Genomic DNA, 144,179 nt, shown 5'->3' with positions numbered 1-144,179 from the left:
TGGTAGTAAAAATTGAGAGGGGGTGTAGATTGCAGCGGTGGTCTAGCTTTATTAACAGCAGAATAATAAAGAATAAAAATCCTTGACAATGCAACTACGGCCCTTAAACTGGCAGCATCAATTGCTAGTATAATGGCTTAGTTATAATGAGTTGGAGTGTGCAATGCAGGTAGAGGTGCTGCAAATGTCTTTGCACTAGTGTGACTAGACAAAAGTCCAATAGCCACGTTTAGGATGCCACTAGGTACACTGAGTGTTTGCTAGTATTATGGCTTAGTTATAATGAGTTGGAGTGTGCAATGCAGGTAGAGGTGCTGCAAATGTCTTTGCACTAGTGTGACTAGACAAAAGTCCAATAGCCACGTTTAGGATGCCACTAGGTACACTGAGTGTTTGCTAGTATAATGGCTTAGTTATAATGAGTTGGAGTGTGCAATGCAGGCAGAGGTGCTGCAAATGTCTTTGCACTAGTGTGACTAGACAAAAGTCCAATAGCCACGTTTAGGATGCCACTAGGTACACTGAGTGTTTGCTAGTATAATGGCTTAGTTATAATGAGTTGGAGTGTGCAATGCAGGCAGAGGTGCTGCAAATGTCTTTGCACTAGTGTGACTAGACAAAAGTCCAATAGCCACGTTTAGGATGCCACTAGGTACACTGAGTGTTTGCTAGTATAATGGCTTAGTTATAATGAGTTGGAGTGTGCAATGCAGGCAGAGGTGCTGCAAATATCTTTGCACTAGTGTGACTAGACAAAAGTCCAATAGCCACGTTTAGGATGCCACTAGGTACACTGAGTGTTTGCTAGTATAATGGCTTAGTTATAATGAGTTGGAGTGTGCAATGCAGGTAGAGGTGCTGCAAATGTCTTTGCACTAGTGTGACTAGACAAAAGTCCAATAGCCATGTTTAGGATGCCACTAGGTACACTGAGTGTTTGCTAGTATAATGGCTTAGTTATAATGAGTTGGAGTGTGCAATGCAGGTAGAGGTGCTGCAAATGTCTTTGCACTAGTGTGACTAGACAAAAGTCCAATAGCCACGTTTAGGATGCCACTAGGTACACTGAGTGTTTGCTAGTATAATGGCTTAGTTATAATGAGTTGGAGTGTGCAATGCAGGTAGAGGTGCTGCAAATGTCTTTGCACTAGTGTGACTAGACAAAAGTCCAATAGCCACGTTTAGGATGCCACTAGGTACACTGAGTGTTTGCTAGTATAATGGCTTAGTTATAATGAGTTGGAGTGTGCAATGCAGGCAGAGGTGCTGCAAATGTCTTTGCACTAGTGTGACTAGACAAAAGTCCAATAGTCACGTTTAGGATGCCACTAGGTACACTGAGTGTTCGCTAGTATAATGGCTTAGTTATAATGAGTTGGAGTGTGCAATGCAGGTAGAGGTGCTGCAAATGTCTTTGCACTAGTGGGACTAGACAAAAGTCCAATAGCCACGTTTAGGATGCCACTAGGTACACTGAGTGTTTGCTAGTATAATGGCTTAGTTATAATGAGTTGGAGTGTGCAATGCAGGTAGAGGTGCTGCAAATGTCTTTGCACTAGTGTGACTAGATAAAAGTCCAATAGCCACGTTTAGGATGCCACTAGGTACACTGAGTGTTTGCTAGTATAATGGCTTAGTTATAATGAGTTGGAGTGTGCAATGCAGGCAGAGGTGCTGCAAATGTCTTTGCACTAGTGTGACTAGACAAAAGTCCAATAGCCACGTTTAGGATGCCACTAGGTACACTGAGTGTTTGCTAGTATAATGGCTTAGTTATAATGAGTTGGAGTGTGAAATGCAGGTAGAGGTGCTGCAAATGTCTTTGCACTAGTGTGACTGGACAAAAGTCCAATAGCCACGTTTAGGATGCCACTAGGTACACTGAGTATTTGCTAGTATAATGGCTTAGTTATAATGAGTTGGAGTGTGCAATGCAGGTAGAGGTGCTGCAAATGTCTTTGCACTAGTGTGACAAGACAAAAGTCCAATAGCCACGTTTAGGATGCCACTAGGTACACTGAGTGTTTGCTAGTATAATGGCTTAGTTATAATGAGTTGGAGTGTGCAATGCAGGTAGAGGTGCTGGAAATGTCTTTGCACTAGTGGGACTAGACAAAAGTCCAATAGCCACGTTTAGGATGCCACTAGGTACACTGAGTGTTTGCTAGTATAATGGCTTAGTTATAATGAGTTGGAGTGTGCAATGCAGGTAGAGGTGCTGCAAATGTCTTTGCACTAGTGTGACTAGACAAAAGTCCAATAGCCACGTTTAGGATGCCACAAGGTACACTGAGTGTTTGCTAGTATAATGGCTTAGTTATAATGAGTTGGAGTGTGCAATGCAGGTAGAGGTGCTGCAAATGTCTTTGCACTAGTGTGACTAGACAAAAGTCCAATAGCCACGTTTAGGATGCCACTAGGTACACTGAGTGTTTGCTAGTATAATGGCTTAGTTATAATGAGTTGGAGTGTGCAATGCAGGTAGAGGTGCTGCAAATGTCTTTGCACTAGTGTGACTAGACAAAAGTCCAATAGCCACGTTTAGGATGCCACTAGGTACACTGAGTGTTTGCTAGTATAATGGCTTAGTTATAATGAGTTGGAGTGTGCAATTGAGGCAGAGGTGCTGCAAATGTCTTTGCACTAGTGTGACTAGACAAAAGTCCAATAGCCACGTTTAGGATGCCACTAGGTACACTGAGTGTTTGCTAGTATAATGGCTTAGTTATAATGAGTTGGAGTGTGCAATGCAGGTAGAGGTGCTGCAAATGTCTTTGCACTAGTGGGACTAGACAAAAGTCCAATAGCCACGTTTAGGATGCCACTAGGTACACTGAGTGTTTGCTAGTATAATGGCTTAGTTATAATGAGTTGGAGTGTGCAATGCAGGTAGAGGTGCTGCAAATCTCTTTGCACTAGTGTGACTAGACAAAAGTCCAATAGCCACGTTTAGGATGCCACTAGGTACACTGAGTGTTTGCTAGTATAATGGCTTAGTTATAATGAGTTGGAGTGTGTAATGCAGGCAGAGGTGCTGCAAATATCTTTGCACTAGTGTGACTAGACAAAAGTCCAATAGCCACGTTTAGGATGCCACTAGGTACACTGAGTGTTTGCTAGTATAATGGCTTAGTTATAATGAGTTGGAGTGTGCAATGCAGGTAGAGGTGCTGCAAATGTCTTTGCACTAGTGTGACTAGACAAAAGTCCAATAGCCACGTTTAGGATGCCACTAGGTACACTGAGTGTTTGCTAGTATAATGGCTTAGTTATAATGAGTTGGAGTGTGCAATGCAGGTAGAGGTGCTGCAAATGTCTTTGCACTAGTGTGACTAGACAAAAGTCCAATAGCCACGTTTAGGATGCCACTAGGTACACTGAGTGTTTGCTAGTATAATGGCTTAGTTATAATGAGTTGGAGTGTGCAATGCAGGTAGAGGTGCTGCAAATGTCTTTGCACTAGTGTGACTAGACAAAAGTCCAATAGCCACGTTTAGGATGCCACTAGGTACACTGAGTGTTTGCTAGTATAATGGCTTAGTTATAATGAGTTGGAGTGTGCAATGCAGGTAGAGGTGCTGCAAATGTCTTTGCACTAGTGTGACTAGACAAAAGTCCAATAGCCACGTTTAGGATGCCACTAGGTACACTGAGTTTTGCTAGTATAATGGCTTAGTTATAATGAGTTGGAGTGTGCAATGCAGGTAGAGGTGCTGCAAATGTCTTTGCACTAGTGTGACTAGACAAAAGTCCAATAGCCACGTTTAGGATGCCACTAGGTACACTGAGTGTTTGCTAGTATAATGGCTTAGTTATAATGAGTTGGAGTGTGCAATGCAGGCAGAGGTGCTGCAAATGTCTTTGCACTAGTGTGACTAGACAAAAGTCCAATAGCCACGTTTAGGATGCCACTAGGTACACTGAGTGTTTTGCTAGTATAATGGCTTAGTTATAATGAGTTGGAGTGTGCAATGCAGGTAGAGGTGCTGCAAATGTCTTTGCACTAGTGTGACTAGACAAAAGTCCAATAGCCACGTTTAGGATGCCACTAGGTACACTGAGTGTTTGCTAGTATAATGGCTTAGTTATAATGAGTTGGAGTGTGCAATGCAGGCAGAGGTGCTGCAAATGTCTTTGCACTAGTGTGACTAGACAAAAGTCCAATAGCCACGTTTAGGATGCCACTAGGTACACTGAGTGTTTGCTAGTATAATGGCTTAGTTATAATGAGTTGGAGTGTGCAATGCAGGTAGAGGTGCTGCAAATGTCTTTGCACTAGTGTGACTAGACAAAAGTCCAATAGCCACGTTTAGGATGCCACTAGGTACACTGAGTGTTTGCTAGTATAATGGCTTAGTTATAATGAGTTGGAGTGTGCAATGCAGGCAGAGGTGCTGCAAATGTCTTTGCACTAGTGTGACTAGACAAAAGTCCAATAGCCACGTTTAGGATGCCACTAGGTACACTGAGTGTTTGCTAGTATAATGGCTTAGTTATAATGAGTTGGAGTGTGCAATGCAGGCAGAGGTGCTGCAAATGTCTTTGCACTAGTGTGACTAGACAAAAGTCCAATAGCCACGTTTAGGATGCCACTAGGTACACTGAGTGTTTGCTAGTATAATGGCTTAGTTATAATGAGTTGGAGTGTGCAATGCAGGCAGAGGTGCTGCAAATGTCTTTGCACTAGTGTGACTAGACAAAAGTCCAATAGCCACGTTTAGGATGCCACTAGGTACACTGAGTGTTTGCTAGTATAATGGCTTAGTTATAATGAGTTGGAGTGTGCAATGCAGGCAGACGTGCTGCAAATGTCTTTGCACTAGTGTGACTAGACAAAAGTCCAATAGCCACGTTTAGGATGCCACTAGGTACACTGAGTGTTTGCTAGTATATTGGCTTAGTTATAATGAGTTGGAGTGTGCAATGCAGGTAGAGGTGCTGCAAATGTCTTTGCACTAGTGTGACTAGACAAAAGTCCAATAGCCATGTTTAGGATGCCACTAGGTACACTGAGTGTTTGCTAGTATAATGGCTTAGTTATAATGAGTTGGAGTGTGCAATGCAGGCAGAGGTGCTGCAAATATCTTTGCAATAGTGTGACTAGACAAAAGTCCAATAGCCACGTTTAGGATGCCACTAGGTACACTGAGTGTTTGCTAGTATAATGGCTTAGTTATAATGAGTTGGATTGTGCAATGCAGGTAGAGGTGCTGCAAATGTCTTTGCACTAGTGTGACTAAACAAAAGTCCAATAGCCACGTTTAGGATGCCACTAGGTACACTGAGTGTTTGCTAGTATAATGGCTTAGTTATAATGAGTTGGAGTGTGCAATGCAGGCAGAGGTGCTGCAAATGTCTTTGCGCTAGTGTTACTAGACAAAAGTCCAATAGCCACGTTTAGGATGCCACTAGGTACACTGAGTGTTTGCTAGTATAATGGCTTAGTTATAATGAGTTGGAGTGTGCAGAGGACAGGAGGGTACAGTGCCAGGATTGTGGGGCTCTGGGTAGAGGAATGGAAGCCTGCCTTTCTATTCCCTCCTAATGGGGAAATTCAGCGACGAAATCCCTGACCTTTGCTACACAGACGCTGTCTCTGTTTTCAGGACCTGTCACCTATGGCTCTGACCCTGCCGGTACGAGCCCTTAAAAGGACTGATAGAAAGTGCTATCCCTATGCTGTCCAGCGCTGTGTATGGAGCGCATACAGCTGTATCAGCGATAGGACTCAGGACGGAGCTGCGCCAGTGATGTCTGACACCAAGGACGCAGAAGGCAGATAATGGCGTCCTGGAGGAAAATGTCCGGTTTTATAATGCAGGGACATGTGACATGGACATCCTATCACACATGCCGTTGCTTCTCTGGCTAAAAGTCCACTTAGCTGTGTGTGTGTCTGGGATTGGCTGACATAATGGCCCTCCCTACTACACGCGCGCACTTAGGGAAGGAAGACAAGGGAAAAAAAAAAATGGCGATCGCCATTATACAAACAGGAGTGATCTGAAGTGTTCACGCACACTATACACTGAAATGTCATAATAGTGTGAGTCACAGAGTGACTTACACTATTACAGCGGAAAGCCAGCTAGGAATTAGCTGTTTTTTTGCTGCTAGAACCGTTCTCGAACGTTTCTAGAACTATCGAGCTTTTGCAAAAAGCTCGAGTTCTAGTTCGATCTAGAACAGGCCCCAAAATCACTCGAGCCTAGAACTGGAGAACCTCGAACCGCGCTCAACTCTACCACAGAGGTACAGAGAAGAATGTTAAAAATATATGCATAATGCCAGTAGTTTTACGATGCCATACAACTGTTAAGCTGGGTTCACACATAGCAACAGCGACAACGACGTCGCTGTTACGTCACCATTTTCTGTGACACAACAGCGACCTTGTAAGTCGCTGTTATGATCGCTGCTTAGCTGTCAAACTCAGCAGAAGCAGCAGCGATCATAACGAGATGGGTCGCTGTGCTACATGTGCAAAGAGCAGGGAGCCGCGCACACTGTTTAGCGCTGGCTCTCTACACTCCTAGCTACAGTACACATCGGGTTAATTACCCGATGTGTACTTCAGCTACATGTGCAGAGAGCAGGGAGCCGTGCACACTGCTTAGCGCTGGCTCCCTGAACTCCTAGCTACAGTACACATCGGGTTAATTAACCGATGTGTACTTCAGCTACATGTGCAGAGAGCAGGGAGCCGTGCACACTGCTTAGCGCTGGCTCCCTGCACTCCTAGCTACAGTACACATTGGGTTAATTAACCGATGTGTACTGCAGCTACATGTGCAGAGAGCAGGGAGCCGGCACCGGCAGCGAGGGCGGACGCTGGTAACGAAGGTAAATATCGAGTAACCAGGGAAAGGTCTTCCCTTGGTTACCCGATGTTTACCCTGGTTACAGCTTACCGCAGCTGCCAGACACCGGCTCCTGCTCCCTGCTCGCTTCATTTCGTCGCTCTCTCACTGTCACACACAGCAATGTGTGCGTCACAGCGGGAGAGCGACGACCAAAAAATGAAGCTGGACATTCAGCAACGACCAGCGACCTCACAGCAGGGGCCAGGTCGTTGCTGGATGTCACACACAGTGACAGCGACGGGACGTCGCTGCAACGTCACAGAAAATGGTGACGTAGCAGCGTCGTCGTTGTCATCGTCGCTGTGTGTGACACCACGCTTAGGTATCGGTGTTTTCGGTTGTTATTTTCCACAGTTTGTTATTTTTCATGTAGAAAATGTTAGCAGATAAATGTTTAACTAACCAATTGCAAATGAACGAAGAAGTTACCTGATTAATAACCAGATTCTTTTACAGTGTGTACACCCGGTACATGGACTCTGTTGATTTTTTATAGTTAGTAAAAATGGACCACAGTCACAGGACTGGCGTGACCAACACAAACTCATGTTTTGTATATAGTTGCACCTCCTGTGCCAACCAGAGTCGCCTAATACCACACCCGGGACCTTAACCTGGTCACGGACCAGCGGATAGGTTTGCAGCGGTCAGGTTTGTTTGGGTGGCAGGTTATTGGGATCCGGGACATTGGGACTGGACTGTCGCAGGAAGAGGCTGCAACGGAGCAGGTTAAGTCTCCGTTACCATTAAAACCAGTAGCGTCCCATTGTTGGGAGATGAACTCTTTCCATTTAGTAACGTTTAAGAAAAGTGCCTCCCCTGCGTGGGATGAAAATACAAATAAAAATGTTAACCTTGTTTTCTATCTTTCTACAGTTTAAAAAAAAAAAATAAACCTCTGGTGTCCTGTAGCTCGGGGACGAGCTACGTTTAACCTGTGACCTTTTTAAAGGGGTTCTGATCGGGTGGGAGAGGGCGTGCACCCCATCCCCCAGCCTCCTAAATGCTACATTCGCAATTGATTGAAGCATTTAGGAGGTTAAACAGCCAGCCGGTGCAGAAACTGTCATTGGCCGTGACAGCCAGAGCTTGGCTATAACTTACACCGAGCTCCCAGCAATCATTATGCGGGCACAGCTCCTGTGCCTGTGTGATTGCCATGACTCAAGTTTACGTCATTGGTCAAAAATCCCTATCCGATCATCATGTAAACTTACATCAAAAGTTGTAAAGGGGTTGAGCAGTGCCTGGAAGATTTGTGACACCCTGGCCTATCAGGTCGTCACAGGGTATTGTGCAATCTGCCCTTCTGCACAGTATCCGCATCCTCCTTGGTTACGGGTCCCTGGCCTTTGGTGTTGTTAAGAATAAGCCAATCAAAAATCCTAGGAAAACTCTGCACCACACCCACCAGACACACCAATGGGTAGCCTGAAGGGAATAGGGCCGCCCACTTGGGGGGTTGGTTTGGGAGGGTCAGGAGTGTCAGAAGCAGTCAGTTGAGTGGTGACTCTCGTGAGGAGAGGTCACAAGATGGTTGGAGGAGGTTAGGAGCTGGGCTCCTTGAGAATACTAGGTGGCAGACGTTGGTCTGGGCCTGGTAGGAGCTGGAACCCTGGTCGCAGGGGATCGTGACAAGGGGCACGGAACTGCCGAGGAGGGCACTGGCGACCTTGTGCCATCTCCAGGTAGGGCCCAGGGCATGATGGGGTACGTGGACCCTAGGCGGGGATGAGGCTTCATGCCTCCTGGTAATTCACCCGAGGAGGATTCATTCTCCACCCGCTCCAAAATCGGGGTACTAGCGCAACAAGGGGGATAGGACTTTACCAATACACAGTCCAGAAAATCCCAATCGTGAACCCTGAGAGCAATATGGGTGAGCGGGACCCGACTACTTCTACACTACAGGGGCCAATCAGTATAAAGGTGCCAAGGAAAAGGTCACAGGCTAACAAGCACCAACGGGCACGGGATCCAGGCGTGCTCTTTCCCCTCTGTAGCAGTGCTCAGAACTTTGGTTTACAAGTTGTCGGTGTCAGCGTTATCGGACTGAGTGAGTACGCAGTGTCCTGTAACTCCCCAACGGTATCCCTTCACCACCATCACCGAGCTTCGGGGCATTGCCCCTACCCACCGAGGGGTTAAACACCTGGCTGCCATCTGTAAAAACATTAAAATTAATACATCTAGTTATCAAACATTTTATAGTAGGACATGTATGTTCACAGTTCTGTTTATGTTGGAGGGCATAGTTTATTGATTAAGTTCTTATAAGGAATAAATATTAAAATATCCATATTGAATAAACATAAGTGCTGACATGGAAGTGACTCGCCCACCCCAGGGCTATGGGACACCCGGTGCCGGGCCGGACTTGTCCGGGGGTAGTCAGTGGTGGCGGGGCCCGACTCCGTGGCCCTGGTGGGTGTCAGTTAAAATGGCTGATAACTTGGGGGTGATTAAAGTTTGTGTTCGTGACGCCACCTGTGGTATGCGGCTATTAAGCCGCCGCTGCTGTGTAAGGCCTCTGGGGTGATGATATGGCAGCAATGGTGGTACTGCTCCCCACAGGTGGAGCCGTGCCCCGGGGACACTGTTGGTGCTTATTAGTGTCTATGCAGAGAAATAAATGAGGCAACACCAGGGGTGCAGTTTCAAGGTCTTTACTCACAGTTCTTGTCAAGGCCTGCAGGAGCCTTTGGACTGCTGGGACCACCGTCAGGGACCTCCGCCGATCCCGGGTAGATCTGGGGGTTGATGTCAGTGCACCCCTCTAATTGTGTCCTTTCTCAGCTGACTTCACTGGCCACCAGCTCTGAAGCTATCTGTGGCCCTGGAATCCCTTCGTTCCCTGCTTGGTGTCACCTGGACCCTCCGAGTCCCAGGGTCTTCACCAGGAAGCGTCACTTTCTTCTTTCTTTAGCTCCTGCCTGACTAGAGCTCTTCTTCTACTCTCTGTTTCTCTCCTTCTCTGTTGCTTTCTTTCTCTGTTGCGGACACTCTGAACTCACAGAGCTCCTTTCTCTTTCACAGCTACATGCTGGCTCCTCACTCTCTCACTCTCTGAGGTAAACTGAAACTCTGACCTTCCTCTCTGCTCTACACTCGGCTGGCTCTTCCCACCCCCCGGTTGCTAAGCTACCACCCTATGGGAGCAGGGATGGGTCTTACATCTCCTCCCAGCATGCAGCATGGGAGGGTTTCTGCCACTGTCCCTGGTCCCAGTGTGTGCCTAGCAATGGGTGTAGTGCAGTTTTACCTGTGAACTGGCATGTACCCCTTTTCTTACCCAGAATGGGACATCACACCTCTGACTGGGGTGCAATGTCTCTGTGGAGACGGAAGCCTCAGGGGTGCCACAGAAGGATATATATATATATATCTAGAAGCTTCTAGAGATTACACCATGTGACATGCGTCCAACAGTAATTTCCCTATATGGTTTGAACAGTTGTCATATAACACACGATGGAGGGGGCTATGGCTGCTCCTGCACGTTGTCAGAATGCTTACAGGCTGCAAGATGAACACATGCTGAGAGGCTACGGTATATCACCCCTGCCTTGCCATTCAGAATCCAAGGAGAGATGGATGAAGATTTTCTATTGATCAGTATGGACTAAATGAACTCTTTTACGTAAGCTAATGAAGTATATTATTTTTCCTTTCTGTAACTGAACCCTGGCAACCATTTTTAAATAGATAAAATACATTTATTTTTTACATTTTTGAAGTTCTTTCTTTCATGCGCTTTTACGTATTTGAAGAAAAATATATTTAAGAGTATATTTTTAACACCATCCCATCGCCACCGGGTGCTCCCAGCGGCAGCGGTGGTACTCCGCCTTACCACACACCGTGAGTGGCGTCAAGAACTTTACACATACCACACTCCCCTGTAAATACCCCCTTTTTGTTTTGAGTGGCCGCACGAACCCCGGGTCCGGAGACCCCTCGAGCCACTGCGGATCCGGAGCCGAGCAGCAGTTCCGGCTGCTGACACGGGGGCGGTACAGATTCAAAATACATTTTTTGTATTTTGGATTGCTGGGTGTTGGGTGAAGATGACTAATCCTAATGCCATGTACTCAAATTCACCCATTTTTTCCTGTCAAGTATTAATTAGAGCTAAGCCAGATTCTATCTCGTGCCATTCACCATATATGTGATCTGCGGGCAAAAAGAAGGGTGAGGGTTCATCAATGAATCCTTGTTGTGTTTCAAAGGCTTATATATTTTTTGATCAAAAACTGTTAACTAAGTACTTTATTGTGTTCATTAATTGCAGTGTGTTAGTATATATGTTTATGAATCTTCATCTCACACAAGCAGATTTTGAAATACTTGTCAATTATCAACAGTCACAAGCAAACAGATATCAAATACGGTATATCATAAATCTGAGAATACTTCCCATTATATTTGCAAAGACAAAAACATTTCAATTTCCATAAACTTTGTATACTTCCCTTTTCCCATCAACTCACGGGGAACATCCTCACATAGTCCAATTAACACATTCCTTTCCAACAGACTAATCACTAGTCACGTTCCAGCACTGTTCTACATGTATATTAATGCATTAACATTTGGCTGGAGTACAAATGATCATCCACTCTCTGTATCATACAAGGAGAGGAACAGTTATGATAAGAAATAAAGGTATTTCTTTGCTGTCCTTTGTGCTTTAGCATTGTCCTTGTGAATTAGTGACACTACTTTCCTTTCTTCTCTATGGACGCAGTCGATTCTTCCACAGCATACCTTTCTTCTCTGTCATACGAACTCTCATCATCCAGTAGGATCTAAACATTCAGTCAACTCATACACATTTGTTCATCTCACATGTCACATGATTTTTTGTTTTTCTTTTATTCATATCACTTGTCTTTCTTCTCCATGCTTCAACTACTGACTCAGGCTTTTTTCATATCTCCTTAGGTCTTGGGAGCCTAAGCAGACATCTTTGCCTTCTTGAAGAGGTTGTCCCATGAAGTACATTTTAATACATAGACCTTAGAATAAAAAGAATAAAAAATATTTACACATTTGGATGTGTTATATGAAATGTTCCTGTGCTGAGATAATCTTATACTGTATATGTGTCTCTGCTATGTACTGTGTAATGGCCGTGTCTGACCGTACAGGGACATGGTCTGATCATACCACATCTCCTGTGATGAGATAATCTTATATATGTGTCCCTGTTATGTACTGTGTAATGGCCATGTCTGACTGTACAGAAATATGATCTGATCATATCACAGCTCCTGTGCTGAGATAATCTTATAAATGTGCCCCTGCTATGTACTGTGTAATGGCCATGTCTGACCATACAGGGACATGGTCTAATCATACCACAGCTCCTGTGCTGAGATAATCTTATATATGTGCCCCTGCTATGTACTGTGTAATGGCCATGTCTGACTGTACAGGGACATGGTTTGATCATATCATAGCTCCTGTGCTGAGATAATCTTATATATGTGTCCCTGCTATGTACTGTGTAATGGCTGTGTCTTACTGTACAGGAATATGGTCTGATCATACCACATCTCCTCTGCTGAGATAATGAGCCTGCTGTGCTGTGTTATGGCTGTGTTATGGCTGTGACCATGTAGGAACATTATTTTTCACAAACCAGATCTCTTCGCCAGGGGAGAAAATACAAGAGTATGCAGACAAAATAGCATGGGATCACAGCTGATTTTTTTTTCTGTGAGGTAAAACATTTTTATCTGTAACATAAAACATTGTATTTATATGGACAGGGAAATATTATACCTCACGGAAAGTAGTAGCTACGAGCCCATGCTGTCCTGTCTGTATACTTTTTTGTTTCTGCTCATGGCCTGAAGCTGTGTCGTGTGCCAACTAACTCCCTGCATGGACTGACAAAGCCATTACACATATAGCAAGGACATATTTATAAGATTATGACAGCGCAGGAACATTTTTTTTAACACAAAATTGGGGAATACATTATTTTTTCAAGATCTATTAATCTTTGTTCATGGGACAAACCTTTAAGAACTTTTTGTATATTTTTTTTAAGGCAGTATTCTTCCACTGCAATGACTGTCATCGCTACCATACCAGTATGTATGTACATTTATGTCTTGCTAAATTCTACTAAAAAGGGGGCTGAAAGCCCGTACTTACGAAGCGCTCACTGATATCCTAATCAGGCACGAATACTAATATTCTTTATAGCAAGATACTATTTATTTTAATAGCACATGAATATAATCAATGGTACATAGGCATTTAGAACTATAATCTTATACAATAACAGAAATATGCATCAACATTACCGTTTGTTGTAGCAATCCTTTCACATCGGAGGGAACTCGAGTTAATGATAAGGAATCAACATGGCATCTTGCATCACAGGAACAGTGCGTACGTACACTTCAATGTCCTGGAAGGTTTCCCTAACATTAAGCGAGTCCGGTGTATTTTTTATAGGAAACCTTTGTAGGTTGTGTTTAAATGGTCACCAGCATGTGACAACTGAGTCATGTTCATGTAACTTGACCACAAACTGCTGTGGGCACCAGCAGCTTCCTGCACATTTCCTGCACATTTAGCCAGTTGTCAACTGGCCGACCACAGTTTGACCATAGTGTTAGTGAAATATTGCAATGAGCCGTAAATTTCATATGCAAGCTTCCTTAAACCTGTCTTTAAGCCAACCACAAGTTTCCGGTAAGTGGAACTGTAAATGTGACTTCCTCTTTATCTTGAAACTGCTTCAAAAATCTGTTTGACATGTATTCTTTCGTCATCATATTGGCCATCCAAAAGACATCTCTTTGATACTGAATTATTGATAGGTCAAATAATATCTGGGATCACTCCTATCTTTTATGATTCCTATCTAATCACACATTCTTTCAGTCATATCACATTGGTATCACAATCGGTCCTTGATCCCAGGGATTATTTTCCATCATCAGTATTCCACTAGAAGAAGATCACTCGGAATATACCATACCATGACCAAGAAATATCGTTTGCCACAAATTTTGTTTTCTTGGTTTGTTTGGATAAACGTTGAATCACAAATATAATCACTTTCACTACTATGTATATTAAAACTAAAAGCAATATTATCTGAAAAGCTCCCTTGCATATCATGTGTTTTGGCATTTGCTCGATATTCAAAGGAATCATTACACATTACATTTCCCGATATGTTACTACAAGTTTCACTAGACCCATTTATGAACATATTGGCATAAGGCCATAACATATCATGAATTGTCCTTTCCACTAAGCTGGGTTTAAAAGCATCTACAGTATTTATAACTGTCCCAAAACTTATTTTTATATTCTCTATAGGGATGAATTCCAGGTTAGTCAGTCCAGTCTTATTTCTTAGTACCCAAATTCCTCCCTTAAAAGCCAGATATTGCAAATTGGTGACTGTTGCATTCAAATTGCCTTGCCACCATGGAAGATTGATCCATCCCACTATGGAAATGGGTACTGTAGTATTCTATAGACGAACACTTCGAGTGTCTTTATCAGCAAGATGATCAGAACAACTTTTCTACTTTAAGATTTCCTCCATCGATACCGGGACATCCAGATAAGGGATACTGGTGGCTGTAAGCGAAGAATGTGTACAGATCCAGCAATCTGTGTGTTGAAAATGTGATGGTGCATCAGAAATTCATTCGCCACAGGTTCCTCCTGATGTAGACTTGTCCATCCAACGACCAGAGAGGCAAACATCAAACACAGGAATTTCTCCATCTCATCACTATCGAGCTCTTCCCAGTAACCGATACCATGGATTCCGCTTATTTACCACACCTTCTGCAAATAAAGATACACTATTATTCTCGTAAATAACATTTTTCTTGTGGGACATATTCCCACTTCCCCACTCCTGGTCTCATCAGGAAAGTACGATCTTTTCCGACCGCTATTACCGCTGTCTCTGAGGGCGGTCCTTGGAGGTTTTGAATCAATATTTTTGCTCCTACATTTGTAATATTACAGGATGCAAAACCTTTAGTACCCCATATTGTTAATTCTGCCGGGGCAGTTCCTTCTCTTATTTCAGACAAGTTTATTAGAATTATCAACATCTGAGCCACCTTCTGGTGTTTCACCAAGATCAAAGGTTCATTTCCCAAATTTAACATCAGTACCTTGATTTCTCCCTGATAATCTGCATCTATTACCCCTCCCACCACTATGGCTCCTTTTAACGCTAAACTAGAACGAGTGGCTATTTGACCATAATGATCCTTTGGCATCTGGCAACCCAATCCTGTTGAAATTGGTTTTACCTTACCTGGGGGTACCACGACAGTTTCCAATGTACTGAGGTCTAAACCTGCTGAATAAGGTGTCACTCTTTCTGGGAGTTTTGCCTCTTCTTCCACTTTCCAATAAATGATTGTACTCACTACGTGTGCCTCATGAATAGTAAGATTTGGTGTCAACATCCTCATGAGAGGAGTCATAGAATCTGTGATAGGTCTATTGCAGGGGTGGGGAACCTTTTTAATGCCGAGGGCCATTTGGAATTTTCTACCAACCTTCGGGGGCCGCACAAAACTATCAACTTAAAATTACCCTGCTATACTTAGTCAAACAATTAACTCATCGTGGCGGCTGAAGCTTCTTGTTTTTGGTGCGGCTATATTATTCAATATTGATCTTATTGCTTCTCACAACTGTTTTTCCACGTTTGTGTCAGCTGGGACTGCTGTAAATACATCACAGGAGATGCTGAGGGCATATACATCACAGGAGATGCTGAGGGCATATACATCACAGGAGATGCTGAGGGCATATACATCACAGGAGATGCTGAGGGCATATACATCACAGGAGATGCTGAGGGCATATACATCACAGGAGATGCTGAGGGCATATACATCACTGGGGAGGGCTGGAAGGAATATACATTGCTGGGAGAACTAGACATCACTGGGGAGGGCTGGGAGGACTAGACATCACTGGGGAGGGCTGGGAGGACTAGACATCACTGGGGAGGGCTGGGAGGACTAGACATCACTGGGGAGGGCTGGGAGGACTAGACATCACTGGGGAGGGCTGGGAGGACTAGACATCACTGGGGAGGGCTGGGAGGACTAGACATCACTGGGGAAGGCTGGGAGGACTAGACATCACTGGGGAGGGCTGGGAGGACTAGACATCACTGGGGAGGGCTGGGAGGACTAGACATCACTGGGGAGGGCTGGGAGGACTGGACATCACTGGGGAGGGCTGGGAGGACTAGACATCACTGGGGAGGGCTGGGAGGACTAGACATCCCTGGGGAGGGCTGGGAGGACTAGACATCACTGGGGAGGGCTGGGAGGACTAGACATCACTGGGGAGGGCTGGGAGGACTAGACATCACTGGGGAGGGCTGGGAGGACTAGACATCACTGGGGAGGGCTGGGAGGACTAGACATCACTGGGGAGGGCTGGGAGGACTAGACATCACTGGGGAGGGCTGGGAGGACTAGACATCACTGGGGAGGGCTGGGAGGACTAGACATCACTGGGGAGGGCTGGGAGGACTAGACATCACTGGGGAGGGCTGGGAGGACTAGACATCACTGGGGAGGGCTGGGAGGACTAGACATCACTGGGGAGGGGTGGGAGGACTAGACATCACTGGGGAGGGGTGGGAGGACTAGACATCACTGGGGAGGGCTGGGAGGACTAGACATCACTGGGGAGGGCTGGGAGGACTAGACATCACTGGGGAGGGCTGGGAGGACTAGACATCACTGGGGAGGGCTGGGAGGACTAGACATCACTGGGGAGGGCTGGGAGGACTAGACATCACTGGGGAGGGCTGGGAGGACTAGACATCACTGGGGAGGGTTGGGAGGACTAGACATCACTGGGGAGGGCTGGGAGGACTAGACATCACTGGGGAGGGCTGGGAGGACTAGACATCACTGGGGAGGGCTGGGAGGACTAGACATCACTGGGGAGGGCTGGGAGGACTAGACATCACTGGGGAGGGCTGGGAGGACTAGACATCACTGGGGAGGGCTGGGAGGACTAGACATCACTGGGGAGGGCTGGGAGGACTAGACATCACTGGGCAGGGCTGGGAGGACTAGACATCACTGGGGAGGGCTGGGAGGACTAGACATCACTGGGGAGGGCTGGGAGGACTAGACATCACTGGGGAGGGCTGGGAGGACTAGACATCACTAGGGAGGATTATATATCACTTGGGAGGGCTGGGAGAAATTTAAGGACATTGCTAGGGGTTCTGACATACCAGGGGGGCACAGGCAGCAGTGTGAAGGCCGCAGGGGCATAGGCAGCAGTGTGGAGGCCACAGGGGCACAGGCTGCCGTGGGGAGGCCACAGGGGCACAGGCTGCCGTGGGGAGGCCACAGGGGCACAGGCTGCCGTGGGGAGGCCACAGGCTGCCGTGGGGAGGCCATAGGGGCACAGGCTGCCGTGGGGAGGCCACAGGGGCACAGGCTGCCGTGGGGGAGAGTGAGGAGCACAGGCTGCCATGGGGGAGAGTGAGGAGCACAGGCTGCCGTGGGGGAGAGTGAGGAGCACAGGCTGCCGTGGGGGAGAGTGAGGAGCACAGGCTGCCGTGGGGGAGAGTGAGGAGCACAGGCTGCCGTGGGGGAGAGTGAGGAGCACAGGCTGCCGTGGGGGAGAGTGAGGAGCACAGGCTGCCGTGGGGGAGAGTGAGGAGCACAGGCTGCCGTGGGGGAGAGTGAGGAGCACAGGCTGCCGTGGGGGAGAGTGAGGAGCACAGGCTGCCGTGGGGGAGAGTGAGGAGCACAGGCTGCCGTGGGAATGCACGAGGAGGACGGGACACTGCACAGAGCACAGGCTGCAGTGGGGATGTGCAGGGGCACACACAGGCATGGGAGCACAAACACACCTGTCGGACGCTGAGGTAGTAGCTTCTCTTCTGTGGAAAAAGAGCGAGTTGAGCGCTAACTCCACCCACAAAGTACGTCCTCACGCTAGCATGAGGACGTAAGCCATACAGGGTTTAAAGGGCCAGCAGCAAGCAAGACGCTGCTGCCTCCCGAGCTCTGTGGACTGTGCAATGTGCCCGGGGGCCGCAGTAAAGGTCATGGCGGGCCGCATATGGCCCGCGGGCCGGAGGTTCCCCACCCCTGGTCTATTGTTTATTATCTGTAGGGCTTCACTGAGATTGTCTCTCCATTGTCCATACTGTTTGTCTGATTGATTTACTTTTTTCAAGGTGGATTTCAACAACCCATTCATTCTTTCCACCAGACCAGCAGCCTGGGGATAGTATGGCATATGATACACCCATTGAATGTTATGCTCTTGGGCATAATCTTTTATCTTCTGGCCAGTAAAATGAGAACCATTATCTGATTGTACCTGCAATGGAACTCCATAGTATTGAGTGATGATTTCTAAAGTTCTCTCAGTACTCCACTGGGTTGCTGCCTTACAGGGAAAACCCACCATCAAACCTGAGTATGTGTCTACTGCAGTGCAGACGTATTTACACCCTCTACTCTCTGGCAATGGACCAATGAAATCCATCTGCCAAATTTGTGCAGGTAATTGTCCTCGACCTATGTGTCCCATTACTGTATGTGGAACCTCCCTCTTTTGTGAATGTTGGCACACTGGACAGTGTAGAATGGTTTCTTTAATGATATCAAGAGTAAGAGGCACACCCCTTTCCTGAGCCCACCTGTAAGTGGCTTTTTCTCCCAAATGTCCACTTTTCTGGTGTGCCCAAACAGCTGTACCTTGCAACCATGCCTCTTTTTCCTTGTCACCTGTTGGACTGACTTGTCTGATGGCTGCTGCTTTATCTGCTTCTGAATTAAACAAACGTTCAAGTGAGTTAGTAGGGACATGAGCATCGACATGAAATACAGTGGTCTTGGTAAATTGAATAATCTCTTTAATCTCTTGCCACACTTCCTTGCCCCAAATCTCTTTTCCATGAATTAACCAATTGTGTTTTTTCCATCCCATCATCCATGTGGCTAATCCATTTGCTACTGACCAGGAATCAGTAAAAAGATGACACTCTTTTCCTTGTTCAAAAGATAATGCTAAGAATATGGCATAGAGTTCTGCATATTGGCTGCTTTTGCCTTCCCCTTCTACTGATAGAAATTTTTCCAATCTGGGATTATATGCAACACTTTTCCACAACCTTTTCCCACTCACATAACGAGCCGATCCGTCTGTGAACCATGCATGTGTTTGTTGTTGTTCGGTTAAATCTTCGTATGCTTTCCCCCACTTCACCGGGGATTCTTCTAGCATGGCAGCTTTGCTGGGAAAAGATGTTTCCTCAGCTACCTCTGCCACTTTCTCATGTAGAGTGGCGATCCCGCCTTCTCCCTTCTTGGCCCTTTCCGAAATGTACCATTTCCATTTAATGATACTTTGCTCCTGGGCATGCCCCACCCTATTAGTTTTAGGATTGGACAACACCCACTGCATTATGGGTATTGCTGGTCTCAGCAATACCTCATGTTCAATGGTTAATTGTTCGGTCTCTACCAGAGCCCAATAACAAGCTAACAATTGCTGTTCAAAAGGAGTGTATTTTTCTCCTGCATCTGGTAATTTTCTATTCCAAAATCCAAGAGGAACTCTTTTTCCCCCTTGTTTTTGCCAAAGTGACCAATTGGCATACATATGTTGAACTGACACATGCAGCTCCACGGGTCCTGACAACATTGGCCATAGATCCACGGCTTGTTGTATCGCTTCCTTGACCATCTCAAACGCATTTTGCTGTTCCTCTCCCCAGTGGAACTCATATTTTTTCCTCGTTACTTTGTACAAAGGAGCCAACATTTGTCCCAAATGAGGGATATGTTGTCTCCAAAAACCAAACAATCCAATATAAGACTGAGTCTCTTGTTTGGATTTAGGGACCGGGAAATTAATAATTTTCTGTCTGGCATTGGGCAAGATCTCTCTGTGCCCCTTGTTCCACTGAATCCCTAGAAATTTTACCACCTGAGACGGTCCTTGAACCTTGGCATCATTGATTTCCCATCCTTTACTTCTCATATGAGCAATCAGTTTTGTCAATTGATCTTTCACACTTTGCTCATCTTGTCCTTGTATCATTATATCATCGATATAATGTGAGATATGCATTTCTGATGGTAGATCAAATCCATCCAAATGCTCTGCCACCGTCCGGTGACAGATTGTGGGGCTATGTAGCCATCCTTGGGGTAACCTGGTGAAGGTATATTGTCTTCCTAACCAAGTGAATGCAAATTGATCTTGAGCCTTCTCTTCTATAGGTATAGTAAAGAAAGCATTTGCCAAATCAATTACTGCATACCAAGTTCCAGAGTGAGTCTGAATATTTTCCACAATCGTTATTGTATCCGGAACTGCAGCTGTCAAGGGAGGAGTATTCTTGTTTAACTCCCTATAATCAACTGTCATGCGCCAGGAGCCATCACTCTTTTTAACTGGCCAGAGAGGATTATTCCATGCGGTAGTAGTAGGGCGCATTACCCCAGTTTCTACCAATTCTTTAATGGTTTCTCCTATCTCTCTGTGACCTCCTGGTATTCGATATTGTTTCATAGCTACCATTTTTGTAGCTGGAGGCACATGTACAGGGGGCATTTTGACTTTGCCCACCACCACTGGTCGCATTTCCTTATGACAAGACTTAATCCCAAAGGAGAATTTTCCTTCTGTTAGATTAAGAGTCATCCCTTTTAGGACATCAATTCCCAAAATATATTCTGGTATAGGAACTACCAGCACCGTATACTTCTTGATAGGTAAATTACCTATCTTCAAAGCTACCTGTGTCTGAACCCCGGTGATCACTTGACCACCTAGTCCAGCAATTTTTACTCTAGGTCCTTTTATTTTTTCTGGGTTTCCATGAATTAAAGTAGCCTCCGCCCCCGTGTCAATCAAAGCTGGGACTCTTTGAACATTTCCCCCTTTCCAATGTATGCTAAGATTGACGTAGGGACGTTCGTCCCTTTTTATCAATAGGGGGGCTTGGCTGGCTACCTATAGTAAATCACTTCCTTCTGAACTTTCATTTACACAGACTTCAGTCTGTGCATTAGCCCTTCCTTCAGTAACCTTTGTGGCCACGGCTGCAGCCAGTTCTTCCCATGGATAAACTGACTGAAAATCTTCCCAAGACACTTTCTTTGGGGTTTTTTCCCCTTTTCCCTCTAATTTCTTTACCTTGGGGGTTTTTGAACCCCCTTCCATATTTGTAGTGGTCACTTTCTTTGCAGATAGAACTTTCTGTTTGTACAACTTCCATAATTCTCCTGTCTCCTTTCCATCAATCCTTTCATTATTGATCCCGGCTTTAAGCAAAGCCTGGAACATGTCTTTGCGAGACACCCGTGGGGCCTCCCCTACTGATTTCTTTTTCCAATCAGGATTGTTTGGCTTACTGTTACCAACATGGCCTCCAGGGGACGGTTTATCCCACTGTCCCATATCCTGTAACTCCCTCATCCTCCCTAGAACTACACCGATTGATTCTCCAGTCAGCGCTACAGTTAAGGTTAAAATAACTGTTTTGTATGCTGGAGGAGCATGTTTAACCAGCCTATTTCTTATGCTGGCTGTTAATGGGTACTGGAGATAATCATCATCCATTCCCAAAAGAGGAAGAGCATTCCTCATTGCTTCTTCCTTCAGCCTTTCCATACCATCTTTTAAGGTATACCAAGGTTTATCATTGATAGGAAAGTCTGCTTCTGATGGGTATTTGTCCAGAAAAGCATGGGCTAAGATCATGATTAAGTTTTGAGTACCATGCTCATTATGATCAACAAAATAATTTTTTATTGATCTCTGAATTACTGGGTCCCGAGACATGGTGACAAATTTTGCCACGTCTCCGGCGTCAAAGTGCACTCCACCTCCTCCGAGATCGTGCACCCTGACCAACCAGGGAATTTCTCCTTCTCCTGGTTTTTGTCTAAACTGTGTTAAAATGCTATCAACTTCTCCCTGAGAGTAATCTTCAATGGTTACTCGATTTTTTACATGAGGGATCGTTCTCTCATTTGTGATGGCATTACCATCTTCGTCATATTGCAGATTTCCCTGACCATCCCGGACATGTTCCCGGATGATCTCATTCTCTGTCCTCTCTAAGCGCCTCCTCACGGGATTAGCCTGAATCTTCCCTTTATGGTAATCCTTCTCATCAGATGATGAAGATAAATCCCACACATCCCCATCCCAAGTATCGGGATCCCAGTTTACAGAAGCTGAGGCGATACTTTTATGTACTTTGGTTTTATTTACTTTTCCTCTTCTTTTCTTGTACTTATTTTGAGCAATTTTTACGGCAGCTTTTTCTGCCACATTCTGATAATGTTCCAATTTATCCTTCAACAGTCTGGTATTACATTCCAGAACTGTTTTCTGGCCACCTAATTCTATCATCTTTTGTTCCATTTGGGAACATTTCTTCTGCATCTTTAGATTACGCTCATGCATCTCGCGATATGCACTTGCCAAAATCCAGATGCGCCGTCCTAAAGACACTACATCACCTGCTTTCACAGGGACACTACTGAGTACATTACCAACATCAGTAATCTCACTACCCTTGAGCTTATTCTGCCATTGTTCTGCCAATCCACAATTGACCAATTCATGTGCTATAAGATTGTAGGGAGCCTCAGTCCAGCCGGGGATCTCCACAACAACCTCCTTAACATTATCCTTACGTTTTCTGAACATTTTGACACTATGCAAAAAGATTGAAAAATATCTGGAAATTTGCCAAATATATGTTTTTAACTTCTAAATTACAAAAATTCGTTAATTACTTCTTATAGAAGTAATCCTGCCGACTACGCCAATTTATGTCTTGCTAAATTCTACTAAAAAGGGGGCTGAAAGCCCGTACTTACGAAGCGCTCACTGATATCCTAATCAGGCACGAATACTAATATTCTTTATAGCAAGATACTATTTATTTTAATAGCACATGAATATAATCAATGGTACATAGGCATTTAGAACTATAATCTTATACAATAACAGAAATATGCATCAACATTACCGTTTGTTGTAGCAATCCTTTCACATCGGAGGGAACTCGAGTTAATGATAAGGAATCAACATGGCATCTTACATCACAGGAACAGTGCGTACGTACACTTCAATGTCCTGGAAGGTTTCCCTAACATTAAGCGAGTCCGGTGTATTTTTTATAGGAAAACTTTGTAGGTTGTGTTTAAATGGTCACCAGCATGTGACAGCTGAGTCATGTTCATGTAACTTGACCACAAACTGCTGTGGGCACCAGCAGCTTCCTGCACATTTCCTGCACATTTAGCCAGTTGTCAACTGGCCGACCACAGTTTGACCATAGTGTTAGTGAAATATTGCAATGAGCCGTAAATTTCATATGCAAGCTTCCTTAAACCTGTCTTTAAGCCAACCACAAGTTTCCGGTAAGTGGAACTGTAAATGTGACTTCCTCTTTATCTTGAAACTGCTTCAAAAACCTGTTTGACATGTATTCTTTGGTCATCATATTGTCCATCCAAAGGATATCTCTTTGATACTGAATTATTGATAGGTCAAATAATATCTGGGATCACTCCTATCTTTTATGATTCCTATCTAATCACACATTTTTTCAGTCATATCACATTGGTATCACACCTTGCTGTGTAGGGTCTCCAAGGGCTCTATCTTTGGGATTAATTTTAGGAGTCATTAAATGATCCTAACAAATAAGGAATAACGTTTGGAACACCATTCTAAGTCTGAACTGGGTGCAAAAACCTAAAAAAACATCACTATAGGGAGATAAGTTATGCACACCAGTGACTATGTAAGGGGAATACATGTAATAGCAGAAACTGCTGTGTGAATACTGACTTGAAAAATCCAACAGCTATATGTAAGAGTGAAAATGTGAAAAATGGAATCTGCATTAATGCCATGAACATATGAATCAAGAGAAATTTAGCTACTGAATTGATCAATGCAATAGAGCCCCAACACTACGCCAAAGTATTTCTCTACGTTGGGGTCCCTATAAGGAATAACGTTTGGAACACCATTCTAAGTCTGAAGTCCTCTCCCCATAGTGATGTTTTTTTAGGTTTTTGCACCCAGTTCAGACTTAGAATGGTGTTCCAAACGTTATTCCTTATTTGTTAGTAGTTTTTCGTTTGTGAACCCTCCCCAACCACACCTATTGCCAATCCATATCATACGCATAAATAGCCTGGGTGTCCGCTTCCCATACACGGTAAGTTTTTTAACTGCATGAGAGGACACACACAAGCTAGGGACCCCAACGTAGAGAAATACTTTGACGTAGTGTTGAGGCTCTATTGCATTGATCAATTCAGTAGCTAAATTTCTCTTAATTCCTATGTTCATGGCAGTAATGCAGATTCCATTTTTCACATTTTCACTCTTACATATAGCTATTGGATTTTTCAAGTCAGTATTCACACAGCAGTTTCTGCTATTACATGTATTCCCCTTGCATAGTCACTGGTGTGCATACCTTATCTCCCCATATTAAATGATCCTAGTCTCAAAATATCTCACCCCAATCTCTCTAACTAGGTTATGCAGTATACTTTCTATCTCACTTCTAATATTTTTGTTCTGACTTTGAAGCAGAGTAGAACATAGAAGGAGAAAACACTAGCAATGCATGTAAGGCTAGTTTCAGATTTGCGTTGTTTTCCTTCAGTTGCAATCCGCCGTTTTGAAAAACAGTGGAATCCGTTAACGGATTCCCCTGCTTCCCATAGACTTGTATGGACGAGAGATTGCGAGTGGTGGACCTGCGTTGCTTCTGCTGGCTGACGCTGCGTTGCTTCCGCCGGGAGGAAGGAACGCAGCATGTAAAGTTTTTTGAGCAGCGGAATCATTAGGATTTCGCTGCGCATGCTCTCTCTGGCTCCCTGCACACGTAACCAGGGTACACAACGGGTTACTAAGCAAAGTGCTTTGCTTAGTAACCCGATATTTACCCTGGTTACGTGTGCAAGGAGCCAGCGCTAAGCGGTGTACGCTGGTAACCAAGGTAAATATCAGGTAACCAAGCAAAGTGCTTTGCTTATTTACCCGATTCTTACTCTGGCTATGTGTGCAGGGAGCCCGACACTTCCCCGCTCGGCTCTGCCCCCTTCGGCACTCCACTCCGCATGTACACACGCACACACACACACTCACCTGTCCCCAGCCATGCAGCCCCGCGGCACTGACGTCCTCAGCACCATGGTCCCGCTCGGCTCCACCCACCCCGCACTCTGCCCCCGCACACATTCTCGGTGGCTGAATGATCAGCTGATCACCCGGCGGCTGGCTGCTGTGAGCGATCAGCTGATGATAACCCGGCGGCCGACTGCTGTGAGCGATCAGCTGATGATCACCCGGCAACCGCCTGCTGTGAGCAATCAGCTGATCACCCGGCGACCGGCTGCTGTGAGCAATTAGCTGATCCCCCGGCGACCGGCTGCTGTGAGCGATCAGCTGATCACCCGGCAGCCGGGTGATCAGGTGATCGTTCACAATAGTCTCCCGCCAGTAAAACTGTAATGAAAAAAAAAAAAGCAGATTCCGTTGTTTTGTACGATCCGTTGCATCCGTTGAAACAAGGCACTCTCAAATGGTGATACAGACGAAGAATTTATTCCATAAGTCTTAAAGCAACATGTGACGTTTCGGCCAGGTGGCCTTCATCAGACAACTTGTTATTAAGACTGTCAAGGTAGTGGTAAAGGCAGTGGTATCCACCACTATGCTGCATATGTATGTCCACACCAGGTATGCAGCATAGTGGTGGATACCCCTGCCTTTACCACTACCCTGACAGTCTTAATAACAAGTTGTCTGATGAAGGCCACCTGGCCGAAACGTCACATGTTGCTTTAAGACTTATGGAATAAATTCTTCGTTTGTATCACCATTTGAGAGTGCCTTGTTTCTAATTCTCTGGACATATGGTGTGGAAACCTACAAGTGCACCTCAACATCTACACTGTGGCTGTGCCTTATCTTGCTATTACTATATGCAAAACATCCGTTGCATTCGTCACACAACGCAATGCAACCGATGCCATTCAACGCAAGTGTGGAACTAGCCTAAATGCATCATATTGCCCCCAGTCCATGATACCTAATCTTTACTGTCTTCTATTGAAAAAATCTCTCAGAATGTATCATTGTGCAGTCTATCAGCTTCTACTAGTCAAATCAGTCACCTCATCAGTCAAAAGGGCAGCTTTTATCCTATGATTTTCCCAGGTCTTCTGGATCTTCATCTATTCTCAAATGTTCCAACTCACCCAAATGTGGTATAAGATATCTTCTTCTCCATATGGCCAGTCAGCTAGTCTCAATTTGGATGTAGTAGAATACTACATGACAGCACACTACTATACAAACTGTATCTTCATAAATTGGGGATCTCAAGTCTGGGTTATGAAGAATACAGTAAGTGTATCCACTAAGTAAAGAAGTCTTGATGCAAAAGTCACTAAAATTATAGAACATATACACTCGCTGGATCAGCAAAGATTGTTAAAACAAGACAGACATATTATAAAACAGCTGTAGCGCACCTGAGGCTTCAGTCGCCACAGAAGTACTGCACCTCAGCCATAGCTGTGGTGTTATATACTGGGTAAGGAAGAGGTCATCTACAGGTATGCAAACAAAGCACACAACACTCTAAATTAGCAGCTTCCCACCGGGTAAGGGTTAGGTTCAATTAATGCTATGTATTGCCACCATAGTTGAAGGTACCTTCCTCCCCCTAATCCGACCGAGCCTGGGGGTAAAGTCTAGTTAGTGAAGGGACAATGTAGTGTCAGGGAGTCGAGAAGGAGCAGTGGAGAAGTGAAGACCTGTGGTCTGGAGCTGGTGCAGCTCGACCCAGGCACAACACAGAAAGGGTCCTAGAGCCAACGGGAAGTACGCCATACTCCCGTGGCCTCATTCCACATACGACATCTTGGAGTGGAGGTACTTGGTCACAGAATGGGGACTGGTCCCTAGACTAGAGGCGAAGAACCAACGTGCTCCGCTAGTATTACCAGAGGCTAGTAAGGACACATCTAGTACCAAAGCCAACTCCTCACACATATCCGCTGTAAGGTGACCACATAGGGCCAAGGGATTGACCTTCAAGCCACCCAACAGGGTCTGTGGACACCGGCTCAGGGCACGGTGTGCGTAGGCGTGGGACAAGCGGGAGAGAAGACAGCGCAGGAAGATGACCAGGGAAGGTACATAAGAAAGGTGCACCGGTCTTGACCTCCGAACTATCCGGGATCGACTGGAGCCCATCACTGTGAAACCCAGCACTCCAAAGGCGGTCACTGACTAGTTATGCTACAATGCGTAATCTCCTACAGTCAGTAAAAACCTTGAGACTGCATCCCTGTGTTGCTCTATTATTCACCTGTGCCTCCAGCCCTGCACCCCCACCATCACTAACTACTACTCCCATCCTCCCTGGGGCCCAGCTCTACCTGTGGAGAGCTATACCAACCAAGCTGCATCACCATGTGCCCCAGAGGCCCCATCTTGCAGTGGCGGCACCTATCTTGCCGCATACTACAGGTGGCGTAACGAATAACTATTTTAAACTCTCTGTTTTTACTAACACCAACAAGGTCATGGAATCAGGACTAGCTGCCACCGCAGCATCCCAGATACTGGAACTGCGGCCCGGTAACAAGTAACCCCACAGCCCCGGTGCGGGCGTGACGCAGCCACTGACTCCCGACATGGCTTAATTGCTAAAATAAACTGCAAAAGTCCCTCTCCAGACTCTTTGGGGGAGATTAGCTACTAGCTTCATAAAACGTCTTCTTAGAAGGTCAGGACAACTCAGAGTTGTACAAGTCCCAACTTATCCTTATAGGACCTCCTGCTTCACTCTGGATGTTAAAACACATAGACTGAAGTGACACATATGTGGCGCCCTAGGACCTGGTCGCCACAACGGCATTGCCCTCCTGAGGGTTAATGCTGAGCCTGGAGGTAATGGGGAAATCTACTGGCCAGTAAGTTAACATCCACCGCAGTTTCTCCCTCAGGCCAGTAGGGGGAGCTCTGAACCTGAAGTTTCAGGGAGCTTCCTTAAGCCTGACCTGGGGGAGGAGTTAGTTAGTCTGTAGGGAGCAGCAGAAGTGAACAGACACAGAGTGAGCTGTCCTGTGAATCTGGGGCCTAGAGCTGGAGCAGTTTGGCCCAGAGAAGCAGGAGTAGCTGAGAGGCAGCAGAGAGACTCGGACATCGGAGTCTGTGGTTGCCAGGGTATAAAATCCGTCCCTGGTAGCCGAATCCGAAGGGCAGGGGAGCTGCAAGCCCCTGGCCCAGACACATCCAAGGTACAGCTGCAGCATCAGGGCCCGGTGTGGACCCCAGCGGAGAAGCACCAGGGAGTGGGCCTGCGCAGCCACCTACAGAGGGAAGGGACGTGCTATTGGTCCCAGCAGCGAAGAGGGCCATTGCTGGATTCAGAGAAGCAGGGTCCTATCATCACCAAGAAAGGTACAGGAGTAGGCCTCATACTCAGCTGGCCAGAAAGATCACCCCAAGTACTTCCAGGCCGACCGGATCCCCATCACCACCTGTAACGGTCTCCCAGGACTGGACTGTTCCCAGAGTAAAAGAGGAAAAGGTAAAGAGACTGTTGTTTGTGCCTGGTTCTTTCCTCGCCTGTCGGCCCTGCACCGTGTTAGTCACACAGCACCATAGACTTTCACAAGCACCAACTGTGCCCCGGGCATTGCTCCACCTGTGGGGAGCAGTACCATCATAGCTGCCATAATATCTTCCCGGAGGCCTCACACAGCAGCGGCGGCTTATTAGCCGCATACCACAGGTGGCGTCACGAACACAACCATTAACAAGCAAGCCACATATTCTACTGACACCCACCAGGGCCACGGAGCCGGGCCCAGCCACCACTGACTACCACCGGACTAGTCCAGCCCGGCACCGGGTGTCCCATAGCCCTGGGGTGGGCGAGTCAACTTTTGGCGTCACGAACAGGATTTCGTGCCCGGTCCCACCGGGTACTGTGCGCCTGCCGGAATTGTGCTTAAAAGATTGTGTACTGGCTGCAGACCATCGCCACCATTAGCCTCGCCGAGCGCAGGAAGAAGGGGGGCGTGCCTGACAAAGAGCGCGAAGGGAGCGCGCCATCAGAGCAGAGCGCTGTTAACCCCGCGCGACCCGGAAGAAAATTTGAAAAGTGAACGGAGCCTGGTAAGGTTCACTAAGGGGGAGGAAGATGTCCGACTCAGAGGGAGGGCAGGTGGCTGCCATAGCCCGAGACGCCGCAGCACCAGCAGAAGCAATCCCAGTCGCCGTCGCCCCGGCCCCCACTGTAGCGCCGGTAATGCCGATCACCATGCCATACATACCGGGAGCAGAATGGCTGCCGCAATACTCCGGGGAGTCCCATACCTTGAGTGACTTCAGAGAAAGCCTGCACAGCTTATTCCGGGTGTATCCGCTGACTGAGAGCCAGAAGGTGGGCATATTAATGGGACAGCTAGCCGGCGCAGCCCAGCGTGAAGCGAAGTCATGGCCTGATACAGATAAAGGGACAGCAGCCCAGATACTGGCCAAGCTAAAGAGTACGTTTGACACTCGCACCGCAGCAGAGATAAAGATGAGATTCTTTGGGTGCAAGCAGCGGGCCACAGACAGCATAAGGGACTATGCCCTAAACCTGCAAGAGGCCCTGAAAGCAGTTAAACAGGTGGACCCAGAGAGTGTACGTGAAGAAGACAAACTCCTAACTGAGCAGTTCATAGAGGGGCTCCTGTCAGATGCCCACAGGACCCAGCTGCGTATCCTGGTCCTGCAGAACCCTGCTCTGGACTTTGCCAAGTTTAAGGACCAGGCCATCAGGGTACTGAGAGAATCTACGCCGAATGACCCAGTACCCCTCCGGCCTCCTGCTATCACGTACCCCGGGGTGGTGCCTGCAACACGAGCCACTGCAGGGGCTGAGGCGCAGTCCCTGGATAAGGATCCCACTGCGGAGCTCAGACAACAGGTCCAGGAGCTGACCAAGACTGTGGCTGCCCTTGCCAAGACCGTGCAGTCTCTACAAATGACCCCCTCGCCTGCGAAAATCGAGTTGGCCTCCAGCCCAGAGGACGTCCCATGGATGCGACAGAGAAGGATTCCGCCGACCCGAGGCAGAGACACAGACCGGTACGATTCAACAGGACAACCGATCTGCCGCAACTGCAACCAGGCGGGCCACATTGCACGACGCTGTCCTTTAAATGGGCCGAGCCTGGGGCCAGGAGCCGACCCCCAGGTGTAAGGAAGCCCGGCTCAACCCCCAGCCGCAGCAAGTATGTGGGAGGACGACCGGTCCTTCCTATTGTGCTGGATGGAATCCCTTTGAATGCCCTCCTGGATACGGGGTCCCAGGTAACAACCATCCCCCACAAACTGTACAAAAGATATTGGGCCGATTCAGACATTGACCATGGCCCAGATGATGATTTAACAATTGTGGCCAGTAATGGTCAGCCCTTACCTCAGATTGGGTACAAAGAAGTAACCATTAAAGTGGGGCGGGTGGAATTGCCATGTCAGGGGATGATAATTGTAGATATTGATCGCAAAGAATCTGACCCACTGCTAACTCTTGGTACAAATGTGATAGAAAATTGTATTGCCGAAGTGATAATTTTGTTACAGCAGGCGTCTGAAACTGCCAGCTCCGGGCAGCAGCGTGTCCTACAGAGGGAGATCAGAGCCCTGATGAGGAGGCAGCAGGTAGAGCTGGCCGGAGGAGAAATTGGCAGTGTGAGGGTAAGTGACCCCCTCCCCATTGTAATACCCCCAAGAAGTGAAATGTTGATATGGTGTCGGGCAGCAATAGGCCTCAAGGGTCAGGATTACCATGCCTTGGTAGAACCAATGTATTCAGACAGTAGGCCTGGAGTCCTGATAGCCAGAGGGGTAGCGGACGTTCGCAAGGGGAGAGTGCCCGTCCGTGTCCTGAATTGTGGGGAGGAGGAGGCCAAATTGCCCCGGTATGCCACTGTGGCAAAATTGTACACTGTCAGCAACAATACCATTAAAGCAGTGGAACCCTTGATCCCGTCCGACCAGGCGGAAGACAATGGCTCCACGGGGCAGCCGGAAGACTGGTGCCAAAAATTACATGTGGGCACCGACTCCACCCCCTCACACCAAAAGCATGGGGTTTACCGGGTGGTACAGGAGTATGAGCGGGTCTTCAGCAAACACCCCCTAGATTTTGGGCAGGTGAAAGGGGTTCAACATCAAATCCCCACGGGTGATCATCATCCCATTAAAGAAAGATACCGCCCTGTACCCCCCGCACAGTATCAGTGTGCCAAGGAAATGTTACGGGAAATGAAGGAGGCTGGGGTTATCAGAGATAGTTGTAGCCCCTGGGCAGCTCCACTAGTGCTCGTAAAGAAAAAAGATGGTACAATGAGAATGTGTGTAGATTACAGGCAAATTAACCGCATTACACATAAAGATGCCTATCCACTACCCAGAATAGAGGAGTCACTAACAGCCTTAAAGTCAGCTAACTATTTCTCCACTTTGGATCTCACCAGTGGGTATTGGCAGGTTCCCGTGGCAGAGGCGGACAAGGAGAAGACTGCATTCACGACACCAATGGGTCTCTGTGAGTTCAATTGTATGCCATTCGGGCTCTGCAACGCCCCAGGGACATTCCAACGGTTGATGGAGTGCTGCTTGGGCCACCACAACTTCGAAACCGTGCTGCTGTACCTGGATGACGTAATAGTCTACTCCAAGACTTATGAGGACCACCTGAAGCACTTAGCAGAAGTGTTTGAGTCCTTGTCGAAATATGGCCTGAAGATCAAGCCGTCCAAATGTCACCTCTTGAAGCCAAAGGTACAGTACCTGGGTCATGTGGTCAGCGCAGAAGGCGTGGCACCTGATCCGGAGAAAGTCACGGTAATTAAGGACTGGCCAAGACCCACCACGGTGAAGGAGGTGCGGCAGTTCCTTGGACTGGTGGGCTACTACCGAAGGTTCATTGATGGGTTCACCAAGATAGCAGCGCCCCTTCAAGATCTCCTGGTGGGCCAGCCGAAGCAGGCTAAGAAGCAGAGCCCTCCATTTGAATGGGGCAGCCAACTGGAAACATCCTTTGTCCGGCTGAAAGGGGCTCTCACGGGAGAAGAAATTCTGGCCTACCCTGACTACAGCCAACCGTTTATACTGTACACAGACGCCAGCAACGTGGGACTGGGAGCAGTTCTGTCCCAGGTACAGGGAGGCAGAGAGAGGGTAATAGCGTACGCCAGTAGGAAGCTTCGGCCCACGGAAAGGAATCCAGAAAACTACAGTTCCTTCAAGCTGGAGTTCCTCGCTATTGTGTGGGCAGTGACTGAACGCTTCAAGCACTATCTGGCATCGGCCAAGTTTACCATCTTCACGGACAACAATCCGTTGACACACCTGGCAACAGCCAAGTTAGGTGCGATGGAACAGCGATGGATGGCCCGGCTGTCTAACTTTGACTTTACCATCAAGTATCGGGCTGGCAAGAAGAATAACAATGCTGATGCGCTGTCCAGAATGCCTCACTTACCCGAGTCTGGAGAAGACCTGGATGAACTCGAAGAGATAGAGTTACCGGCTTTCCATCACCAGGGTGTTTCACAGTGTGAGCATGCTGTGGGAGTGAAGCGCTTAAACCAGCACGAGGTCTCGGTCAATCCATTACTCCACCATAATTGGGATGAAATGTATGACGTGTTATGTTTTGTTTCTACAGTCCGGGAGTACTGAATTTAACTAAGGGGGAGTGTGGCGCCCTAGGACCTGGTCGCCACAACGGCATTGCCCTCCTGAGGGTTAATGCTGAGCCTGGAGGTAATGGGGAAATCTACTGGCCAGTAAGTTAACATCCACCGCAGTTTCTCCCTCAGGCCAGTAGGGGGAGCTCTGAACCTGAAGTTTCAGGGAGCTTCCTTAAGCCTGACCTGGGGGAGGAGTTAGTTAGTCTGTAGGGAGCAGCAGAAGTGAACAGACACAGAGTGAGCTGTCCTGTGAATCTGGGGCCTAGAGCTGGAGCAGTTTGGCCCAGAGAAGCAGGAGTAGCTGAGAGGCAGCAGAGAGACTCGGACATCGGAGTCTGTGGTTGCCAGGGTATAAAATCCGTCCCTGGTAGCCGAATCCGAAGGGCAGGGGAGCTGCAAGCCCCTGGCCCAGACACATCCAAGGTACAGCTGCAGCATCAGGGCCCGGTGTGGACCCCAGCGGAGAAGCACCAGGGAGTGGGCCTGCGCAGCCACCTACAGAGGGAAGGGACGTGCTATTGGTCCCAGCAGCGAAGAGGGCCATTGCTGGATTCAGAGAAGCAGGGTCCTATCATCACCAAGAAAGGTACAGGAGTAGGCCTCATACTCAGCTGGCCAGAAAGATCACCCCAAGTACTTCCAGGCCGACCGGATCCCCATCACCACCTGTAACGGTCTCCCAGGACTGGACTGTTCCCAGAGTAAAAGAGGAAAAGGTAAAGAGACTGTTGTTTGTGCCTGGTTCTTTCCTCGCCTGTCGGCCCTGCACCGTGTTAGTCACACAGCACCATAGACTTTCACAAGCACCAACTGTGCCCCGGGCATTGCTCCACCTGTGGGGAGCAGTACCATCATAGCTGCCATAATATCTTCCCGGAGGCCTCACACAGCAGCGGCGGCTTATTAGCCGCATACCACAGGTGGCGTCACGAACACAACCATTAACAAGCAAGCCACATATTCTACTGACACCCACCAGGGCCACGGAGCCGGGCCCAGCCACCACTGACTACCACCGGACTAGTCCAGCCCGGCACCGGGTGTCCCATAGCCCTGGGGTGGGCGAGTCACATACATCTCATAAATAGCAGCAGGAGAAAGGATTTAAAATCCCATATTAATGTAAGTGAAAGGCTTACTTGCCCTGTTTTTTTTATCCTATCCTCTGAAAATGTCCCTTTTTGAGGTAGCAGAATGTGTTTTGGGAATCATGGCCTGAGCCCTCATTCTTTGAATTAAGTTTCTTCCCAAGTTAAAAGTTTGCAGCAACAGCAGCAGCAATGAGGGGATTCAAAAAGAATATCCAGGAATGTGACTTCAGCAATCTCAAAGAACCACCCACTATGATATACCTAAAAGCATCTTAAAGAATTTATATAAATATATCCAATCATAAAACCTTGGCATAAAAAATATTTATCAAGTCATAGAGCAAAAATTAAAATAAGAATGTCTTCATTTTGCCTATACTTGTCCATCATTTTAGTAATATAGCTTTTAAGATGGAAGCTGTTCATATTATGATGGCCTTTATACTACCGTATGTAAAATAGACTTCCTCAGCACTATCCCCGACCTTTTACTTATTAAAGGGACTCTGTCAGTAGGTTCCTGCAATGTAATCTGAAGACAGCATGCTGTAAGAGTTAAAACTGAGAATTAAGCCCTGCATGTCTTATTTCACAGTCTTTTTTTGTTTAATGTTAGTTTAAGCCTCTTATCTTTATCATTAGTGGGTCTCAGAGGCACCTGAGTTGTAGACAGACTCCGCCCCTTTCTGAGATTAGCAACTTCTGTCAATGGAAATGTATATTGAAAGCCTGGTGTGGGCAGGGGCAGCTTTTCCAGCTCTGCTACATACAAAAATTAAAATCTTTCACTGTATCAGAACAGCTGACACAGTAATCTAAGTGATACATCGTTAAACTCAGGACTTCTTTGCCTACATCATGCTGTTCCCAGATGAGATCTTCTCAATATACAAAAAGCCATATTAGTGATTCCAGTACATATAATCATTTAAACTTACACAAATTATACCAAAACACATGATATGTGACAATCATTTTTATTGTTGAAAAAGATTTTTAAAATTAAAATATACAAGAGGGATAGAACCAGAGAAAATACACAGTGAAAAAATACTATTTCCTCACTAATACCCTTGTCAGTACATTCATGAATTTGATTGTTTATTGATTATTTATTCACAACACTCACCTGAACTCCGGAGTTCAGCCTGGCATGTCCGCAGCTGTCATAAACGGAACCACAATCGCCGGGGAATCAATCACTCGGCCCTCGCGGCTCAGTCCGGCAAACTCTGAGATCAGACCAGGCTGCAGCTGAGAGCTCCGGAGTACAATGCAGGTAACTGAATCCAGGCCTGGCATTACTGGAGATTCCTCCGGTAGCCAGTCCGATGCTGTCTATATCAGAGAAAGATTTTATCAAAACTACAACAAGCAGTCCAAGAAGTGATACATTCCTGAAATCAAGCTTTCTTCTTCTATGTTCTACTGCTTTCAGATTATATAGCAAAAACCTGCTGAAAGATTCCCTTTAACACTTTTAAGAACACTTCCTATATAATAGTCACAGACTGCGACTATTTTATTAAAGATGAAAAAGAGGGACCACAACATAGAAATAGTGGCAAGATCATTCAAATGGAGGGCACCAGTTGTGTTGACAATACATTTGCAATGTATATACAAATTCTCAATGCGGAGTAAAGGCTGCTTTACACGGTACGACCGATTGTGCGATTTCACAATCGATCGTACCCGCCCCCGTCCTTTTTGCGTCACGGGCAAATCGCTGCCCGTGTCGCACAAAGTTAGTAACCCCCGTCACACATACTTACCTCTCGTGCGACCTCGCTGTGGGCGGCGAACGTCCACTTCCTGGAGTGGGAGGGACGTTCGGCGTCACAGCGACGTCATACGGCCGCCGGCCAATAGAAGCGGAGGGGCGGAGATGAGCGGGACGTAAACATCCCACCCACCTCCTTCCTTCCACATAGAGCCGGCGGTGGCCGCGGGAGGCAGGTGAGCTGCTCATCGTTCCCGTGGTGTCACACGGAGCGGCGTGTGCTACCACGGAAACGATGATCAACTAAATTAAACGATATTATGGAACCTAGCGAGCAGTACCCGACTCACGATTTGTGAGCGATACTGCGTCGCTAGGAGGTGTCACACAGGCCGGCATCGCCAGCGATGCCGGATGTGCGTCACAAAAACCGTGACCCCGACGATCTATCGCACGATAGATTGTCTGGTGTAAAGCAGCCTTAAGACTTTCTCATGAAAGGGTTGACAACATTGTGGCTCAGTGGTTAGCATTGTTGCTTTGTCCTGGGGGAAAATTCCACCAAGAATAACATCTGCAAGGAGTTTGCATGTTCTCAGTGTGTGTTTCCTCCCACACTCCAAAGACATTCTGATAGGCCGTTTAGATTGTGAGCCCCAATGGGGACAGCGATGATGATGTATGTAAAATGATGTGGAATATGCTGGTGCTAAATAAGTAAAATAAATGGATATTAAAATTTTGATGAATATTTTGGCTGTGGTCTATGGTTATTATGGTAATACAGTTAGGACCAGAACTATTTGGACAGTGACTGACTCTTCATGATTTCATCTCTAATTGCCGTTATTTTCCATTTAAAATGTAACAACTAAGATGTAATTGAAGCGTGGACTTTCAAGTTTAAGTATAGGGGTTAAACAAAAATATCCTGTGAAACATGTGGGAATTGCAGCCATTTTTCTACAAAGTCTCCTCATTTCAGGGGCTCAAAAGCAATTGGACAAATGTACTTTACCATAAATAAAATGTTTATTTTTAATTCTTCGTAGATAATCCTTTACAGGCAATGACTGCCTGCAGCCTGAAAGCCAAGGACTAGTGTTGATCGAGTCGTTAACTATTCGAACTCGCAATGCTGTTAGCGAATACTGTCCGCTACTTGCATATTCATTATGATTAGCGGGCGCAATGTAAGTGTGGTGCCCTGTGCCTAGTTGCCACAAATAATATCACACAATTACATGTGTATTGCCATCTGTATGACATGTATTAATAATAATAAATAATTTGCAGGATTCAGTTTTTTCTCATAGACTTATATTAACGAGGCGGAAGCAATGCAGAATATAACGTTTTTGTAGCGTCGAAAAAACGCAGTGCACAGGAGTCCGTCGTTGTTTATAATGGAAGCCTATGGGCGCCTGAATCCGTCAAATGATGGATTCCGGCAAAGGTTCTGTCTTTTAGCAACAGAGCATGCTCAGATGTATAAATTCCTTTCTGGTTAGAAAATCTCTCTCTCTCTCTCTGTCTGTTGGTCTCTCTCTCTCTCTCTGTCTGTTGGTCGGTCGGTCTCTCTCTCTCTCTCTGTCGATGTTGGTCTCTCTCTCTGTCGGCCGTTTGGTCTTTCCCTTTCACCCCCTCTCTCATTCTCACCGATCACCGGCGCAGCGTGGCGCTGCACAACCTCTGCATGCTGTGGCTTCCCCTGCTTTTGAAAATTCTGGCCACTCATTATTCCATCTCGTATTCAATGCTTCCCCCACCCACCGGTGCCTATGATTGGTTGCAGTCAGATGAGCCCCCACGCTGAGTGACAGCTGTCTCACTGCAATCAATCACAGCCGCCGGTGGGCGGGTGTATATCTTGCAGTAAAATAAATAATTTAAAAAAAAACGGCATGTGATCCTCCCCAATTTTGATACCAGCCAAGGTAAAGCCACTTGGCTGAGGGCTGTTATTCTCAGGATGGGGAGCCCAACATTATGGGGAGTCCCCCAGCCTAAAAATATCAGCCAGCAGCCACCCTAAAATGTCACATCCATTATTGTGACAGTCACAGGACTCTACCCGGCTCATCCCAATTGCCCTGATGCAGTGGCAATTGGGGTAATAAGGAGTTAATGGTAGCCCATAGCTGCCACTAAGTCCTAGCTTAGTGATGGCAGGTGTCTATGAGACACCCCACATGATTAATCTGAAGTGAAAGTGAATAAACACAAACACCGAAAAATCCTTTATGTGAAATAAAAGACAAAAAACACCTTCTTTCACCACTTTATTAATCCCCAAATACCCCTCCAGGTCCAACGTAATCCACACAAGGTCCCACGATGCTTTCAGCTTTACTACAACAGAAACTGACAAGAGCGGCCATAGAGCACCGCCGCTGTTACGGTTGCTGTGGCACTGGAGACTATGTTCGGATTTCTTGCTACTGCACATGTGCGAGCACTGGAGACTATGTTTGGATTTCTTGCTACTGCACATGTGCAAGTGCTGGAGACTAAGTCCTATCTTGGAGCCATTGCACATGTGCGGGTGACATCATCGCTGACACGAGGTCACATGTCTCTGACACCTTCTAAGCTGATTGGCCGCTGGTCATGTGCTTGTGACACGTGGTCACATGTCTCTGACACCTTCTATGCCGATTGGTCGCTGGTCATGTGCTTGTGACGCTTTGCTCGGTGATAGGCCAGCGTGACGTCATTGCTGTCATTCTGGCAGCGGATTGGCTCTGGTGTCCTCCATCTTGGATGAGGCACAGAGTCTATATAAGACCCTGACGCACGCCGCCCGGCGCTCAGTCCTCTTGGATCATGCATGAGAGTAGACGCTCTGTGCACGTCCCTCTAGGCATCTCTCTGTCTGTTAGGTGAGCGCTACCGGCAGGGTAGCGTTCTTATACTTTACAGCTTCGGCTGTGGTCCGTATCCTTACCTCTTAGTGGATCGGACATAGGCAGGTGCCTGAGGCACATGGTCCGGCTGAGCCTTGTGATTCTACTCGTAGGTGGACGTTGCCGCTAGGGTAACGTTCCTTATACTGCGTCTGGTAGTTGTTCGTATCCTCGCACACTAGGGGAGCGAACATAGGTAGGAGCTTTGTGCGGCTTATGCTGCTGTCCGTCTCTTTTGCACAACTAGTGGAGCGGACCTAGGCAGGTGCCATATCTAGTGGTTCGTGTCCTCGCACACTAGTGGAGCGAACGCAGGTAGGAGCTTTGTGCGGCTTACGCTGCTGTCCGTCTCCTGGCACCGCTAGAGGAACGGACCTAGGTAGGTGCCATTTCACACTCACTGCTTTTGTCTCTGTGACCATTAACAGAGACCATACCACACACCCTCCAAGTAAGGGAGGAATTGCTTTATTTTCTAATTATATTCCTCTGTGAGTTTAACAGAGGTATTGCACTCTGCACTTGTGCTATTACTATTTACAGTGGCACACTTATATACCCCTTATCCTCTGCCATAGTCTGCAGCAGAGTCTTTGCACGGTGGACCCTGACTGTCTGATATTCCTTTGGGTTTTATTATCAGACAGCCCCCCGTAACAGCCGCTTGCTGTGAGCTCCACGGAGTAACTGAAGTGAGTCACGGTCAGCTGTGACGTCACTCAGGTTACCTGTGGCTACAGCTGAATTCTCTTTACCAGGTACAAACTGCTACAACGGATCTGTTTATTAACGGATCCATCCCATCAGTTGTACCACAATCTCCAACACATCCGTCACATTAGTCACAAAACGGATTGTGACTGATGGAAAAAGACGGAAGTGTGAAAGCAGCCTAAATCATATGAAATGTATGCCCAAAAGGATTGTGATCTGGTGATTGACTTGGCCATTGCAGAATATGCCACTTCTTTGCCCTATAAAATCTCCTGGGTTGTTGGAGCAGTATGCTTTAGGTCATTGTCCATCTGTACAGTGAAGCGCCCTAAAATTAACTTTGCTGCATTTGGTTAAATCTGAGCAAAAAGTTTAGCCCTGTACACTTCAGAATTCATCAAGCTGCCTTGGTCTTCATTCACATCATCAATATACACAAGTGACCCAGTGCCATTGGAAGCCATACATGCCCATGATACCACACTGCCTCCACCATGTTTACAGAGGATGTAGTTGCTTTGGATCATGAGCTGCTCCAAGCTCTCTCTTTCCATCATTTTGGTTCAGGTTGATCTTAGTTTCATCTGTCCATGGAATGCTTTTCCAGAACTGGGCTGGATTCTTTAGATGCTTTTTGACATAGTCTAATCTGGTGTCACGCTGTACTCTAGAATGTCCTAAAGCAGTACAGCGCAGTAATGTGGTACAGAGAAGAGGCCTGAAACTACCTGAGAAGGTAAACCACACACAACCACCTGTGACTGCATATTGCCGTGATTCCATTGCAAATGCATTGAAATGACAACGTATTTGTAAAGGATCCGGCTTTGCGGCAAAAAATTCATTTGTGCCTCAGTTAAAAAAATGCTGATGTCAAAGTAGCCTCACACTGATATGTTAGTCTTACCATATAGTGAACATGGTAAATAAAACAAAACCAAAAACATTGTGCAATTGACTTTTTTTGCACTTTCACCACACTTGAATTTTTTTTTCCAATTTTCCAGTACAGTATGTGGGAGAGTGAATGGAGTCATTGAAAAGTACAACTCGTCCCACAAAAAATAAGCTAGACTAACAGAAAAATAAAAAAAGTTATGGCTCTTGGAAGATGGGGAGGAAAAAACGAAATTGGAAAATTGTGGGGGTGAAGGGGTTAAACCTTCTGACCATGGCTATTAAATGACCACTGAAGGGCTACAAACAAGCTGGCAGTTGTGTAATGGTCTGAGGCCATACAGAGATCTGTGTACACAGACCAAGCTCTATACAAAGTTCTGTGTGGATAGAGTATCATCATCATCGTTATCAGCAGCACATCACACAGGCTGATAGTAACTTTATTCCCATCATGAATGATCCAGTCACCCACACACTAGAGTTGTCATCATTTACACGAGCTGAAAATAGGTGAACAAGTGATCTAAAGATTGTCCGTCCTTGTGTTTTTCTTCTCTCAATGGGCCTTGGGCATTGTGCATGTTTACCTTGTTTGCCCTGGGCCCTGAAGATCAGGAGCTTGTCATCTGTGCAGGTTACCTGACACTATCATTGCATTGCATGGGTTACTGGTTGCACAGCTCCACTGAAGATTACAGATGATTGTTGGAAACCATTTTAAAAGCTATTGGATGTTTTAACATAAAAAAATTCTAAAGTGGACAGTTTCCAAACAGACATTTGATGTGCACAGTAAATCTGATTATTGCCCTATTATGATAGGGATGTTCAAAGCCAAAGTTGACGTCTGCTTTTATTACTTTGGCTATACTCTTCTAATTTCATCACTGGGCTGGGACAAATCAATGTAATATTATTCACAGGGATATGATTTTGAGATCAATGAAACATTGATACAGGCTAATGTACTGATTATTTTCTATAAGCTCTGGAAAAAAGGCAAATAAGTTGGAAAATACGCTATGGAAAGTGGCGTCCTTCTTAGGGCTGTTCCCACCTATGGATATGCAATAACAAGGAGTGAAAAAAGAATACTGTGTGTAATGTATGTGTATCTTGTAATATTGCCACACTGCTTTTTGTTGAAGCACCTAGTCACATGCATGTGTTTTGCCATTAGAAATAATTAAGTCCTAATTTTAGTCTGAAGTTGCTTTGCAGACGAGCGTGTTGAGATACTGTAATAGATCATTAACATCACAGCCTCACCTAGTGTAGGAGTTACAGCCAGACACTGTTTAATTCCAGTTACAGATTACAGCGTAGAGCACGATTAGGAACACATGAAGCTACTGTGCACTTGGACGTGGTTTTAGCTTCTGCTCCATGGAGAGAAAGTGACATCACCTTGGTCTCCTGGAAGATGTTGAGAACTCCTCCTTTCCAACCTGCCTCATATTTAAAAGCACCTTTTCCTTGTCTACTCTTCTATTAAGTCCTTGAACGAGTAAAATCTGGACATCTGAGAATTTAGTCAGGTGAGTTTTGACAGTGCATTTATTTTTTCTTTTTCATTCGTCCTGCTTAGCTTTATGTGATCATTGATATGTATGGTTCTGAGCACTAATATTCCGTATGTATTATGTATACTATGATATCTTGGTGGCCATCACTTCACATGGAGCTGTAAACTAGATTTTCTTAGTTGTTGGCATGTATAGTATTGGACGTATAACTAGTTCTGTGCATCTTCATTTTCTTTTTGTTTATTTCTCCTAGGTCCCTCTTCTTTTTGTTCATTTCTCCTAGGTCCCTCTTCTTTTTGTTCATTTCTCCTAGGTCCAATGGCAGATTATGCACCTTATGTAAAGGATAAGTTGACCTTTTCACTGTGGGACTATGGGGTATTTGCTGCCATGCTTCTGGGATCCACAGGCATTGGACTGTTCTATGCTTTGTCACGTGGGGGGCAGAAGACATCTGATGACTTTTTTACAGGGGGTAGGAGCATGTCAGCATTGCCGGTAGGATTGTCCCTATCTGCTAGCTTCATGTCTGCAGTCCAAGTGCTTGGAGTTCCAGCTGAAGCTTATCGATATGGTGCCAAATTCCTTCTGATGTGCCTGGGTCAGGCATTAAACAGCGCCCTGACTGCCTACATCTTCATGCCAATGTTCTACCGACTAGGTATCACCAGTACATACCAAGTAAGGAAGTTATCTTATCTATTTCAGCTGTGCAAACATATTTACCGATTTAGTCTTTCATGCATGTGACATTATACGCAGTATCTGTATCTGCTGTTATTATTTTCCACTTTTTTATTCACTGACTAAACATTTCTTCAAAACAGTATTTGGAAATGAGGTTTGCCAAAAGTGTTCGTCTCTATGGCACTGTTCAATTCCTTGTGGGAACAGTAAGTATATATTTCTAATGAATAAAACAACACAAATAACAAGTCAGACATGTTAATATTAAATCATTCTCCTTCTTCTGCAGATGTTATACACAGGCATTGTCATCTATGCTCCGGCATTAATACTCAACCAAGGTTCTTATTGTATTGGTCTTTACTTTACATATACATTTGCACCAATTAATTAACTGTTAATTCAAAATCTTTTTCCCTCTTCTTTTTTTTAGTCACCGGGCTGGACCTCTGGGCATCATTGTTTTCTACTGGAATAATATGCACATTTTATACATCGGTGGTAAGTAAAATAAAACATGGTCTCCTGTCCTTTGGGGGTCGTAGGTTGGCAGTTCTCTGCTTGTCAGTCAACAGTATGTGTGAACCTACGTTCATATTTGGTGCCTTTAAGTGGTTAAGTGAAAAATTATATAATTTTTACAAAACCAATAGCTCATAGTAATGCACTGTTTATTCCAACTTTAAGGAAATCTGGAAAAACTCCATAATTAGTCATTGGGGTCAGTCTGCACCAGTGAGGTCCATCATGTAATGGTTACGTCCATTCCATGAATTCGGATATTGTGCTCCTAATACAGAACAGAATAATATAATCTAGAATGCTGGTGTGACTCGAGCTTGGGCTGTTCAGAGTGTGTCCATACAGTTATCTGATTAAAGGGGTTGTTAGGACCTATTTTATTTTTTTTCTTTGGGTCTAAGAATAATCAGGCAGGTTCTTGCTTCCTGTTCTGCCTAACACTGATCTCTGCTGGCACAAAGCGGTCACAGACCACTACTGCCGGCGATCCTGCGGCAGGTGATGACATAATTTTGACAGAGCAGCTCCTTCTCTTACGCTCTGCTGTTGATTAGGTGTTACTGCCAACAAATGCTGATTGACAGCCTGTGTCCAAACTGCAGAGACCCAGCTGTCAATTAACATGACGTCAGCAGTCACATCCCGTTGACAGAGCAACCTGGAAGAGGAAAATCCACTCTGTTGATGTGAAGCAGTAGAATTGCAGATTGTAGGAGCTAAAAAAACCCAAAAGGCGCACATAGGGTCTTACCCGGGTAGGGGTAATATGCATTTCACTAACTTGACGTAGTTGTGAAAGTCACAACTACTGTAGACGTATGAATATAGAGTATCCTGGCTGTAGCAATCCCCATAGCAGATAATAGGATCCGTTGTGGAAATGAAAGGGTTAACACCGTGCTGTCGCACAAGAACAAAAACTTAAAAGGTTCATTGAAGATCAAATGTGATTTTTCTATTTTACGCGTTTTGAAGCAGGAAAGCTCCTTCTTCAGGGGTAAATCACAGATGGTATATCTGTGATTTACTCCTGAAGAAGGAGCTTTCCTGCTCCTAAATGTATAGAATAAAAAATCACTTTTGATCTTCAATGAACTTTTGAAGTCTTTGTTTCTGCATGGTTAACTCTTCTATTTCCGCAGTAGAATTGCGGGCAGATGTGTTCCGTGACTGCGTTGAGCAGGCGCCGGGTTGAACAGGTGCCAGGTAGTTAGCAAATACCTGCCTTTTAGTTCTTTAGTCATAGTTACAAAATAATATTGTCCTGGACAACCCTAGATTTGATCAATCCATAATGCTTGTCAATAATCTTACACAGAACAGGCATATTATACCAATGTAATCTTTAGCAGGACTCAATAAACATATTAACAATTATAAACAATATATTTGCCTGCTATTACAGGAATATTTATTACCCCAGCAATTTTATTTTTCTTGTTACACCCTGTATCGATCAGATTAATTTATTTAATATTTTGATAGATCAGGCATTTCTGAACTCAGCGATACCAAACGTGTATTTTATTGTTTTTTTCAATAGTGGTCATTTGAACTTTTTGTGCGGGGGGCTTAAGATATTTAACCTTTTCTTTACACTTCTTATTTTTTTACTAGACCCCTTAGGGAACATGAAGCCTGTAATATCTGATCACTTTTGGTGTTTAGAGTGATACTTCAGCATCACTCTGTACAGCAGAAATGCTGACTTCCTGTGAATGTCGGCACTCTGCCGGCGTTAACAGGAACTTTGCCACGACAGTGACAGGGGTCATAAGCTACCCCCAGGCGTCATGACAACCCATCGGCACCCCGTGATCATGTCAAAGGGCTGCCGGTGGCAGTGAGGAATAGTGCACTCCCCGCCGATGCCAGGTAAATCCTGCTGTCAGAGACTGACAGTGGGATTTTACTAGTCATTAGTTAATAGTTAACTTGGAATTCATCAGATATCCATCCGCGCCTGTTAAGGTCCAGTCACACTAAACAACTTACCAGCGATCCCAACAATGATAGGGATCGCTGGTAAGTTGCTAGGAGGTTGCTGGTGAGATGTCACACTGCGACGCTCCAGCGATCCCACCAGCAACCTGACCTGGCAGGGATCGCTGGAGCGTCGCTTCACGAGTTGCTGGTGAGCTCACCAGCAACCAGTGACCAGCCCCCAGCACCGCGTGGAAGATGCTGAGCTTGGTAACTAAGGTAAATATCGGGTAACCAACCCGATATTTATCTTGGTTACCAGCGCACGCAGCTACACGTGCAGAGAGCAGGGAGCATCGCACACTGAGCGCTGGCTCCCTGCTCTCCTAGTTACAGCACACATCGGGTTAATTACCCGATATGTGCTGCAGCTAAATGTGCACAGAGCAGGGAGCAGCGCACACCGGGTGCAGCTGCACAGGGTACATATATAGGGTATAGAGTACAGGGTGCAGCTGCACAGAGCAGGGAGCAGCGCACAATGCTTAGCGCTGGCTCCCTGCTCTCCTAGCTACAGCACACATCGGGTTAATTAACCCGATGTGTCCTGCAGCTACATGTGCACAGAGCAGAAGCCGGCACTGACAGTGAGAGCGGCGGAGGCTGGTAACAAAGGTAAATATCGGGTAACCAAGGACAGGGCTTCTTGGTTACCCGATATTTACATTGGTTACCAGCCTCCGCAGAAGCCGGCTCCTGCTGCCTGCACATTTAGTTGTTGCTCTGTCGCTGTCACACACAGTGATGTGTGCTTCACAGCGGGACAGCAACAACTAAAAAATGGCCCAGGACATTCAGCAACAACCAACGACCTCACAGCAGGGGCCAGGTTGTTGCTGGATGTCACACACAGCAACATCGCTAGCAACATCGCTGCTACGTCACAAAAGTTGTTCGTTAGCAGCGATGTTGCTTAGTGTGACGGGGCCTTTAGCTGAACATGTTGGCTGATCACATCAGCAGACATGTGCGGAGAATAATGCGGGCTTGCCGCGCAAGCCCACATTACAGGGACATAAACGGCCTTGGGCATATTGGTACAACCAAGGTTATGAAGGAGTTAAAGGAAACCTTTGACAATGTACTTGCTGTACAAACCTGTCACGTTTACATGCAACACAAAACTACAGTATATCAACCACCTCTGTTCCTCCTGTTCCACAACTCCCTGCTGGCACTGAGAATAATATCTTCACTGTGATAAGTCCCCTCTAAAGGAGTTGTCCGCTTTGGACCATCCCTACTAGTTAGAAAGCTCACCTGGCAATTAGCAGATTACGAAATCTTCTGGGAATTCCAAGAATCAGCTTTAACATGTAGGTGAATCTGACAGGAAGTGTGCAATTTCTCAACAGCTCTATCGCCAGAAAATTAAGTATTATACTGCCCTGTCAAATCAATGACCCTCATTCTTTCTAACCTCTTCATCCAGGCCTAAAGACGAGGTTCATGAAAACTAGACCACTTGATTGATTTAGAATTTCCAAATATTTATATGTTAATATATACTGAATAACTTTTTAAATTCAGTTAAAGGAGATTTTCAATACAATGATATTAATGACCAGACCTTAGCTCCTTTTAGGTCTTTTACCAGATCAGTAGGGGACCAACAATAGGCACCACCACCAAAAAACAATACTGACAACAAAAAACATAGAAATTAATCACATATTTATTTTGGAATAATAATAACATAATATATAATTAGGAACATTTCACAAAGAAAACCACCAAAGACTGCATATGATAAATAGTACAAATACAAAAGATTAAATTATAAGTGTCTACTTACCACCATTAAGCACAACCAATAGGGTAGGAGACTATGAAGACTAGTAGGTAAAGCTTACTTGGCTAATGCTCTATATTGTAAATAGCAAACCTCTAATCAAATACTAAACGTATAGAAAAGCAACTCAGCACATAAGATCGTCAGAATGATAATAGCAAAACAATTATAAATATATTATAATACTAGGATATCCATACAGACCATTTGTCAGTTGAACACACCAACACATTTCGCCTTGCTTCCTCATGGGGGAATGTCAGCAGTCAATTGTTAACAGTGTACAGAATGGAGTACTCCCACTTCATCTCACCGTTTAGTAGCTGCCGCAGTCTACTACGATTTGGCTCCTACTATTTGAATAGGCGCTGACTGCAGTATCCGGGAAAGGCCATTAAACAGTGAGATGAAGAGGTCATGTTCCACTTCGAACACCGTTTAGGTCTTATTCATTTGGTGAAACAGTACAATTAAATACCAGGGTTCCTCAATATTATATTGTTCCTATAATGATATGCAATAAATATGTAATGTAATAAAACAAACTATAAACAGGTGTAAACTTCCTCCAATTGAGTCAAGTGCAAGAATATTTACATTTTATAAGTTATCACTCTGTGCTTGTCTCCCATAGGGTGGTATGAAAGCTGTGATATGGACAGATGTATTCCAAGTACTGGTAATGATCTCTGGTTTCTTTGCAATCGCTATTCGTGGAGCTTTGCTGGTTGGTGGACCCTCCACTGTACTGAATATCGCAAGAAATTACTCCAGAATTAACTTTGACGAGTAAGTATAATAATTCTTTGATTCATTTTTTATACAGGCGTGCCAATAAAGTTTGCCTGTAGTTCATAGCATAAAAAATGCTATATGAGCAGATTATATGCTGAATGCTTTTAAAGACTTAACTAAAAATTTCAGTCAAGAGTGTTGTCCCGTCTGAGACATTTAGAAAATTCATTTGATGTAGTTCCAATCACCCAACCATCACCAGTCTTAAGAACCACTCCAGTGGGTAAAAGCATCAAGGAAGCTTGAGAGATAAAATAGAGATGCAATACTTACCTGCTCCTACACTGCACACAAAAAATAAGCGAGAGATTCCTGGTTCTGCAGGCTGCCTCCATGTCAGAGATCTGTGAAAAAAACAAATGGGACAAAACTGATTGTTCTTCGTATATATGTTTTATTTAATTGAATATTTTGAAAGAATTAGCAAAGTATAAAACTGTAGAAAACTAAACCCTTGAACATCATTTATCACCATTGAGACCCCTACTCATTATGAGAGTTCATAGTTCTGAAATACAATTTTAAAGAATGGACAAAAAAATAATGAATTATCTGGATAGAGAATACTATGCAAGTCTCAAATAAATGTATTCATGGTTATTTATAAACTAGAACAATGGAACAGATACAAGTGCCATAGCACCATAATTAGTGATGAGTACTAATGAAAACGTCCCATTGATATGTATTTGACAATGATCTTTATTATTTGTAATAGCTTTGACCTAGACCCACGCAGGCGTTACACCTTCTGGACATTTGTCTGTGGCAGCACGTTCCTCTGGTTATCAATGTATGGGGTCCATCAGGCCCAGGTGCAGCGCTACATATCCTGTAAATCTGAAAGTCAAGCTAAACTGTGAGTGATCTAGTCTCATCTTAATTGTTAAAAAAATGTGTATATGTATGTATGAATTCCCTGCTACTTGGCCAAATTCACACATCGGTTTGTTTTTTTTTCTACACAAAAAGGATTCATTTCATCATTTTGTTGGATCTGATTTTCATACATTTTCGGTCTGTGGTTAAGTTTTTGCAGTTTGTATCATTTGTTTATTGTCATATGAGAAAACAACTGTTGGGAGGTTTAGCAAGTTTATCCTAGCACATTGGGCAGCACATGATTGCAAAGAGGATGGCAACCAAGTGATTTTATTTCATTGAACCATTCACTTGAGTGGAGAAGTTTGTCCTGCAAATAGGGCTCAAAACAGACATGTAAAAAAGTCCATAGACTAGTATTGGTAAAGGTTCTTTCCCCCCAAAATAACAAAACCGATAGAACGAGTACATTAAATTCAGAAGTATGAATGGGGCCTTTTAAAAATTCCACATTGAACTGGACACACAATGTAAGGCTATGTGCGCACGTTGCGTACTAGCCCTGCAGAAATTTCTGCAGCGATCTGAAGAGCACATGTGCGCTTTAGATCGCTGCAGAAATGTCCGTAGTGAGCGCCGATTCCATGCGCTCTGCCTGCAGCTCCTCCCATAGACAGAGCAGGAGCTGCCGGCAAAGCGCAGGAAAGAAGTGACATGTCACTTCTTTTTGCGCAGCGCTTCGGCAGTAGCCGAAGCGCTGCGCTCTTAGACGCCACGTGCGCACGGCCCCTGCACAATCTCCATAGACTGTGCAGGGGCCGCAGGACGCATGCAGTTACGCTGCGCTACAAAGCGCAGCGTAACTGCATGTTTTTACGCAACGTGCGCACATAGCCTAATAGTGACTGAATAAAACATATATTTTATCATTTCACCATTCCATTGTAGAAATATCTGCAATCAAATACAGTACTTTGAAAAAGTATTCATATCCCGTGAACTTTTGCACATTTTTCATGTTAGACCCACAAACATAAATGTATTTCATTGGGATTTTATGTTATATACCAACACAAAGAAGTAAGAATTTGTAAAGGGTAAAGGTTTCTTAATGTTTTAAAAATATAAATCTGCAAATTGTGATGTGCATTTGTATTCAGTCCCATGAGTCAATACTTTGTAGGACCACTTTTTGCTTCAATTACTGCTGTAGGTCTTTTGGGTTATGTCTCTACCAGCTTTCCACATCTAGAGGCTGACATTTTTGCCCATTCTTCTTTGCAGAATGGCTCTAGCTCAGTGAGATTGGACTGTTAACAGCAGTTTTCAAGTCTTACCAATGATTCTCAGTGGGATTTAGGTCTGGACTTTGACTGGTCCATTCAATCTAAAAATAGCAACAAAAAGAGGACAAAGTCCTCCAAAAATTAAGTATTACTCACAGCTAGAGTTGAGCGCGGTTCGCGGTTTGAGGTTCTCCAGTTCTAAGCTCAAGTGATTTTGGGGGCTGTTCGAGATCGAACTAGAACTCGAGCTTTTTGCAAAAGCTCGATAGTTCTAGATACGTTCGAGAACGGTTCTAGCAGCAAAAAGCAGGGCTTTTTACAGCTACAGTGTGCAGGAGCCATCGCTGGCAGCCTGCCAGAAGCTGGTAACCAAGATAAACATCAGGTATCCAAGCAAAGCGCTTTGGTTAGTAACCCGATGTTTATCTTAGTTACGTGCAGGAAGCCCACACTTCCCCACTCAGCTCGCTCCACCCCCTCCTGCCCGCGGCATGTACACATACATACACACACACACACACACTCTCACACACACACACACGCACGCACACCACCCCCCCCCCCGCGCTCGGCTTACCTGCGGTGATGAAGTCCCGCCATCCCGACCTCAGCGCTGTCACTGTCCTCCATGGCCGCCGCTTGTCACATCACCTCTCGCTTCCGACCCGAGACTGACTAGCGGTGACGTCACGGACCTCTCGCGATATTTGGCTGTGAAGGCGCCGGTCATTGAACTCAGAGACAGGGGCTGTCGGCAGTGCTGGAGATCAGCGCAGGTAATGTACCTCGCTGACAGCAGCACTTGTCATCCCCTGCAGTGACCTGGGCTGACCCATTGATGTTAGCTCAGGTCACTGCACTGCTCTCCCAGCCAATGGGGAACATCCTGCTCTTCATTGACTGGGACAGTGTGGATCGTCATGGCAACCCCTTGGATTACAGCAGACCTGGATTTGTTTTTCATTCTAATAAATTGGTTAAAGAGGGAATGTTTTGGGGAGTGTTTTTTCAAATAAAAATGTGTTTGTCGTCTATTTTTTTTTATTACTGACTGGGTTGGTGATGTCGGGTATCTGATAGACGCCTGACCTCACCAACCCCAGGGCTTGATGCCAGGTGACATTACACATCTGGTATTAACCCCATATATTACCCAGTTTGCCACCGCACCAGGGCGCGGGATGAGCTGGGGCGAAGCACCAGGATTGGCGCATCTAATGGATGCGCCACTTCTGGGGCGGCTGCGGCCTGCTATTTTTAGGCTTGGGAGAGTCCAATAACCATGGACCTCCCTAGTCTGAGAATATCAGGCCCCAGCTGTCTGCTTTACCTTGGCTGGTGATCCAATTTTGGGGGACCCCTACGTGTTTTTTTTTTTTTAAATTATTTATTTAATTTAAAATAACAGCGTGGGGTGCCCTCAGTTTTGGATTACCAGCCAAGGTGAGGTTGCCAGCTGTGGTCTGCAGGCTACAGCCGTCTGCTTTACCCTAGCTGGCTACAAAACTAGGGGGAACCCTACGTCATTTTTTTTTCATTTTTTGGCTAAATACAAAGCTAAGCACCCCTTAGTGCCACATGAAAGGCACCAAAGGGTGCTCCACTTTTTCTCCACTTTTTCTCCATTTTTTCTCCACTTTTTCTCCACTTTTTCTCCACTTTTTCTCCACTTTTTCTCCATTTTTTTCTCCACTTTTTCTCCACTTTTTCTCCACTTATTCTCCACTTTTTCTCCATTTTTTTCTCCACTTTTTCTCCACTTTTTCTCCACTTTTTCTCCATTTTTTTCTCCACTTTTTCTCCACTTTTTCTCCATTTATTCTCCACTTTTTCTCCACTTTTTCTCCATTTTTTTCTCCACTTTTTCTCCACTTATTCTCCACTTTTTCTCCACTTTTTCTCCACTTTTTCTCCACTTTTTCTCCATTTTTTTCTCCACTTTTTTTTCCACTTTTTATCCATTTATTCTCCTCTTTTTCTCCACTTTTTCTCCATTTTTTTCTCCACTTTTTCTCCACTTTTTCTCCACTTTTTCTCCACTTTTTCTCCACTTATTCTCCACTTATTCTCCACTTTTTCTCCACTTTTTCTCCACTTATTCTCCAATTTTTCTCCACTTATTCTCCATTTTTTTCTCCACTTTTTCTCCATTTATTCTCCACTTTTTCTCCACTTTTTCTCCATTTTTTTCTCCACTTTTTCTCCACTTTTTCTCCACTTTTTCTCCACTTTTTCTCCATTTTTTTCTCCACTTTTTCTCCACTTTTTCTCCACTTTTTCTCCACTTTTTCTCCATTTTTTTCTCCACTTTTTCTCCACTTTTTCTCCACTTATTCTCCACTTTCTCTCCACTTTTTCTCCACTTTTTCTCCATTTTTTTCTCCACTTTTTCTCCACTTTTTCTACATTTATTCTCCACTTTTTCTCCACTTTTTCTCCACTTTTTCTCCACTTATTCTCCACTTTTTCTCCACTTTTTCTCCATTTTTTCTCCACTTATTCTCCACTTATTCTCCACTTTTTCTCCACTTTTTCTCCACTTTTTCTCCACTTATTCTCCACTTTTTCTCCACTTTTTCTCCATTTTTTTCTCCACTTTTTCTCCACTTTTTCTCCACTTTTTCTCCACTTATTCTCCACTTTTTCTCCATTTTTTCTCCACTTTTTCTCCACTTTTTCTCCACTTTTTCTCCACTTTTTCTCCATTTTTTTCTCCACTTTTTCTCCACTTTTTCTCCACTTTTTCTCCATTTTTTTCTCCACTTTTTCTCCACTTTTTCTCCATTTATTCTCCACTTTTTCTCCACTTTTTCTCCATTTTTTTCTCCACTTTTTCTCCACTTATTCTCCACTTTTTCTCCACTTTTTCTCCACTTTTTCTCCATTTTTTTCTCCACTTTTTTTCCACTTTTTATCCATTTATTCTCCTCTTTTTCTCCACTTTTTCTCCATTTTTCTCTCCACTTTTTCTCCACTTTTTCTCCACTTTTTCTCCACTTTTTCCCCACTTTTTCTCCACTTATTCTCCACTTATTCTCCACTTTTTCTCCACTTTTTCTCCACTTATTCTCCAATTTTTCTCCACTTATTCTCCATTTTTTTCTCCACTTTTTCTCCATTTATTCTCCACTTTTTCTCCACTTTTTCTCCATTTTTTTCTCCACTTTTTCTCCACTTTTTCTCCACTTTTTCTCCATTTTTTTCTCCACTTTTTCTCCACTTTTTCTCCACTTATTCTCCACTTTTTCTCCACTTTTTCTCCACTTTTTCTCCATTTTTTCTCCACTTTTTCTCCACTTTTTCTCCACTTTTTCTCCACTTTTTCTCCACTTTTTCTCCACTTATTCTCCACTTTTTCTCCATTTTTTTCTCCACTTTTTCTCCACTTTTTCTCCACTTTTTCTCCATTTTTTTCTCCACTTTTTCTCCATTTATTCTCCACTTTTTCTCCACTTTTTCTCCATTTTTTTCTCCACTTTTTCTCCACTTATTCTCCACTTTTTCTCCACTTTTTCTCCACTTTTTCTCCACTTTTTCTCCATTTTTTTCTCCACTTTTTTTCCACTTTTTATCCATTTATTCTCCTCTTTTTCTCCACTTTTTCTCCATTTTTTTCTCCACTTTTTCTCCACTTTTTCTCCACTTTTTCTCCACTTTTTCCCCACTTTTTCTCCACTTATTCTCCACTTATTCTCCACTTTTTCTCCACTTTTTCTCCACTTATTCTCCAATTTTTCTCCACTTATTCTCCATTTTTTTCTCCACTTTTTCTCCATTTATTCTCCACTTTTTCTCCACTTTTTCTCCATTTTTTTCTCCACTTTTTCTCCACTTTTTCTCCACTTTTTCTCCACTTTTTCTCCATTTTTTTCTCCACTTTTTCTCCACTTTTTCTCCACTTATTCTCCACTTTTTCTCCACTTTTTCTCCACTTTTTCTCCACTTATTCTCCACTTTTTCTCCACTTTTTCTCCATTTTTTTCTCCACTTATTCTCCACTTATTCTCCACTTTTTCTCCACTTTTTCTCCACTTATTCTCCACTTTTTCTCCACTTTTTCTCCATTTTTTTCTCCACTTTTTCTCCACTTTTTCTCCACTTTTTCTCCACTTATTCTCCACTTTTTCTCCATTTTTTCTCCACTTTTTCTCCACTTTTTCTCCACTTTTTCTCCACTTTTTCTCCATTTTTTTCTCCACTTTTTCTCCACTTTTTCTCCACTTATTCTCCACTTTTTCTCCATTTTTTTCTCCACTTTTTCTCCACTTTTTCTCCACTTTTTCTCCATTTTTTTCTCCACTTTTTCTCCACTTTTTCTCCATTTATTCTCCACTTTTTCTCCACTTTTTCTCCATTTTTTTCTCCACTTTTTCTCCACTTATTCTCCACTTTTTCTCCACTTTTTCTCCACTTTTTCTCCATTTTTTTCTCCACTTTTTTTCCACTTTTTATCCATTTATTCTCCTCTTTTTCTCCACTTTTTCTCCATTTTTTTCTCCACTTTTTCTCCACTTTTTCTCCACTTTTTCTCCACTTTTTCCCCACTTTTTCTCCACTTATTCTCCACTTATTCTCCACTTTTTCTCCACTTTTTCTCCACTTATTCTCCAATTTTTCTCCACTTATTCTCCATTTTTTTCTCCACTTTTTCTCCATTTATTCTCCACTTTTTCTCCACTTTTTCTCCATTTTTTTCTCCACTTTTTCTCCACTTTTTCTCCACTTTTTCTCCATTTTTTTCTCCACTTTTTCTCCACTTTTTCTCCACTTATTCTCCACTTTTTCTCCACTTTTTCTCCATTTTTTTCTCCACTTTTTCTCCACTTATTCTCCACTTTTTCTCCACTTTTTCTCCACTTTTTCTCCACTTATTCTCCACTTTTTCTCCACTTTTTCTCCACTTATTCTCCACTTATTCTCCACTTTTTCTCCACTTTTTCTCCATTTTTTTCTCCACTTATTCTCCACTTATTCTCCACTTTTTCTCCACTTTTTCTCCACTTTTTCTCCACTTATTCTCCACTTTTTCTCCACTTTTTCTCCATTTTTTTCTCCACTTTTTCTCCACTTTTTCTCCATTTATTCTCCACTTTTTCTCCACTTTTTCTCCATTTTTTTCTCCACTTTTTCTCCACTTTTTCTCCACTTTTTCTCCACTTTTTCTCCACTTATTCTCCACTTTTTCTACACTTATTCTCCACTTTTTCTCCACTTTTTCTCCACTTTTTCTCCACTTTTTCTCCACTTTTTCTCCACTTATTCTCCACTTTTTCTCCATTTTTTTCTCCACTTTTTCTCCACTTTTTCTACATTTATTCTCCACTTTTTCTCCACTTTTTCTCCACTTATTCTCCACTTTTTCTCCACTTTTTCTCCATTTTTTTCTCCACTTATTCTCCACTTATTCTCCACTTTTTCTCCACTTTTTCTCCACTTTTTCTCCACTTATTCTCCACTTTTTCTCCACTTTTTCTCCATTTTTTTCTCCACTTTTTCTCCACTTTTTCTCCACTTTTTCTCCACTTATTCTCCACTTTTTCTCCACTTTTTCTCCACTTTTTTCTCCACTTATTCTCCACTTATTCTCCACTTTTTCTCCACTTTTTCTCCACTTTTTCTCCACTTATTCTCCACTTTTTCTCCACTTTTTCTCCATTTATTCTCCACTTTATCTCCACTTTTTCTCCATTTTTTTCTCCACTTTTTCTCCATTTATTCTCCCCTTTTTCTCCCCTTTTTCCTCCATTTTTTTCTCCACTTTTTCTCCACTTTTTCTCCACTTTTTCTCCACTTATTCTCCACTTTTTCTCCAGTTATTCTCCACTTTTTCTCCGTTCTTTTTCTATGGTCGGTCTACCCATTAGCTCTGCCATGCATACTGTAGCTCTACACCTACTGCACATGTTACTTTATGATTGACATCTCTTTCGTACCAGAGCTGTCTAAGTCTACTCTGACCCCATATTTGTCATTACTATATTGTCCTTGTACTGTATTATGACATTTGTATCATGTGTTTCTTTTGTTGCTGTGTTGCAATTTTTTTGCTGCATCCCAATTGTACCTCTACATTGTTCGAGTTTATGTTATTGTTCTCTCACTCTTATGTGATACTGATTATTGTCATTTTTCATGATTACATGCAGATAAGTCCAATCTAACGAAGGCTCAGGCCGAAACGTCATTTGTAACTTGTTTTGGACAAAAACATATATGCTTATGAAAAAAAATTTTTTCTTAATACGGACCAATAAAGAGTGATTTTGCATTACTATCCATTGTGACTTACTGACTTAGTCTGGGAGATTTAGAGTGCCGAGGTTACTCACTAATTTTATCTATTATTACCTCTGAGCACCTATATACCAGTGAGCAGAGCTTCCTCTACAGTAGTTCTCCTGATTAGGCATGCCCTTACCTCATGAGCAGGGCATTGCAGCTTTGGTAGCAACCATTACGACATGGACTCTGCTGCTGTGGACCCGGGGAGAGTGAGTGCAGATTCATTGCACCCACACTCCTCACATGAAGGGTCCGCACTCCTAGAAAATGGGGGATACGTTCCCTGAGTGTCTCCCCCCCATATTCTAGACGGTCCAGAGTCGTCGTGGGACCCCTTTATTTTTTTTCTTACAATAAATTGGTGAAAGAGGAAATGTTTTGGGGACTGTTTTTTCAAATAAATTTCTTTTGTCGATTTTTTGTTTTTGTTAGTACTGACAGTTTATGATGTTGGGTATCTAATAGACGCCATGACATCACAAACTGCTGGGCTTGATCTCAGGTGACTTTACAGCTAGTATCAACCCGATTTATTACCCCGTTTGCCACTGCACCAGGGCACGGGATGAGCTGGGGTGAAGCGCCAGGATTGGCGCATCTAGTGGATGCGCCACGTCTGGGGTGCCTGCGGCCTGCTATTTTTAGGCTGTGAAGGCCCAATAACTATGGACCTTCCCACCCTGAGAATACCAGACCACAGCTGTCCGCTTTACCTTGGCTGGTGATCCAATTTGGAGGGGACCCTACTTTTTTTGTGTAATTATTAATATTTATAAAATAATTATAAAAAAGAGCCTGAGGGGACCTCCACATTGGATCCCCAACCACGGTAAAGCTGCCAGCTGTGGTTTTCAGGCTACAGCCGTCTGCTTTACCCTAGCTGGCTATCAAAAATGGGGGGACCCAACGTCATTTTTTTTTTAACTATTTTTTAAATAGAAAAAATTAATGGGCTCCCTGTATTTTGATTGCCAACCAAGGTAACGGCAGGCAGATGGGGGTGGCAACCCATAGCTGTCTGCTTTATCTGCGCTGAGAATCAAAAATACCGCGGAGCGCTACGTCATTTTTTTAAAGATTTATTTTTACAGCACTGTGATGTCCAGCAATCAAAATACAGGGAAGCCCATTTTATTTTTAGTTATTTATATAAATAATTAAAAAAAATAAATATGGGCTCCCGCTGCATTTTTTGTATTGCTAGCTAAGGGTAATCCAAGCAGCTACTGGCTGCTAACCCCCACTGCTTGGTATTACCTTCACTGGCAATGGAAAATCCAGGGAAGCATTTTTTATTTTTTTTGCCAAAAAACTACAAAAAAAGGACGTGAGTTTCGCCATATTTTTGTATGCTAGCCAGGTATAGCAGGCAGGTGGTGGAAGAGTTGGATACAGCGCCAGAAGATGGCGCTTCTATGAAAATGCCATTTTCTGAGGCGGCTGCAGACTGCAATTCGCAGCAGTGGGGCCCAGAAAGCTCAGGCCAACCTGTGGTGCGGATTCCAATCCCCAGCTGCCTAGTTGTACCTGGCTGGACACAAAAATGGGGCGAAGCCTACGTCATTTGTTTTCTAATTATTTCATGAAATTCATGAAATAATAAAAAAAGGGCTTCCCTTTATTTTTGGTTCCCAGCCGGGTACAAATAGGCAACTGGGGGTTGGGGGCAGCCGTACCTGCCTGCTGTACCTGGCTAGCATACAAAAATATGGCGAAGCCCACATAATTTTTTCAGGGGGCAAAAAACTTCTGCATACAGTCCTGGATGGAGTATGCTGAGCCTTGTAGTTCTGCAGCTGCTGTCTGTCTGTATGGAGAAGAGCAGACAGCAGCTGCAGAACTACAAGGCTCAGCATACTCCATCCAGGACTGTATGCAGAATTTTTTTGCCCACCAAAAAAATGACGTGGGCTTCGCCATATTTTTGTATGCTAGCCAGGTACAGCTGGCAGCCACGGGCTGCCTCCAACCCCCAGTTGCCTATTTGTACCCGGCTGGGAACCAAAAATATAGGGAAGCCCGTTTTTTTTTAATTATTTCACTTATTTCATGAAATAATTAAAAAACAAATGACGTGGGCTTCGCCCCATTTTTGTGTCCAGCCGGGTACAACTAGGCAGCTGGGGATTGGAATCCGCAGCACAGGTTAGCCCGAGGTTTGTGGGCGCCTCTGCTGCGGATTTCAGTCCGCAGCCGTCCCAGAAAATGGCGCTCTCATAGAAGCGCCATCATCTGGCGCTGTATCCAACTCTTCCAACAGCCCTGAAGCCGGGTGGCTTGTTGGGTAATCATGAGTTAATACTGGCTTTGTTTTACTAGCCAGTATTAAGCCAGAGATTCTTAATGTCAGGCACGTTTGACCCGGCCATTAAGAATCTCCAATAAAGGGTTAAAAAAAAGACACCACACAGAGAAAAAATACTTTAATAGAAATAAATACACAGACACATTAGAGACTCCATCTTTATTACCCCCTGTCAGCCCTCCACGATCCTGCTCTTCTGTCTTCTTTCTTTCTAGTGTAGTAGTAGTGACGATTGTAGTGAGGAAGGATGAGATTCACCAGCTCATCACTTGGGGCTGGGGAACCTCATCCTTACTACAATCATCACTACAATCGGGAAGCAGCGTGCAGCCTTCACTCCGTGAGTGATCAGTGCTGGCTGCCAGCGGTAACGCTGACAGACGCGTTACCATAGCAACGGTGCTCTCGGAGCCGCGGTTAGCGGTGACGTCACCGCTAACTGCGTTGCTATGGCAACGGTGATCTCCGTTAATGACCGGCTGTGTCAGCCGGTCCCTAACGGAACGGGGAGTCGACCGTGTGCTAGAGCATGTCGCCGGTACACGGCGATACACATATGTGCACCGTGTACCGGTGAGATGCACTCGCAGGTCCTACATGACGTGTCATAGTCATGTGACCAGTCTGTAGCCAATGAGATAATAGCCACGTGACTGGTCACATGGCTATTTTGACGTCACGATAGGTCCTGCATCTCTGCTGGCAGTGCAGGTCACCGGGAGGATTCAGCGATCATCGGATGGAATAGCGGCAGGAGACAGAGTGCAGAAGGGATCGCGAGGACCGGTAAGTGTTATGGCAATGTTTATTAACTGTTTGTGTACATTTATAATGCATTTTTATGTGTTTGTGATTGCCTCCCATTATAGCCTATACGTTCGAGTTCGGTTCGTCGAACGTTCGACGAACCGAACTCGAACGGGACCCCGGTTCGGCGAGCCGACCTCGAGCCGAACTGGGACCGGTTCGCTCATCTCTACTCACAGCAAGTTGGGCTGCAGTGTGTACAACGCCCAGGCCAAAAACTAATGCTCTACCAGGATACAGCTAAACCCCCACTAATGTGGAAGCGTCACAGGTGTAGGAGAAGCAGATCACACACACACCTCCATGGAATGGAGGGGAGGCGAATGCCAGATGATAAAACTACATTCAATCACATGAATATGCTTTGATCAGAATGTTTAGGGTCATTGTTCTACTGGAAGATGAACCTACGCTCCAGTCTATGGTCTTTTGCAGCCTCTAACAGGTTTTCCTACAGAATTGCCCTGTATTTAGCTCCATCTATCTTCCCATCAACTTTTTTTCAATTCAATCACATTTTATTAGGCACAATATAGTCATAACAGATCATGGCATCATCAAAATACAATATATATCAAGGTTCACAATATTCTTTACATATCTACAAACAGCCCATCCCTTTTACCCCCCCATCCCACTGTCTGCTTAACTAAACCCCCCAGTCATACCAAAACCACAGGAGGACTTCAAATCTACTTACTCCAATGTTTACCGAACTTGGGAATGACACCTCTTTTGATATATATTCTTTTATCCATTAAAATAGTACAGTGGAACCTTGGTTAACAAGAACAATCCGTTCTGGGAGTGTGCGTGTTAACCAAGTTACTCATTCAGCAAAGCAAGATTTCCCCTAGGAAATCATTGCAATGCAGAAAATTCGTTCCACATCTTGTTAAATGTCCCATCCAGGTCCCCTATTGTTCCATTCCACACACGCACAAACACACACAAACACACACAAACACACACAAACACAGCAAAAACATATACAAACACTCACGCACACACAAACATATTATGCACACCTTACCTTCCATTCCATCACCGGCCTCCTGGTTCTTTTAGTTCGCCGGTACAGGATGTGTATTGGGTAACCATCGCGACGACGGAGTAACTTCCACTGCCAGAGCGCTGACGTCAAAGGCAGGAGCTGCTTGCCTCTGATTGGACAGCGCGCTGCCTTTGAGTAGCGGCTGACAGCGGAAGTTCCTCCATCGTCACGATGGTTACTGATACACATCCTGTAGCGGTGAAGTACAAGAACCATGAGGCCGGCGATGGAACGGAAGGTAAGGTGAGCATAATATGTGTGTGTGCGTGTGTGTTTGTGTGTGTTTGTGTGTGTTTGTGCGGACTGTAAGAGCGGGTTAGAGCGTGGTGGATGTACGGAACTGGAAGTGTGTGCAGTGAGTATTTTGCTCATACGGCAAAGCTTGCTCGTAAACTGAGTTACAAATTTACAGCAAGCTTTGCTCGTTAGGCGAAATACTCGCTAACTGGGTTACTCATTAAGTGAGGTTCCACTATATTATTTAGGCTAGCAATTATCTCAGACATCCCAGGTGGGATAGAGGTCAAACAGTGTCTTGCAATTGTTTTCCTGATCTGAATACAGACTTTTCAATATTGCAAGTTGTTTAGCAGGAGGACCTACCTCCTCACCTACTACTGCCAAGATACACAATTTCAGGCTCAAGCGTATATCTACATTGAATATTCTCTCTATCAAGTTGCCTATGTTTTCCCAGAGATCAGTTAAATAGGAGCAAGACCAGAACATGAAGCAAATCTGCGCCCTCCCTCCTGCACCATTTACATTTCTTGTCAGTTCTAAGGTTCATAATGCTTTTGGGGTTTTGTAGACCCGGTGGACCAGAAATAATTGCAACATTCTCTGGATCATATTAATGGACTCTAGAATACTTCAACATCTCTCTCCTACCCTAACTTTGTGCTACCCATAGGGTCCCCCAAGATGCCCCCCAGCAAGGAGTTATAGAATAAGGAGATCATTCCCTTTGTAGCACTAGACTTTAAAACACTTTCCAAGATCCCACTATATGACACAGACAAGTTTATCGCATGCCCCTGAATTTCTATGGCATGCCTCAATTGTAAGTACTTGAAAAAAGTCATTGTTCAGCAGACCATAGTCCTGCTTCAGTTGTTCAAATGAGCGGAACTGTCCATCCGAAAAAAGATGATACACCCATCTCCAGCCCACCCCCCTCCATTCTCCAAACCCCTCCAATCGCTTTAGCTCACCCAACCTGGAGTTATTCCATATAGGAGTATATCTGGAACATTCCTTTATACCCAGTAATTCTTTACAAGTATGCCATACATTGTGTATTAGTGTCAGGGTGGGAAGGCCCCTTGCTTTGGTCTACGCCGCACGGAGACCCAGTCAGTGAAAAATCACTGATGTGTGCGCATACCCATTCATTATAATGGGTCTGCGTATGTCAGTGATTCTGGTACATATAAAAAAAAAGCACAAACATACCAGAATCACTGACGTCAGAAACGGGCCTAAGGCACAGTACTCTCAGGACCAAAATCCCCATATTAATTACGGTATATATAGAGACTATACAGTATGGATAAATTGATAAAAAAGGCGTATTGTTAATATAAGATATGTGTGAAAAAATACAGTATATAGGTGAAAAATAGGTTAAAGGTTAAATTGCGATTAAAACTTCATACAAATCGATGATTGCCGACTGATTTTCTTCCACCATTACTGGCCTTTCTAGAAATTCCGTCTCATCCCTCCCCGGCTTTTGACGCTTTATCCCAGCCAGGTATGCGACAAGATCTTCCTGAGAGTACTGTGCCTTAGAGGAATAGAAGGCCACATAAAACCTATGTAAGATCCGTAATATGTCCTGCGATTCTGAATGTAAAGGGTACTTTACACGCTGCGATATCGGTACCGATATCGCTAGCGAGCGTACCCGCCCCCGTCAGTTGTGCATCACGGGCAAATCGCTGCCCGTGGCGCACAACATCGCTAACACCCCTCACACGGAATTACTTTCCCTGCAAAGTCGCTCTGGCCGGCGATTCGCCTCCTTTCTAAGGGGGGCGGTTCGTGCGGCGTCACAGCAACGTCATACGGCAGGCGTCCAATAGAAGCGGAGGGGCAGAGATGAGTGAGACGAACATCCCGCCCACGTCCTTCCTTCCTCATTGCGGCCGGCCGCAGGTACGAGGTTGTTGCTCATTCCTGCGGTGTTACACATAGCGATGTGTGGTGCCGCAGGTACGACAAACAACCTCGCTACTGAATAGGCAATGATTTTTGGTAAGTGAATGACGTCTCACATACCAATGATTTTTGCCTCTTTTGGGATCGTTTAAGGTCGCTCATATGTGTTACAGGCTGCGACGTCGCTAACGACGCCGGATGTGCGTCACAAACACCGTGACCCCAACGATATATCGTTAGCGATGTTGCAGCATGTAAATGGCCCTTAATACACCTAAGTTGCCTTTCAGCCCATAGATAAACGCATTCTCTTTCTGCACCTGCACCAGCCTAGCCAGTAAACGGCCCATTGCCACCCCCTCCTAATAATACTGTTGTTTCTGGAACATTCTTTTATTTTCTGCTTGCGTCAGCTGGAACTATCTAAGCTGCTTTTGCCCTTCCCTGCATAGGTCAACATTTTCAGGGCTGTGACATTGAGAAAAGACTTGTTCAGCATCTCTAACTTTGTCCTCCAAATCTTCCCCCATCTGTCTAGTCCTATCCTTCACCACCTTTATGTCTCTTATTAACATCCCTCTCAGGACCGCCTTCATAGCGTCCCATACAACTCCAACTGGCGCCGTATCTTTATTAGTGTTAAAATATTCAACTAGGCTCTTTTTAATGCTATAACAATCCACTAACCTTAGCCAAAAGGGGTTATATGTCCAACCCAACCCATCCCTATCCTTGAGAAGGTCTACCTGTAGCTGGAACAACAGTGGGGAATGATCCGATAGCAATCTAGAGGAGTAGTGCACATTATTCACAAATGGGACCATAAGAGAATTATTTATCCTAACATCAGGGAAATGTTTCCGCCAAACATCCACCAGTTCCACTTCGTTAACGATTCAAGCAAAGGGGGATTGCATGTCAGTGCCCACTGGGTGTTTATCTTTAAAAGGATTACATAGAGCATTAAAATCTCCCATAATGAGCAGGGGTAAATCTGGCCAGATTGACAACCTCGAAATAAAATTAACATTTGAATATGGAGATAGCACATAAATTACCACAATTATACATTCTACATTGGCTACTGTACACCGCACCCCAATGAATCTGCCACCTTCGTCTCTAAAGGAATCTATACACTTAAATGGAATATTTCTATGTACCAGTAGGCTGACCCCCCAGGAGTAGTTGGAATAGGCAGCATGCAGTTCAAATCCCACCCAAGCCCTTCGCAGCATATGTAAGGAATATGCAATCCCACTATCACTGGGTAATATTTCCCAATATACTCAAAAATGGCCATCCTTTTACAACTCTCTCTCTGTCCTCTAATGATCTAGGAGATACAATTAACTAACATTCCCATTATGTGCAAACTAGATTATATGGCAACCAGGGTAGTAGAAAGACTGGTATTGGTGTGCTCAAACTCTCATACCGGGAAACAGCATAGCCACCCGAACCATAACCCATTCTTTCCGCCCTCCCCACCCCCTCTACCACAGTAATATTTAATATGCCCTCGCATACAAGGGTTGGGGCTGAACCGGTTAGTCAACCAGCCACACTGCTCCTCATCTGTGGAAGAAATCTGCCAGGAAACAAAACAACATACACATATCCAAAAACTGAACATATTGCATAATGCTTGAGCTCCTAAAATAGTGTGAGGTAGCTCACATAACACCTCACATTAAAGTTCTGAAAAATTGAAAGTCGCAAAACAGAGGGAACCCCAGAACTCTTCTGTGCTCACACTTCTATGTTACCCGACTCCTGCTGAATCTGCCTTTCATTAGAATTCAACCATCTCAGAGCATCCTTTGAGGAGTCAAAGAAAAAGGTAGTCCGCAAAGCGACCACCCTCAACTTGGCAGGAAAAATCATGGAATATTGCAACCCCAGAGCTCTCAAATATCGTTTGATATTCATGAAGGTGGTTCTCTTTTGCTGCACATCAGCCAAAAAATCTGGGAAGAAAGAAACTTTCTAGCCTCCCAAGTTGACATTGTGTTGCTCTCTAGCCATCCATAGAATTTTGTCTCAATTCTTGTAGTGAAGGATTTTTATGTGTACAGGACTAGGAGGCCTACCCACTGGACCCGGGCGAGTTGGAACTCTATGCGCCTGTTCATACTCCAAACAGTGGGGATAAGAAGTCCTTGCTAAATGTAACCAGCAACAATGTCTTAAAGAAAGTGTCCGGATTTCTCCCCTCCACCTTTTCCGGAACTCCTACTTGTTTGATATTATTTCTTCTTTGGCAATTTTCCATGTTGTCAACTTTAGCAAGAACAGCCTGTATTGATAGGGAGTGGGTTTGGATGATCTTATTAATCAGTAGTATAGCGTCTTCCAATTCACTCGCCTTCCCTCTACTGCTGTAGTTCTTTCCGCCACCTTCTGGACATCATGGCGGATGATCATGACTGTTTCCTGAATATGTCCAACTTGAGTGGTCAGGGTGGAAATGGTAGAGTTCCAAATATTCACGGCATTCAAGACATCTCGCAAAGATGGATAGTCATCCTGAGTGTCCACACCGCTAGCACGCAGTACACCTTCCATCCGCTGCCCAGAGGGTGCCACATCCATCTTCTCATTTAGGTCTTCCTCCTCCACCCCCACTGCTAGAGGAGAAAAGTGTGACCCTATTACTTGTGTACTTGGAGACGCATGGGGAGTACCACACATCCTTTTACCATCACGTGCTTCCTGCTGAGGTTTATGTTCATATTGGCCCAACTTGGGTACAGTGTCCTCTGAGATGGGACTGCTCCTTCTGCCTCCAGGTGTGCCAAATTCATCTTGGAAGTCTCTTAGCTACCCATCATCTTTTTCCCCCTGTTTTTTAGTACGGGTCATGTTGGCTCTCTGTGGAGACTCCATGGAAGGGCAGTCTTAAGGCTACTTTACACACTGCGATATCGGTCCCGATATCGCTAGTGTGGGTACCCGCCCCCATCTGTTGCGCGACACGGGCAAATCGCTGCCCGTGCCGCACAACATCACGCAGACCCGTCACACATACTCACCTGCCCGGTGATGTCGCTGTGACCGGCGAACCGCCTCCTTTCTAAGGGGGCGGTCCATGCGGCGTCACAGCGATGTCACTGAGCGACCGCCCAATAGCAGCGGAGGGGCGGAGCTGAGCGGGACGTAACATCCCGCCCACCTCCTTCCTTCCGCATTGCGGCCGGGAGGCAGGTAGGAGAGTTTCCTCGTTCCTGCGGCGTCACACATAGCGGTGTGTGCTGCCGCAGGAGCGACGAACTACATCGTTACTGCTGCAGTAACGATAATCGAGAATGGACCCCCATGTCACCGATGAGCGATTTTGCACGTTTTTGCAACGATGCAAAATCGCTCATCGGTGTCACACGCAGCAACATCGCTAATGCGGCCAGATGTGCGTCACAAATTCCGTGACCCCAACGACTCCGCATTAGCGATGTTGCAACGTGTAAAGCCCCCTTTAGGGACAAATGTATTATATGTCAATACACTAGAATGCCCAGATGTTCTGCACCAATTAGTTTCAGCAGGGGGAAGCACCTGTCTGCAAGTGCAGGTTTAGGGACAGATTTATTGTTTATCACCAATGTATTTTATATACCTCTTCAGCACTGAGCTTTAGCAGTATCAGCAGTTGAGCATAGACAGTTCTAGAAGAGGAGAAGCTTCTCTCTGTAAATGCAGGTGTTCAGCGCTGGGCACTAGGACTCTGGAGAGCTCGTCTCCTGCCTCTCTGCATGCTTCACTGCAGGCTGAACTCAACTCCCTGTTCTTATCAGCACCACTGAAGCTCCTGTAGCTCAGATAACACCAGGAGCTCACAGGGCTCATCAGGTAAGGAATTCCACCACTCACTGGGGTTGGGGGGGGATTCCTGGCTTCTTCCCATGGTGTTTCTCCCCAGGGGTTGAACAGCCCAAGATGGCCGCTGTCCTCACAAGACTCCCCTGCCTACACCCAGCAAACTTCAGCAGGGCACTTTTACTTCCTCTGCCGCTGCTTCACAGCACCAGGGGTCCTCTGCTCAGCAAGGATGATCACTTTGGCGGCTCTGTGTGGGGTGTCATGTAGGATTTTTAATCAGGATGGCAGGAGCTCCGCCGATGCAGGAGAGCCCGGATCTCACGCTGTACTGCCCTCTGTCGGCCTCCTCCTGCAGTGGCGGCCAACTGCTACAACAGACTCAGCACCTCACCCATACAATGCTCCATCACATTAATGCCTAGAATTACTTTTGGGTTATGGTCACTGGGTTCATTCAGCACCACAATCATTCCTTGGTGTTTCAGCTCCGCACGTCCCACAGTCAGGGCCTGTAAGAGCTGTTAACATTTATATATATGTATATATATATAAAAATATATATATATATATATATATATAGGTTAAAAGACTGTTTGGTGGACTTCCTTGTGTTATGCTGCCACCTGCTGTCAAAACAGAGAACAGCGGGAAAAAGTCCTGCTGCTGAAGTGACTTGATTGAGTCTGCAACAGGAGGAGGAGGAGTCTACATGTGGCTGTGTTTTGCAGAGAGGAGTTTTGCTGGAGTGGGCTGTAAGATAGAAGGCCTCAGTCTGCCCTGTTTTTCCGAGGTCCAAGTACCTTAGAGTGTTGCGTGGTGTCCCCCCCAAGACACACATCCAAAGGGGCTGGATGTGGAGCGAGGGGCCAGACAGCACGTGCAAATTACAAAATTACAGATCCAAAGAGGCTGGATGTGGAGCGAGGAGCCAGGCAGCACGTGCAAGTTACAGACCCGGGACAAAGACTGAACTTTAGAGGTGTCTGCCGGCGGAATACGGGCCCCAACGGTGACGAGGTACCCCACGCTGAAGCCTGCAGTTAACTGTGCACACTACTTTTAGTTAGGGACAGATAGGAAAAGACTCTGCACTGTGTTATACGAGTAAGGTAACAAGGACTCTGCGTTTTTTTTGTTTAATAAGGATTTCTGTGTTTTGCTTTTGGGAGTACAATCTGAGGCTTCCTACCCTTGACAAGTTATTCAAAGTAATTGTATGTATATTGCATTATCTCTACTGCTGTGCACATTCCCGCTTTTCTCCCCTTCCCACACTTTTCCTCTACCTGTGTTGTGCAATACATTATTAAATTTGCATTGATTAACCCCCGTGGTTCCGTACAGTCCTTGCGTATCCCGTTACCTGCAAGTTATTACATTTGGCGTAGTCGGCAGGATACGCAGGCTGGTACGGAACAATGGATGGACAGGGGGGTGTCGCTGATGGGGGTGTCGCTGATGGGGGTGTTGCTGATGGAGGTGTACTAATACAACCTGATGGGGGAATACCAGCAAAGCAGCTGTCCCTGGGGGCTATGCTGACCCATATACCAAAATTTACTGGCAACAATGTACCTCTCCATGACTGGGCGCAGAGAGTGAGGGGCATGTTGAGAGTAGCAGGAGTGACTGCAGAAAATCAAGGGGAGATACTGTTGATTGCCCTTGAAGGCCATGCTCAAGAGACCATTTTATTGCGCCCTGAGAGTGAACGAAAGACGTTAGAGCAGGTGGTGAAGATTCTTGAGAGAGTGTATGGCGGGAAACCAGAAGCAGGAGATTTACAGGCGCAACTGTTCTACAGGCTGCAGGGTGAAGAGGAAGGTCTGCCACAGTATGCAAATGCACTCCAGAGAATAATGAGACAAATGCTTACAGCAGAGCCAGAGCTAGCACAAACCCCCAGTTATGCTGACCGTACCCTGCGAGATCAATTCCTCCGTGGGTTACATAACCCCAAGATCAAAGGTGCCCTCCGTGAACGGCTCAGGGTAGACAAAAAACTAACTTTCCAGGAAATATTGGAAGAAGCAGTCTCCCGCACACAAACTGAAAATTGCGACCCGCAGAACGCCTTGGGTGAAGTTTGTATGCATAAGGTAGTCCCGGGTGAGAAAAACCGAGAACCGAGCCAACTTGAGGCTAAAGTGGATCAGTTACAAGAGACTGTTACTGCTCTACAAGAGTTGCTGAAGAATATGCAAGCCCCGGCGTCAGAAGTAAGAACGACAGCACCGCGATCAAATACCCGCACGCATACCTATCAAGAAGAGAGGGGACAGATCGAGCAGAGACGACCGAGACCCGCTGGAGACTACCAGTGTTGGAACTGTGGAATTCGGAACCATTTATTCCGACACTGTCCGGAGAGGAAGACGTCGCAAGAAAGACCGCCATTAAACTAGTGCCTCCCTCCATGGATGGGCACATGGTGGGGAGACCAACTGAGCTTAGAGAAAACCAACGCCCTGAAGATATAGCAGCCTGCACGCCGACGATCACGGCCGAATTTGAAGGGAAAGAAGTAAAATGCCTGATGGATACTGGGTCCCAAGTGACCACCATGCCAGAACAGTTCTTCTACCAACATTTTGGACAAACTGTATCCATTGACAAAGGGGCACATATCAAACTGAGGGCTGCAAACAATCTTCCCATTCCGGTTGTAGGGGTCGTGTGGATGAACATACGTGCCTGTGGCCAGAACTTAGGCAAAAAAGGGATTGTGTTAACGGAGGGCCGGTACGACAGAGAGGTGCCAGCTATCGTGGGCATGAACGTCCTGAAAGAATTAGACTAGTTGCTCTTCAACAAGGGGGGCTGTGATTACTGGAAGACGACAGTTGCTAACAGGCCCGCCCAAAAGGTCTTCCAACACCTTATCCGTGCCCGAGGACTGTGGAAGAATGGTGGGAGCCGCTACCCGGTGGGGAGGGTTCGAGTCCCAAGACAGACAACAATTACTCTACCTCCAAATCGTGAGACAGTCCTCACCTTGCCAGTCGGGGCCCACCGTACACTCGAGGGGATGGAGGTGTTGGTGGAGCTTTACCGTGGTGAAGAGAACGGAGACGAACCGTTGGTGGCTCGCACTTTAGCAACAGTAAGAAATGGAAGGGTGCCTTTCCGTTGCGTGAACACCGGTGAACAGGCCTACACCTTGACCTCGGGAGTTGTTCTGGCCCATGTCTACCTGGCGCCTGAAGAGGTGGCGGCTGCAGAATCGATTGAATTGCAGCCCATGGCAGGGGAAGCCTGGACTTGGGCTCTTTCTATGGAAAGAAAAGAGAAACCCACTGATCAATGGAACAGTCGCGTCATCTTAGGGCAGATGGGAGTGGACCTGAGCCCCTTCGATTCGGAGCAAGCCCAAGCCATAGAGGACTTTATTTGGGAGAATCAAGCCACGTTCTCCCGTCACGCAGAAGATTTCGGCTGTACTGACAAGATTCAGCACGAAATACCCACAGGAGATGCCCCACCGATCAGGGAAAGGTACAGGCAAATACCCCCAAAGTACTACCAAGAGGTAAAAGAGCTTTTGGCGCAGATGCTGAAGAGCGGGGTGGTAAGAGAAAGTCAGAGTCCATGGGCTGCCCCAATCGTGCTGGTCAAGAAAAAGGATGGGTCTACCCGCTTCTGTGTTGACTACCGCAAGCTTAATGGATGCACGGTTCGTGATTCCTACCCTCTGCCCCGGATAGAGGAGTCCCTGTCGGCGTTGGGAAAGGCACGTTACTTCTCCTCCCTCGATCTGGCCAGCGGATATTGGCAGGTCCCTGTGGCAGAGAAAGACAAGGCCAAGACCGCATTTATTGTACCCATGGGACTCTTCGAGTTCAATCGCATGCCGTTTGGACTAAATAATGCCCCAGGAACTTTTCAGCGCCTCATGGAAAGTTGCCTTGGAGACATGAACTTCGAGGCCACATTGATTTACCTGGACGACATAGTAGTGTATTCTGCAACCTTTGAGAAACATCTAGAAAACCTGGGCCAAGTGTTTCAGCGGTTACGGGCCCATGGGCTTAAACTAAAACCAAAAAAATGTCGGATCTTTCAGGAAGAGATTGAATATCTCGGACACAAGGTGTCGGAAGCCGGCGTACAGCCCTCCGATGGGAAAGTGAGAGCAGTGCTACAATGGCCCATACCCAGCACAGTGCGGGAGGTTCGAGCTTTCCTGGGGCTAGCCGGTTATTACCGTCGCTTTATCAAAGATTTCGCGAAGGAGGCAGAACCTTTGCACGAATTGCTCCGAGGCACTGCGAAAGGACCAAAAGCACAGAAAATTTGCTGGGGACCAAGACAAGCAGAAGCCTTACACCGATTAAAAGAGGCCTTGGTTAGCGCCCCTGTGCTTGCCTATGCAGACTATAACCTCCCCTTTCGGTTTTATACAGATGCGAGCCTCTACGGCCTGGGTGCAGTACTGGCCCAGGTACAGAATGGTACTGAACGGGTGATTGCATATGGAAGTCGGACGTTGCGAGAAGCCGAGCGCAACCCCGAGAATTACAGTTCCTTTCGGTTGGAGTTACTGGCACTAGTATGGGCAATAACCGAAAGGTCCTCGGAATATCTCACGGGAGCTCAAATTGAAGTCTATACGGATAATAACCCCCTGGCTCACATCTCCACCGCCAAACTGGGAGCAATGGAACAGAGGTGGCTGGCACGACTCTCCAGATACAATTATCATGTGCAGTACCGCTCTAAGCATGAAAATCAGAATGCAGATGCCCTTTCTCGTGTTACCACCGAAGCCCCAGTGGGGGAGAGAGATGAACAGTTGGAGGAAGACGAAATTCCGGACTTTAGTAAATTCACCGCTCAAGTGGTAGAGGCTCGTATGCTGGAAATTACGTCGGGCACGACATCACGCCTGCTTGGCCAAACCAGAGAGGAATGGGTGAAAATCCAGTCATCTGACCCAGAACTGCTTCAAGTGAAAGAGTGGGTGATCCAGCAGCGCAAGCCTAGAAAGGAAATACGGGCCACGCTGTCGCACGTGGCCCTCCAGATTCTCAGCCAGTGGGATAAGCTGTCGGTGCAAGAAGGGATGCTGTATCGGAAGGTGCACCTAGCTACAGAGTTGGAAGTACGGTGGCAAGTAGTGATACCCCAGAAGATGGCAGTACCATTGGCCCGAGAGGCGCATGAGAAGGGAGCCCATTTCGGACCGGACAAGACTTACCAGTGGTTGCAAAGAATAGTATACTGTCCTCAGATGCTTCGGGCAGTAGAGAAGGCCTGTAAACTGTGCCGTTCCTGCCGGTTAAGTAAGGCTCCTCCACAGCAAGCACCAGTACAGACTATTGTAACCAAAGAGTCGTTGGAAGTACTCATGATCGATTATCTCAAGATTGGCCACTCCCACCGGGGCTATCAGTTCTGCCTTGTGATGACAGATCACTTCTCCAAATTTGCGGTGGTGACGCCCACCAGAGATCAGACGGCTGAATCAGCTGCTCGAGCCATCAGTGATGACTTTATCCGGGTGTACGGCTGCCCCAAAAGAATACATTCTGACCAAGGAGCTTGCTTTCAGGGCAGTGTCATGTGAGAGCTGCAAAGGATTTACGGAATGCAGAAGTCAAGGACTACGCCTTATCATCCACAGGGCAACGGAGCCTGCGAGAGATTTAACCGGACCCTCCTACAAATGCTACGCACGTTGGAGGATGATCGTAAGAATCACTGGCCCGGCTATCTCGCAGAACTCGTGTGGGCGTACAATAATTGTGTCCACTCCACCACTGGGTACACCCCATACGTGCTACTGTTTGGAAGAGCCGGAAGAGGCATTGAAGAGCTGAACCTAGCTCCCCCCGAGATCAGTGAAGGTCAGAGCGTAGGTTCCTGGGTTGATTGTCACCGTCGACGGCTGGAGACTATCCATCGAATTGTCACCAAGCGGTTGCAAGAAAAGACACACCCGCAGCGGAAACCTGTGTGTGAAATCCCGTTCTTACCAGGAGACAGAGTACTAGTTGCAGAGAAACACCCGAGACACAAGTTGAGCGAGCGCTGGAAAACAGAGCCGTACATTGTGATCAGAAGAATCTCGCCCCATGGATCAGTATACAAAGTGAGAGGCGAGCAAAGAGGCGGCACCCTCATCCTGCATCGTAATATGCTGAGGCCCTGCTATTCAGAAGACAGGACCAGACAAAGTACCTCGGAGACGGTGCCCGTGCCTGTTCCTGTTACCTTCGAAGAGGGCTCTGACGATGAAGAATGGTGGCGGGCCCCGACCAACCCAGCAGACTGGGAGAGATCCACACCCCCATCCGTTCAAGACACAGGTGCCACCCCTGCAGAGCAGGAGTCACTAATCTCCAGAGATGGGGACGGGAATACTGTACTCCCTGATACGGCGCTGACGTCTGGCGAGTTAGCTGTGGTGCCACGCCGGACTGAGCGGGCTAATGCTGGTATTCCCCCTGATCGGTACTTGGCAGATGAATTTGTGTGTTCTGTCACTGAATCCTGTTTTACGACATTGGCTCCCAAGCAACAGGTTGTGAAGCAGGGCAGGAGTTGCCACCGTGTGCCCCTTTGCAGAGTGCCTCAGGAGTGTATCGGCCGGGACGGCCGAGGTTAAAGAGGGGGGGAAATGTAAGACCTGTTAACATTTATATATATGTATATATATATAAAAATATATATATATATATAGGTTAAAAGACTGTTTGGTGGACTTCCTTGTGTTATGCTGCCACCTGCTGTCAAAACAGAGAACAGCGGGAAAAAGTCCTGCTGCTGAAGTGACTTGATTGAGTCTGCAACAGGAGGAGGAGGAGTCGACATGTGGCTGTGTTTTGCAGCGAGGAGTGTGCTGGAGTGGGCTGTAAGATAGAAGGCCTCAGTCTGCCCTGTTTTTCCGAGGTCCAAGTACCTCAGAGTGTTGCGTGGTGTCCCCCCCAAGACACACATCCAAAGAGGCTGGATGTGGAGCGAGGAGCCAGACAGCACGTGCAAATTACCGATCCAAAGAGGCTGGATGTGGAGTGAGGAGCCAGGCAGCACGTGCAAGTTACAGACCCGGGACAAAGACTGAACTTTAGAGGTGTCTGCCGGCAGAATACGGGCCCCAACGGTGACGAGGTACCCCACGCTGAAACCTGCAGTTAAGTGTGCACACTACTTTTAGTTAGGGACAGATAGGAAAAGACTCTGCACTGTGTTATACGAGTAAGGTAACAAGGACTCTGCGTTTTTTTTGTTTAATAAGGATTTCTGTGTTTTGCTTTTGGGAGTACAATCTGAGGCTTCCTACCCTTGACAAGTTATTCAAAGTAATTGTATGTATATTGCATTATCTCTACTGCTGTGCACATTCCCGCTTTTCTCCCCTTCCCACACTTTTCCTCTACCTGTGTTGTGCAATACATTATTAAATTTGCATTGATTAACCCCCGTGGTTCCGTACAGTCCTTGCGTATCCCGTTACCTGCAGGTTATTACAGGCCACTTGTTTATATCCCACCTGGGTCAGAGGGAGTCCATTGGCCGCGACAAGGGTCAGGCTATCATCAGAGCGGGAAAGTTCACCATTACCCCAATACTGCTGGTACAATGTATATGACATAGTGGTTACCTGTGATCCAGTGTCCAATAAGGCCATGAGTGGGATGCCGTCCACTGCCAGAGGAATGAGGGGGCGAGCTCCAACATACCGGTCTCGCCAATCAGTGGGGCTATTGGGGTCTACTCCTGAGGATTGGCCCTTGGCCCCAGGGTTGCTCGTTTAACGGGCATCGCCTCGAGTAGTGGCCAGTTGCACCTGTAACAGATAGGAGGCCCATACCGCGAGTCATTAGTCCTTCTCCGCTGCATCCAGGGGACATCCTCCGGGCTGTCGGCGAGCTGGATCTTCCCTGGGGGCTTGACTCTCGTTGGAAGCTGGAGTGCATTGAAGATCTTGGCTAGGTCTCCATCCATGCGGTGGACCTGGGCAGCCAGTTCCTCCATCATCCCGACGGGCGCTGCAGGGGCCGGTAGAGCCGGGAGAGGAGGTGCCACCGAGATGGGAGCGGTTTCAGCCGGCCATGGGGCCGCCTCAGGAGCATCTGGTGTTGGGGCTTGCAGGGCCTTGATGGCCCGTTCTTTCAATACTGCAAAGTCCAGATCGGGGTGCTCCAGGGCCCACAGCCATAGCTGCTTGCGGTCTTCCGTGGACCCCAGCCCTTGCAGGAATTGTTCTACTAGCATCTTATTGCTGACCACATCGTTAATAGTGTCCACCCACTTCAGCGCATGGAGGGCTGTTTGCAGGCGCAAGGCATAGTCTCTTATATTATCCGCAGGCCGCTGTCGACACTGATAAAACTGTATCCGCAATTCCGCTTCCATGCGGGTCTCAAAAGCGGTTTGGAGTTTCTCAAAAATGGTAGTCACTGAGGCCCGGTCCACGTTGGTCCAGGTCTACGTCTCCAGCTCAGCCGCGCCGGTTAGCTGCCCTAGCACTACCGCCGCCCGTTGCCTGCCAGTCAGGGCATACAAATCAAGGACCGGGCTAATCTTTTTACGGAACGCCTGCAAAGCATCAGGCTTCCCATCGTATTGCGGTAGACAGGCACTACCAGGTACATAGGGCAGGGAGATCGGCATTACCTGGGCGACCGCTGGACCTGCGGCCTCCCCCGCTCTTGCGACCGGAGCCAGGGCTGCCTCATTTCCGTCTGCGGGCGCCGCTGCGACTGCGACCGCCACTCCTCCAACGGCTCCGTCGGGCGCAGACATGTTTTTCCCGTCCCCCCTTGGTTCTTTCCAGCACTTCCTTCTTCTGGGGGCAGTGCTTCGCTTTCGCGCCCTCCCTGCTCGGAGAAGACGCTCGAGCGGGAAATCTTCGCGCACAAGATGGCGGAACTTCAAATTTTTCGGCCGGACGCCGCCGGCGGGGAATGCAAGGCGCACTTCTACCGGTAGGTAGATTGGTTCTATCCTGTTCGTAGACGCCAAGTTGTCGCGGGCGGAGGGGACGCGCTCACTACGCTCGGGTCCGGGGCTGCTGCTGCTCGGTGGCTTGATCGGTGGGCCGGACCCGGGGACTCGAGCAGCGCTCCTCGCCTACGAGTGAAAAGGGGGTGGTTTGTTTGGGGAAATAGTTCGTGACGCCACCCACGGGTCGTGGTGATAATGGGCACCACCGCTGCTGGTGACAGGGATCCCGGGAGCGATGGCAGGGAGCAGCTAGGATGTTGGTTCCCCCTCCGTGGGTAGGGGTTGGTGATCCCAGGGCCCGGTGGTGGTACGGGGAGGCAGGGTAGCTTGGATGCAGGGTTGCAGGGGCAGCGCGGCGCGGCGCGGTGCCGGATGGCACTGTAGTACTCACTCAGGCACAGATTCACAGAGTCTCTGGTAAACCAAACGGCTGCAACGACGGGTCCCGCAGCCGGCTGCAGTGTCTTTGCTCTCCCCGGACAGGTTGATGGTGGCTGTCTTTCCCTGCACCTTTGTAGAATCAATTGACTCCGATGGTTTACCAACGGTAGTCCGCTCCCCGGCGTGTATGTACCGAAGGAGCCTGTTTTGCCCGCAGGCGCTGGCCCTTGGATCTCTAGCCTATGGCGGTGGCTCCTTATCCTCACTGTGTGGACGGTTGCCTTCTGTCAGGTTTTGGGTGTGAGGGAACCCCTGGGGTCCCGGTCACTATCGGATTTGACCTTTGTCGGCGGCTCCTAGCCTAGTCGGTGTCCGATGGCCCTGCCTTTGTGTGCTTGGTACAACTCTGCTCCCCAGTTCGGTACTGGCGGGCCACCGCCCATCCCCGATCCTACGGTTCTGCTGACTTGCACCACCTCCTGCAGACGGCCACCATCATCTGTCGACCTTCCTGACAGTGCCTGGGCTCCTACCCAGACAGTAGCAGTTTCTCCACTTCAAACTCACCTCCTCACTCCACTTCCTCTGAACTCACTGAACTGACTGAACTGCCTTTTCCCGCCTGCAGGCCTCTGAACTTCTCAGTGGGTGGGGCCAACCGCCTGGCTTCGCCCCATCTGGTGTGGACATCAGACCCTGGACGGAGGCAACAAGGATTTTGTTTGACTGATGTAAGCTATCCAGGGGAGGGGGTGTGTGTGATGTTGTGTTTGTGACTACCTGGCTAGTCCAGGGCGTCACAGAAGCCACTCAAGTGACAACCAAAGACAGGCAGAAACCAGGCATCAGAATGCGCCTGCAGCTACAATTACACCTTGAGTGCAAAGATTTTTGGCAGCGCTTGTCCTTACCAATGGGATGCTGTCAATCAAGACAGTCAACTGGCTCTAATATGCAAATAAAAGGATGTAATGCTACACCAAGACATAGGCCACACCAAGAGTGCACCAATGTACCCTCATTTGCATAATAAAGAAGCTTTTTCATTATTAGGTTAAATTGTATATTGCTCGTGTGAATTTTATGTGGGCTATGTTCCCAAAATAAATATTTGTGCAGTTTAAGTGGCATTTGAAAAGTGACAGACGTACTTTAAATATATTTCTTGGCAGCACATTGTCCTGTGAACACATGCTCGATAAACATATGTCCACGACGATCATGTTAAGGATAGCACTGTGCACATGAAAGTGTGGTCATAGGCTAAACAGACTATTAAACCACTGATGATTTGCTTGATATAGATCAGCGGTCGCCTAAAACCTGCATTTAGAGAATGTATTTAGCTACCCTTAGATCTAGGTACCTCACAGGTCCTGGTGCCATGATGACTTTACATCCACAGCTCGCCTCTGCAGACCTCCATTTTCTCCTGTCCTCTGCAAAACATCCCAACATTGTGCTCTGAAAAGTAACAGTGTCATTATAATGCTGCCTGAATAAACATAATCACCCATGCTGTGCCCTAAATAAGCCCTACGTTGTGCCCCCAAAAAAATAACTGCCCCTTACTGTGATCCCTGCACAAAAAATGACCCCACACTTTCCCTTTTATTGTACATGGGCTCCACACCATTCCCTCTTATATACCATGACCAACAAAACATCCACCCTTATATAGTATGATCACAACAACATATCCCCTTATATACCATGACCACCACACCATCCTTCTTTATATACTACTATAACCACCACACCATCCCCCTTATATATCATGACCATCACACCGTCTCCCCTTATATACAAGCACCATCACGAAGTCCTCCCTTATTCACTGTGACCAACACACCATCCTTCCTTATGAATGACACCCATCGCACCCTCCTCACTTATGAAATACGATCTCCACACTGTCCGCACCTCATGCTCTTCGAACGGTCTCCCTCACATTAGACTTCTCCATACTGAGCAATGTTGTCCTTTCTCCATACTGAGCCTCCCATTCAACTCCTCTGTACTGAGCCCACTCAGTGTTGTCCACTTTGCTATACTTAGCTCACCCCACGATGCCACACTTTTCTATTCTTAGCCCACCCACGCTGCCCCCTTTGTCATACTAGCCCATCTCACGCTTCCCCCCTTTTTCATGCAGCGAATACCCCACGCTGCCCTTCTTCCATGCTGAGGCCACCCCAATCTGCCCCTTTTCTATTCTGAGCCCACTCCAAGCTGACCCCTTTATCATATTTAGCCCATCTAACACTGTCCCCTATTATATATAGAGCCTATGCCACACTGTCCCTTTTTAATACTGAGCCCACTGCACACTGCATCCTTTTCATTAGTCATCCCACCTCGTGCTGACCCCTTTACCACATTGGGCCCAACCCATGCTGACTCCTTTTCAACACTGAGCCCACCGCACATTGTTTCTTTTTACATAGTGATTCCATACCACGCTTCCCCTTTTTCTATAGTGATTCAACCCTATGTTACCTCTTTTCCACATTGCCCATTGCCCCTTTTTTCCCAGTGATCTCACTGCACACAGCCCCATATTACATATTGATATGATCCCAAACACTCCACTTTTTTCAATAGTGATACCATCCCACGCTGCCCATTTACTACACTGAGCCCACCACACGCTGCCCTCTTTTTCCCTAGTGATCCCAACTCATGCTGCACTCTTTTCCATACTGGGCTGCCTCTTCTGTACATTGAGCCCATCCCCAGGCAGCACCCAGCATCTTCAATTATATGCTCCAAGCTCTGGTGACATTACCTCCTCTGCGGTGCTCTGCAGAGATGCCAGTAGCATGATGAGGTAAACTTATCGTACTGCCATGATGTCAGGACCGAGAGCATGCTGCCATAGATCGGGTCATAGTGCTGATTGAAGCTCCACTGAACCCAGATATGTCAGAGGTTTATTTATATGTCTTAAAGACACTAATGCAGATGAATACAAAGACACTCCCCCCTCCACCCCCTTTCCGCAAAAGCTCAAGTTTTGGTATAGAGCCAAGACAGGAGGGAGTAATGCAAAACAAATATATTTTTTAAATCTTGACCTTTGTGCCAACTCCCATGACCTACCGCCCTAAGTACCGGACCTTTGTTGTCTAGTGGTAAGTACAGGCCTATAAATAATATAGGGTACTTAGTTAACACTATTTTGATCAAAAGAATGTATAAAACCATCTCACAGCTACATGGTGTACTCAATCAGGATGGTCCCTAACTTTAGTGACTCACCTCGATATACACCAGCAGACTAAAGATTATCAAACCTCAGGCTTGAGACTCGGGGCTTGGAAAATGATGTAAAAATCCTAGTGGTATCACATTGTGCTTGTGTCTGCATGATTACCTGTATTGTGCACGCCGCTGGAAGTGTTTGTTCATCACAAATTAGGCTTTCATTCAGGCTAATGAGCTGTTTTGTTCACGGAGAATTAATAAAAAAAAAAAACACTGCCCACCCACCTTTGGAAATGTTTTGCTTTAGGCCCATAGCAAAACATTTCTGGAGCAAAGTGGGCGGTGTTTGTTTATTTGTTTTGGGTTTTTTTTTAATTCTCTATGGATTCAGTATCCTGAATGAAAGCCTAATTTGCAAAGAACAAATACTTGCAGCAGCACACACAATGCAGGTAATCACTCAGACACAAGCACAACGTGATACTCACCATGGTGATTTTTACATCATTTACCAATCCTGAACCCCAAGCCTCGAACCTGAGGTTCGTTCATCTATACAGCAGACATCAAAATAGACACGGAAGATCAGAACCTTTGCACCAGGCTGAGGATAGCTAAATAGGTGAAGGGGGGACTTTGTTTCCAGAAAAATGTGGCTTATTAAAGAGCAACTTTCCCACTCAGTCAGTTTAAAGGGAATTTCTTGATGAAGAAAAATCATTTCCATATGCCTTTTAGGGGATATGCATGGCACAGTGGAAAGACCGTCATTCAGTTATAGCCAAACCATATTGGCAGACTCTCATTCTGACAGAGAAGTTTTTTTTAAAACAAGTTAGCTTAGATTGCTACAGTCAGAGTCGCAGTGATCAGCTGATTCCCATCTGTTGCTTCAATATTTCATTTGTGGTTAGAAAGAATTTTGCTAGGTATGTATTTTGCAAAAGTACACAAAATTATGCAGAAACTTATTCTACAACAAACAGTATGTGGGCCTAGAGGTGGACTTCATTCTGGATTCAATCAAATACAAAGCAAAAAAGAAATATTGGAAACAATATACAATATTATTGGTGACAAATAGGTGCCATTTTCATAAAACATAATAGTTTTAGTATCCAGCTCATTTACATGTTTCTCTTCAGCTCCTGTTGGCTTTGGTTGGATTCCGATTTGAGAGTCTATTTTCTTGCAGAGCAATCTTGGTGAATCAAGTGGCCCTTTGCGTCATCGTGTCAAGTGCGGTCATCTGTGGAATTATAATGTTCACATTTTATGTGAACTGTGACCCTCTTCTTGCCGGATATGTCTCTGCTCCTGACCAGGTAGTTATAAAGTCACTTATTCTAGGAGTTAAAACTATCTTGACCTGCTATAGATATTGCCTGCCATTGTTTTTCTTGTCAGTGGAATTAGTTAAATATTTATGTGCTTTGTTATTTATTGTGTTTTTACAAACCCTAAACAATTAGAGATGAGTGAACCTTTCTAAGTACGGCTCGCCAAGCCTTGCCAAACAAATGCTACATTCACCGAACTGTTCGCTAGAACAAACAGCGAATCTTTTTAACCCCATTGGATTCAATGGGAGGCCAAACCTAAGGCAGAAAAAACACCTTTAGGGGGTCGAAAAGCTTCCAAAACAGCAAAAAAAATATGTTTTACAGTGCAGCCCCACTGTTTTGGCATAGCGATTAGCTTCCAATACTATTGACATAAGAAATATTTGGGTGGTGAGAGACAAGTATAGGGCTGGTGCTCCCACACCCCTACCAGTAAACAAGACACAACTTGGAGACCCATCTGTCACGCTGTATAAAAGCTAGTAAGACATAGTACAGTGTAATCCCCACTAGGTGGCAGCAGACTAGTGAAGGAGACACAAAGAAACACTGTAACGGAAAGGCAGCTAAAGTACAGCAGAGTATCGTCAGCAGGCAGATAACAGGCGAACCACCAGGGGGCAATAGAGTAGTCAAACAGTCAGAGTTTAGCCAGGAAAGTCGAGTCACTGCAAATGGAGGATCAATATCAAAGTCAGAAAACAGAACCGAGTCGGAAACCGGGAGATCAGGTATGCAGAGGGAAACACAAACAACAGACAGGGGAGGAAAGTCAGGGACCGGGACAGGTAGACGAACGGGGGAGGGTCAAAGTCAGGATACAGTAGCACGGAGGCAGAACAGATCGGGAACACTCACCAGAACCAGTATACAAGCGGCAAGGCAGAAATATCACTGGCACTGAGCCATAGGTATCAAGGCAATATATATCATCCTGGGATCCAGAACAAGGCAAGGGAAGTTAATCCCTAACATGACCAGACCAGAGCTGGGTGTAACCAGCAGCAGGAAAAAGCTGGCCTGGATAATGACACCATCTTGGAGTCTTGATATTTAAAAACATTTCAGGCAGACAGCAGTACAATGGAATCAGTTGGCTGGCCCTCCCCCATTTCCCCATAGTGTCTTTGCACAGCAGGGAAATATGGTGCATGCAACACACAGGATGTAATCTGGAATTTCCATTTTAAAAATCAAAAGGGATTAGTGACAGGATTAGGCCTCCTGCTCCCACACCCCTGCCAGTACAGACAAGACACAACTTGGAGACCTATCTTGGAGTCTCTTGATATTTAAAAACATTTCAGTCAGACAGCAGGACAGTGGCATCAATTGCCCCCCCATTTTCTCATAGAGTCTTTGCACAGCAGGGAGGTATGGTCCATGCAACATACAGGATGTGGCCTGTCATTTCAATTTTAAAAATAAAAAAAGCGATGAGTGACATGATTGGTCTTCTTACTCCCACATCTCTGCCAGTACAGACAAGACACAGCTTGGAGACCCATCTTGGAGGCTTGAGATTTAAAAACATTTCAGGCAGACAGCTGCACAGTGGCATCAATTCCCCGAATTTCCACATAGTGTCTTTGCACAGCAGGTACGTATAGTCCATGCAACACACAGAATGTGGCCTGGCATTTCAATTTTAAAAATTAAGATGTGCATGAGTAACAGGACTAGGCCTCTTGCCCCCACTCCCCTACCAGTACAGACAAGACACATATTTGAGACCCTACTTGGAGTCTCTTTTTCCCAAAAATAAGGTCAGATAAAAGGAACAGTGACAACAATTGGCACAGACTACAAATAGTCCAACACCTCAACATGGATGCATGGGACTGGCCCTGTAACAAGACTTGAACCAGCATTTCTACTTTAACCAGAGACAGCAAGATGGCAGACAGGCGTAGGCCTCTTGCTCCCAGAACCCTGGCCCTACACCATCACCTAGTCTGCACAGTCTAGGACTGGAATGGCAAAGTCATTGAATAGCTACAACTCCTTCATCTTTATGAAAGTTAGGCGGTCTACACTTTCAGGGGAGAGCCGGATGCACTTATCCGTCAATACACCCCCCCCAGCAACACTGAAGACACGTTCTGAGAGAACACTGGCTGCCAGGCAGGCCAAAGCTTCCAAGGCATGACTGGCGAGCTCAAGTCACTCTTCCATTTCTGAAGACCAAAATGCAAAAGGGTCTAATCCCTTATGGTATCAATATTGAGCTCTAGATACTCCTGAACCATCCTCTCCAGTCGTTCACTATGTGTCAGACTTCTTCTCTGTTCTGCTGATGAATGAGATAATCAAGGACCAGCGATAGATCATGCGATACATAAAATGTGTGCCAAACCTCACGGAAATTGTTTCTGCCACTTGAACTGCTACTGCTAATGTTTCTGCATTTATGAAACAACGTTACTGTGATTGGAATTCTAGAACTGCTGTTAAGATGTTCTACAAGCTTGTTTCAATACTCCAGCAGGATGGGAAGCATCTTTCTAAATTTACTCTTGTATCGTGGATCTAAATGAGAGATAACCCAGAAGTCATCACTATTTACAATCCTAACAATACGGACATAATGTTGCAAATAGTGCAGCAAGAAGGTGTTCATGTGTCATACGCTTCCATGAGGTCCAAGTCCATTGGTGGTGGGGTAACGCTCAAGCTTTCCTCCTCCATCCCGTCCAACCAACCACGGAAAAAAGAGACGGGATCAATATCTTCTTCATCTCCTGAGTTTTCTGCGCCCATCACTTCTTCCTCCTCCATTTGATCCTTGGCTCCTGCACCTTCACTACCAGTTTGTCTGTTACCGTGAGCTTGCCTCAATTGATGAACTCCACCCTTCTGTGACACCCGCCTGTGTGACGGCTGTCTGGACCTTACAGGAAATGGTATCCCTTCCTCATCCTCCTCTGCTTCCTCTTCTTCCTCTGGAACCCTCACCTCCTCCCATAGTCTATTCAAAGTGTGCTCCAATAAGCAAATGAGTGTAATAGTGATGCTGATGCGTCATCTGTGTTAACAATTTTTGTAGCCATTTCGAAACTGTGCAGCAGAGTGCAGAGGTCCTTCATGTGCAACATGTGCAGAGTGGAAGTCCACTGTCCTGGCACATCAAATATCAACCGGTTAACCAGTAGGTCGAAAATCCTTTGTAGTGTTGCAAATCAATTAGCCATGGGGTTCAAACAGCTGAAGTAGCACACAGCGACCATGCCTTCTGCAGCAGCGCATCCAGGCCGGGATAGTGGCCTAGAAATTGCTGTACAATCAGGTTGAGGACGTGAACCATTCAAGGCACATGTGTGATGTCGCCTAGGCGTAGGGCCGACAACAGGTTTTTAACATTATCGCACACAGCCTTCCCTGGCTCCAGGTTCAGTGGAGACAGCCATTTATTAAACTTGGACCAGACAGCAGTCCACAACTCTATGGCTGTTTGACTGCATTCTCCAATGCATATTAATTTCAGCACTTCCTGATTGCGTTGAGCCCTGACTGAGATGTACGGAGGTGGGGGGGATTCACTCTGCATTCCTGGAATTAAGGGAGAGGTTGAGGGTGCAAGTGTTGGAACTTGAGGAGGTGGAGGAAGCAGAAGTGTAGGAAGTAGTTGATCCAGAGGTTTGTCATGCAAGCCTTTGAGATTTCAAGACTTGGCAAGCAGTCCCTTCCCCGCCTTCACCCGTAACCACAAGAGTAATCCAGTGCCCAGTCAATGAGATGTAACGCCCCTGGCCATGCTTGCTCGTCCAGGTGTCAGTGGTGAAATGCACTCTCGGAGACACAGAATTTTTCAAGGAAAAGGTAATGTCTGTAACATGATGGTGTACCGCAGGCATAGCTTTATTTAGAAAAGTAATGGCAACTGGGCAACTGGTACTGGTGAACTGCAACAGACATCAGGTTTCGGAAACCAGAAACCATCTTTCCACCAGGCGTAAATGCAGCATTTCCGTGGCTAACAGTTTACATATGGTGAAGATCAAGCTCTTCACTTTGGCATGTGTGTCTTTTACGTGACCAAAACTGTGGGACCTACGGCTGGCTGCTGTGCTGAGAGAGGGTGGAGTAAGGTGTACATGGACTGTGAGGGAGGTGTAGGTGGAGATGTAATGCTGGATTGAGAAACATATGGTGTGCTCGTCGGTGTCTCACATGGGTCAAAAACACCAGGCATGGTCACTTCCATAACAGCTGATGGACTATCACTCACCCCGACTCTAGCAGGTAAACAAGTGGAGATTCGGTGGTCGGAGACCTGTATGGGAATAGTTTTTATGCTAACGTAAGAAGAGGAAGAAGCAGCAAATGTGTTTTATGTGTTGGACGGTGGTTGGGTAGGTTTGGTAGTCCGCATTTTAGAGAAGTAAAATTCACACACTAATGCATGTACCGGTTCATGCATGTAGTAGCCAAATTATTTACATTTTTGTCTCTGCTGAGTCATTGTTTACAATGTTGGCAGATAACGAAAGTTGGGTCATCCTTTGTGGTCTCAAAAATCCCTTCCTGCGAACTGCAGACACGTGACAGCTGCTGGGCACAGCAGTGGTTGTGGCCCAGGATGCAGAAGTTCTCATGGTTGCATCAATATGTGTTTGTGCAGGGATCACCATTGTAACATCCTTGTCTTCCTCCTGCTCTGTTCAGCTACTCAGCTTCGTGCCTCTCGGTTCACACCAAGTGGGATCTCCAACTTGATCATCATGCTTAATGTTGTCCCACTAGTCCTTTTCCTGACCTGACATCACAGGACAGCACATGTGCACCTCAGGTATCTGAGTCTCATTATCATCACCTCCACTCCTGGGGGTTACTGTCAGTTGACAATGGTCTGGATCCTGCTCGGACCCTACTTTGTCCAGGCCAGGATCCAACTGACAAAGATTTTGGGCATTGGTGCAGATGCTCTCCTTTGGAGTCTGGGAATCTTTGGAGCAGACCTCTGATGCCCATGGGATAGAATGTGTGAACAATTCTGAAGACTCACACATGTGTGATTTTCCACAGTCAGTTTGGCGGTAGAGATTTATGATGCGGGGGAAACAAGTGTAATTGGGATGGTACCTCTGAGGAATGAACTGTGTGTGAAGTTGAGGTGGAGGAAGAGGAGGAGAGGCCACTTTATGCAGTGCTTGCCATCCACTCTGCCACATGATGTTTATCACCCTTATTTCAAAGTTGAAGCGATGTGTAGCAGCCAAAGAACTCTGGTGGAGTAGGCTGTACAGTAACAAAAGTGTCACGTCCCTACCAGAGTACACTCCTGCGACTTCTGCTTCGATCACCAGGCGGCGCCACATTCCCACTGTGGATAGCGATGGTGATAGGAGAGGAGTCGGTGCTAGTGGCTCTGGTGGGCGCAGGCTCTGCTCATCCACTAATTAATTAGCAAATTTGTCCCAACTTTAAATCAAGGAGCATCACTCCACTTAAGGTACCGTCACACTAAGCAACTTACCAGCGATCCCAACAACGATAGGGATCGCTGGTAAGTTGCTAGGAGGTTGCTGGTGAGCTGTCACACTGCGACGCTCCAGCGATCCCACCAGCAACCTGACCTGGCAGGGATCGCTGGAGCGTGGCTACACGAGTTGCTGGTGAGCTCACAAGCAACCAGTGACCAGCTACACGTGCAGAGAGCAGGGAGCAGCGCACACTGAGCGCTGGCTCCTTGCTCTCCTAGCTACAGCACACATGGGGTTAATTACCTGATGTGTGCTGCAGCTAAATGTGCACAGAGCAGGGAGCAGCGCACACTGCTTAGCGCTGGCTCCTTGCTCTCCTACTTACAGCACACATCAGGTTAATTAACCCGATGTGTCCTGCAGCTAGCTACATGTGCACAGAGCAGGAGCCGGCAGCACAGGCAGTGAGAGCGGGGGAGGCTGGTATCAAAGGTAAATATCGGGTAACCAAGGACAGGGCTTCTTGGTTACCCGATGTTTACATTGGTTACCAGCCTCCGCAGAAGCCGGCTCCTGCTGCCTGCACATTTAGTTGTTGCTGTCTCGCTGTCACACACAGCGATCTGTGCTTCACAGCAGGACAGCAACAACTAAAAAATGGCCCAGGACATTCAGCAACAACCAACGACCTCACAGCAGGGGCCAGGTTGTTGCTGGATGTCACACACAGCAACATCGCTAGCAACGTCACAAAAGTTGTTCGTTAGCAGCGATGTTGCTAGCGATGTTGCTTAGTGTGACGGGGTCTTTAGGCAACCTTAAACCTTATCTCAAGATTACAATCAAGAGATACCCAGAGTGTATCAATGCAAAATAGAAAATTCAATAAGCCTTTTTTTTTTTTATAAAACCCAAAACTTTATTAAGCAATCAAATATATAAATATTAAAATAAACAGGGAGACACACCTTATTGAAGGACGGAAAATATGCCTCTAATTTAAACACACATTGGTATTTTGGTCAGATAAAGCACAGGTGTCAAAGACTTTTATATCTATACATGTGTCAAACAATTATATATCGCAAGAATATCAATACCATTGCCAAAATTATCAAAAAATGAACACTACAGGCGGCAGTGCAACCTTTCATTAATAATATACAGGCATAATAAGCCAATATTCATATATGTGCATTGCCGCCAGTACGCTCCAGCTATGTGCACATAATGATCCTAAAGTTAGATAGTACAAGCCGTTTTTAATTACGAGCTAGTATAGTCCACAACATGGATGTGTATCGCCAGCTGTCCATACAAAAATGTACCAATGTGCACATAATGATCTTAAAATTGGATGATATAAGTGATTGTATTACGTTTTATCTGTAGTATGTGTGTATACTACAGATAAATATTATTAATGAAAGGTTGCACTGCCGCCTGTACTGTTCTTTTTTTGATAATTTTGACAATGGTATTGATATTCTTGCGATATATAATTGTTTGACACATGTATAGATATAAAAGTCTTTGACACCTGTGCCTTATCTGACCAAAATACCGATGTGTGTTTAAATTAGAAGCATATTTTCCGTCCTTCAATAAGGTGTGTCTCCCTGTTTATTTTAATATTTATATATTTGATTGCTTAATAAAGTTTTGGGTTTTATCCAAAAAAAAAGGCTTATTGAATTTTCTATTTTGCATTGATACACTCTGGGTATCTCTTGATTATAATCATGAGATAAGGTTTAAGTCTGATCATCCACTATGCTGGGTTTCCCTGGGGCCTGCAGTACCACTGAGTGACTGTAGGTGGTGTGGCGCCCCTGACCTGGTCAGGCACCACTGAGTACTGCACCCATGCTGGGGACAGTACAATACAGGTAATCCAGAAGGCTGACCGGGGTGTGGAACACAGGCGCATAGTGACCAGGCCTCCCACATCACCAGAGGGGACCCTTGAGTAGCCAGAAGGAGTTAACTTTCAATTCCCAGCTGGGGGTGTGTTCAGGGGCTGGTTGCTAGGTGGCGTAGGCAAGAACTCCAGAGGGCTCAGTGAGGAGCAGACCTGTGGGGCTGTTGCTGTCTAACAGCGCCCGCGCAGTGGCTACTGACGGGGGAGAACGGTCAACTAGGAGTGCTACCTGAAAGCCAGCTTCAGCTAGAGAGAAAGCACGGAGTGGGAAGTAAGGAGACTGCTAGAGAGCACCAGGCCCAACCGGGCGGCAGATCCCGAAGCGAAGATAGATCCAGCTTTCTTCTGCTAAACCTGCCGGTGTGGGGCTCTCAAAGCCCACACCACAACACCACAAAAGCCGCAGCCACGTAACCGCAGTGAGGGCCCATAGGTCACAGGAGGCAAGCAGCTGGAGTGGCCTGGTCCGGGGAACAAGCAAACGGCAAACAAAAGGGGGAGAGAGGCTGCAGCATCTTCCCTGGGTGACCCCCATAGGGACTCAAAGTCGGGGTCACCCCAAACCACCAAGGGCTAAGGAAGGCGAGTCAGTAGTCACCCTCATAAAGTCAGCCTGAAGGATACCTGGTTCCCATCTGGTTCATCCCAGCTACGCCCGGGCTACTCACCCTGCCATCAAATGTGAGTAAAGCCCTTGAAAGACAGTTCTGCCTGTGTGAGTCATTCTGCGACTTGTGGTACTACAAACCTACACCGGGCCCTGGGGCTTGCCTCACTCTCAGGAGGCTATTCCAACTAACTGCACACACCATCAGCCCCAGGCGACCCTCAACCTGCAGTGGCGGTCCCTACTGACCGCAATACTGAGAGTGGCGTCACGATCAAAACCGAAGATTCCCTACCTGTGACCAGAACCAGCTACGTGGAGTCCCTGAAGGTAATGCACCGACACTACACCTGTGGGGCTTCACATCTGGCGTCACGAACAGGATAAGGACTAGACCTGTTCAGACAGGTGACCATGTGCCTGGGCGGTCCGCTTGAAAAATTGGAAGCGCCGCCATATTGCCACCATGAAAAGCGCGCTGAAAAACAACAGCAGCCCGCGCTGGGAGAAGTTACCGCCCACGAAGAGGTGTGGCTACCCAGAGATCCCCTGCAGAGTTCGGAGCTTGCCAGCGAAGAGAGCGGAAGCGTCCGGAGACGGCGGAGCAGGAGAGAAGCCAGCAGCTTGCTAATGAAGATGGCGTCTGAGAGCAGAGATCCAGAGCCAGGCTCCGCTGCCTGGTGGTGTCGGGAGCTCGCCGAGTTCTGCGATCAACTAGAAGCCAGGGTCGGAAGGCTGATCAGAGAGGGACGCGAGGAGTTCCTATGGATGACCGCGGCGGTTCGGGCCTATGAGGAGAGAGCCGCGCACCGAGTGCCAGATCGGGCGGTGACAACTCAGACCCCGATGCTGCCAACGATGGGTGAGTCGAGTGATGCCCCGGCTAGCGCAAGTGCCCCGACCCCTACTGCCACGCCCGCGGTCCCTGAAGAGGCGCCCGGTGCGGCGACGCTGAACCAGGCCGCAGCCACGCCAGGTGCGGCCCGCCAAGCCCCGGCCGCCGCAGCGATGCCCTGCTCGGCCCGCCAAGACCCGGCCGCCGCAGCGATGCCCTGCTCGGCCCGCCAAGCCCCGGCCGCCGCAGCGATGCCCTGCTCGGCCCGCCAAGACCCGGCCGCCGCAGCGATGCCCTGCTCGGCCCGCCAAGACCCGGCCGCCGCAGCGATGCCCTGCTCGGCCCGCCAAGCCCCGGCCGCCGCAGCGATGCCCTGCTCGGCCCGCCAAGCCCCGGCCGTCGCAGCGATGCCCTGCTCGGCCCACCAAGACCCGGTCCCTGCAGCGACGCCCAGCCCAGCCTGCACGGATCCCATCGCAGCTGCGACGCCGATCCAGGCCGCCGCCATACAGGGCGCGGCCCGCCAAGACCAGGCCGCCGCCATGCCAGGCGCGGCCCGCCAAGACCAGGCCGCCGCCATGCCAGGCGCGGCCCGCCAAGACAAGGCTGACGTACCATTTACCCCGGCCCGCAAGGCCAGAGCAGACAAGGCTCCCCAGGTTCAGGAAGTCCCTGCTAGGCAATCCCTGGTAGGTGAGGACTCCGCATACTGGCAGCTAAAAGCCGACCTGGAAGCTAAGTTCCCTCGGGAGATGGTGGAGCGGTACATGCTCCCTCCGCACACCCCAAAGAGTATCCCGACAGCTCCCGCAGCAACCACGGCAAAGAGTTTCCCACCTGGGCCGGCAGAAAGAAGTCCATCCCCAGCACTGCTACCCAAGGAGTGCCAGGAAGAACTAAGGGGGGGAGGAGGCCAGGAGGTTGAGGGGCTGACTCCAGAGCCATACCCAGAGCCAGAGATGCTGCCTTATTCTCGCTGGGATGAGGAAGACCTGACACCATCTGCAGAAGAAGATCTGCCCAAAAGCCTTACCTGGGAGTTTGTGAGCTGCACCCTACAGAATCCAGCCCGTAAGACACACCGCAACAGAACGCAACTATCCTCTGCACCGTCATCTCCAGAGCAGAGAGAAGTCACCGCCAGAGACCTGCAAGAAAAACGAGCCCTGAGAAGGTCCAAAGCCCAGGCCAGAGGACCCCTTTGCAGAGGAGTAGTGGAGGACTTCAGCCTCAAGTCAGGATATGGGTTCATCGTAGCACCTGGCATAAAAGAAGGCATTTTTGTCAACAGAAGAGACGTAAGAGCTAATCTGCCCAGAGGACACCCTGGCAGAAACTTAAAGATGGGAGACTCCGTACAGTTCACCATGCACCAAGGAGAAAGAGGGTGGTACGCGCTAGATGTAGTGCCATGTCCCAAAGAAGAAAGGAAAGACAGTCATAAGGAAAGAAAAGACAAAGAACCTACTGAAGAGACAACTACAGATGAAGAAAAAGGTCAAGAAAGCAACAGGTGCCGCAGCCCTACAGGCCCAAGCCCTGGTGAAGAGGAATCTGCCTAAGTTTAAGTAAAGTACAGCAAGTTTTGACCAGTTTGGAAAGTTTGTTTTGCAACGTTTTAAAGTTCAAGAATGTGCCCACATAAACTATTGTGAGAAATAAACCTTAAGGCTATGAACTGGCTATAGCCACAAACTCTCGCAGTGTAAATAGTTACACCAGAGGGCACCACCACCACCAGAGTCAGCCTGTTTAGGGGCTTGGCTCGTCTGCAACCAGGAGGAGCCCGTCCGTATATAGGGCCTTGGCTCACCTGCGACCAGAGAGCATGCCTGTTTATGGGGCCTGGCTCTCCACCACAAAGAGGGTACCTGGTCAGCACCAACTGTGGAGGCCGCCTCTGCATCCTGCCAGAAGAGGCTGAAGGCGCGGATCCACCAGGCCAGGTATACCCTGAAGACCACCAGCCCAGGAAAGCCGCCTCTACATCCTGCCAGAAGTGGCTGAAGCCGCGGCCAACGTGAGAGGGTTTTGGGTGGGTTAACGGACTTGTGGGTGGAGGGTGGTGATGTATGGTACCTGGTGCTTTTAAAAATGTTTTACATGTTTTAATGTTTTATGCATTTTAAAATGTTGTCTTGCAGCCCGAGGACGTGCTGGTGATAACTAAGGGGGAATGTGGCGCCCCTGACCTGGTCAGGCACCACTGAGTACTGCACCCATGCTGGGGACAGTACAATACAGGTAATCCAGAAGGCTGACCGGGGTGTGGAACACAGGCGCATAGTGACCAGGCCTCCCACATCACCAGAGGGGACCCTTGAGTAGCCAGAAGGAGTTAACTTTCAATTCCCAGCTGGGGGTGTGTTCAGGGGCTGGTTGCTAGGTGGCGTAGGCAAGAACTCCAGAGGGCTCAGTGAGGAGCAGACCTGTGGGGCTGTTGCTGTCTAACAGCGCCCGCGCAGTGGCTACTGACGGGGGAGAACGGTCAACTAGGAGTGCTACCTGAAAGCCAGCTTCAGCTAGAGAGAAAGCACGGAGTGGGAAGTAAGGAGACTGCTAGAGAGCACCAGGCCCAACCGGGCGGCAGATCCCGAAGCGAAGATAGATCCAGCTTTCTTCTGCTAAACCTGCCGGTGTGGGGCTCTCAAAGCCCACACCACAACACCACAAAAGCCGCAGCCACGTAACCGCAGTGAGGGCCCATAGGTCACAGGAGGCAAGCAGCTGGAGTGGCCTGGTCCGGGGAACAAGCAAACGGCAAACAAAAGGGGGAGAGAGGCTGCAGCATCTTCCCTGGGTGACCCCCATAGGGACTCAAAGTCGGGGTCACCCCAAACCACCAAGGGCTAAGGAAGGCGAGTCAGTAGTCACCCTCATAAAGTCAGCCTGAAGGATACCTGGTTCCCATCTGGTTCATCCCAGCTACGCCCGGGCTACTCACCCTGCCATCAAATGTGAGTAAAGCCCTTGAAAGACAGTTCTGCCTGTGTGAGTCATTCTGCGACTTGTGGTACTACAAACCTACACCGGGCCCTGGGGCTTGCCTCACTCTCAGGAGGCTATTCCAACTAACTGCACACACCATCAGCCCCAGGCGACCCTCAACCTGCAGTGGCGGTCCCTACTGACCGCAATACTGAGAGTGGCGTCACGATCAAAACCGAAGATTCCCTACCTGTGACCAGCACCAGCTACGTGGAGTCCCTGAAGGTAATGCACCGACACTACACCTGTGGGGCTTCACAGTGGCATGTGTCTTCCAGCTGAAGTGACCACCATTCAGCTACAGCCAATGGGAAGACACCACACTCTTCTTACCCCCCCTTCTGTCTGCTGATCTCTGCCAGAGATAGTTCTGTATTCTTGTCTGTTTCCTGTTCTGTCCTGTCTATTGATCCCTGTGCTGACCTCTGCCTGCTCATTGACTACTTTTTTGCCTTCCGTTTTTGTACCTTGCTACCCAAGCCGGATTTGACCTCGGCCTGATTTTCTGATAATGTCCTTCCCAGCCTGACTACTACTCTAATTGAACTGCAGCCCACCACAGGCCCAGGGCCCTATGATGGGTGGGCTGCCTAGGGCCCTGTGGATTTCCAAATCCTTGTATAGGGAATAAAGGGTTTTAGGGTTCTCAGGGTCCTGCTTTGTGAGTGGTTTTTCTCTAGCCTGTCCATGACAGCCAGTCTGAGTCTGTGGTTTTTAGGCAGGTGTTACAGAAAGTTGTTCTCATTTCTCTTGGGATAGGATGAGCCAGTGTTTGCTCACTAGAGCTTTGACTAACATTAGAATATCCCATATGTACACCTGAAACAACCTGCCTATTCACCGCTCCATGACAACCTCGTCATGATTTACCACTCATGGTTGGTGCACCCTTCCTTTTTCAAACAGATGTTTCTAACCCTATGCCCACAAATTTAGAGCAGGCACTATTAACTAATAATAACTACAAAGGTGGTTCACTGGGTAATTTGGCGCAGGCAGTAATAAGTAGCAATACCTAGAAATTTGGTTCACTGTGTAATTTGGAGCAGGCACTGAAAAGTGCCAAGACCTATTTAGCTAGCTCACTAGCAAATTTAGAGCAGGCACTACTAACAATACCTAGAAATGTGGTTCACTGGCTAATTTTGAGCAGGCATTAATAAGTAGAAAACAATACCTATATACATCACTCACTGGCAACTCTGTAGCAGGCACACACAAGTCGCCATCCCTATTTCTATCATGAAATGCCAATTTGTGGCACACACCTTTCCCTACACTGCACATCCATATAAACCATCAAATGAAAGAACAGATCCATTATAATATATAAATCTTCAATTATACTTATGCTTGACCATGATCCCAACTCATACCATTTTGCTTACAAATGACCGCTGGTCCCTATTGAATGTATCAGGTCTAAAGATTAGACGACCACTTATATATAGAAAAGGTTATATAACAAATCTTTATTTATATTCATTGTAATTTGGAACACACAATAGTCAGACAGTGTCATTAAAAACATGTGCAGAGATGTGCATTAAAAACTATCCAGGGCAGTGTGGTCAATTGTACAGTCTTATTATACAATTTATAGCTAGGCGGATATGCAGAGTTGTCACATTACAATTCGTATAACAATGTCACACAATAACCTGATCACAATGTGAGTGTTCATTTATCCATGAATGCAGTAAGGGTAAGGGTTAATTCACCCATGCAAGTAATCCATGTGGTTACATACCACACTAGAAATGTATACAGTCATAAGGATCAGGATAATAGATTTAAATCCAGCTATGTGGAGCAGGTGATCTGACCCGTGCTATACAACCGTGGTTATCCCACTGTCAGTAATATAATTGCATGTAAAAAGGTATCTGGGCTGAGTGAATCCACTCAAATAGAGCACTAATCAGTGGGATCAACACAATAACCATCCAAGGCCAGTAGTCACTATGCATGCATTGTCAGGGCATACCAACCCGCTGTTGCCATAAGTGTCACGACTACACTGCCCTGCACTCCAACGCGTTTCGCCTCAGGCTTCGTCGTGCATTAGCACCGCTCTGTACAGCAGAAATAATGACTTCCTATGAACCGGTAAAGGGAAAGGTTAAGGGGTTAAACGGAATTTGTCAGCAGGAATTTGCTACCTCATCTGAGAGCAGCATGATGTAGGCAAAGAAACTCTGAATCCAATGATGAGGTCAGAACTGGGAAGTAAAGTAAATACAGAGGAGTAAGCAGAGCCAGAGTCACATGGGAGCCGAGGGTCAGAAGCCAGGAGGTATAGTCAGGAGCCGAAGGGGAACAAAGCCAAGGTCAGGTAACAAGCCGAAGTTGGACACCGGAAAGACAAGTAAGTAGGAAGAGGGAACGGGTACGGGGTCACTAAACAGAGAGCGATCAGGGAGACAGGGAGGACAGACGAGAGGGGAGGGTGAAGGTCAGGGAACAGATGACTGTGTAGCGGGCAGGATCAGAACAGGCTTACAGGGACCAGAAGCACACACTGCAGAGCAAGAACTATAACTGGCGTTGTATTGAGGGGAAAAAGTACCAAGATAAAGCAATGTGACCCCAGGAACAATGTACAGCAGGATAGGCTACTCCCACTGGACCTGACCTCGGAGAATACAGACATCAGGAACATAAACACATACAATGGCTCTGCAAAGCAGAGTCATACTTGGGTCGTGACAGTTCCACTGTCCAAGTGTCCTCGCAGTGCAGACTGGAAATTACTCTGGTCTGTTAATTAATGCATGGTCTGGCATCTAACACAGGCAGGGATCAGTTCTGTTAAAATGTGCTGGTATTTGTAACAGACTGTTCAGGATGACCCCACAGTGTGGTCCACCCAAATTCAGAGCCATTAGACTCTAAATAAACATCTATAACAAAAACGTGTAATTGCGAAAATTTAGTGGAAGCAAAACGTAATTTTCTGGAACAATTTCAATGGTGCCAACACCTCTGGCCATAACAGTATTTAGCTGAATGAAAAGAGCAATAAATGTACAATTAAAAAAAGAAATTATAATGCCATTTGTCTTCTAAAATAACACACGATAATAGATGTTTTCCAAACAGTTTTTATTGATTTTACATATTCTACACAATATCGTATCATACGAAGTATTATCAGGTTACATTGACATAAAATAAGTCAAAATTATAGAATCCAAACTTAACTTACATGAAACAAACCCTTAAGTCCCTGTGCCACTCTTTAATATTTCTACTGTTGACGCCGTGCCTTGGTCATGTCATACCATCTTACCCTTGTCCTTCACCTTAGTCCCCGCTAAGTAATCCTCAATTTTCCCAAGCTGCCCTGGATTTCACTCAGAAGGTACCACTCCGTATTCCTAAAAGGTGCCACTAAATGATCTATTTCTTCCTGTTTAAGATAAACTTCAATAAAAGTTTTCCACCTACTAAAAAACTTGGTAGTCTTATTGTCTTTGTCCCTTTCTGCTTCTAGTTTCTCCATCCTCAAAAGATTATGTAATTCCCCGATGACTTCCCCTGTGGATGGAGCCTCCTCCTGTATCCAGTGCTTTAGGATGCACCTTTTAGCTATCATAGCTATGTCATGTATGATTGCAAATGTCTTTTTGTCCCGAGAATTCAGTCCCCCTCTCACTCCGCCCTCAAAGAAGTGAAAAATCCACACCATTAGCTCTGGTTTGCAGGAAATTTTCCATGTTGTCTGGGCTAGTGTTCCGACCTGATTCCAGAACCTCTTTATCATCCTGCATTCCCACAGGCCATGTAACATGTCTGTTTTTTCTTTATGGCACTTAGGACACCGTGCCTCCCTGCCCGCACATCCCTCATAAAAGAACTTTACCGTATATGAGACTTAATCCTAACTCCTCCAACAATAGGAGTATGGTGATTCATGAAACGGTGCACAGCCATATTGTCCTCATAGATTAGATTTCTTATAGTCAAGTAACACTGGTAATGCAAGGTATGGTGGTAATTCCAAAGATTAAGATGTGGAAAATCCCAATCTAATCATGAATTTCCTTCTAGTACATTCCATACTTGGTGTTGGAGATATTTGAACAGTATCCAGGTTTCCCGGGTCTTTTCCTTGCCTGTGCATACAGTGGGACACTCAGGTACAGTGATTTATCAATCTAAACAACCATTTTCTGCAGTGTGCAATTGCAATCTTCTAGTTTATCTTAATTATACTTTATATTGCTACAGCACAGCATCTACAAGCATTAATGCTATGGCGGCAGTGACACTTGAAGATCTCATTAAACCAAGAATGCCACATATTTCTATGGAAAAGTTAATCTTCATTTCTAAGGGACTGTGTGAGTATGGAATAATGCCAATATAGATGAGATGCTATCATGCTGATTGTTAAAGTACGTTATACTGTGTATAAGCACAACCTTCTGCTGGAGTTATAGTATTACCTACCACATTACCGAGAAATTTATGGTGCTTATGTGGAGTGCTGCGTTGATGTTTGATAGTTGTTATTATAACTTCAGTGCAATAACTATAAGTACATGTATCCGCATACAGAAACAAACCTAAATTGTGAAAGGGCTTCCACAGATATCAGTAAACAGTTCAGTTCAGAGGATTCCTACATAAAAAAAGGCAAACCGGGACTAATAGACTCAGGACAGATTAGACACTGATTTGTAGGTACTGGGGTCTTGGGTTCAAATCCCATCAAGGAGATTGTGTGTTCTCCCAGTGTTTGTGTGGGTTTCCTCCAGGTTTTCTGGTTTTCTCCTGCACTCCAGAGACATACTGATAGGGAATTTAGATTGTAAACATCAATGGGGACAGTAGGGATAATTTTAAGGAAGAGGTTCATAAGCACACCCTCTTCCTGTATTTGTTTTCATATAGTAACAACCCTTCTGCTACGGCTTGTCAGCAGTGGCCTTCCACCACTTTTCTTGTAGACAGTTGTGTGGCCTTTCTCCTTACAGCCTGGTTTCTTCTCTCTCCCTCCTGTAGACTTCTGAGCACTCACCTTATTGCAGACTTCTTGTGCTCCTCCCTCTCCCCTACATGCTCCTGAGTCAGTACACAAGCATCACGTTTGTATGGGTGTGTGGAACAAGCTGCATTTACTGTGCACATAAATATGTGACTAAATGAGAAATGTATCTATTACTGTAAAATATTATGTGCACACAGTGTCATAATTAAATTTGAAGCATTTTGTGTCGGCAATATTTTGTATGACAGCATTATTTGCATCTTATGTGCAGACAATGTTTGAGCAATGGCAGTACTACGTGTTCATTGCATGGTCTGAATACTTTATAGCTGTATGTTTGAGGTTTTTGGACTATATTGTGGAACTACTTACTTTCTGGGAGATAGGTAATTATTTAGATAAATTATGTCATAAATCATGTAAATCATGTTTGTATTGGAAGGACCCAAAAGACAGCTGAACCTTATTTGTGCAGAAAATGCAGATTTGGCATTTTCCAAACTTAGATATAAACTAACTAGTGATGGGAGGACTCCGACTGTAAAGGTTCGGATCCGAGTGGATTCAAAAGTATCCGGAAGCCGGTCCCGGAGTTCTCATGGAACACCAGCTAAGGATCGGGGTCCAGCAACTCGGGAAATAAAAGAAAAATAAATAAATAAAGGAAAAATAAAAATAAAGCAAATGCACTATATTACAGAGTCTCCAGCACCACTGTAACTGCTTATAGCCTGCTCATCTATGTTCACTACTTCCCCTGCTCACTGGCAGTCTCGGCATCTGTGATTGGTTGCAGTCAGACGTGCCCTCAGCCTGTGTGACAGCGTCTGACTGCAACCAATCACAGACCCTGTCTGCGAATCACTATCGTGGTATAAAAATTAATAAATAAATTTGCGTATGGTCCCCCCGTATTATGACACCCAGCACAGATATAGTATACGGCTAGAGGCTGCAGAGCCCTACCGAGCACTTATCTTGGGTCTGTATCAAAATAAGAGTGACTGTATGCGGCTTTTTTTTATTTTTTAAATATATAATTTTAAAAAATGGTGTGCGGTCCCCATCCATTTTGATACCTAGCCATGATAAAGGCCGACCGCTTGGGGCTAGTATTCTCAAGCTGGGGAGACCCATGCTTATTGGGCCCATCCAGCCTAAAAAGAGCAGACTGCATCTGCCCAGGATTGTCACATTCTTTAGATACAACAATCCTAGCACTTTACCAGGCTAATCCTGATTTCCCTGGTGCAGTGACCTCAGGGGGGACCTCAAGCCATTTATTTTAAATGATATATTTCAATAATTAAAAAAAAAAAAAAAAAAAAAAAGCCACCTGCGGTTCCTCTTATTTTGATACACAGCCAAGATAGGCCCTCAGCTGGGGCTGCAGCCTGTAGCAATATGATTTATCAGTGCTGGGTATCATAATATGGTGGGACCCTTCACAAGGTCTGTGATACCAAGCAGTCAGATGCTGTCACACAGGCTGGGGGCGCGTCTAACTGCAACCAATCACAGACGCCAGAGCTGTCGGTGGGCGGGAGAAGCAGTGAATATGCATGAAAGTAAATGACCAGCCCCGGAAGAAGAGTGAGTGGCCTGGAAGCCGTTACAGTTGTGTCGGAGACTCGGTAAGTATAGCACGCTTGTTCTAATCCCCCTATCTCTTCTACCACCATTTTTAAGGCTGGCAATAGTTTTTTCAAGTAATATATGGAAAACAATAAAAATTATTTGAGGGGAGGAGAAGTGTAAAAAAAAATGCAATTTTGCAATTGTTGCAGTAGTTTACTTTTTTTTTGTACAAATGTGGTTTGTCTTGCTAGATTCTGATTTTTATAACTTTTAACTTTACCATCTACATTGCTAAGGAGGCTTTTTTGTGCTACAAACTCATTTCATGTCACTTTTTTGGAAGGAAGGTGTTTGAAAATAAAGCAATTTAGCATTTTATTTTTTTTTATTTTTTTTTACAGTATTTCTATTGCAGAAGGAAAAATGTTATACCTAAAAAGTTCAGTATTGCAAAGTATTGTAATTTTACTGATCACATAAGAAGCCCTGCTTGTGACACATGTAATCCTCTTAACACTTGGAACATTTTGTTTCTAATAAACTTAAAAAAAACATATTTACAAGCCAGGATTGAGAACAGTCATGGGAGAGTGACAACAAAATTGGTGTGATTGGGAAGGGCTTATTTAGCTTCAGAGAAATCCGCTTACATTGCATGTGAATAGAAGTGACTTATCCTGTCTTTCCTTTCTCAGCTATGCTCTATGGGTGCTCATGTATTATAGTAGCTGCCTTATCATCATTGCTTGGAGGTGGAGTTCTGCAGGTATCAGTATATTTACATGGGGGTAAAGAGTAGTATATATTCTCTAGCCAATGATTTATGATTGTGACGGTTTCTTCTTCTTGTATGCAGGGCTCATTTACAGTGATGGGTGTGATCAGTGGCCCATTGCTTGGGGCCTTTATATTGGGAATGTTCACTTCCTCATGCAACACTCCGGTATGGCTATGTTCTACATTAAGTAAATTGCTATTGATATAAAAAAAATGTAAATATGTTTGGGTGTGAGTTGGGATTTTAGTAATCTCTATAATCTTAACAAGGAAGTAGCAAACTTCCTGCAGATTTCTACATTTGAAGTATATTCATGGTGGTGACATATACTATAATGATAAAGCTTGTATATGATAAAAGAATAAACTTATAGCTGAGCTACATGACAGCGGGCATTGGTGAGTCATGTGCGGTTCCATCACATACTCCGCCGAACCCTCCCCGCCTTCCAAAATAACAGACAAGACACATGTATGGATTAAATTGGCAACAGCAGCCTTTTATTAATAAACAACAATAATAATTTTTACGGAAAAAGGAAGACGGTCCTTAAGACCACAAAAAGCTATTACGGGTGACCCATAAACCTGAACTCATGCTCCATTTCCTCTAGCTGTTTAAGCACCAGCTCAAAGGCACCTGTTAGGCAACCCGGCTCTGTCACCCTAAATCCAAAATTCCATGCGCCACTTTTTAACCCTTTGCACAGGAGTTCCTTTACTCACAGCCACTTGACTGAATTCCACTGGAGGGGTTCAGAACCTTGTGGGTTCCCCCCACCCCAGCAATCCACAAATAACCACATCTATCAACTTCAAGGACCTTCCCTCCTACACCAACCTGCTATGACAGAAATTTGGACAATAGCAACCGATTCTCATTCCTGCAAGTTAATTCCGTACATAACCAATATTGAAGCCTGCCATACCACCTAACTGTCACCAAATAACTGAAGAAAAGGGAGGGTGGGTGGGAGATTCTTAGGCAGGTGGTGCCTAAAATGTCTGACCCTATAAGGTGGATGCTTCCTTATACAGTATATGCCTTTGCTCACTCCTCCCCCTTAAGAAAAAACCCAAGCCCATAATGACATTCCCCTTCTATCCCATAATTAATTCACCTTTACCATGCCCAAGCCCACTTAATAGCACCATTTCCCATCTCAAACCCTTTCATGTCGGCCACCCATTTATGGTTGTACCCTCAGTACGTCCTTACTAGACGTTTCCACATATATAACAACCACCTGAGACATCATGCCCCCTTTTATGATGCCAGTGGCATGCAGAGCTGTGCAGTTATAGAACTATTAAACCTTGCATAGGTTGTTTCTCGGTTACATTTAATAGGTGATTCTCTTGTTCTTATAGGGTAAAATTACAATGTGCTTGTAAAAACAAGCTACTTTGCAATTTGTTTGTTATTAAAAATCTTCTTCAAGAATCTAGTGATTTCTAATTTATTGTTTATAGCTCATTGCTGGGTCTAGCAGTGGAGGCCTAACATATTAAGTGCTTACAAGCTCTTTCCAACAGAATTTGGAAGCACTTCTCTGAAGGTATCCAATATCACTCATGGCACTGTTAGCTCCTTATGCTGGCCAGCTTCATTGCTGCTGCGCTCTTCCGATGCTTCAGAGGCAAAGCTGTCAAATACAAAGCATTGGCGGGTGCCCAGTTCAGATCAGTGGCTGAACAACACCATTCGTCTGAACTGTCAATCAAGCAGGAGCTCACTGCACTCACACAAGCAGGAAGTCACTAGGTAGGGGAGTGGTATACTCCTGATTGAGAATATGGGACCATCTCTTTAAAGGGAAGGTATGGTCAAAAAAAAAAAAATAACTGAAAAAATGTAAAGTAATAATGTTTAAATGTTTTGTTTAAATATTATTATTTTTTTTAATTGTGCAAAATATAAAAAAAAAATTAAAAAGTTTGATATTTTCCACTGTTAAAGACTAGGGGGAGCAGCTTCTGAAATCCTACAGAAATTCCACTGTATAAAAAGCTCACATTACAGCCTGCAGTAAAAGTGGGCGGAGTCTGCTCTCCTGTGTGTGATGGCACGCCTCCCCCCTCCTAATCTGAGTGTTTACAACAGATAACAGAGAATGACATGTAGGGACATAGTGCACAGCCATTTTGTTGGTGACCAGAAATGTCTAAAGTGTCACCAAGGACAGCAGGAGTATCACACAGGATAGGATTAGATACACGGCTCAGCAGACAGTATCACACAGGATAGGATTAGATACACAGCTGTGCAGACAGAATCACAGGATAGAATTAGATACACGGCTCAGCAGACAGTATCACACAGGAGGGGATTAGATACACAGCTCAGCAGACAGTATCACATAGGAGAGGATTAGATACACAGCTCAGCAGATAGTATCACACAGGATAGGATTAGATACGCAGCTGTGCAGACAGTATCATAGGATAGGATTAGATGCACAGCTGTGCAGACTGTATCACAGGATAGGATTAGATACATGGCTCAGCAGAACGTATCACACAGAAGAGGATTAGATATACAGCTCAGCAGACAGTATCACACAGGATAGGATTAGATACATGGCTCAGCAGAACGTATCACACAGGAGAGGATTAGATATACAGCTCAGCAGACAGTATCACACAGGATAGGATTAGATATGCAGCTGTGCAGACAGTATCACACAGGATAGGATTAGATACGCAGCTGTGCAGACAGTATCACAGGATAGGGTTAGATACACAGCTGTGCAGACTGTATCACAGGATAGGATTAGATACGCAACTGTGCAGACAGTATCACAGGATAGGATTAGATACACAGCTGTGCAGACAGTATCACAGGATAGGATTAGATAAACAGCTCAGTAGACAGTATCACACAGGATAGGATTCGATATGCAGCTGTGCAGACAGTATCACAGGATAGGATTAGATGCACAGCTGTGCAGACTGTATCACAGGATATGATTAGATACACAGCTCAGCAGACAGTATCACACAGGATAGGATTAGATACACAGCTCAGCAGACAGTATCACACAGGAGAGGATTAGATACACAGCTCAGCAGACAGTATCACACAGGATAGGATTAGGTACACAGCTCAGTAGACAGTATCACACAGGATAGGTTTAGATACAGCAACTCAGCAGACATTATCACACAGGATAGGATTAGATACTGTCTGCTGAGTTGCTGCATCTTACAGGATAGGATTGGATACACAGCCCTGCAGACAGTATCACCGGTACACACACAGGCCGACAGGTGACAGACGGAAGGGTGTTTTTGGAGACGGTAGCAGCGCCGAGGCACACAGAGGTAGCAGAGGTGCATACACAGCAGAGGTCAGAGCAGAGGGAGGGGGTGTCATTGCAGATGGTAATGGTGGGGGGGAGGGGCGGCAGTTTCAGCAGTTGCGGTGGCTGGGTAGAGCAAAGGGAAGGGGTGTCATTGGAGTCGGTGGCGGCGGCGGTAGCGGGGGCAGAGCGGAGGGAGGGGGTGTCATTGGTGATGGTAATAGCGGGGGGAGGGTCCATACTCACACATCCCGGCGGTTGACAGGGGTTATGTGGAGCAAACAGCATATGCTGTGAGCTCCACAATGATGGCGCCGATCTCCTCCCTCTACTGTGATCTGGACAGCCCAGGGGGCGCGTCCAGGTCCCAGCAGATGCCCACTGTAACGTTAGCAAAGGGGTCGGATTCTGACCCCTGTTCTCTGTGCACAGGGGCTGCCATAAAGGAATGAGTTACTGTTGTTACACACACAGCAAATCCAAAATGGCAGCCCCCAGTGCCTCCAGTAAAACAAGAATTAAATACAAAATGAAAATCGCAGCTTATTTAGTTTTTATTAGAAATATTTGATTTCATAATCACTATTTTTAATACAAAAATAAAAAAACGCGACACCTTCCCTTTAACCCTAGAACGCATACCTGGGACCTCGCAGGCCTGCTAGGTAATTTGTTTTCTATGGTAGATTGAATTGCTTGCGCGTTCTAGGGTTAAGTTAATTATTAATACCAACTCAGGCACCTTATAAGTCTTCTACCTCTACCTACCTCATCAATCAAGTACACCAGAAGATTTTCCTATCTGTGGGCAGTGATTCACAGTCTCAGTAGGATATTGTGCACTTGTAAAATTACTTGTAGTTGTGATGAAAGGTTGTGCCAGATGTATTTCCCAGCATAACTACTGATGTTCCTACTAGTGGACCACAGAGTGTCTAGTGAACTTTTGACCACAAAGAAACCACAGCTCTCCAATGCGTCAAACTTGATGTTATTTTTATTCATCAAATCAGAGCAAAGGGGCGGTCAATGTTTCAGTTCTTTCAGGACCTTGTGGGCAGATGTAAAATGGTTGACTAGTGCACGATTTACTATTGATTGTAATGGGATGGTGCATCAGAAGGCCATTACTGCAACATAACCTAGTGCAATGAGCTCATTGACTTCAGCTATGCTGTAATCTGGAGTTTGTATGTTCTCCCCATTTTTGTTTGGGTTTCCTCTGGGTTCTCCAGTTTCCCACCCACACTCCAAAGACATACTGATAGGGAATGTACAGGGTACATCCTGTAGGAAGTTGATAACACCAACCATTCCCATTTTATTTAGGTGTATCCATATAAATGGCCAACCCTGTAGATTGTAAGCTCTGATGGCTACAGTGGTGATAATGTTTGTAAAGTGCTGTGGAATATGACGACACTATATAAGCAAGAATAATAAATAAATGCAGCTCTTCCTGCTACTAAAATCATAAGAGGCATGTCATCTCAGGAGGTGATAACTAAGACCTTCAATACTGATGATTTCACTTACTGAGAAAGCAAGAAGTGAAGTGTAGTAACTTCTTATTAGGAGACATGATAAAACTACCTACAGTACCTTATAATTTACACAACATGTCAACATGTTTATTAAAAGCAAAAAAAACTAACTAAACCTCTAATCTAAAGGCAAAGCCAAAGATCCAAGGCACCACCAGAACTAGGGTCTAATTAATTAAGGCTGGCATTTTGTATGGTAGTGTTAATGAATGGGACAGCTAAAGTGAGATATGCCTAATTCATTAAGAGGCGCATGGAACTTTAGGAATTAGGGGCACCTTACCACACGTGTGCCTGTCACGTGTCAGAGTCTGGACAACATTTCAGGGGGAAATTTATGTCACTAAATTCTATTCAATTCTGATGAATTAGAAGGGTCAGGCTTCGCCATGCACCGTCCCATCTCAGCCCTGCCAACTTTGGTAAACCTGGACTTGTGTAAAAAGGTCAATATCTGCTAAATGTTTGCTCAACCACCTTGAGTTTAGCATTTGAAGGTGTTTTCCACCAGAATTCTAGAGAAAGTACATTCATGAATCAGGTCCTTTGTCTCTATGCTGGTAATGATGCATGCAGGATCACACAATTACAGCATTGTCACATTTTGGCTACTACTGTTTGTATATTAGTACTGATGAAACATCATTCATAAGGGTAAATGGAAATTTTAACCTAAATTATGAATGTATTATGTATCTAAAAGCCGTAATACATAAATAATAGCTAATTTAAAAATTGTACAAAAGATTTTAGGATTCAGTTATTCCCAATCTCTATGAGTCTTATTTTACCACATTGTATAGTAAGAACATAGTTGTAATATATATTTAAATGAACAGAAATCATTTGAAATGATGAAGTACTCAAGAGTATTCACAAATATATCGTAACATCCTCATTTATGTTACAATTTTCCAATGATAGGAGATTGTGACTCCTTCTCTAATTGCATAGGAAACAAAAATAAAAGCGGACGTTCTTCTTCTATAAAAAAACAAAAAGATATCTTTTAACTTTTGGGATAGTCTATTTCATTAGAATTCTCTTATCTAGAGATAAGAGGGTTCAATAGAAAAGGAAGTTTTAATAACAAGTGTATGTTTGATTAGCATTATTTGTTAACACTGTCGATAGTAATTGAATTTATGATTCATGCATATAAGTATTCTTTTCTGATTTCTACTTAACTGATGGCATAGGAAAAAAGTCATGAAACCAGCATCCACTTAATAAAATTAAAACATAGCTTTAATGAAAGTTAATTTAAAAACAGCAAAAAACCATGATTACAGTCCAAGTAGACTAGATGTCCGTCTACGCGTTTCAAACTGTTCTTAATGATAAAGATTAAGAACAGTTTATCTGTTTGAAACGCGTGGACGGACATCTAGTCTACTTGAACTGTAATCATGTTTTCTTGCTGTTTTTAAATTAACTTTAACTAAAGCCATGTTTTAATTTTATTAAGCGGATGCTGGTTTCACAACTTTTTTCTTATGCCTTCAAGTCTTCACCTGGATACCGTTCCAGGATTCTGGGCTCCGCACACATATTCAATTGTCTGGTGAGCTGTTTAACTTTTTTGTATATACTTCTTAACTGATGCCTGCGCTTATTTCCTCTGTTCAGGGTGTATTCTCGGGCCTTGTTACAGGCTTTATTTTAACCTTCTGGGTAGCAGTTGGAGGTACTATTTATCCACCATCTCCCGAGGTAATGGGAGTACTGCCCACTTATGCCGAACAATGTCCCATTTATAACTCCAGTCAAGGTATCATATATGGGTCACCTACACCAGGAAACATTACAGCTCCTCTACCGAGGTAAGAGATTTATTAACCCTATATCTAAAAAGTTAAAGGTATATTCCATTACTATGATATAGCTAACCTAGCCTTTGGTAATTCATCAATATTAAAACCGGTGGAGGGTTGACACGGCACCCCGATCAATAAGCTATTACCAGCTCATGCAGTTACTGAATATAAACAGTATAGACACCAACAATTACAACACAGCTATATATATACTATTTAGTGGGCGCTCCCTAATTCTGAAGATCAGCAACACATATGCAACTACCTGCATGAAGAAACCTATAGTCAACAAAACATGTCGTGGAATGGTGTGGGTGATTTCTGTTGTGCACCTGTTAATCAGACATTTATAAAATGTTAAAAGCCATAATAAGGGAAAAAAATCAAAATGTAAAAATAGCAATATTTGCAGGGGGAGGGGGAGGGCAACACTACTCCATAACAAAATGCAAGAAAGAGATTAAAATATGATATATAGCTCAAATGGCTATCAATAAAAGTGTTAAAATTGAGCCTTTATGCACCTCCATTGAGCTCAATGAGTCTCAAAAAAATTGTGATACCAACCAAAAATCCATGCAAGATTGGTATAACCACAGTGGCGTAACTAGAGTTCAATGGGCCCCGATGCAAAGTGTGAACCTGCCTCCCCCCCACCCACACCCTTCTCGGATTACAGGATAACTACACTGATACTTAGCTCTTTCCCTCAACACCCATCTTTCCCATATTCCAATATCCCAATGATATAATATCCAATACTATAATGCATCTCATAGTCCTCCATATATTATAATACACTCCCCATATTCCTCCATATATTATAATACACTCCCCATAGTTCTCCATACATTATAATACACTGCTCATAGTCCTCCATATATTATAATACACTTTCCATAGTCCTCCATACATTATAATACACTGCTCATAGTCCTCCATATATTATAATACACTTTCCATAGTCCTCCACATATTATAATACACTCCCCATAGTTTTCCATACGTTATAATACACTGCTCATAGTCCTCCATACATTATAATACACTGCTCATAATCCTCCATACATTTATAATACACTCCCCATAGTTCTCCATACGTTATAATACACTGCTCATAGTCCTCCATTCATTATAATACACTGCTCATAATCCTCCACACATTATAATACACTCCCCATAGTCCTCTATACATTATAATAAACTCTCCATAGGCCTCCATACATTGTAATACACTGATCATAGTCCTCCATATACTACACTGTTTGCAGAATTATTAGGCAAATGAGTATTTTGATCACATGATAATTTTTATACATGTTGCCCTACTCCAAGCTGTATAGGCTTGAGAGCCAACTACCAATTAAGTAAATCAGGTGATGTTCATCTCGATAATGAGGAGAGGTATGGTGTAATGACATAAATACCCTATATAAGGTGTGCTTCATTATTAGGCAACTTCCTTTCCTTTGGTAAAATGGGTCAGAAGAGAGATTTGACGGGCTCTGAAAAGTCCAAAATTGTGAGATGTCTTGCAGAGGGATGCAGCAGTCTTGAAATTGCCAAACTTTTGTAGCGTGATCACCGAACAATCAAGCGTTTCATGGCAAATAGCCAACAGGGTCACAAGAAGCGTGTTGGGCAAAAAAGGCGCAAAATAACTGCCCATGAATTGAGGAAATTCAAGCATGAAGCTGCCAAGATGCCATTTGCCACCAGTTTGGCCATATTTAAGAGCTGCAACGCTACTGGAGTATCATAAAGCACAAGGTGTGCCATACTCAGGGACATGGCCAAGGTAAGGAAGGCTGAAAAATGACCACCTTTGAACAAGAAACATAAGATAAAAGGTCTAGACTGGGCCAAGAAATATCTTAAGACTGATTTTTCAAAGGTTTTATGGACTGATGAAATGAGAGTGACTTTTGATGGGCCAGATGGATGGGCCAGAGGCTGGATCAGTAAAGGGCAGAGAGCTCCACTCCGACTTAAACGCCAGCAAGGTGGAGGTGGGGTACTGGTATGGGCTGGTATCATCAAAGATGAACTTGTGGGACCTTCTCAGGTTGAGGATGGAGTGAAGCTCAACTCCCAGACCTACTGCCAGTTTCTGGAAGACTTCTTCAAGCAGTGGTACAGGAAGAAGTCGGTATTGTTCAAGAAAAACATGATTTTCATGCAAGACAATGCTCCATCACATATATCCAACTACTCCACAGCATGGCTGGCCAGTAAAGGTCTAAAAGATGAAAAAATAATGACATGGCCTACTTGTTCACCTGATCTGAGCCCCATAGAGAACCTGTGGTCCCTCATAAAATGTAAGATCTACAGGGAGGGTAAGCAGTGCACCTCTCGGAACAGTGTCTGCGAGGCTGTGGTTGCTGCTGCACACAATGGTGATCGTAAACAGATCGAGCAACTGACAGAATCTATGGATTGGTAGGTTGTTGAGTGTCATCATAAAGAAAGGTGGCTATATTGGTCACTAATTTTTTGGTGTTTTGTTTTTGCATGTTAGAAATGTTTTTTTCTAAATTTTGTGCTGTTATATTGGTTTACCTGGTAAAAATAAACAAGTGAGATGGGAATATATTTGGTTTTTATAAAGTTGCCTAATAATTCTGCACAGTAATAGTTACCTGCACAAACAGATATCCTCCTAAGTTAGCCAAATCTAAAAAAAACCCACTCCAACTTCCAAAAATATTAAGCTTTGATATTTATGAGTCTTTTGGGTTGTTGGTGAATAATTAAAAAAAATCCTCTAGAATACAACTTGCCTAACAATTCTGCACAGAGTGTATAATACACTGCTTATAGTCCTCCGTATATTATAATACACTCCCCTTATTCCTCCATATATTATAATACACTCTCCATATTCCTCCATATATTATAATACACTCCCCATAGTTCTCCATATATTATAATACACGCCCCATAGTTCTCCATATATTATAATACATTCCTCATAGTCCTCTATACATTATAATATATTCTCCATAGTCCTCCATATATTATAATACACTGCTCATAGTCCTCCATACATTATAATATATTGCTCATAGTCCTCAATTCATTATAATGTACTGCTCATATTTTTCCATACATTACAATACGCTGCTCATAGTCATCCATATATTATAATACACTGCTCATAGTTCTCCATGTATTATAATACACTCCCCATAGTCCTCCATATATTACAATACATAGAGGACTATACTGTAAGTATTGTATTATAATACACCCTTATATAGTATTATGTACCTTCATGTAGTAGCATAGAGCTCCCATATCGTTTAATGGACCTCCATAGCCCTCTGGCCACCGTGATTAAATACATACTTCTCCTCGTTTCCCGGCTGCTCTGGTCTCCTCAGCACGTCTACCGTTTTGCTATTCTGCTCATCTGCTCATCTCAGCACAGCGCACAGTGGTGACGTCATTGCGCTCCGTTGTACTGACACGTCAGAGCGCAGACAAAGTGGAAGAATGATTAGAGAGAGCACGCCGCTCACTCTCTCATCATTACTTTCAATTGTACCGGCATCTGTGGACTCCCCTGAGTTACGGGCTCCACAGCAGTCGTGTAGCCTGCAGCAATTGCCGATACGCCATTGGCTGAGGTCCTCGGACCCCTAAACCCAAGGGCCCAGTCACAATGGCGACCCCTGCGACAGCGATTGTTCCGCCCCTGTTTAACCGTAATCGTAATAACTTGGCGAATCACGTTTATTAGTCATGTTTCACACAGAATGAACACAGAAAAAAAATAAATAAAAACAACAAGGGGGAATTATATTTTTCACCATTTCATCTCACCTGGAATTTTTTTTTACTGTTTTCCAGTACATTGTATGGTAAAATGAATGGTATAATTTAAAACCACAACTCGTCCCGAAAAACACAAGCCCTCATACTGCTATGTCAACAGAAAACTAAAAAATGTTATTCCCCTTGTAAGATGTAGAGGAAAAAAGAAAACTTAAAAATGAAAAAACTACCTGGTCATTAAGGGTTTAAACTATTTTCAGAACTAGAATAAAATACAAACTAAATGGAATGTCTTTATAATTAAATTCCTAAAGACCTTTAATGAGCAAATCATACTAGTTTTTCCTAGCAAGGTAATCACTATAGAATTAAAAAGACCACCATCTTGTTAGGCCTCTTTCACACGTCCATGCAAAGCACACACATTTTACACAGTCCGTGGTGTTGCTGCGTATGTGTGTGCGTGTTCTGTGTGTGTGTTCAGCGTGTGCTGTCAGTGTGTTCTCTGTGTGCTATCTATGATAACACAAGGACAGTATGAACTTATATACTCACCTGTCCCCGACACTGCTGCCTCCAACGCTGCTGCTACTTCTGTTAACATTGTAGGATATGCTTCTGTCAGAGTAACAGGAAAGTGGCCATTTTAATTCCAGAGCCATGACTTTCTAGTCAAACGATAGTGGTTTGCTAATTAAATTAATTTTATTTATAATGACATTTCCTTTATGTTAATTTTTCTGTCTACATAGACGTATGATTGCTTGTTTATTGGAAGGCGGGTTGTACAAGTCCTTTTACCACATAGCATATTGGAGAATAAAAAAAAAATTCAAAATGCTATAAATTGTAAAAAAAAATGCAATTATGACTTATCAGTAGTATTACGCCGATAACAAACATGACCAGATTTTTATTATTTTAGTGATAAAAAAAAATCAGAAGTTGAAAACAAAAAATTTCTTTTGGTAGGGTTGTCATGTTCTGAGACCCATAAAGTTTTCATTTTTTTGGTCGATAAAGCTTTGTTAGAGTCTATTTTTCATGGGGCGACACAACATTTTAATTGATACAATTTTGGGATATAAAATTACATATCAATCGCTTGTTACAGCATTTTGTTTTTGTTGTATTGCAGCGACCAAATTTAGTATTTTTGATATTCTTATTTTTTCCTGTTTACAGTGTTTAGGGAATGGCTTATTTATTTTTATATTTTGATAGATCAGACTTTTCTTAATGTGGCGATACCACATATGTCTATTTAAAAAAATAAATAAATAAATGAATTAAAAATTATCTTTTTTTATTAATCGGGGAAAGGGGAAATTATATTGTTTTTTATATTTTTTTTCATATTTTTTAAATAAACTGTTCTTACTTTTTACTGTATGTATTAGGGTACAGTATTGTTGTATATAGCAAAAATTACAGATTCCTTTGAAACCCGGCCATGGGAGCTCTGTAATGATGAGCACGGAGGTCTTCAGCAAATGCTCGTATGTCATAGGAACCCATCATTGCCCCGCAATCTCATCACTGACATGTCAATGGGAGCATGGAACGCTGCTGTCAGTGTTTGACAAGTTAACTGCAGGCAATGTTCTGCTCTACCCATGATTGTTAGAAGCAGATCCTGGCTGCAACACACAGCTATTGTGAGCCCACTCCATACACCTGGTAATGACTTGAGCTGTGCATGTATGGTGATTGTCGGTAAGGGGTTAAAATTAGGGATGAGCAAAACTGTGTATGTTCTGGTTCACCAGATTCAGATGGAGTCTAGTTAAACTTTCAGTTCTGGACTTGACCCTGGACCCTGAACCCCTTATGAGTCAATAGGGACCCAAAATTTGGTGTAATAAAATGACTGTAAAATAGTCATAGTTCATAGTAAGAGTTAGGGGGTTGCAAAAAGAGGCAAAATGAGGATAGGAGCAGGACAATTGCCCTGCAAACAAATGTAGATAGGGAAGTAGAAAAAAATAATGACGTGGGATCCCCACTATTTTTGATAACCAGGCAGGCCTGCAGCTGTCTGCTTTACATTAGCTGGTTATCAAAAATAGAGGCGATCCCACGCCATTTTTTAAAATTTACGTATAAATAATTTAAGAAAACTACTTGTGGATTCCCCTATTTTCCAATAATAGCCAAGGTAAAGCATACAGCTGGGAGCTGGTATTACCAGGCTGGAAAGGACCATGGCTATTTAGTTTTCCCAGACTAAAAATAACAGTCCACAGCCGTCCCAGAAGTGGCACATCTTTGCCCTACTCTTCCCTGATCGGCCTGGTACGAGCGTGAAAAATTCCGTACCTGCTACTGACCGCAAGTAACCCATGGAACCTCGTTCTCAGAATGAGGCTCCATAGGAAACAGTGGATGTCGTGGGACATTACACCATTTGATTACGCCGGAACTTCAAAGATTTTTTTAATTAATAAATTGGTGAATGAGGGAGTGAGGCTGTTTTATTTAAAGAAATTATTTTTTTCCTGTGTATGTGGGAGTGTGTGTGTGTGTGTGTGTTTGTGTGTGTGTATTTTAACTGCATACTGTATAATTACCGGGTTAGTTACTAACGCCAGGGCTTGATGCCAGCTATCAATGCACAGCAGACATCGACCCCAAAATTATTACCCCAATTGCCATTGCACCAAGGCTATCAGGAAGAGTCAAGCAAAGCGCCAGAATTATAGCATCTAATGGATGTTGCCACTTCTGGGGTGGCTGTGAGCTGCTATTTTTAGGCTGGGAGGGGTCAAATAACTATGGGCCTTTCCAGCCTAATTATACCAGCCCCCAGCTGTCTGCTTTACGTTGGCTGCTTATCAAAAATAGTTGGGACTTTACATAATTTCTTTACAATATTTATTTATTAATAAATAATTAAAAGAAACAGCATGGATTTCCCTCTATTTTTGATAAATAGCCAAAGTAAAGCAGACAGCTAAGGGTTGTAGCCAACAGTTATCTGCTTTACCTCAGCTGGTTAACAAAAATAGGGGGAACCCACATAATTTTTTTAAATTTACTTTGTTCCCAGCAGTGTCCATCTTCTCCTTGCGAGAGCTTGTTGACTGACGCTTTCCAAGAAACTTTAGTCAGCATCTGAAGAGCATCCAAACTCCAAACTCAGACACTGACTTCTGTGAAAAGTTTGTGTTTGAGCACTGGACATCAGGTGTCTGGCATGAACCTCGGACTTTACTGTTCAGGTTCGCTTATCCCTAGTTCAGAATGCAGTCAATTTTTGTTTTTGCAAGTTCGTCGATATACAGTACATTTCTTAATGACACCACTCATTTTCCCATATAGAGGAAGGAAGAATGGCAAAAAAATTACAAGTGCGTTTTTTGGAGTTTATTTTTTCGGTGTTAAAACAGTGTTAATTTTGTAGTTAAAATGATAGACAACATGATTCTCAAGGTCAATATAGTAATATACCTGTGGTTTTTTTACTATTTTAGTGGCTTAATTAAATGTTCATGAATGGAGGAAAGGCTTGTTTTTACTATTTTGTGTTATACATGACAGTTTAATTAATTTATATTGCATTTTTTAGGTGTTGCGGAAATCAAAAAAATGCAATTCTTTGATTTCATTTATTTTTCTTTTTATAGTGTTTACCAATCAAGTAAATTCATTTTATATTTTGATAGATCAAGTATTACGGATTCTGCAATACCAAATATTTTATATTTTTACATTTATTTATTTCTGACTAAGAAAAAGGAGCGTGATTTATATTTTTAAATTAAAAAAAATATATATATTTTTTTTTATTTTTTTAAGTTGTCTTATGGAACCTGTGTTTGTTTTCTGGCTTATACTATTCACAGCGAAACTTGAGCTGTGAAATTTTTCTCTCTCCTTGTGGAGAAAGTGTGTGGTACATTCCATACAATTCCATCATACAGGCCGTTCTGGTAACAGAGAACATAAAGGCATGTAAATACTAAAGGGTCATCGTTTGATCACGACGACCAAACTGAAGAGAAGTATATAATGAATTTTCAGATAGAAAGACAAAAGGTAAAACTAGCTGAATTACATACATTTAGGGGAACAAGTGACAAAATAGAGTATAAAACAAAAACCTGGGTGCAAGATCCAATTGAAGTATACAAATCTTGTTGCATAAGAAATGACTCTTCTTCATATGCTTCTTGCTATATGTACATAATTGATGTCTTAATGCTAAGTTTTCTTTTCTTCCTGCATAGGACAACCATTGCAGATGAATTCTACTCCTTGTCTTATTTGTATTATGGTACCTTGGGTACCCTCAGCACCATTATAGGTGGGCTTATTGTCAGCTATATAACAGGTAAGGTAACACATATGAATGTATCAAATGTTGAGGGGGTTCTCCAGATTTAACAGTAAAAGTTTTGTCTATGTAAAAATAAGAATCGAGAAAGTCGTTGCTTAACCCCTGATGCTCCAGCAATTCCTCTGCCACAGCTCACTGACATAGCTACTGTGGTGATGATGTCACGATGACTAGAGGGTAAGATCGCTGCAGCCAATCACTGGACTCAGCGTCTTGTGTCATTTATCTCAGCATGACCACTGAGTCCAGTGATTGGCTGCAAAGGTCAAATGCTATAGTTGTGGGGTAACCACACCAGCTGATTTATTAAGGAGAAGTGGCAGAAGTGGATAAGTAACATTGATGTTCTTAATTTTACATAGACCATTACATGCCATTGTAACATGAGGCTTGGTGGTAGCCGGGGGCAAGGGACGTAGTCCAGCACCCGCCTGAGACGTTACAGAAATGGGAGATGGAGTGTATTGTGAAGTCGGTGTACTGCGGTTACCTGAGGGCCAGAGTACTTCAGCTCACTGCTGCTAGTCTAGGGCACATGCTGCAGGTTTACTTCCATAGAAATAAAGCACACACTTGGGCCAGCTGTAAAACTTTACTGTAAACGGTTTTCATACAACAATATTCATCTCTCACAGAGAGGCACAAATTCTTCACAGGCATTGTTTCACAGTGCAATACAGCTCTTCCCATAACGACTGTTTACTGTGTCCCACCGGCTACCATGGAGCATGAGCATTTATTAACTTCAGGTTTAGGCACTTCACTATTCCCTGAGAGGCTAATCTACACCGGGTTGCATCCGAGGACCCCAATCCCGCAGTGACAGTGACTGTCTGAAGACCAAGGTCTTTACATTAACCTCGCTCTTCTTCTTAGCCTGCTTGCCACGGGGGCACTGGTCTTGATCACTCTCACCACTTCCAGGAAACCACTCAATCTGTTTCTGGTTACCACCGTCTGTCTTCCTCCTGCCCAATCTTCTACCTGTTTTCTCTACCACTACACCAGTCTTTCTACTATGCTACGTTCTTCACTCCATCCCTAACACTTGCTAGCTAAAACCAGAAAATCCGACCTCCTTTATCCCCTTCACTATGGGCTGGACCTTTCTCACTAACCCTTTCAATCCTGCCACTGTACCTTCTATCTGAAACTCCTTCCTAGGAGTTAGAGCGTCCAATGCCATTTAGTGGAAGCTGCCAGGACTGTAACATAACCTATGGGAAAACGTACAGATATTGCTCTACATGTAACATACACATTTGCAATGCAACCAATGATGTTTTCAGGGGAGTACTGACCATAGGTCACCCTCATACATTCCTCCCCTCTTGTTACATCACCACTGGAGTTCGCTCCAGCGACTTCTACTCTGATCGCCAGGCGATGCCGTGTTCCTGCCATGGATGGTGCTGGTGATGGGAGAGGAGTCGATGCAAGCGGCGCCGGTGGGCGCAAGCTCCGCTCTTCCACTGAGCTGGGTTATCTTGGGATCTGCAGTACCACTGGCTGACTATAGGTGGCGTGTGTCTTCCAGTTGAAAATACCATCATTCAGCTACAGCCAATGGGAAAACACCTCACCCTTCTTAATTCCCCTCCTGTCTGCTGACCACTGCCAGAGATAGTTGTGATATTCTGGCTCCTGTTCTGCCCTGTCCTGGTTTGTGATTCTGGTGTTCTGACTTTTGCTTGTGTTCTGACTACCTCTCCTGCCTGCTGTTTATGTACCTCGCTGCACGATCCGGATTTGACCTCTGCTACGTTTTCTGATTACGTCCTTGCCTACCGATTCTTTCCCTGATCTGCAATTCAGGGTTTTACCCTGCCTGACGACTACTCTCTTGGACTGCTGCCTTCCACAGGTAGTGATCTCCAGAGCCCTGTGTAATTCCAAATCCCTGTATAGAGGTTAATGGGTTTCAGGGTTCTGGGGGTCCTGCTTGGTGAGTGGCTTCCCTCTATCTATCCTGTCCATTACAGCCATCTGAGTCTGTTGGATCCAGGCAGGCGTTACACCTATTTAATCTTGGTTGTCCCCGACCAAGCGGATACCGGGAAGGCATAAAATTATGAAAACATCCTACCCATAAAACACTACATATATATTGAGCAACTCTGTTCTTCTCCGGCATCCAGATGTCTTCTGTCTTCAGGCATTCCCAGAGCCACACAACAGTTCCATATTAACACACCAGGCCTGTGGCCAACAATAGTGCCCCCTTAAGTCAAAGGGCATAGTCTCTATGTTTGGGACCCTAAGGAACCACAAAGTGGTTTCGTCCTAATCTCCCACCGGCTGCAAAGTTGGGGGCACATTCCTTTAAGGAAGAGTCATCCACAAAGTTCTGGAGGTACAAACCTAAAAACTCTGTCCCATTTCCTGACCCGGTCAGCACATCGGGTCATTCATTTTTCTTTCCCCTCCTTACCACTGCGCAGGATTAGGCTCACTCTCTCAGAGGCTGTTCAGGACAGAGTCCATGGGGAAAAGTCCATAAACAGGACAGCACTAACTCTATAGGGGCAAAACAGACAAAGTCCATGAGAGCTCCAAGGGGCAATTCCTGGGTCGGGTGTACAGTCCTCCTACAGCACCAAAGGCTTGAAGAAGCCCCCAAATCCAGCAGGTGGAAGCGCAACATGAACAAAACGTGGAAAAGGGAAAAAACAAAAAATCTAACACAAAGTTCTGGCCTCTTCCGGCCACGAGGGGCATTGCAATATCCCTCCACACCAAAAAAAAAGAGTCCTGGCCTCTTCCAGACAACAGGGGCAACATATTTTTTTTTTAGCCAAACAAGGCTCATGGCTAACTTCCTCCAGGAGGGGCACTCCAGAACTGGCCTCCCCACCTGCAATCAGGAATCCATTACAGTCTCCCTCAGTCACTTCCGACTTTCTGTTTCTCTGCAGCCTACCTCTTTTCTCATTCTTCAAACGTTCTGGAAGACACAGGGCTGATTTGGGTTTTTCATTCCATTGGCCTTTTCCTCTGGATCCAGGGGTGATCCTGTTTCTCCAAAAGGTCTCTCCAGGTAAATTTGGGCGACTCAATGGCTGTTCACTACCACTGACATGGCTGACACAGCTGCTGGTCTCTGCTGGCGTCTGCCCACAGCCCCCGGTGTCATCAGTTGGATTATGTTTCCATCCATCTTCAACACAATGTCCAACTCATCCACACGCTCTATCTCTCTGTCACAAAATAGCACCGGCCGACTCGGTGATGTGTATTTCCCGCATCTTAGGGCCCGCCTCTTCCAGTGCCCTGGCTCTGCCGCGTCATCCATCCATCTTGCTTGCCACGCCCAAAGCCATGCCTCTAGTGCATACTGAGATTTACTCAACGGCAGACATCTTCCTGGCTGCCGCCTCCTTCTCACAGGAAATAATGAAGATGACGATTAGACCATTTGGATTGATAATATATAGTCAATGAAGAACAAAGATCAATTGGTAGAAAAAAAATATATAATTTTTTAATTGTACAAAAAAGTACTCAAATGGTAGTAACCAACAGAGAGGCCACCATACATGATAAAAACAAATCCCGAAACACACATTGGGGTGGGCACCACACTCCGCACTGTTCATCCTGAAGTAACTACTAATTTGGCTCCTTTACACTTTGTTACTTACCCAGCGCTACATGTTGTTAGATCCTTTCATGCTGCAGACTGATCCTGATTGTATTTCGCCCATTGCACTTCCTATAACAATTGTGGAATGTTACAACTTTGATAGGTTTGGTGCTCCTGCCTGTATCACATAAGCTATTTACCATTTCATAGGTTCTATCAGTACCCCTGCAGTTTGTATTGTTGCTATGTTTAACATCTGTACCAGTGTTATATGCCTATAGATTCATCATACTGTGTTTAGGTCCTGTCTTTTTTGTAATATTTACCTTATTGCACATTACACTTTAGGTTACAACTATGCAATTTTGCATTAATTATCATTATGTTGTGGTGGTATTCCCCTGTGCACTTTGCACTTTTACAAACGAATTACTGTATTATACAGGTCCAATGACATCAACCTAAATATTGGTACTGTACATTTTTGATCTTTACTACCTTCATTCATCAGGGTCTTGTTATGCACAGGTAAAGACCAATCCTGTTATTTTGCCACCCCTGCAGCAGATCGAACCGCTCGGATCCAGGGATAGTGATCGTTCGTGTCTCGAGGGTCTCCGGACCCTTGGGCTTGGGGGCCACACTCAAATGGAAATTAAGTATTTACAGAGGATTTGGTATAGTTTGTGACACCACCCGTGGTGTGCGGTATTTGGGAGTACCGCCGCTGCCTTTGGGAGTACTCGGGGTAATGGAGTGGGTCATCTAGGTGACGTTGCCCTTTACGGGAAGGGGTAGGCCCTGGTAGGGGTAGGCCCCGGGTGTGTGATGCAGGGATGTAGTGTGGGGGTCAGTCGGGTACTCACTCAGCAATGAAGCAGACACTGACAACAAGGTAAACCAAGTCTTTGAACGCCGTTGCCTCTCGAAGGGAGCTCGTCCGGGTCCCGTCCCCTACAATACTGCCGGTGGTCTGTAACCCGCCTCCTCGCACTATGCTTTAGATTGTCTGTTGTGGCCCGGTAGCTTGGAGCTGTCTGGGCCCCGCTCCTTACTGTGGCTAAGTGGAGGAGCCTGCTCTCAGGGGCTCACACTTGGGATTTCAGTGGGCGGCTTGCTAGGAAAGCCCTATCCCCCTCGTTGCGCTAGTGACCCCGATCTCTGAGCTGGTGGGAACAGTCCATAAAGGCTCCGTTCTCCGCAGGTTAATTGCCGGGTTGCCTGAAGCTTCTCCCAGACCTAGAGTCCGTGTACCCCGTCGTGCCTTTGGTCCCGGATCGGTGATAGGACCAGGCTGCTGACCGTCCTCCTTGACGGGTCCCAGGCACCTAGCCTCAATCCCCTGTGACCGGGGGTCCGACTTCTCTAGGTCCAGACCACCGTCTGCAACCTAGTTTACTTCTCCCCTGGGAGCTCCAACTCCCAGCTTCCTCAGAGCTCCTCACAGCTCGAGAGCCACCACTGAACTGACTTGACACCTCCCACCTCCCTGTCTGACCCCTAGGTGGGCGGCCCTATTCCTGCTCAAGTAGACCACTGATGTGCCTGACAGGTGTGGTGCAAGGTGTATCTAAAATTTGTGAATGCTGGTGGAGGCAGTACTGTAGGAAAGAGACCCAGAACCATGGGGGGTTGAATACTGCATGGGGAGGGCAGTTTGTGCAGTGCCCTGTGATGACCTGAATAGTCCAGGGGCATCACATTATGACTCGCATCACACCAATAGTAGCACAGTCACTGACGCACTTGGCGCAAGCCCCCACTGCTGGGCAAGCCTTTAAAGGCCGAGATATTCTTCACCCACTCCTGAAAGGAAGATGGGCATTGACAGAGCCCTTCTCAGACTGCTTCCATAAGATAATTGGTGTCTGGTGACGCGGATGATGTCAGAGTCAGGTAACAGGAGTAAAACAAAACTAGCGGGGCAGTAACAAATAAGAATAATAAAAGGTAAAACCAGGGAACTATAGCCAGTGATGAAGAACCAGATAAATGTTAGCAAATGCTGAGAAGCAATTAGAAGCTTACAAGAAAACACTCACCACACCAATGTGCAAGGAAACTGAATAAACAGTATTGGACTGGGTTAGGAACTGAGTAAAAATAGCCATCCCAATGCTAATGATTAAGCTCAGGTGATGCAGTAATGACCAAGGAGCCACTCCCTGCTCATCTGTACAGCAAAATGCACTCATTCACACCACTGGCTTATTTCAACCGGGAGACACCACATCCCATATCTCATGGGCCATAAAACATGTGGGAGGCACGGTGTCCTGTGTCCTCACATCACACATCAATTCCACAAAGGAGACACCACGTGTAAAGCCACACAACCCAGTTGCGCGATAGCCACACCCAGAGAGCGGATATACTGGTGGGGAATCCTGGCAAGCAGAGGAGGACAATTGTGACAATGGAAGGTATTCCTAAAAGGTCTGTACAGACATGTTTATGCACCTAAAATATTTAATTAAACAATATATCCACTCTGGTCAGTTATCACTAACATCTTCTTGTGGGTCCCAAACACATATTTACCTCTGAATCCAGTGCTGTTTTTATATTCCATGTTTTTATTATATGTGGTGGCCTCTCTGTTGGCTATTATCATTTGAGTACTTGTTTTCTACAATTAAATAAAACATTATATAACTTCTTTCTTCCAACTGATCATTGATCATTTTTTTCCTTCACTGTTTATATATGTAGACTGAAGATATGTAGCTCCCAAAGACCTGTGTGTCATCTCAACCCCTAAGAGCTGTATCACATATACCTCAGTCAGGCTGTCATATGTGAAGAAACATATCTCTTCCTCGCTAAGCACAACAGGGTGGTCTCCAGGATCATTCTCCTCAATGTTTGTCTACCCAGTTAGGCACAGTCATTCTTTGTGCACTCCTATAAAGTTGTCAGACTGACGGAAGACGGGGATAAAGCTGGAGATGTCCTTGTCAAGCACAACATGGTTTAAAATATTTCTTCACACATTAGAGCTTGCAGATGACTGAGGTATATGTACAGCTCTTATGAGTTGAAACACGTCTGCAACCTCTACTAACGTGTGACTAGGATGTGTTGTTGTGAATTATATCAGGCACATCATTTTATCTTGATGTTGGGGAATACCTCGATGAGTGCTATATTTTTATTTTGGTTATATAGTTTTGATAAATCAACAATAATTTATTCAATGTAATTTAGGACCTAACAAGAGAGAAACAATAGCTCATGGTTTGCTTTGGTGGGACATAGTAAGGCTACCGACTTTAAAATCAACAGAGATGACACCCGAGACTGAGAAGGTAAATGAAGATTTTATTGACACTTAACGCATGAATTATGCTTTCTGGTATTAATCATGTAACAGTCTGCAGAGCTATTCTAGACATTGAAAAACAATGTAAACTCCAAGGCCCAATTAAACTCATTGATCAGGGTCTGTGGAGGGGAGAATCAAACCTTGAAAAAAGTTGAGTAAAAAGTAAAATGCACACATCTTTATAGATGTGAATGATATAACAACTACAAACATACCTTAGGCTAGGTTCACACGTCTGTTAAATTGTATCAGTCACAATCCGCTGCTCTGGTAAACAACGGAATCAGTTTGGCGGATTCCGTTGTTCCCATAGACTTGAATGAGCGGCGGATTGTGACTGATGATGCTGCGTTGGACCCTCCGCCCGACTGATCAGTCGTGGAACGACTGACCGCCGGGCGGGAGGAACGCAGCTTGTAACGTTTTTTGAGCAGCGCGATCCATAGGATTTCGCTGCGCATGCGCTCTCTGGCTCCCTGCACCCATAACCAGGATACACATCGGGTAACCAAGCAATGCGCTTTGGTTAGTTACCCGATATTTACACTGGTTACGTGTGCAGGGAGCCAGCGATAAGCGGTGTATGCTGGTAACCAAGATAAATATCGGGTAACCAAGCAAAAAGTGCTTTGCTTATACCCGATATTTATCCTGGCTGTGCAGGGAGCCTGACACTTCCCCGCTTGGCTCCGCCCCCTCCCGCACTCAGCATGTATTCACACACTCACACACACATTCACACTCACCTGTCCCAAGCCCTGCAGTCCCCGCAGCACTGACGTCCCCAGTGCCACGGCCCTGCTCGGCTCCACCCACCCCGAACTCCGCCCCCTCACGCTCCGCCCCCGCACACAACGGAGTCCGACAAAGAATTCTGTTCTTTGTCATCCGTTGTACAGCGCATCAGTCACATGCGTCAAGCGACGCATGTGACTGATGCAAAACAACGGAAATGTGAACTTAGCCTTAGCAAAATATAGCAACCCTTTTTTCCTGATATATGTTGGAAGTGTACATCATTGATAGATAGTTAGAAATTGGAAGAGTTCCGTTACATAGTTTGATAGCTACAATCATAGTGGCATGGGTTGTTAGTAGTCTAGTGGTAGATGAAAAATACCACTGAAAAAGTCAGTAAGATCATTAAGAGCCATTGTTGTGCTGGTGGTTCAACAGTGCAGTGCTACATAATTATGGTAGTAGCAGCTGTGTTGGAATCTAGAATATGTAGAGCATTCAGTGAGATAACTTGGGAAAGTATAAAGGGAACCTGTCAGGTGCAATATGCATCCAGAACCAGGTGCAGTTCTGGGTGCATATTGCTAATCCCTGCCTAACCCTCCCTGTATACACTAGCATAGATAAAGGGATCTTTAGAAAAAGTATTTCTAAAGGTCCTTTATGATATGCTAATGAGCGCAAGGACTAGTCGCAAGGGCGTTAATCCCTGCGCTCATTCCGCCCTCTTAGCATGTTAGCATGCCCACAGGAGCGTGCTAACATGCTGTTCAATGTTCATGGCCCAGGATCATTATCAGCAGTGAAGCGTGTACCTGTGTCCATTGCACCGCCTCAGACGCCGAGCTTAGGGTCAGTGCGCATGGATCAGAGGTCTCAGCACTTTCGGTCATGCGCACTAGACCTCTGAAGCTGGGACGCTTACACCTGACTTCATAGTGCGCATGACCGGAAGTGCGGAGCATTCTAATCCATGTGTACTGACCCTAAGCTTGGCGTCTGAGGCAGTGCAACGGACACAGGTACGTGCGTCACTGCTGATGATGACGCTGGGCCATGGGCATTGAATAGCATGCTAGTACGCTCCTATAAGGCGGAATGAGCGCAGGAATTACCACCCTTGTAACTAGTCCCTGCACTCATTAACATATCATAAAGGATCTTTAGAAATACTTTTTCTAAAGACCTTTTTATGTATCTTACTAGATACAGGGACAGTTAGGCAGGAATTAGCAATATGCACCCAGAACTGCTTGTGGTGCATATTGCACCTGACAGGTTCCCTTTAAGCTATTTTTAGTGCAAGAGGTCAACAAGAATAGGTCTTATCAAGGGGGGAAAATAGCAGTGCAATGAGTGCATGCTTGTTGCACGGTTTGTAGTAGTTTGAGAAGATCATTCCAGTTTAGCGCAGAGTAGCATATACCATGTAAGGTCAGCATTCACAGAGCTACAGAGAACGTGTCTGGACTATTCATGGGCGAACCCAAACTGTAAAGTTCAGGGTTCATATCAGACACCTAGTGTCCATGCACAGACCTGAACACAAACTTGTCAGGGAAATCCATGTTACTGTTTGGGTTCGGCTGCCAGGATAAGAATAAATGTGAAAAAAAGGAAAAAGGAAGCAAAATAGGGATTAAATCAGGACAATTATACTTACCGAGTCTCTGCGATGCTGTCACACTGCTTCCAGGTGAGCTCATTAAACCTTATGACTATGCACTGCTTCCCCTGCCCACCCTTTGTGACAGTGTCTGTGATTGGTTGCAGTCAGTCTGCCGGCATCTGTGATTGTTGCCCTCAGAGTAGCTGTCTGGGTCCTCAAAGTGAAGTTTAAAAATAAATAAATAATTGGAATGAATGGTGTAGGTTCCCATCATATTTTAATACCCAGTGCAGATAAAGCAGACAGCTGGAGGCTGCAGCCCCCAGCTGTGTGCGTTATCTTATACAAAATGCATACAGCTGCACACTAAAATGCCATCAATGTATAAGGGAACTCTGGTACTGCATTCCTGCTATATCAAAAAAAGGAGATTTTTAGTTTTTATGAATTGGCCAATGCATGTAAGCCCGGACACCAACAGCAAAGTAAATCTCAATATTCCGGGTACCTAACAAAAATGCCTTTACCTCTGTGTACAGGTAATACAGAGATCACCGGTGATTTTATAAACAGGAGATCTGTATATACAGTAGGTAATACAGTGATCACCAGTGACATTATACACAGGAACTCTATATATACACTGTGTGCAGAATTATTATGCAAATGAGTATTTTGATCACATGCTACTTTTTAGACACGTTGTCCTACTCCAAGCTGTATAGGCTTGAGAGCCAACTACCAATTAAGTAAATCAGGTGATATGCATCTCTGTAATGAGGAGGGGTGTGGTGTAATGACATCAACACCCTATATAAGGTGTGCTTAGCTTAATTATTAGGCAACTTCCTTTCCTTTGGCAAAATGGGTCAGAAAAGAGATTTGACGGGTTTTGAAAAGTCCAAAATTGTGAGATGTCTTGCAGAGGGATGCAGCAGTCTTGAAATTGCCAAACTTTTGTAGTGTGATCACCGAACAATCAAGCATTTCATGGCAAATAGCCAACAGGGTCGCAAGAAGCGTGTTGGGCAAAAAATAACTGCCCATGAATTGAGGAAAATCAAGCGTGAAGCTACCAAGATGCCATTTGCCACCAGTTTGGCCATATTTCAGAGCTGCAACATTAATGGAGTATCAAAAAGCACAAGGTGTGCCATACTCAGGGACATGGCCAAGGTAAAGAAGGCTGAAAAACAACCACCTTTGAACAAGAAATGTGTCGCACACCTGCAGCGATCACCTCAGGGACTCCACGCCACCTTCAGGGATGCCACAGGGTCTCCAATTGTTGGTATCTCTGGCCACAGGTATATCAGGTTTATTTACATGGGAGCCGTGATGCCACTCACCGTTTGCGGTCAGGGTTATGGGTGACCGCCACATGCAGGGTTAACAAGCGTCTGGGGCTGATGGGGTCTGCAGTTGGATGTTATGGCCTCCCATGAGTGAGGCTGGCCCCAGGGGCTCGGGTGCGTGGAACAACAGCTCCCAGAATAACTCAGTCTCAGTCCAAGATGTCTTTCAACTGTGCTTTTACTCACTGTCAGATGTTCTGTGAGGAACCCGGGTGATGCTGAGAATTACCAGGAGGAACCAGGTATCCTTTAGGCCAGTCTAAGGGTAACCATTAACTCGCCTTCCTAGCACTTCTTGTTTCGGATAACCCCTGATTTGAAGTACCGTGGGATTCATCCAGGGAAGTTGCTACTGCCTTTTCTCCCCTTTTTGGACTGTTTGCCGGCAGCGTGGACCAAGGAAGATGGCTCTTTGCTCGATCCTTCTTATGCCCCCTCGTTGCTGTTGAGGCTCGGACTCTAGTTGGTTGATGTGAGACTTGTGGTTCCCCTCACTGGCAGGTTTAGCAGATCATTAAAGGAACGTCTACTCTAGGGACCTGTTCCCCGTGCGTGCCTAGTGACCATGAGTCTCCGTACTCGACCAGCTGACTTCTTCAGCGTCTTTCTGACCGACTTGCTGGTAACCGTTCTCCCCCGCTAACGGCTACTACACGTGCAGGGTCTGACTAGCGTGTCAGCGTGCGTCTCTCCTCCAGCAACCCTCCTTTTGCGCCTACTGCTATCAGACTGGCTAGCTCCTCCTAATTTCCTTACAGCCACTGCAACCTTAGCTTCCAGCCCCTCCCCTACACCCCTAGATGAGATGTGGAGGAAACCCCCTCTTGGGTCTTCCCAAGGGTCCCCTCTAAGGTGTGGGAGACCTGGTTGCTATGTGTCTGTGCATACACCTTATTCCGGCCTTTGGAATTACCTGAAAGCACTGTCCCGGCATGGGTGCAGTACTCTGTGGCGCCTGACCAGGTCAGGGGCGCCACAGAAACATAAGATAAAACCTCAAGACTGGGCCAAGAAATATCTGAAGACTGATTTTTCAAAGGTTTTATGGACTGCTGAAATGAGAGTGACTCTTGATAGGCCAGATGGATGGGCCAGAGGCTGGATCAGTAAAGGGCAGAGACCTCCACTCCGACTCAGACACCAGCAAGGTGGAGGTGGGGTACTGGTATGGGCTGGTATCATCAAAGATGAACTTGTGGGACCTTTTCGGGTTGAGGATGGAGTGAAGCTCAACTCCCAGACCTACTGCCAGTTTCTAAAAGACAACTTCTACAAGCAGTGGTACAGGAAGAAGTCAGTATCATTCAAGAAAAACATGATTTTCATGCAGGACAATGCTCAATCACATGCATCCAACTACTGCACAGCGTGGCTGGCCAGTAAAGGTCTAAAAGATGAAAAAATAATGACATGGCCCCCTTGTTCATCTGATCTGAACCCGATATAGAACCTGTGGTCCCCCATAAAATGTGAGATCTACAGGGAGGGAAAACAGTACACCTCTCAGAACAGTGTCTGGGAGGCTGTGGTGGCTGCTGCATGCAATGTTGATCGTAAACAGATCAAGCAACTGATAGAATCTATGGATGGTATGCTGTTGAGTGTCATCATAAAGAAAGGTGGCTATATTGGTCACTAATTTTTTGGGGTTTTGTTTTTGCATGTCAGAAATGTTTATTTCTAAATTTTGTGCAGATATATTGGTTTACCTAGTAAAAATAAACAAGTGAGATGGAAATATATTTGGTTTTAATTAAGTTGCCTAATAATTCTGCACAGTAATAGTTACTTGCACAAACAGATATCGTCCTAAGATAGCCAAATCTTAAAAAAATCACTCCAACTTCCAAAAATATTAAGCTTTGATATTTATGAGTCTTTTGGGTTGATTTAGAACATAGTTGTTGATCAATAATAAAAAAAAATCAGCTAAAATACAACTTGCCTAATAATTCTGCCCACGGTTTAGTGTATAGTGCGTGTACATGTAATACATTGACTTACCAGTGACTGCTATCATTTCTTCGTACCACGACTCGACTCGACTGTGCAGAAAATAACACACAGTCACCTACAGCCAATCACTCTCAGAGCACATTCCACACTTTGTCACCAATTTCTACACTACGTCAGACTTTTGTTCGCCCCATGGAAGATGGTATCCTCAAAATTAAATTATATTATCACAGTAATAATGTCCCCTAATTTGCCCCTACAGTAATTATCTCCACTATTTGCCACCATAAACCAATAATGTCTGGCCTCCCTGTATTTAATAATGTCTTCCATCCTAGCCACCATTATTTAAAAATGTCTCCCATCCTAGGCCTCTATGTTCCGCCATCCTGGGCCCCTATATCCCTCCATCCTAGGCCCCTAAACTGCTTCATCCTGGGCTCCTATTTCCACTACTCTGTCCATTCACAGAGGGAGGAACAAAAAGATTATTCTCACCTCCTTGCGCTCCCCTTCCATCCTCTTGTGGCTATATATCCAGCGCAGTCAAATGGCCACCCCACCCATCTGAGGCTGCGCGATGACATCAGAGAGTGGCGCATAGCAGTGATGTTAAAAGATGTGATGTAGGCACACAGATATGCACACACATGCAGGCACAGGCACAGACTGACACATGCACGCAGACGAGCACACATACGCAAAGGCACTGACATGCAAATGTATGGAGACACACATACATGCACAAACATGCTTATATGCGTTGACAGACAGATATATGAAGACAGTCAGACAAATACATGCAGACAGGCACACAGACATATGCACATAGACATATGCAGACAGACACACAGACATATGCAGCCAAATGCACACAGACATATGCAGCCAAATGTACACAGGCATGAACACTTATGCAGACAAGCACACACTCACACATACGTAAACACACAGGCATGAACACACATGAAGATATGCACACAAACATGCACGCATATTAGGGGAGGTTTTACCTTCCCCCAAATTGTCTCCGGTCCGGCCTGCAGGTTCCATTGAAGATCTTCTCCGGCAGGAAGCGGGAGTCCAGGGCGCACTGTATGACATCACAGTCACCAGACACGGCAGCGTCTGTTAACTGTAACACAGCCAGGGAGGCACACGAACAACTGAAGGCACAATGCAGCCGCAGCCAACACAGAAACAGGCAGCCCTGGCACAGCCGCCGTGGGAGCCGCCTGGCAGCCAGCCTGCTGTCCCTGTGGACCAGTCCGACACTGCATACTCACCTATCCTCAGTCCCCCGCCACAGCGCCTTCTTCACCTGCTGTCTGTGCTCTGCACATCACAACACAGTGAGCACATCTCAGCAACTGGTGCCCTGTAGTGACGTCACTGCTGTGCTGAGCTGTCAGCGAGCACAGACACCAGCAGGACAGTGAGAAGGGAGTGCTGTGCTCGGTCTCATTATTGCTTTCAAATGTATAAATGTATCAGTATCTGACATTTGAAACTGTGATTTTGGGTGGGGGTGCTTGGCGCTGGCGCTGATATCGCTGGCAGCTGCCGCCGGGTCCCCCCAGCTCACGGGCCCCATAGCAGTGGCGAAGCCTGCCTCTATTGGCAGTATGCCACTACCTCCTACCCATTAGTAACCTTGGGCTTCATGACAGGTGCGATTTTTTTTTTCTACAAATCACAGCTGTCATTAACCCCTTATATTACCTTGATTGCCACTTCACCAGGGCAATTGGCATGAACAGGGTAAGTGCCAGGATTTAATGGATGTGCCAATTCTAGGGAGGTTGCAGGCTGCTAGTTTTAGGTTAGGGAGGGCCCAATAACCATGGGCCTACCCAGCCTGAGAATACTAGGCCCAAGCTTTCAGCTTTATCTTGTCTGGGTATCAAAATGGAGGAATTTTTAATTATATATTTAAATATTTTAAAAAAGAAACGTGGGGTCCTTACAGGTAGAAGATGCAGCATCCATCTGACTGTTTTATCTGCGCTGGGTATGGGGGATCCTACGCCATTTTTTCAATTATTTATTTATTTTTACACTCCACTTCCAGCACCCAGACAGCTAATGTGAGGGAAACCAATAACAGTCACCAGCAGTCTGACTTTAACCAATCACAGACGCTGTCACAGAGGGAGGGCAGTGGAAGCAGTATATATTCATAAGGTTTAATACGCGGTCGCCAAAGCAGTATGACAGCCACATGGAAACTAGGTAACTATAATTGTCCTGCCTTTAATCTACATTTTGCATCATTTTGCAGCCCCATATCCCTAAATAACACTATTTTTATAACACTCAAGTTCGAGTTTCTTAGACTTATATGGGGTTCGGCGTCTGGGAACAAGTTCGGGGTCAAGTCAAGTCCCAAACCAAACTCCTTTTTAAAGTCCGTCCAGAACCGAAGATCTCTATTCTGGACCGCTTACTTCTAGTTTTAAAGAAATATTCGATGGATTTATAACTTGACAGGAAGCCCATAATCTTCATGATCTTCAGCAGCAGATTTTACATTTAGCCTCATTTATTAATTTTTCCTTGCCTTGTTTAATTTAGCAACATTTAAGCTATTTCTGCATCTTGATAGTGAACATTTCCATATCGAAACAAATGTTTTATGAGCTATACATTTTATTCTTGATGTTTTGTTTTATTAATCAGATGTTAATATCTATGTCAGTTTGATAAGATAGAAAGGTGACAGATACTTGGATATTGTGTGTTAAGTTTGAAAATAACTGAAATATTATCTTTACAGAGTTTTCAACCTATAGAGAAGATGGACATTCACTACTCTACATTTCAGGCGAACTCCAAATTCCCAAGTACTGACATTAACCACTTCATGTTGAATGCAGATCCCATCTCTTTCCATAAAACAGACCAAACGCAATCTACAGAAAACAGTTGCTTTACTCTTTGGCCGAGAAACAAAGTTGACAAAGAGTCTTATTTATGATTTTCAACTAAATGTACAAAAGGAATTATTACAGTCTAACCTAACTAACATCAAATGTACAAATGAACTGACTTTTCTGTAGCCAGAATTTATATTGTTGATTTACACTGATTTTATTTTTCAATATTTGAAAAATGTCATCAAAATCACTGAAACATATAAAAGGGAAATCCTGATAATTTAAATGCATTATCTGCTCGACAGTTCCAGTTTACATGTTACGGTACTTTGAAGTAAAAAGACAGGGTTTTCCCAAACCACCCTGTGTCTATAGTCAGAAGAAGTGACCATTACAGCTCTTGCTGAGCTACAATTTCAATAGATGCCCATAAATTTCAATGAATGTCACATAATGCCTTTTTTTCTAAAGAGTGCGCAGATTATGGTGTGAATTACAGAAAAAAACAACTTTTTGTGTGGGCTCTCAGCTTGACTCCCTTTCAAGGGGAATTCAGTTTTAGCAAATAAATGTTACATTGTATATAATATTAAAAAATGATCTAATTTTACAATTTTCTTTCTACGTCAATACTTCATAGCTGTTTTTATCTCTGCTTACAATCATTCAATAGAAACCTTATTGTTCACTCCCACGATACATGGCTGCCACTAAGAATTTCAGGGCCTCATACTGGCAAAAAAAATTTCAGGCCCCCTTGAGACTCTGCCCAGGCTCCACCCTATCTCTGCCTCCACCCTTGCTACTGGCTGTATACAGGATAGAGGCAGCTGCTGGTGCTGCTGACACTGTACAGGATAAAGGCTGTGGGCTGTATACAAAATAGAGGTTGCAGGCTGTATACAAAATAGAGGCTGTGGGTTGTATTCAAAATAGAGTCTGTGGACTGTATACAGAGGCTGCAGGCTGTATACAAAGGCTACAGGCTGTATATAGAAACTGAGGGCTGTATACAAAATAGAGGCTGCAGCTCATATAGAGAGGCTGGGGACTATATATAGAGTCTGACGGTTGTATATAAAGGCTGAGAGCTGTATTTAGAGACTGTAGGCTATAAAAGTATATAGTGTATACACAATACGATAAAGTATAAACATCCACACTATATACATACAGTATATACAGACACACTGAAATACAGGGTATAGTGTGGACTATATTTAAAATTCCACAATGTCAGTCTGCTATTTCATCCTTCTTCTCTGCATGATTCCTAAAGCTTAACATGGACAAAACAGAGTTCATTGTCTTTCCTCCTCCTCACTCAACTCCTCCACCAAGCCTTTCCATCAAACTTGATAGTTGCTCACTCTCCCCAGTCTCACAAGCTCATTGCCTTGGAGTAACCCTCGACTCTGCTCTAACCTTCAAGCCACACATCCAAGCCCTCTTCGCCTCATGCAGACTACAACTTAAAAATATCTCCCGGATCCATGCTTTCCTTAACCAAGTATCAGCAAAAACATTAGTACATGCCCTCATCATCTCCCGCCTTGATTACTGCAACCTCTTGCTCTCTGGCCTCCCCTACAACACTATTGCAACCCTCCGATCTATCCTAATCTCCGCGGCCCACTTAATCCACCTCTCCCCTCGCTATTCCCCAGCCTCGCCACTCTGCCAATCCCTTCACTGGCTTCCCATCCCAACGACTCCAGTTCAAAACATTAACCATGACATACAAAGCCATCCACAACCTGTCTCCTCCTTACATCTGTGACCTAGTCTCCCGGTACCTACCTGCACGCAACCTCAGGTCCTCACAAGATCTCCTTCTCTACTCCTCTCTTATCTCCTCTTCCCACAATCGCGTACAAGATTTCTCCTGTGCCTCCCTCATACTCTGGAACGCTCTACCTCAGCATATCAGACTCTCCCTTACCATGGAAAGCTTCAAGAGGAACCTTAAGACTCATCTCTTCCAACAAGCCTACAACCTACAATAACCCTCAGTCCAGTACACCACTGCGCAACCAGCTCTGTCCTCACCTATTGTACCATCACCAATTCCCTGTAGACTGTGAGCCCTCGCGGGCAGGGTCCTCTCTCCTCCTATACTGTTTTGTATTGTTAATGATTGTTGTACGTATACCCTCTTTCACTTGTAAAGCGCCATGGAATAAATGGCGCTATAATAATAAATAATAATAATAATATACACAATATGGTGCTCTCTGTGCATGAACCAGGAACTGGAGCCGGAAGACAGACACATCCAGATCATACTCATCAGCCACGAGCACCACCAATGCTCAAATCCTCGCTCACTCTGCGGTAACCTCTGGTTTGTACTGTGCATGGCAGCCTAATTAGTGCATGCTCAGTACAAACCTCATGAGGAACAGAGGGTGGGCCGGCAACATCTGAAGATGTCAACCTCGGCTGGCTCCCTCTGCTTCGTGCAGCCGTGGTGTGACTAAAGGGTGCTTTACACGCTGCAACATCGCTAGCGATTGCTAGCAAAGTCGTGTGCAATAGCATCCGCCCCCGTCGTTCGTGCGACATTTGGTGCTCAGTGCCGTAGCGAATATTATCGCTACGGCAGCGTCGCACGCACATACCTTGTCAGCGACGTCGCTGTGACCGCCGAACAATCACTCCCTCAAGGGGGAGGTGCGTTCGGCGTCATAGCGACATCACTGCAGCATTACTAAGCGGCTGGCCAATAGAAGCGGATGGACGGAGATGAGTAGGACGAACATCCCGCCAACCTCCTTCCTTCCGCATTGTCAGTGGACGCAGGTAAGGAGATGTTCGTCGCTCCTGCATTGTCACACATAGCGATGTGTGGTGCTGCAGGAATGATGAACAACATCGTACCTGTGGCAGCAGCAATATTAAGGAAAGGAGCGACGTGTCAACGATCACCGTTTTTGAACGATTTTGCGATCGTTGATCGTCGCTCCTTGGTGTCACACGCTGCGATGTCGCTACCGGCGCCGGATGTGCGTCACTAACGACGTGACCCCGACGATATATCGGTAGCGATGTCGCAGCGTGTAAAGCACCCTTAAGAGGTGGGCCCCAGGAGCGGAGTGGGGCTCGGTGAAGAGGTGGGGGGTGTATCCTGGGGTGGAGTAGGGCACTGTAAAGAGGTGGGGAAATGGGGCTCGGGGGCTTAATAAATAAAGCATAAAGTACTTACCCCGTGGCCCGGGTCCCCATCTTCACCAGTCCCCATACAACAAAAATGTCCTGAGGGCGGCCCTGCCAGATGATAAAAAGTTATCTTGGTATCAATGAATTATCCCATATCTTATAGGTATAACTTACAATTTTGGAAGAATCCATTTAATCTTTATCATTGTAAACTAAAACAACCTAAAAAAAATATAAATTGGGACAGAAACCTATTCACAACTTATTCACAATCATAAGAAGCTACCTATGAGGGAAAATTGTGAAATGGGTAGTATTATATAGATAAAATAATGAGTGTACAAATAGCCCAAAACAGACAAAAATAAATCAGCCAATTATTTATATTGCATCCACGAAGGTTTTAAAGTGAACCTGACAGCTGATACATGCCGCCCAATCAGTCACTGGCCATATGATCTCAGTCAGGTACAAACTACACTAGCTGGATTTGGTATAAAGTGGAAGCTCTTACCACCAGATCCCTGTAAAGGCTGCTTTACACCTTACAATTTCGCATACGATATCATATGCGATGTGACCCATCCCCATCGTATGTGCGGCACGTTCAATTTGTTGACCGTGTCGCACAAACGATTATTTCCCGTCACACGTACTTACCTTCCATACGACTTCAATGTGGGCGGCGAACATCCACATCCTCCTTCCTTCCGCATTGCCGGTGGGAGCCGCGGGACGCAGATAAGCTGCAGTTCAATCATTCCCGGGGTGTCACACACTGCGATGTGTGCTGCCTCGGCAACATTGAACAACCTGACGTTCAATTTTTAGTAATTGAACGACGTGCATGCGATCAATGTTTTAACGTTCAATCGCAATCGCACGGAGGTTTCACACGCTACAATGTAACTAACGATGCCGGATGTGCGTCACTTATGACGTGACCCCGTCGACACACCGTTAGATAAATTGTAGCGTGTAAAGCCCGCTTTAGGGCAGGTGGTCAAAATGCCATATTTAGTGGCAGCAGACCTTTATGTTTTAGTGTGAATAGTAAGGTGTGGACTAATCCCTGAAGGTCTCTATGCCCAAACTCCATGATGTTCCCCTCTACTGACCCAAACCAAGTCTGCTTGACTATGCTCTAACCAAATAAATACAATGATCTGCATAAATGAGTGCACCCCTTTGGGAAAGTAACATTTTAATCAATATCTTACTGAATGCAAGAATTACGGTATTTCCCAAATTTTGACAAAAATGAGTTTCATAAAATATTTTTTTAACCCATAATATGAAGTAAAGCTAATAATATCTCTTTCATTACAAAATCTTCAGTTTAAGGGCTCGTGCGCACGTTGCGTACTGACATGCATTTATGCTGCATATTGCACTGCAGCGTAAATGCATGCGTCCTGCGTCCCCTGCACAATCTATGTAGATTGTGCATGAGACGTGCACATGATGCTTTTATGAACGCAGCGATTTGGGTGCTAAAATTTTGACCAAAATCTGTGCGTTCATAAAAGCAGCATGTCAATTATATCTGCGTTCTGGATGCAGCTCCCACTCTGTCTATGGTGGGGGCAGCATCTCGACGCGATCGGCACCTTTGTAATGTAATCGTGGGCTGCCGATTGTTGCCATTGCAATCCTAAAGCGGGCTTTACACGCTACGACATCGCTAATGCGGAGTCGTTGGGGTCACGGAATTCGTGACGCACATCCGGCCGCATTAGCGATGCCGTTGCGTGTGACATCGATTAGCGATTTTGCATCGTTGCAAAACAGTGAAAAATCGCTAATCGGCGACACGGGGGTCCATTCCCAATTATCGTTACTTCAGCAGTAACGAGGTTGTTCCTCGTTCCTGCGGCATCACACATCGCTGCGTGTGACGCCGCAGGAGCGAGGAACGTCTCCCTACCTGCCTCCCGGCCGCTATGCGGAAGGAAGGAGGTGGGCGGGATGTTACGTCCCGCTCATCTCCGCCCCTCCGCTGCGATTGGGCGGCGGTTCAGTGACGTCGCTGTGACGTCGCACGGACCGCCCCCTTAGAAAGGAGGCGGTTCGCCGGTCACAGCGACGTCGCCGGACAGGTAAGTATGTGTGACGGCTCTGGGCGATGTTGTGCGGCACGGGCAGCGATATGCCCGTGTCGCGCAACAGATGGGGGCGGGTACGCACACTAGCGATATCGGGACCGATATCGCAGTGTGTAAAGTAGCCTTAAGTCAACTAATGTCACACTGACAGGTGTAATGAATTGCAAGGGTTGAGCATTGTAATACATTACACCAGTGATCAGACTAATAAAAGTTAAATTCTCATATAAGGACTAATTGAAAAAGGAGAAAAAAATACAACTATTTAGTAAAAATCAAAAAATAAAGAACAAAAACAAGAAAAAACAACAACAATAAATACATATTTTTATGTAAAAATAAACCAAAAAAGAACACATATTCAATCATCGCGTCTGGAACGGCTCGATCTATAAAACTGTCACACTATTCAACTCATTTCAGTGAACACTGTAAAAAAAAAGTGGCAAAAAACAATGCTTTTCCAATATACTACCCCTCCAAAAAGGTGTCATAAAATGTGATCAAAAGTCACATGCAAATAAAAATGATATAGCTGAAAATGTCATCTTGTCCTGCAAAAATCAAGCTGCCACTCAGCTCAGTCAGAGAAAAAAATAAAGAAGCTCTTAGAATATAGCAATGCAAAAACAATTATTTTTTCTATAAAATAGATTTTATTGTCTAAAAGGATCAACATTATATTAATGTGATGTTGATGTAATCGTACTGAGCCGAAGAATAAAGCAGTTTTATAACTTTTACCACATGGTGAATGGCAGAAATATATAATATGAGATCTTTGGATCCAACCACCATGTATTTGTCGACGCAGAAAAGGTGAACGGATGGACTCTACATGCCCGGTTCCCACCGTGAAGCATGGAGGAGGAGGTGTGATGGTGTGGGGGTGCTTTGCTGGTGACACTGTTGGGGATTTATTCAAAATTGAAGGCATACTGAACCAGCATGGCTACCACAGCATTTTGCAGCGGCATGTTATTCCATCCGGTTTGTATTTAGTTGGACCATCATTTATTTTTCAACAGGACAATGACCCCAAACACACCTCCAGGCTGTGTAAGGGCTATTTGACTAAGAAGGAGAGTGATGGTATGCTACGCCAGATGACCTGGCCTCCACAGTCACCAGACCGGAACCCAATCCAGATGGTTTGGGGTGAGCTGGACTGCAGAGTGAAGGCAAAAGGGCGAACAAGTGTTAAGCATCTCTGGGAACTCCTTCAAGACTGCTGGAAGACCATTTCCGGTGACTACCTTTTGAAGCTCATCAAGAGAATGCAAAGAGTGTGCAAAGCATTAATCAAAGCAAAAGGTGGCTACTTTGGAGAACCTAGAATATAAGGCTATGTCCGCACTTTGCAGTTCAATTCTGCAGCATGTAAGTCACTGCGTGTGCATCTCAGAACGTAGCCGAAAAAGCTGCGTTCTGAAACGCATTCGGCAGAACGCAAAGTGCGGACATCCCTGGAGAGAATTCATGCGTTCTGGATGCTTTCTCTGCCATAGACAGAGTGGGGAAAGCAAACAGAACGCACATTTTTCACAGTACGCACCCACTCGACTCTGCAGCATCCCCATAGACTTGCAGCAGAGCCGAGTGGGACCGCACTGTCATGGCTGGCTGCGGGACAGTGCCGCGCGATCAGAATGAACTCGGATGAACTTCACCCGACTTCATTGTGATCGCACGGCTCTGTGCGTGTCCCATGGCTTGATTTGCGGTCACACATGAAGGACTCACCTGTGATCGCAAATCCCCTGAGTGACTGCAGTGAGCCGCGCGATCAGCTGTGCTTTCACTCAGGTTACTCTTGGTCACAGCTGCAGTCCTCCACCTGAGAGCGGTGGCCGCGAGTAACCTCAGTGACAGCATAGCTGATCACGCGACTCACTTCAGTTGCTGCATGGAGCTCACAGGAGCGGCGGTGTTCTACTGCCGCTCCTGTAAGCTTCCGATGTAGCAAAGCTGGAAGCATCGAGGGACTTTGCGTGGATTTTGTCGGACCTGGAGGTGTTTTTGAGGGGTTAATAAAGTGGTGAAAGAGGGTGTTTTTTTGTGTTTCATTACAAATAAAGGATTTTTTGGATGTGTGTGTTTATTTACTTTAACTTACAGGTTCATCATGGAAGGTATCTTGGGGAGATGCCTGCCATGATTAACCTAGGACTTAGTGGCAGCTATGGGCTGCTGCCATTAACTCCTTATTACCCCGTTTGCCACCGCATCAGGGCAATTCGGGATGAGCCGGTAAAGTCCCGGGACTGTCGCATCTAATGGATGCGGCAATTCCGGGCGGCTGCTGGCTGATATTGTTAGGCTGGGGAGCTCCCCATAACGTAGAGCTCCCATTCCTGAGAATACCAGCCTTCAGCCATGTGGCTTTACCCTGGCTGGTATCCAAATGGGGGGGGACCGCACGTCATTTTTTTTCATTAATTAATTTATTTTTTTAACTGCTCGATATAGACACACCCACCGGCGGCTGTGATTGGTTGCAGTGATACAGCTGTTACTCAGCGTGGGGGCGTGTCTGACTGCAACCAATCATAGGTGCGGGCGGGGGGAGCAGGGAATACGTGATGGATTAATGAGCGGCCGGCTTTTTCAAAAGAGAAGAACCCGCCACAGTATGAACGACGTGCAGCGCCGCGCCGGTGATCGTGGATCGGTGAGTATGAGAGAGGGGGTGGGAGGGAGAGACCGACATGGAGAGAGAGAGAGAGGGACAGAGACATAGAAAGAGAGAGAGACCGACCGACAAAGAGAGAGACCAACCGACAGAGAGAAAGACGAAAGACCTGCCTTTGTTATGTTAAAAAAAAACATGTGGATCGCAATAATAATGCAATGCAAGCGCACTGCTTCACATTTTGGCAGCGATTTACTACAACTCATTGATTTCAATAGGTGTAGAACGCAGCCAAAATAGCAAAAACAATTGACATGCTGCTTTTTTGAAAGCATGGTTTTTGCCACAAAATATGCAAATTAAATGCTGCGTTTGGAAACGCAAAGTGCGGACTAGAAATCCCCATTTTCCATAGACTTTGCTGGAAAATCAAAAAGCATGCATTTTGGCATAGAAACGCTGCAGTTCAAAACGGACCTAAAAAGCAGCTGAAACGCAGGTGGTAACGGAATGTGCGGACACAGCCTAAGGCCCCCTTCACACGTCCGTGAAAAACACGCACGTGTGTTACGGGCCGTTTTTCGGGTCCGTGTCCCGTTTTTGTGTCCGTTTTTATGGTCCGTGTGGCACCTGTGTGAATTGCGTATGCTAGCCGTGTTTGTGTGCAGAACGTCCGTGTGTGCGTGTGGAATTAACGTGTATGTGTACGTGTAATGTCCGTGTGTAATGTCCGTGTGTGTGATGCACAATGTCGTTTATAAATGTCGGCTGACAGCAGACAGAGTTTCGCGATGAGAATGAACTCGGGTGAACTTCACCCGACTTCATCCTCATACCGCGGCTCTGTCTGTGTCGAGTACTGATTAGCGGTCACCTGTGAAGGATTCACCGGTGACCGCTAATCCCCCGAGTGACTGAAGTGTCCCCCCCTCTCTCATACTCACCGATCCCCGATCACCGGCGCTGCACGGCATTCACACTGCTGCGGCGGCTTTTACTATTTTGAAAAAGCCGGCCGCTCATTAAACAATCTCCTATTCCCTGCTTTCCCCGCCCACCGGCGCCTATGATTGGTTACAGTGAGACACGCCCCCACGCTGAGTGACAGGTGTCACACTGCACCCAATCACAGCAGCCGGTGGGCGTGTCTATACTGTGCAGTAAAATAAATAAATAAATAATTAAAAAAAAACGGCGTGCGGTTCCCCCCAATTTTAATGCCAGCCAGATAAAGCCATACGGCTGAAGGCTGGTATTCTCAGGATGGGGAGCTCCACGTTATGGGGAGCCCCCCACCCTAACAATATCAGTCAGCAGCCGCCCAGAATTGCCGCATACATTATATGCGACAGTTCTGGGGCTGTACCCGGCTCTTCCCGATTTGCCCTGGTGCTTTGGCAAATCGGGGTAATAAGGAGTTATTGGCAGCCCATAGCTGCCAATAAGTCCTAGATTAATCATGTCAGGCGTCTATGAGACACCCTCCATGATTAATCTGTAAATTACAGTAAATAAACACACACACACCAGAAAAAATCCTTTATTAGAAATAAAAACACACACACATTCCCTGGTTCACCACTTTAATCATCCCCGAAAAAGCCCTCCATGTCCGGCGTCATCCAGGATGCTCCAGCGTCGCATCCAGCGCTGCTGCATGGAGGTGACAGGAGCTGCAGAAGACACCGCCGCTCCGGTCACCTCCACGAAGCTAATGAAGACAGCCGTGCGATCAGCTGAGCTGTCACAGAGGTTACCCGCTGTCACTGGATCCAGTCACTGGATCTAGTGACAGCGGGTAACCTCTGTGACAGTTCAGCTGATCGCACGGCTGTCTTCATTAGCTGCGTGGAGGTGACCGGAGCGGCGGTGTCTTCTGCAGCTCCTGTCACCTCCATGCAGCAGCGCTGGATGCGACGCTGGAGCATCCTGGATGACGCCGGACATGGAGGGCTTTTTCGGGGATGATTAAAGTGGTGAACCAGGGAATGTGTGTGTGTTTTTATTTCTAATAAAGGATTTTTTCTGGTGTGTATGTGTTTATTTACTGTAATTTACAGATTAATCATGGAGGGTGTCTCATAGACGCCTGACATGATTAATCTAGGACTTATTGGCAGCTATGGGCTGCCAATAACTCCTTATTACCCCGATTTGCCAAAGCACCAGGGCAAATCGGGAAGAGCCGGGTACAGCCCCAGAACTGTCGCATATAATGTATGCGGCAATTCTGGGCGGCTGCTGACTGATATTGTTAGGGTGGGGGGCTCCCCATAACGTGGAGCTCCCCATCCTGTGAATACAAGCCTTCAGCCGTATGGCTTTATCTGGCTGGCATTAAAATTGGGGGGAACCGCACGCCGTTTTTTTTTAATTATTTATTTATTTATTTTACTGCACAGTATAGACACGCCCACCGGCTGCTGTGATTGGGTGCAGTGTGACACCTGTCACTCAGCGTGGGGGCGTGTCTCACTGTAACCAATCATAGGCGCCGGTGGGCGGGGAAAGCAGGGAATAGGAGATTGTTTAATGGGCGGCCGGCTTTTTCAAAATAGTAAAAGCCGCCGCAGCAGTGTGAATGCCGTGCAGCGCTGCGCCGGAGATCGGGGAACGGTAAGTATGAGAGAGGGGGGGAAACTGACCGACAGACTGTGAGAGAGGGACAGACAGACAGAGAGCCCGACAGAGAGACTGACCGGCGGACTCAGGGAGATTGACGGACATACACAGAAATAGAAAGAATAGCCGACATCACTAGAAATAAAAACACCAAACGGACACGGACTATAGGTAGATGCATACGTGTTTACTAACGTGTGTGCACATACCCATAGACTTCATTGTGTCCACGTGTGCGTGCTCCGTGCAGATAATGGACATGCATCCGTGCCAAATGCAAACACATACGGATCACGGACACGCACACACGGACATAATGAAATAACGGACGTGTGACCACAATCATAGATTAACATTGGTGCACGTTTGGCCGTGTCTCCGGTATATACGGAAACGGACAAAACACGCACGTGTATCACGGACGTGTGAAGGGGGCCTAAGACATATTCTCAGTTGTTTCATACCTTTTTGTTAAGTATTTCATTCCACATGTGTTAATTCATAGTTTTGATGTCTTCAATGTGCCATAGTCATTAACATTAACAGTCGTAAACACTTGAAATACATCACTCTGTATGATTCTATATAATATATGTGTTTCCATTTTTGCATTGAATTACTGAAATAAATCAACTTTTTGAGGATATTCTAACTTATTGAGAAGCACTTGTACACTATATACAGTTAGGTCCAGAAATATTTGGACAGTGACACAAGTTTTGTTATTTTAGCTGTTTACAAAAACATGTTCAGAAATACAATTATATATATAATATGGGCTGAAAGTGCACACTCCCAGCTGCAATATGAGAGTTTTCACATCCAAATCGGAGAAAGGGTTTAGGAATCATAGCTCTGTAATGCATAGCCTCCTCTTTTTCAAGGGACCAAAAGTAATTGGACAAGGGACTCTAAGGGCTGCAATTAACTCTGAAGGCGTCTCCCTCGTTAACCTGTAATCAATGAAGTAGTTAAAAGGTCTGGGGTTGATTACAGGTGTGTGGTTTTGCATTTGGAAGCTGTTGCTGTGACCAGACAACATGCGGTCTAAGGAACTCTCAATTGAGGTGAAGCAGAACATCCTGAGGATGAAAAAAAAGAAAAAATCCATCAGAGAGATAGCAGACATGCTTGGAGTAGCAAAATCAACAGTCGGGTACATTCTGAGAAAAAAGGAATTGACTGGTCAGCTTGGGAACTCAAAAAGGCCTGGGCGTCCACGGATGACAACAGTGGTGGATGATCGCCGCATACTTTCTTTGGTGAAGAAGAACCCGTTCACAACATCAACTGAAGTCCAGAACACTCTCAGTGAAGTAGGTGTATCTGTCTCTAAGTCAACAGTAAAGAGAAGACTCCATGAAAGTAAATACAAAGGGTTCACATCTAGATGCAAACCATTCATCAATTCCAAAAATAGACAGGCCATAGTTAAATTTGCTGAAAAACACCTCATGAAGCCAGCTCAGTTCTGGAAAAGTATTCTATGGACAGATGAGACAAAGATCAACCTGTACCAGAATGATGGGAAGAAAAAAGTTTGGAGAAGAAAGGGAACGGCACATGATCCAAGGCACACCACATCCTCTGTAAAACATGGTGGAGGCAACGTGATGGCATGGGCATGCATGGCTTTCAATGGCACTGGGTCACTTGTGTTTATTGATGACATAACAGCAGACAAGAGTAGCCGGATGAATTCTGAAGTGTACCGGGATATACTTTTAGCCCAGATTCAGCCAAATGCCGCAAAGTTGATCGGACGGCGCTTCATAGTACAGATGGACAATGACCCCAAGCATACAGCCAAAGCTACCCAGGAGTTCATGAGTGCAAAAAAGTGGAACATTCCGCAATGGCCAAGTCAATCACCAGATCTTAACCCAATTGAGCATGCATTTCACTTGCTCAAATCCAGACTTAAGACGGAAAGACCCACAAACAAGCAAGACCTGAAGGCTGCGGCTGTAAAGGCCTGGCAAAGCATTAAGAAGGAGGAAACCCAACGTTTGGTGATGTCCATGGGTTCCAGACTTAAGGCAGTGATTGCCTCCAAAGGATTCGCAACAAAATATTGAAAATAAAAATATTTTGTTTGGGTTTGGTTTATTTGTCCAATTACTTTTGACCTCCTAAAATGTGGAGTGTTTGTAAAGAAATGTGTACAATTCCTACAATTTCTATCACATATTTTTGTTCAAACCTTCAAATTAAACGTTACAATCTGCACTTGAATTCTGTTGTAGAGGTTTCATTTCAAATCCAATGTGGTGGCATGCAGAGCCCAACTCTCGAAAATTGTGTCACTGTCCAATTATTTCTGGACCTAACTGTACATATATACACACACACAGACACACACCGTATTTTTTGAACTATAAGACGCACCGGACCATAAGACGCACCCTGGTTTTAGAGGAGGAAAGTAGGAAAATAAAATTTTTAAGCATTAATGTGGTCATGACACACTGTTATGGGGCGAGGACCTGCTGCTGACACTGTATGGGGGTAATTTAAAAAAAACAAACAAAAAAACAAAAACGGCATGCGGTTCCCCCAATTTTGATAACCAGCCAAGATAAAGTCTCACAGCTGGGGGCTGGTATTGTCAGGCTGGGGAGACTCACGTTATTGGGAGCCCCCCAAGCCTAAAAATATCAGCCAGCAGCCGCCCAGAATTGCCGCATCCATTAGATGCAACAGTCCTTGGACTTTTCCCAGCTCATCCCAATTGACCTTATGCAGTGGCAATCGGGGTAATAAGGAGTTGATGGCAGCAGGCCATAGCTGCCACTGAGTCCTAGCTTAGTGATGGCAGGCGTCTATGAGATACCCCCTCACCACTAAGCTGTAAGTAAAAGTAAATAAACACAAACACATAAAAATCCTTTATTTGAAATAAAACACAAAAAAACACCCTCTTTCACCCCTTTATTAACCCCTAAGACACCCAGGTCCAATGTAATCCACACGATGTCCCACGGCGCATTCAGCTCTGCTACATCTGACAATCACAGAGAGCGGCCATAGAACACGACCGTTCTCTGTGAGGGTCAGGCCGCAAGTGAAGTGAGCCACCGGGATCAGCGGTGACTCCAGCTGTCACCGCACATCACCTGACTAAAGTCACCGCGGATCCCGCAGGCACTTCAGCCGCGGACAGATTTGCGGTAACAGCTGGAGTTCTTCCGCTGTATACTCATCTTTCCTCACTCCATGCAGCATCACAGTGTCTTCCTGTCTGTGCCAGCAGACCTGTGTGGAGCCGTGTGTACAGCGATGACGTCATCGCTGTGCTCACCGCTCTCTACACAGATCCGCTGGCCATCAGACAAGAGGACACCGCGATGCTGCAGGGGAACAGTGAGTAAACCATACTTATTCACTGCCCCCCCACGCTGATGATGGTGCACGGGGGGCAGTGAATACAGCCGCACATGATCACTCCAGGCTGTAGTTTCCTGAGGTGATCACACGGGTCGGCTTTTTAGTATGCACGCTCCCCCGCTCATCATCCCGCCCACCTGTCAGCGCTGGCATCAGGGCTGAGAGATGGGCGATAATGGGCATGCATATCAAATGAGCGGGCCCACATGGTCAGGGTAGCGCTGTTACAGCCTGCTCCTGCCTCTGATGACCCACTCCACTACCATCGCACCCGCCTTCATCCGCTCCACCACCACCGCACCGCAGCCATCGGAAAAAATTTTGGGGGAAAAAAGTGCGTCTTATAGTCTGAAAAATACTGTGTGTATATATATTTCTGATTTGCTGGTTTTTGTTATTCTGCCCCCGAAAATGGGAACAGAAAACCATTTAAATACATTTGACCGAAAATGGTACCAATAAAAACGACAAGTCATGCCGTGAAAAACAAGCCCTCACTTGACTCTGTTGGCTAAAAAAGTAGAAAAGTTAGAGCTCTCAAAAAAAAGTGATGCAACTGTAAAAAAAAAAAAAACCTTTTTAGTGTGTGACAGTTAACAAACAAAAAACATTATAAATCTGCAACCCAAAGAATAAAGCTTTCTAATAACATTTAACACATGATGAGCAGCGCAAAAAGAAAAACAAAAAACAATTCCTGAATTGCTGTTTCATGTTCATTCTTCCTCCCAAAAATCAGAAAAGAAAGTGATAAAAAAAAGTTATGTGCCGGAAAATTATACCAATAAAAATGTCAACTTATCCCACAAACATGACTCTGTCACCAAAAGTATAGAAAAAATATAGCTCAAAATATGGTGATGCAAAAACATATATTTTGTAATGAAAGTGCTTTTTAGTGTGTGATAGTAACTAATCATAAAAACTATATAAGTTTGGTTAATGCTGTAATCGCACAGACCCAAAGAATAAATCTGTCTAATCACTTATACTGCACGGTAGATGGCGTAAAAAATAAATAAAAGCAATGCTTGACCTGCTCTTGATTTCCAAATATAAAAAACTGATCAGCATCTCCAAACAGAATAATTCAAGTGTGAACAGGTGCAAGCTGAGAATTTAATATAATAAAAAAAAATACAGCAGCACTCTGAAATGCTATACCTGCATTACTGCTATTGAAAC

General features: G+C 45.3%; 1 protein-coding gene across 1 annotated transcript; it reads left to right on the top strand.

The window, feature by feature from the left end:
* Positions 1-41,315: 41,315 nt before the first annotated feature.
* SLC5A5 (solute carrier family 5 member 5) lies at positions 41,316-131,258 on the top strand. Its single transcript, XM_075314891.1, has 16 exons — positions 41,316-41,555; positions 41,797-42,224; positions 42,371-42,436; positions 42,520-42,571; positions 42,664-42,731; positions 47,162-47,316; positions 48,041-48,181; positions 79,593-79,722; positions 95,568-95,656; positions 95,748-95,860; positions 98,784-98,854; positions 98,945-99,031; positions 105,341-105,534; positions 113,538-113,641; positions 120,438-120,538; positions 128,990-131,258. Exons 2-16 carry the CDS (start codon positions 41,862-41,864, stop codon positions 129,188-129,190), a joined length of 1,935 nt encoding a protein of 644 aa, XP_075171006.1. The 5' UTR covers positions 41,316-41,555; positions 41,797-41,861; the 3' UTR covers positions 129,191-131,258.
* Positions 131,259-144,179: the final 12,921 nt, after the last annotated feature.

The sequence above is a fragment of the Anomaloglossus baeobatrachus genome, chromosome 1 (genome assembly GCF_048569485.1).
Source record: "Anomaloglossus baeobatrachus isolate aAnoBae1 chromosome 1, aAnoBae1.hap1, whole genome shotgun sequence".
Taxonomy (NCBI): domain Eukaryota; kingdom Metazoa; phylum Chordata; class Amphibia; order Anura; family Aromobatidae; genus Anomaloglossus; species Anomaloglossus baeobatrachus.
This window is presented reverse-complemented; position numbering and strand designations above follow the sequence as displayed.

Excerpts from the sequence above, each read along its gene's own strand:
- SLC5A5 (XM_075314891.1), top strand. The coding sequence starts at position 41,862 with ATGGCAGATTATGCACCTTATGTAAAGGATAAGTTGACCTTTTCACTG. Across the intron at positions 47,317-48,040 it reads TCCAGAATTAACTTTGACGA|CTTTGACCTAGACCCACGCA; the intron begins GTAAGTATAATA and ends TATTTGTAATAG. Across the intron at positions 48,182-79,592 it reads TCTGAAAGTCAAGCTAAACT|AGCAATCTTGGTGAATCAAG; the intron begins GTGAGTGATCTA and ends ATTTTCTTGCAG.